Genomic DNA, 144,179 nt, shown 5'->3' with positions numbered 1-144,179 from the left:
CGGACACCACCCAAAGATGGTTCACTCGTCTGGCAGTGGAATGGAGTCGAAAGAAGCTTGTGATAGACAATTGCGGCATTTTCCACTTTACTCCAATTCATGAGAAAATTTTGGTTTCCTTCAAGTCATGTCTCTGTCACAACCCTAACATTTGGAATATATCCCACTTCTATTGCAGTGATGGATATTTGTTTGGGTGATTCTGCAAGGCAGGCAGGCTCTCAATGTGAGCGTTGGCTTTCATGCTTTTTGGCACCTCGTAATGTTCTGAAACTTGCAATGGTCAAAAGCCTCACATGTGAACTCCAAGTGTCAGCAACACAACCCAAGGTTGCGTTGCGCAGTACGTGCTCTGTGTTGCAAACAACAAACTATTTGACAAATGCATTGGCCGGGAATCGAACCCGGGTCCCCCGCGTGGCAGGCGAGAATTCTCCCACTGAACCACCAATGCTTCTGATGGAATGATTCTTTTTCTTTTTTTTTTAAAACGCTCTTGCATCTCCTTGGTGAGATGAAATTTTCACACCGGAAAACTTTCCCTAAACTCGATAGTTGGATCGGCTGCGATTCACATACCTCTGTCACAACAAAGTTGTGCCAAACTTTTTGGGCATTTCCCACTTTGCTCCAATTGACGGGAAATATTTTGTTTCCTTCAAATCAAGCCACTGTCACAACCATTACTTTTGGAAAATATGCCACTTCCAATGTTCAAGAGCCTCACATGTTGACAACAAGTCGAACACAAAGTGTCAGCAACACAACTCAGAGTTGCCTTCCTTTGTGTAGTACGTGCTCCCTATTGCAAACAACAAACAACTCAGAGAATGCATTAGCCGGGAATGGATGCGGGATGTCCCACTTTCCCAAGAAAAGAAAGCATCCAAGCCATTCCACTGGATTTTTTTCTTGTCCAGATGCTAACTTTTGGTGAGGGGCAAGTCGATCAATTTGGGGGAAAAAAATCCAAATTTTATCATTGCAAATTACAAACTTCATGTTTCATGAATGCAACAAAAATATATGTATATCTGTCAAATTCCTTTGTAAACCGATTTGGATGTAGTCCTTTGCAACTCATAAGTGTGAATGTAAATCAGAATCATCAGTCTGTGCATTCTAATGAACGACTCATCAATGTCTGGGAGCATCAGCAAATGGCCAGAGTGTCTATTGTTCTAGAGAAACCTTGAATTCAAAACAAGGATACTCCTGAATCCCAGCTATTGAAACTTCATGAATAAAAGGTGGAGTTACTGTTGCTGAACAACTGGTCTAAAAAGAAGCCCTCAATATTGGACCACTGCACTTCCAGAGTGACATGGTTGAATCACTGAAGCACCTCAGGAATAGGAGAAACCTCAGGATGTGCCCAACTGTGTTCTTCAAACTACAGTCCACTGAATGGACTTCTGCTGGAAGATTCACACTGGTGAGTGTTGTGGTCCTGTGATCTAGTTTGATGGTGATGTACAAGTCTAGAAGTGTCCAGCAAGGAGAAACAAAGAAACAAGTCGACCAGATGATAGAGTTACTTTGGTTACTCGAACTGAAGCATTGACTTGTTTTTCTGTACTCAGTAAGTGCTTCCTGTTGGGGTAACTTTGGCAACCAGTGTCCACTTCCATTCACTATTCTTCACAGTCAACAATTTCCCTGAATATAGTATTGTAGAGGAGATCCATGCACTATCACTGTCCTGTTGGAATATCCTCAAGTGGAGTCACTCATGATAACTACTTCCCATAAGTGCTCCCTTTTGGGGTTGTTTCTTCTGGGGCCTTTCCAACAGAATACTGAGAGCTGAGAAGATGATGTCAAGAATAAAGTCACATTTGTCATATTCAAGGTGACTAGATGATTTCAGCCTTCTCTTGACCCAATCTGAGCTCTTCCTTTCAACTTTCAAGAAGTTACTCAATTGCCAATTCGCTGTGACTACACACTGTTACTTTCAAGCCAGGCCTCTGTCATTACCCTAACTTTAGCATTCACTAGTTTATCCATTGCAGTAAGTGCTACTTGTTGGGGTGATTATACCAGGCAAAACTACAACCTGGAAGTAAAGATTTTTTGACAAATGTCTCCTTGAGACGTCCTCAAATGGAGTCACTCATGATCGGTTATTTCCATAAGTGCTCCCATTTGGGGTTGTTTCTTCTGGGGCTTCTTCAACTGAAGACTGAAAGCTGAAGAGATGCTCTTTGGACAAAATCTCTCACCAACACAACCCAGACAGCAGCACAGACTTGCTTCCTTGATGCAGTAAGTGCTTCCTGTTGGGGTAATGTTGGGGACAACTGCCACCATGAGTCAGAAGGGTCCATGGCATGTTCCACAGCACTGTGGTTGTAAATCACAATCATCAGTCTGTGCATTCTAATGAACGACTCATCAATGTCTGGGAGCATCAGCGAATGGCCAGAGTGTCTATTGTTCTAGAGATACCTTGACTTCAAAACAAGGATACTCCTGAATCCCAGCTATTGAAACTTCATGAATAAAAGGTGGAGTTACTGTTGCTGAACAACTGGTCTAAAAAGAAGCCCTCAACATTGGACCACTGCACTTCCAGAGTGACATGGTTGAGTCACTGAAGCACCTCAGGAATAGGAGAAACCTCAGGATGTGCCCAACTGTGTTCTTCAAACTACAATCCACTGAATGGTCTTCTGCTGGAAGATTCCCACTGGTGAGTGTTGTGGTCCTGTGATCTAGTTTGATGGTGATGTACAAGTCTAGAAGTGCCCAGCAAGGAGAAACAAAGAAACGAGTCGACCAGATGATAGAGTTACTTTGGTTACTCGAACTGAAGCATTGACTTGTTTTTCTGTACTCAGTAAGTGCTTCCTGTTGGGGTAACTTTGGCAACCAGTGTCCACTTCCATTCACTATTCTCCACAGTCAACAATTTCCCTGAATTTAGTATTGTAGTGTAGTTCCATGCACTATCACTGTCCTGTTGGATTATCCTCAAGTGGAGTCACTCATGATAGTGCTCCCTTTTGGGGTTGTTTCTTCTGGGGCCTTTCCAACAGAATACTGAGAGCTGAGCACATGATGTCAAGAATAAAGTCACATTTGTCATATTCAAGGTGACTAGATGATTTCAGCCTTCTCTTGACCCAATCTCAGCTCTTCCTTTCAACTTTCAAGAAGTTACTCAATTGCCAAAACCATTCGCCGTGAGTACACGCTGTTACTTTCAGGCCAGGCCTCTGTCATTACCCTAACTTTAGCATTCACTAGTTTATCCAATGCAGTAAGTGCTACTTGTTGGGGTGATTATACCAGGCAAAACTACAACCTGGAAGTAAAGATTTTTTGACCAATGTCTCCTTGAGACGTCCTCAAATGGAGTCACTCATGGTCGGTTATTTCCATAAGTGCTCCCTTTTGGGGTTGTTTCTTCTGGGGCCTTTCCAACAGAATACTGAGAGCTGAGAAGATGATGTCAAGAATGGCCACACAACTGAATTGTACAGAGATTTTGGCCAAATGATTGATTTTTAACAAGTCTGTTGCTTCACACTGGAAAACCTTCCCTTAAAGCGATACTTGGACCAGCTGAGATTCACATACCTCTGTAGAAAACAGCACTTTCAAGTCCTCGTTAGTATAGTGGACAGTATCTCCGCCTGTCACGCGGAAGACCGGGGTTCGATTCCCCGACGGGGAGTATCTCTTCTTTTCTTCACATATGTCGGTAAAGGACGCAGCTGACATTCCACCGGACACCACCCAAAGATGGTTCACTCGTCTGGCAGTGGAATGGAGTCGAAAGAAGCTTGTGATAGACAATTGCGGCATTTTCCACTTTACTCCAATTCATGAGAAAATTTTGGTTTCCTTCAAGTCAAGTCTCTGTCACAACCCTAACATTTGGAATATATACCACTTCTATTGCAGTGATGGATATTTGTTTGGGTGATTCTGCAAGGCAGGCAGGCTCTCAATGTGAGCGTTGGCTTTCATGCTTTTTGGCACCTCGTAATATTCTGAAACTTGCAATGGTCAAAAGCCTCACATGTGAACTCCAAGTGTCAGCAACACAACCCAGAGTTGCGTTGTGCAGTACGTGCTCTGTGTTGCAAACAACAAACTATTTGACAAATGCATTGGCCGGGAATCGAACCCGGGTCCCCCGCGTGGCAGGCGAGAATTCTCCCACTGAACCACCAATGCTTCTGAAGGAATGATTCTTTTTCTTTTTTTTTTTTTAAACGCACTTGCATCTCCTTGGTGAGATGAAATTTTCACACCGGAAAACTTTCCCTAAACTCGATAGTTGGATCGGCTGCGATTCACATACCTCTGTCACAACAAAGTTGTGCCAAACTTTTTGGGCATTTCCCACTTTGCTCCAATTGACGGGAAAGATTTTGTTTCCTTCAAATCAAGCCTCTGTCACAACCATTACTTTTGGAAAATATGCCACTTCCAATGATCAAGAGCCTCACATGTTGACAACAAGTCGAACACAAAGTGTCAGCAACACAACTCAGAGTTGCGCTTCCTTTGTGTAGTACGTGCTCCCTATTGCAAACAACAAACAACTCAGAGAATGCATTAGCCGGGAATGGATGCGGGATGTCCCACTTTCCCAAGAAAAGAAAGCATCCAAGCCATTCCACTGGATTTTTTTTCTTGTCCAGATGCTAACTTTTGGTGAGGGGCAAGTCGATCAATTTGGGGGAAAACAACCAGTGTCCACTTCCATTCACTATTCTCCACAGTCAACAATTTCCCTGAATTTAGTATTGTAGTGTAGATCCATGCACTATCACTGTCCTGTTGGAATATCCTCAAGTGGAGTCACTCATGATAACTACTTCCCATAAGTGCTCCCTTTTGGGGTTGTTTCTTCTGGGGCCTTTCCAACAGAATACTGAGAGCTGAGCACATGATGTCAAGAATAAAGTCACATTTGTCATATTCAAGGTGACTGGATGATTTCAGCCTTCTCTTGACCCAATCTGAGCTCTTCCTTTCAACTTTCAAGAAGTTACTCAATTGCCAATTCGCTGTGACTACACACTGTTACTTTCAAGCCAGGCCTCTGTCATTACCCTAACTTTAGCATTCACTAGTTTATCCAATGCAGTAAGTGCTACTTGTTGGGGTGATTATACCAGGCAAAACTACAACCTGGAAGTAAAGATTTTTTGACAAATGTCTCCTTGAGACGTCCTCAAATGGAGTCACTCATGATCGGTTATTTCCATAAGTGCTCCCATTTGGGGTTGTTTCTTCTGGGGCTTCTTCAACTGAAGACTGAAAGCTGAAGAGATGCTCTTTGGACAAAATCTGTCACCAACACAACCCAGACAGCAGCACAGACTTGCTTCCTTGGTGCAGTAAGTGCTTCCTGTTGGGGTAATGTTGGGACAACTGCCACCATGAGTCAGAAGGGTCCATGGCATGTTCCACAGCACTGTGGTTGTAAATCACAATCATCAGTCTATGCATTCTAATGAACGACTCATCAATGTCTGGGAGCATCAGCGAATGGCCAGAGTGTCTATTGTTCTAGAGAAACCTTGACTTCAAAACAAGGATACTCCTGAATCCCAGCTATTGAAACTTCATGAATAAAAGGTGGAGTTACTGTTCCTTGGCTGAACAAATGGTCTAAAAAGAAGCCCTCCGTTTTGGACCACTGCACTTCCAGAGTGACATGGTTGAGTCACTGAAGCACCTCAGGAATAGGAGAAACCTCAGGATGTGCCCAACTGTGTTCTTCAAACTACAGTCCACTGAATGGACTTCTGCTGGAAGATTCCCACTGGTGAGTGTTGTGGTCCTGTGATCTATTTTGGTGGTGATGTACAAGTCTAGAAGTGTCCAGCAAGGAGAAACAAAGAAACGAGTCCACCAGATGATAGAGTTACTTTGGTTACTCGAACTGAAGCATTGGCTTGTTTTTCTGTACTCAGTAAGTGCTTCCTGTTGGGGTAACTTTGGCAACCAGTGTCCACTTCCATTCACTATTCTCCACAGTCAACAATTTCCCTGAATTTAGTATTGTAGTGTAGTTCCATGCACTATCACTGTCCTGTTGGATTATCCTCAAGTGGAGTCACTCATGATAACTACTTCCCATAAGTGCTCCCTTTTGGGGTTGTTTCTTCTGGGGCCTTTCCAACAGAATACTGAGAGCTGAGAAGATGATGTCAAGAATGGCCACACAACTGAATTGTACAGAGATTTTGGCCAAATGATTGATTTTTAACAAGTCTGTTGCTTCACACTGGAAAACCTTCCCTTAAAGCGATACTTGGACCAGCTGAGATTCACATACCTCTGTAGAAAACAGCACTTTCAAGTCCTCGTTAGTATAGTGGACAGTATCTCCGCCTGTCACGCGGAAGACCGGGGTTCGATTCCCCGACGGGGAGTATCTCTTCTTTTCTTCACATATGTCGGTAAAGGACGCAGCTGACATTCCACCGGACACCACCCAAAGATGGTTCACTCGTCTGGCAGTGGAATGGAGTCGAAAGAAGCTTGTGATAGACAATTGCGGCATTTTCCACTTTACTCCAATTCATGAGAAAATTTTGGTTTCCTTCAAGTCAAGTCTCTGTCACAACCCTAACATTTGGAATATATACCACTTCTATTGCAGTGATGGATATTTGTTTGGGTGATTCTGCAAGGCAGGCAGGCTCTCAATGTGAGCGTTGGCTTTCATGCTTTTTGGCACCTCGTAATATTCTGAAACTTGCAATGGTCAAAAGCCTCACATGTGAACTCCAAGTGTCAGCAACACAACCCAGAGTTGCGTTGTGCAGTACGTGCTCTGTGTTGCAAACAACAAACTATTTGACAAATGCATTGGCCGGGAATCGAACCCGGGTCCCCCGCGTGGCAGGCGAGAATTCTCCCACTGAACCACCAATGCTTCTGAAGGAATGATTCGTTTTCTTTTTTTTTTTTTAAAACGCACTTGCATCTCCTTGGTGAGATGAAATTTTCACACCGGAAAACTTTCCCTAAACTCGATAGTTGGATCGGCTGCGATTCACATACCTCTGTCACAACAAAGTTGTGCCAAACTTTTTGGGCATTTCCCACGTTGCTCCAATTGACGGGAAATATTTTGTTTCCTTCAAATCAAGCCTCTGTCACAACCATTACTTTTGGAAAATATGCCACTTCCAATGTTCAAGAGCCTCACATGTTGACAACAAGTCGAACACAAAGTGTCAGCAACACAACTCAGAGTTGCGTTCCTTTGTGTAGTACGTGCTCCCTATTGCAAACAACAAACAACTCAGAGAATGCATTAGCCGGGAATGGATGCGGGATGTCCCACTTTCCCAAGAAAAGAAAGCATCCAAGCCATTCCACTGGATTTTTTTTCTTGTCCAGATGCTAACTTTTGGTGAGGGGCAAGTCGATCAATTTGGGGGAAAACAACTAGTGTCCACTTCCATTCACTATTCTCCACAGTCAACAATTTCCCTGAATTTAGTATTGTAGTGGAGATCCATGCACTATCACTGTCCTGTTGGAATATCCTCAAGTGGAGTCACTCATGATAACTACTTCCCATAAGTGCTCCCTTTTGGGGTTGTTTCTTCTGGGGCCTTTCCAACAGAATACTGAGAGCTGAGCACATGATGTCAAGAATAAAGTCACATTTGTCATATTCAAGGTGACTAGATGATTTCAGCCTTCTCTTGACCCAATCTGAGCTCTTCCTTTCAACTTTCAAGAAGTTACTCAATTGCCAATTCGCTGTGACTACACACTGTTACTTTCAAGCCAGGCCTCTGTCATTACCCTAACTTTAGCATTCACTAGTTTATCCAATGCAGTAAGTGCTACTTGTTGGGGTGATTATACCAGGCAAAACTACAACCTGGAAGTAAAGATTTTTTGACAAATGTCTCCTTGAGACGTCCTCAAATGGAGTCACTCATGATCGGTTATTTCCATAAGTGCTCCCATTTGGGGTTGTTTCTTCTGGAGCTTCTTCAACTGAAGACTGAAAGCTGAAGAGATGCTCTTTGGACAAAATCTGTCACCAACACAACTCAGACAGCAGCACAGACTTGCTTCCTTGATGCAGTAAGTGCTTCCTGTTGGGGTAATGTTGGGGACAACTGCCACCATGAGTCAGAAGGGTCCATGGCATGTTCCACAGCACTGTGGTTGTAAATCACAATCATCAGTCTGTGCATTCTAATGAACGACTCATCAATGTCTGGGAGCATCAGCGAATGGCCAGAGTGTCTATTGTTCTAGAGATACCTTGACTTCAAAACAAGGATACTCCTGAATCCCAGCTATTGAAACTTCATGAATAAAAGGTGGAGTTACTGTTCCTTGGCTGAACAAATGGTCTAAAAAGAAGCCCTCCGTTTTGGACCACTGCACTTCCAGAGTGACATGGTTGAGTCACTGAAGCACCTCAGGAAGAGGAGAAACCTCAGGATGTGCCCAACTGTGTTCTTCAAACTACAGTCCACTGAATGGACTTCTGCTGGAAGATTCCCACTGGTGAGTGTTGTGGTCCTGTGATCTATTTTGGTGGTGATGTACAAGTCTAGAAGTGTCCAGCAAGGAGAAACAAAGAAACGAGTCGACCAGATGATAGAGTTACTTTGGTTACTCGAACTGAAGCATTGGCTTGTTTTTCTGTACTCAGTAAGTGCTCCCTGTTGGGGTAACTTTGGCAACCAGTGTCCACTTCCATTCACTATTCTCCACAGTCAACAATTTCCCTGAATTTAGTATTGTTGTGGAGATCCATGCACTATCACTGTCCTGTTGGATTATCCTCAAGTGGAGTCACTCATGATAACTACTTCCCATAAGTGCTCCCTTTTGGGGTTGTTTCTTCTGGGGCCTTTCCAACAGAATACTGAGAGCTGAGCACATGATGTCAAGAATAAAGTCACATTTGTCATATTCAAGGTGACTAGATGATTTCAGCCTTCTCTTGACCCAATCTGAGCTCTTCCTTTCAACTTTCAAGAAGTTTCTCAATTGCCAATTCGCTGTGACTACACACTGTTACTTTCAAGCCAGGCCTCTGTCATCACCCTAACTTTAGCATTCACTAGTTTATCCAATGCAGTAAGTGCTACTTGTTGGGGTGATTATACCAGGCAAAACTACAACCTGGAAGTAAAGATTTTTTGACAAATGTCTCCTTGAGACGTCCTCAAATGGAGTCACTCGTGATCGGTTATTTCCATAAGTGCTCCCATTTGGGGTTGTTTCTTCTGGGGCTTCTTCAACTGAAGACTGAAAGCTGAAGAGATGCTCTTTGGACAAAATCTGTCACCAACACAACCCAGACAGCAGCACAGACTTGCTTCCTTGATGCAGTAAGTGCTTCCTGTTGGGGTAATGTTGGGGACAACTGCCACCATGAGTCAGAAGGGTCCATGGCATGTTCCACAGCACTGTGGTTGTAAATCACAATCATCAGTCTGTGCATTCTAATGAACGACTCATCAATGTCTGGGAGCATCAGCGAATGGCCAGAGTGTCTATTGTTCTAGAGATACCTTGACTTCAAAACAAGGATACTCCTGAATCCCAGCTATTGAAACTTCATGAATAAAAGGTGGAGTTACTGTTGCTGAACAACTGGTCTAAAAAGAAGCCCTCAATATTGGACCACTGCACTTCCAGAGTGACATGGTTGAGTCACTGAAGCACCTCAGGAATAGGAGAAACCTCAGGATGTGCCCAACTGTGTTCTTCAAACTACAGTCCACTGAATGGTCTTCTGCTGGAAGATTCCCACTGGTGAGTGTTGTGGTCCTGTGATCTATTTTGGTAGTGATGTACAAGTCTAGAAGTGTCCAGCAAGGAGAAACAAAGAAACGAGTCGACCAGATGATAGAGTTACTTTGGTTACTCGAACTGAAGCATTGACTTGTTTTTCTGTACTCAGTAAGTGCTTCCTGTTGGGGTAACTTTGGTAACCAGTGTCCACTTCCATTCACTATTCTCCACAGTCAACAATTTCCCTGAATTTAGTATTGTAGTGTAGTTCCATGCACTATCACTGTCCTGTTGGAATATCCTCAAGTGGAGTCACTCATGATAACTACTTCCCATAAGTGCTCCCTTTTGGGGTTGTTTCTTCTGGGGCCTTTCCAACAGAATACTGAGAGCTGAGCACATGATGTCAAGAATAAAGTCACATTTGTCATATTCAAGGTGACTAGATGATTTCAGCCTTCTCTTGACCCAATCTGAGCTCTTCCTTTCAACTTTCAAGAAGTTTCTCAATTGCCAATTCGCTGTGACTACACACTGTTACTTTCAAGCCAGGCCTCTGTCATCACCCTAACTTTAGCATTCACTAGTTTATCCAATGCAGTAAGTGCTACTTGTTGGGGTGATTATACCAGGCAAAACTACAACCTGGAAGTAAAGATTTTTTGACAAATGTCTCCTTGAGACGTCCTCAAATGGAGTCACTCATGATCGGTTATTTCCATAAGTGCTCCCATTTGGGGTTGTTTCTTCTGGGGCTTCTTCAACTGAAGACTGAAAGCTGAAGAGATGCTCTTTGGACAAAATCTGTCACCAACACAACCCAGACAGCAGCACAGACTTGCTTCCTTGATGCAGTAAGTGCTTCCTGTTGGGGTAATGTTGGGGACAACTGCCACCATGAGTCAGAAGGGTCCATGGCATGTTCCACAGCACTGTGGTTGTAAATCACAATCATCAGTCTGTGCATTCTAATGAACGACTCATCAATGTCTGGGAGCATCAGCGAATGGCCAGAGTGTCTATTGTTCCAGAGATACCTTGACTTCAAAACAAGGATACTCCTGAATCCCAGCTATTGAAACTTCATGAATAAAAGGTGGAGTTACTGTTGCTGAACAACTGGTCTAAAAAGAAGCCCTCAATATTGGACCACTGCACTTCCAGAGTGACATGGTTGAGTCACTGAAGCACCTCAGGAAGAGGAGAAACCTCAGGATGTGCCCAACTGTGTTCTTCAAACTACAGTCCACTGAATGGTCTTCTGCTGGAATATTCCCACTGGTGAGTGTTGTGGTCCTGTGATCTATTTTGGTGGTGATGTACAAGTCTAGAAGTGTCCAGCAAGGAGGAACAAAGAAATGAGTCGACCAGATGATAGAGTTACTGTTAGAGTAATTTTGTGTGTGTGTGCACGGTGGATGAGTGGTGTGACTTCTCGTATGCGACGTGACGTGACGTGTGTGCGCGTGTGCGTGTTGACGTTGGAAAGTGCTAAGGAATAGTGAGGAGCATACTAGTTTTTGACCGTGCTATTTTGTTTGGAATACCACAGTTGTTTTTGTTGTCACCAAATGAAGGCTTTAATAAATCATCAGGGAAGAGACTGTGGATATTTTCGCATCTCGGAAGACACGCGTCAGCTACACGCTCATCCAGAGAAAGAACTCGACGGGATCACGCTTACATCAAGTCAAAAACTAAGCCCGTAGAGAGAACGACGCATACGGATGGATACTCATCACAAGAGAGGAGGATTACAAAGAAATACGGAGTAACTGGAACCTTCGCCATACTTCGCCGAACGAGAGCGCACGTCCTGGTGAGCCTGACGTCGTCACACAGTTGAGCTGCGGTGTTCATTTGTTATGGTGCACAGCAAGTTTAAGCTCTTGGAAATTCCGTGGAAACACATTTAGAAGACTAAGAAGCTGTCGTCGAAAGGCAAGAGGACAGTTATAAAAAATAACGAGTGCTATCGCTGATCATGGAAGCTGCGGCGGACAGAACGAAGAGGTTGCCAAAGTCCACGGCAAAGGCTGTGGAAGGCAAGGTAACTAAGCTTAAACATGAAAGAAAGGGCACATTATCCCAGATTACTCGCAAAGTAAAGGAAATTGAAATCCTAAAGAAAGATAGAGCTAATGTGGAAGTTATTAAAGAAGAAGCACTGTTTATTTTTGACAAGTTCATTGAACAATGTAAAGACATTAATGCAGAGCTAGTTTCACTTCTTGAGGATGTAGAATCAAAAGAGGACCAAGAAAAATGGTTCAGGCTCAAATGTGTGGACATTGAGAACTTTGTTCAAGACACAGAGGAATGGATTGAGCGCATAATGAAACAGCCAGAAGAAGAGAACAAGGATGACGATGACTGCAACAACGACATACAGCCAAGTGACAGCATCTCAGAGGTGATCAGTCACTCATCAAGGTCATCCACCGCAAGTTCTGCTCGTCTAAAGCTGGAGGCAGAACGTGAAGAACTGCGAGCAAAGGCAGCATTCTTAGACAAAAAACAGGACATTGAAATGGAGGAGATGCGCTTAAAGGCACGCAAGGAGCAGCTGGACTTACAGGCTAAAATTGCTGCGTCGGATGCAAAAATAAAGGTTTATACAGAGTATGAACATAGTCAAGTTGGACTGAATGACTACCTTGGAGTTGAGCACAGGCGCAAAGCGGACCGAAAGGACACATGTCACGTCAAAGAAGAATATGAAGCAGCCAATTCAGCAACACCTGCAAGCCATTCGCAGCAAGTGGTCATGTCCGACGGTGTCTACAACATAATGCAGCGTCAAAATGAGATAACAGAGATGCTCGTCAAGCAACAGCGCATGTCACAACTCCCTAGAAGAGATGTTCCAACATTCTACGGAGACCCACTCAGCTATCGCTCTTTCATAAGAGCATTTGAGCAAACGATTGAGAGTAAAACTGCTAGTCAGCAAGACAGGTTGCTTTACCTGCAGCAGTTTACAAGTGGAGAACCTCGTGATCTGATTCTCAGCTCTGAACACATGAGGAGGTTACTCCAACAGCACTATGGGGACGAGCTGAAGATATCTACTGCCATCATGAAGAAAGCTCTTCAATGGCCACAGATAAAAACAGAAGATAGAAAAGCTCTTCATGCATATGCCTTATTCCTAACGGGCTGCAAAAACACAATGTGTGACCTGGAGTTCATGACAGAGTTAGATAATCTTAGTAATATGAAGACTGTCATCTCAAAGCTGCCCTTTAAGTTGAAAGAACGGTGGAGGAATCAAGCATATGAGATCCATACAAGATCAGGAAGAAGAGCCAGATTTTCTGATGTAGTGGAATTCATCAACTGGCAAGCAGATGCACAGTGATGCTCAGCAGCCACAACAGAAGAGCAGAGGTCCAACCAGATCAGCGGATGCTTTTCAAAGTCCCTGCATCTACTGCAAAAGGAGTCATATATTAGAGGTCTGCGAGAAAATAAAAGAACAGAATCCCAAAGACAGAATCAGATTTCTGGCCACAAAGGGACTCTGCTTTGGCTGCCTTATACCAGGTCATCTGAGTAAGAGTTGCCGCAAAAGGATGAAATGCAACGAGTGTTCGGGTGTGCATCCAAGCATTTTGCATATCACAAAGGAGGCTCCAATGCTGCAGGAGACGGATGAAAGTAGGATCACTGAAGCTACTGGAGAGGTGACAAGTGCTTTTGTAGAGGCGGAGTATGAAAACAGAGGACACACTGGGGCAGGTAACAAAGAAGTTATTCTTCCCATTGTACCAGTAAAGATAAAGTGCAAAAGCAGTAACAAAGTAATGCAGGTCTATGCATTTTTAGACCAAGGAAGCACAGCAACCTTCTGCACCAACACTCTTATGCACCAGCTAAACCTCCGAGGAATGAAATCAGAAATAATGCTTACTACTATGGGATCTGAGAAAAAGGTGAACACTCACATCTTGTCAGATCTGGAAGTATGTGGCTTGGAAGAAATGAATTACATAGAGCTTCCACAGGTATTCACTCAACCAAGTATACCAGTGAAGAAAGAAAACATACCTCTGCAGGCAGACGTGGATCAGTGGCATTACCTGCGTGAAATTCGCCTCTCTCACATTGAAGCAGAAGTTGGCCTGCTTATTGGCACCGACGGCTACAGAGCCATGGAACCAAGGCAGATAATAAACAGCAGAGGTGACGGGCCCTACGCAGTCAGGACGACCCTCGGGTGGGTTTTCAACGGCCCACTCAGAGGCACGCCGTGGCTAGTTCAGACATTGTGAGCCACTCAGTCAACCACATTTCTGTGTCCACCGTGGAAACTCTACTGACTCAGCTGTACAACGCAGACTTTCCAGAGAAAGAATACAATGACAAGTCAGAGATGTCACAAGAGGACCATCAGTTCCTCGACTCAATCAAAAAATCCACTCAGTTCATCCATGGCCATTATTGTATTGGATTACCACTTAAAAACAAAGAAATAAAAATGCCTGACAACAGATCTATTGCAGAGCAGCGTCTCATAAGCCTCAAGAGGAAGTTTCACAGAAATCCTGACTTCCACAAGGAATACAGCACGTTCATGAGAGAGTTGGTAAACAAGCAATACGCCACCAAAGTCCCAGAAGAAGAACTGCACCGTAAGGATGGAAGACTGTGGTTTATTCCTCATCATGGAGTTTACCATCCCAAAAAGAGAAAACTAAGAGTTGTTTTTGACTGTACTGCATCATATCAAGGTGTATCACTGAACAACGAACTTCTCCAAGGCCCTGACCTCACAAACACCCTTGTGGGAGTTCTCACAAGATTCAGGAAGGATACTGTGGGCATGATGGCAGACATTGACTCTATGTTTTACCAGGTGACAGTACCAAAGGAGGACTCAGATTTGCTGCGTTTCTTATGGTGGCCGGACGGCGACCTGAGCTCAGAGCCAGCAGACTACAGAATGTGTGTACACCTGTTTGGAGCAGCATCCTCTCCCAGCTGTGCCTCGTATGCACTGTGGAGGACAGCAGAAGATGGAAAGGAGTGGGCAGCGCCCGAAGCAGTAGAAGCAATCTTAAATAATTTTTATGTGGATGATTGTTTGAGCGCAGTGTCTTCAGATGAACATGCTGTCACACTCGCCAAGGACTTGAGAAACCTATGTCTCAGTGGAGGATTTCACTTGAGCAAATGGACAAGCAACTCTAGAGCACTGCTCACGTCAATCCCAGAAGAAGAGCCAGATTTTCTGATGTAGTGGAATTCATCAACTGGCAAGCAGATGCACAGTGATGCTCAGCAGCCACAACAGAAGAGCAGAGGTCCAACCAGATCAGCGGATGCTTTTCAAAGTCCCTGCATCTACTGCAAAAGGAGTCATACATTAGAGGTCTGCGAGAAAATAAAAGAACAGAATCCCAAAGACAGAATCAGATTTCTGGCCACAAAGGGACTCTGCTTTGGCTGCCTTATACCAGGTCATCTGAGTAAGAGTTGCCGCAAAAGGATGAAATGCAACGAGTGTTCGGGTGTGCATCCAAGCATTTTGCATATCACAAAGGAGGCTCCAATGCTGCAGGAGACGGATGAAAGTAGGATCACTGAAGCTACTGGAGAGGTGACAAGTGCTTTTGTAGAGGCGGAGTATGAAAACAGAGGACACACTGGGGCAGGTAACAAAGAAGTTATTCTTCCCATTGTACAGGACAGGGCTTCAGGAAGTAAGGATCTCGATTTGAATAAGGATCAGCTTCCCACTGAGAGGGCGCTAGGAGTCCAATGGTGCACAAACTCTGACGCGTTCAAGCTCAAGATTGAAGTACAGCAAAAACCATGTACGAGGAGAGGAATCTTGTCAGTTGTAAGCTCAGCCTATGACCCCCTGGGATTCCTAGCACCTTTCGTCCTCCCCGCCAAACTGCTCCTGAGGGAACTCTGCAAGGATAAAAAAGCATGGGATGATGAGGTGTCAGAAGAACAAGCGAAAAGATGAAATAAGTGGCTGTCAGGGTTACAAAAGATGTCATCCTTTTGTGTCAGCAGGTGCATCAAGCCAGCAGGATTCGGTGTCGTCAAAAAGGCACAATTGCACCACTTTTCTGATGCAAGCAACGACGGCTATGGTACAGTGTCGTACCTCCTGCTGACCAATGAAAATGACCAGAAGTTCATCTCTTTCATGATCGGGAAGTCAAGAGTGGCACCGCTCAAGTTGATCACCATTCCCAGGTTAGAGTTGACAGCGGCTGTAATAGCTGTGAAAATGGACAAGATGCTGCAGTGTGAGCTACAGCTAAAACTGGAAGGGTCAAGATTTTGGACAGACAGCATGACAGTACTGAAGTATATTGAAAATGATGCTGCACGCTATAAAACATTTGTTGCCAACAGAGTTTCATTCATCAGAGAAGTTACAAAGACATCACAGTGGAAGTATGTGAGCACAGCAGACAACCCCGCGGATCAGGCTTCAAGAGGGCTAAGCGCTGAGGGTCTGCTGCACAGCAAGAATTGGATACAGGGACCAAAATTCCTGTTGTTACCCGAGAGTGAATGACCACAACGCCCAGACCAGCCCATGAACCAAGAAGAAGATGCAGAGGTGAAAAAATCAGCACAACTGTCTCTGATACAAGGAGATGAACCAATGGATCCAATGACTCAGTTTGTTCATCACTTCTCCTGCTTGTACAAACTCAAGGAAGCGACTGCTTGGCTGATGCGTCTAAAAGAGATCCTGCAGAACCTGAGACAAAAAAGAAAAGAACTTCAAGACACAATACAGAATTGTGGCGATGACTCATCAAAGGCAGAGGCTTTGCTCAAGCAAGAAATGCTCAAGTACAAGAAAGGTTTCAAAAAACAAACAATCAGCAATGAAGATCTCATCAAGGCGGAGGTGGAGTTAATTTGCCTGTGTCAAAAGAGAAAATGTGCTGAGGAGCTTAAAGTGCTGCAGGATGGTAAGGATCATGTTAAGAAAGATAGTCACATCTTTAAGCTGGATCCATGTCTGAAAGATGGAGTACTGAGAGTTGGAGGGAGGCTCTGCCGAGCTGCGATGCCGTTGGACGCCAGACACCCAGCTATCCTGCACAAGGATGACAGGATTGCAAAACTCGTTCTCCGTCACATACACGAAGCTACAGGACACTCGGGGCGAAATTACATTCTGGCAAAACTGAGGCAGAAGTTCTGGATCCCAAAGGCCTGCTCAGCGATACAAAGAATAATCTCGGAGTGTAGGACATGCAGAAGACTACATGTGGCATACAGGCGACCAAAAGATGGCAAACCTGCCAGAAGACTGGCTGTTGCCAGATAAGCCACCCTTCACCAACACCGGCGTGGATTATTTCGGCCCATTCGAGGTCAGTCGAGGTCGCAGCAAAGTGAAGAGATATGGTGTGCTTTTTACATGTTTATCTTGTAGAGCAGTTCACATAGAGGTAGCACACTCTCTCGACACCAGCTCGTGTATTAATGCTCTACGCTGCCGCTTTTTAAGCAGAAGAGGACAAGTGTCTGTACTTCGGTCCGACAATGGCACTAATTTTGTTGGTGCTGAAAGGGAGTTGAAGGAGTCCATAAAAGATGTGGACCAGGCCAGGATCAGAGAAGCAATGCTGAAAAGAGGAGTTGAATGGATATTTAACACACCCGCTGCGTCCCATCACGGAGGTGTCTGGGAACGCCAAGTAAGAACAGTCAGGAAGGTTCTAAGTTCCCTGTTGAAACAACAAGTAATGGCCGAAGAGGGTCTACAGACTCTTTTGTGTGAAGTTGAGAGTATCATCAATGACAGACCCATAACAACGACCTCCAACGACCCCAATGATCTGGAGGCCTTGACCCCAAATCATCTGCTGTTGATGAGAACACAGCCAAACATTCCTCCAGGTGTCTTCTCCAAGGACGACCTCAATGTACGGCGCCGTTGGAGGCAAGTTCAATATATGGCAGATTTATTCTGGCGCCGGTGGACCCAAGAGTATTTGCCTCTCTTGCAAGAAAGACAAAAATGGAACACGACTAAGAGGAATTTCAACCTGGGAGATGTTGTCCTCGTAGTGGACTCCTCTGCGCCACGGAACTCCTGGTTGATAGGAAAAATCACCAAGATTATGCCAGACTCAAAGGGAGCAGTTCGCAGTGTCTGTGTTCGGACAAAGACAAGCACATTACCAAGATATGTCTCTTGGAAGAGGCATCATAAAGAGTCTGAATGAGATTAATAGATTTTTCTATTTATATCTCTTTGTTTAAATGATGACTCTGTGTGTTTGTGTTTGGTAATTGTTATGTTGTTAACCTAACAATTAGGGGCAGGTTATGTTAGAGTCATTTTGTGTGTGTGTGCACGGTGGATCGCATCTCGGAAGACACGCGTCAGTTAAACGCTCATCCAGAGAAAGAACTCGACGGAATCACGCTTACAGTTACTTTTGTGACTCGAACTGAAGCATTGACTTGTTTTTCTGTACTCAGCAAGTGCTTCCTGTTGGGGTAACTTTGGCAACCAGTGTCCACTTCCATTCACTATTCTCCACAGTCAACAATTTCCCTGAATTTAGTATTGTAGTGTAGATCCATGCACTATCACTGTCCTGTTGGAATATCCTCAAGTGGAGTCACTCATGATAACTACTTCCCATAAGTGCTCCCTTTTGGGGTTGTTTCTTCTGGGGCCTTTCCAACAGAATACTGAGAGCGGAGCACATGATGTCAAGAATAAAGTCACATTTGTCATATTCAAGGTGACTAGATGATTTCAGCCTTCTCTTGACCCAATCTGAGCTCTTCCTTTCAACTTTCAAGAAGGTACTCAATTGCCAATTCGCTGTGACTACACACTGTTACTTTCAAGCCAGGCCTCTGTCATTACCCTAACTTTAGCATTCACTAGTTTATCCAATGCAGTAAGTGCTACTTGTTGGGGTGATTATACCAGGCAAAACTACAACCTGGAAGTAAAGATTTTTTGACAAATGTCTCCTTGAGACGTCCTCAAATGGAGTCACTCATGATCGGTTATTTCCATAAGTGCTCCCATTTGGGGTTGTTTCTTCTGGAGCTTCTTCAACTGAAGACTGAAAGCTGAAGAGATGCTCTTTGGACAAAATCTGTCACCAACACAACCCAGACAGCAGCACAGACTTGCTTCCTAGATGCAGTAAGTGCTTCCTGTTGGGGTAATGTTGGGGACAACTGCCACCATGAGTCAAAACGGTCCATGACCCAACAAGTGTCATGCCACTCCATGCTGAAAGGAGTTGTTTGGGCATCTTTTGGGGATGCCCCATGGCTGCTCCCTTTGGAGGTGTTTCAGAAATAACTGTTCTTACTTATAACTCTTCTTTGGCCTATGAGTGTCTCGGGACCTTCCAGTCTGCCCTCAAATACATCTTAGGCAGAATTGGTTTTCGAAAGACTCTTCTCATCCACACCAATCCTCCATCACCATTCTTGTTTTCTTTTGTTGCTCTGACACCAACATCAACCAATACTAATCAGAAAGACCTACTTTCCTTTCATTCCGTGTATACAAAATAGATAAATAAAATTCAAAGAAATTTCAACAAAATTCATTCCCATATAACCACCATAAAATACATTCTGATTCTGATGAGCTTCTCATAAGTGGGTCAAACACCGCCGCCATCTTGTCATGACACTGGAGCACCCAGCACGTTGGGTTGAAGTGGTGGGAGTAGTTCAGGACCGTAAGCACTTGACTTATTTTATTTGAATCTTACACATCCTCTGCATAATATAATAATAATATAATCCTCTGCATCCTTTGCATAATATAATTGACAGTTGGATGTAGATTTTCTGTCCAATGCTGAGACTGAAGGCAGTGTTTAGCATTGCATGCTGACGCGTTTTCAAATGGAACACAGGTTCTGTGGTTCTCAGGTGATACTGTGGGTGGCGCATAGTCTGAAACACAGGTGAAGGTTGTGTAAGTCATGGGATGCTGCACATTTCCTTCTATATGACAACCTGTCAATTGCTTTTTAAAGCCCCTCTAATGGCTGTGTGTTTCAGCCACATACGCACTTTAAAGTGCTGGGGACACTTTAGCTCAGTATGCCTTGTAAAGCAAAAAGTCATTCTTGACTTTACAGCGTTTGTGATATTCACCAGCACTCCTGAATAACTAAGTTATAAAATAAAGTCCACTGTGGAGTGAAGTGCCTAATATATAGCTGCCAGAAGTCTTGTTTTGAAGCTTTACAGGCAGGAATGCAGCAGCTTTGTAGCGATAGCAATTCTCATTTTACTTTTATTTCAAATTATTTCTGAATGATTAACTTTAAAATAAAAATATGGCGCTTGCAAGTTCTCGTCAAGTCGAACAGGTCGAACGAGGACATCTAGTGGTGCAATGGTACAATTCAGTACATGCATGTACCTGTATACTAAGATGTCTTGTCTACTCAATATGAGCTGAAACACGAGACATCAAGATTTTCTTTTTTACTCCACTCTGAACCACTATTTTATGGATAATATTGGCTTGCTGTACTAAATGAGCAGAAATAATAGCACTGAACAAAGTAGACGATTTCAAACCCTGTGGTAGTCACAGGGAGAGATTTATATATATATATATATATATATATATATATATATATATATATATATATATATATATATATATATATATATATATATATATATATATATATATTTCATTTCACTTTTCAAAATGTTTCATGAGACACACTTCAAGGTGATTTAAGAATCATGTGTCATTCAAACAGATCAGTGAGTTCAGTAAGTACTTCAAATGGAACACAGGTCTGGAACACAAACGTTTTTTTTATTGATCATTGCCAACCAGAGCAATGTGTTTCTTATACTTAGAAACATTTACGATCAAAGTGTTTCACACCGAGCTGTTAAAATGATTGACTGTTCTATGGCTATGATGTCTTCGGCCTAATGGAGTGTTTTTGAAATGATTTTAAATGTCTGGCCATACTAATCTATATTATAAATATTGGTCTGTTACATGGCGCAAGTATACTGAAAAAATGTTGTATTATCACTGTCATTTAGTAAATAAGAAGTGATATTATATTATATACAAATAGTTAAAAAAAGGTATTAGATGAGAGTGTGAATTGACGGGTAACAGTAAAGGAATAAAACAATGTACTTGTATCATGTTTCGACTCGTTATAACACAGTGAGAAGACATGTCAATATTTGTTCAAAAACTACATAATCACCACTAGATGCCACTGTTGGTCTGTCACTGACGCTCCAAATTTGTGGCTAGAATTTTGAAATTTCTTCCATCTCTATTTTTAGAGATGACATGAAATTATTATCTATTTAAATGAAGTTGTGGTTTTTAAAGAAATGTATTAGTGTAAATGGATATGTATTTATTTATTTGTATGATGTACTGTATTGAAAAAAAACATACATACTCAGGTGCATGGTCTACGAGAGAATGAAAACAAAACACTTGGGGTTGTCTATAAAAGATGCATTCTTGAGGAGTCTTTAAAACTTTGATTGCTTTAAGGGTCATTTTAATTCTGTCATTTTAATGATTTAAGTAACTTTGGAAGATAGGGAAGGTTGTTCTTTTTTACTGTATTATTGGATTGTTTTTTCCCCCCAAAGTGGCGAGATTCATCTTGCAGGTATTCACAATGAACATGGAAAAATGGAGATAACTGATCAAAAAAGATTTTTCATCTTTTGATGGTTAGTCCATCTCAGCCAGGGGATTTATTTAACTTTAGACTAGGGAACATATATTACCATAAATAAACCAAATATGCACAGTAGTGTATTAGCAGCATATAATATTCAGCATGAAATGATCAAACATTGCCAACAAAGTTTGTTCTGCTGAATTTTAACACGGAATAAGTGCAAATCTAGCTGTACAGTAAGTGAATCCAATTCACAGCAGTGTTGCTGAGAATTTGATTCCAGAATCTGAACCAGAAACAGCATTTGTGACGTCACACAGGAAGTTGATCCGGTCGCCGCACCATCATGCTGCATGTAAAAAAGCTCTTGGGCTTCTGTATCAGTTGAGACTGGTTTTCTCCCTCAAGCAAGTTCAGTGGAAAGTGGAAACCCTCAGCGTTTTGCTTCTTTTCTGTATCATTTTGCCCTGAACGGGTTTGGAAAGTACAGAGCACTGGAAGTGACATGCATGTGTTTATTTTTTTGTTGATGTGTCATGCATGACTTTATTTTTTTTTTTGCCCAAGATAACAATTATCTCAAGATCATTTTTATCTCGAGATAATCTTTATCTCCAGATACAATCGTAAATGTCAGCACATGCATAACTGCCTCTCTGGCAAAACATTTTGTATACATCCTCCTGGAACCACTATGTGTCTCATGGCTTTGTAACTGTTCAGTCACTGTTTGCAAGTCGGTGCGCTTTCAACACTCTGATCAAGTGCCTTCTACTCAAAATACTACCATATGTGGCTAAGCTATACATATTACGCATCCCTGGAAGCGACACGCATGACATAATGTTTTTAATTCAGAGATAAAAATGATCTTGAGATACAAATGATCTTGAGATAACTGTTATCTCAGGAGAAAAAAAATAAAGTCTTGCATGCCACATGTGGTATTATTTTGAGTAGAAGCCACTTGATCAGAGTGTTAAAAGCGCACAGACTTTGCCGTCAGCAATATTCTGGCTTGCAGACAGCGAATGACAATGTTGACGAACAGTTATGAAGCCATGGGAGACAGTGGTTCCAGGAAGTAATTGTTTCTTGAGATAAACACCATCTTGAGATACTAATTATTACGAGATAACAGTTATCTCGAGTATTTTGTAGAAGTATATGCAAGCAAAATTCTATTGACTTTTTTGCATACACAAATGAAAACCCAATGCTCCTTCTTTGTCATTGTTGGAGGACTTTAGGTTCTATTGGTGGGCTACCTGAAGCTGTACCTGTCTGAAACTGGGCCAGTCAATCAGTCAACGACCGGTACAAATCTCACATGGCAGCCTCAATGACAAACGCTTTAAGCCCCTTATTTGAATAGGAGGTGGAGGCCAGGGAGCTTTGATACTGAAGGTATATCCTTTAGATGGTAGGGTTACAACTTCCCTCAGGCTCAGTGGCGTCAGCAAGACGTTTGCACAGCTTTTACTGACTAGTATAAAGTAAAATGGAGGGATTGATGTTACCAGGAATATCATAAAATCATAACCTTTTCTCATGAATATATGTCGGATATGCTCCGACCCCTATACCACCTCAAAGACAGATGCAGGACAGAAGAATGGCATTGTCTAGAGCGACAAATTTGTCAGGGGCACCCTTGCATGGTGGTCCATTGACAATTGAACATTTTTTTACAAAATGAATCAAACAAAATGAAACACAACATAACCCCCTCCCACCTATCTTATTTGTCCATATACCACAAATAACATCAGAGGATAGGGGATGAGGGAGATACGTGTTCAATACATTCAAGTCTCGAATCCTTAAACATGCAAACGTTCTGTACTCGAACATTTGCATGTAGTTCAGTGTTCAGTGCAGGAGACGTAAGGTGTATTGCATAAACTGAAAAAGGAAGCAGTTCAAACCATCGGTTTTTCAAGGAAGAAAACCGAGGAAGGAGAAAGAGGGAAAACAATCCCTTCCTGAAGGTACGTATTTGTAAGTGGTGGGAGGTAGAGAGGGGGTTGGAAATTGATTCTCAAATATATCAATATTTCTCAGCAGAATCGATTTTTTCCCCACATTCTGACGATGGTAAGATGCATCATTGGTCAACACTGGTCAACAACTTGCTGCTACTAGATTCACGGACCTGATGCTTGCATCAGGCAGCCATTTCGCGACCACACCACAGACAACAGTCATAATTTTTCTATTTTGTGAGAGTTTTACGCTAGTTAGCAGTGTTTTTACATCTGCTAACCGCTGCTCAGCACAGCTCTGGAGGACTGTAGGTACTAGAAAAGCTCCTTCGATGCGATCAATCGTCAACTCGGTGTATGGCTGGTATTTAACCCAAACCCTGGCCAGCTGCACTGAGGAACAGTGACGTGCAGTCAGGGGAGGCCTCACCTGTCAATCTTGGGAAAAAAAAATGTAAAATGAAAAAATATATATTAAACAGATATATTTATCCACTGATTTACACTATGAATGTTTTTTTTTTTATGTCACCAGTTTTAGGTTTTTATTCAAAATGGCTGAATTTTCACATGTACTGTTCAAATACTGAGAAGAGAAGCGCAGTGCGGCAGCCACCTGCTGAGCCTCACCATAGATGGCTCAATGACCCGACTAACCGTGCTGGCATGCAATGAGAATGTATTGCTGTCTCTCTGTATGTCGCCATTAAAATGTTCAAACACTTTTGCAGATGGATATCATGATTTTTTGGGTCAACAACTGAATGTGTGTCACTATTTTCTTGCGCTGAACGATCATAAAACCAACCACGAAAAGCCTCAAAGTAGGCACGCAGTTCTCAACAACAAACAAACCTTGACTGATCCACGCTGCTCTCACAACACCTTGAACACAGCGAGAGAGATTATTGACAATCGAGAAGGATTTAATCAGTGAAATCCAGATCCCGACGTCAGAAATGATCAATGAATAGTCTTCAGTAACTCGGGGAAAAATGTTCTTCCTCTACGCTGTGCTCATGCACATGCTGCCCTTCGCTGACTCCGCTTGTTGTTGTAGTTTTTCTTTTTGTGCTTTTTTGTATAATGCAGTTTGTATGTCAAAAAGCTGATATGAGATTTTAAACATAACCTGTTAACTGCTGCCAGTCGAATGGTGAATAGGCTACTCTGTAGGGTTCATGTGTTTGAAGTCAGTGCCTCACCTGCCATAAACCTCACCGCACGTCACTGCTGAGGAAGTATTTCCACCACCAGGATTGGGACATATGGAATGGGTCAGCAGCAAAGTTTGGTGTTTGATTATTTCAGTGATGAACCATGCTCATTTTGTGCGGCAAAACTGACCCTGCTTTACAAGCAGACTTGGTCTGAGTTCAGAATGAGAATGAGCTCTGTTTGGTCTAGTTTTGGATTCAATTCTAGTTGCCTACTTTAAGTTTATATTTAGAATTCCCTTGAAAAAAAAGAGCCACTGATTCGTGAACTTTGCTTCTTGGACTCGTATATTAGATTTGAGTAATCATGAATAAACAGTTGTTTTCCTGCTTTGTTTGCCACCATCCACACTTGGTGGTTGCATCAAACTTTGCTGTGTGACATTACAATTGCTATGAATTTTGTTTGCTCTTTAAAGCTTTAGTCGTTCAAACGTTGGTGGAGAAGTCCCTAGAGTCCTTATGCATCTGTCTCTCGATTGCTGTTGCCACAAAAATATAGAAGAACTAGTGGGGCATTACAAACAGAGTCATGTAGCATCGGTCAGATTTCGATAACTTTAGCACCTCATGTGGTTTATATTTGCAATGAAAGTCTCAAGAGGGCACAAATAGTGTCCCACAACAGGAAAGGTGTTGATTAATATGCAAGATGTTTTCAAAACCTTGCATCATTATGTTTCTGGAGATAATGAAGTTCATAAAGTTAGGGAGAGCTCTTGCGATATTGCGCCAGACGGATAATGAGGAAAGTTCAAGATACCACATGAAGGAAGTAAAACTCATACATAAAAGATGTAATGTTGAGGGAGCGAGCTCAGGTTGTTTGTGAGCAAATGCTGCCGATGAGAGTCATTCCAACCTTTATTTACTGGTGCTGCTATGTGAAGGCTGGCGATGTGTCGTCTGGAACTCAGTCTGCCTCATGAGGCTTCATAATTGTTGTGTTTGTTCAAAAGCTAATTAGTGCGTGGGTGTTTTCTTGTCTGGACTATCTTTAACAAGGCACTGATCTTATGAGGACACTTAGTGAGGACATTTTAGCTGGAGCTCACAGGGTTTGAGGGTTGAAACGTAAAAATAACTAGATCATTATAATTGGGTTTAAGTTTGCGGTTAAGGTTATCATTTGTTTTGGGTGGTTAGGTTTAGGGTGAGAGTCTGGAGAAAACAATTTGGGTATGTTTTGCCAAAACTTATGAGTACCAAGTCTTGACAATCTCGTTGTGAGGGCATTTTGCTTTGTAATCAGAATCAGAGTCAGAATCAACTTTATTGCCATGGTCAGTGGGGATCCCACCAACTAGGAAAGTGCTTTGGAATAAAGTGCTGACACAAAATAAAATAAAATAAAATGAACAACAAAGGCTGTTCACGAATTCAACAGTCTGACGGCTCTGAATCCGACCTGCACGTCTCTGGGTCATACAGGTCCTGAAGAGGTGGCAGGCTGCAGCCGGTCACAGCAGAACGTAAGATGCGTTGCAGTCTGCTCTTGTCCCTGGAGGTGGCGCTGTTGTACCAGACGGTGATAGAGGAGGTGAGGATGGACTGGATGATGGCTGTGTAGAACTCCACCAGCAACTTCGTCGGCAGTCGTAGTTTTTGTGGCTGCCTCAAGAAGAACATTCTCTGCTGGGCCTTCCTGATGAGGGACCTGATGGTTGCCATAAATTTTGAGGTGATTAGCACTACTGCACTACAAGCAGGTCCTTAAAGGGCCAGACGGACAGATGTGCAGATGTTTGTTCCAAACAATGAAGCACACACAGTTGAACCAATGAGGTTTCTGTATTAAGAGAGAGGAATAATTATGAGGTCTTTTTGTCCGAGTGCCAGAGTCCTGCTAAGGTTGTTGACTTGGGTGAACTTATCCTAAGCAACACAGTAGCTCTTTGGGTTCCACCAAGGTTAGTCCCTGTAGCGAATGCATGAACCCTAATGTGGTTTTATGAACAGCAGTGGTGTAAACAGTATTACTTGAAGATGATATGGAGAGAATTATTAATAGAAATAAAGATTGTGCCTTTTTAAGATGCTAAACAATGTTAAGAACAAACCACCAAGTCCACCTGCGCTTTACAAATCAGTTTTCTCTTTATTTACCCATAAAAATACACGACACAGCTTCTCCACCAGTCTCATCATTTTTTCAATCAACATTCATTTCCATTTTCTAGTGGAGTAAAAAACACTGAAAGGCGGGAGAGCAACCGTTGGGAGGATAAATGCTCTGGCAAGTATTTTTGTGCTGGTACTATCAATGAGAATTTTATACAAAATTGTCAATACAATTTCCAAACTTGTGCTTTAAATTACCTTCCCTCTTTCCTGAAAAAAATTCACAGAAGAAGGAGCGACAGCTGAGACATGACAAGTCCATAAATTAATCACATCTGACTATTGTTACAACCAACAATCTCTGGACTCATTTAGTCTTGTGGACGGATCAGAAAAAGGAGTCTGATCTCCGAGAGAAGCCTTTATTCTGCTAGTGATTTCATATCACCACATTTATGGCAGCAATGCTGCTGCACCTCAACCTAAAGCAGGGGTCTCAGGGCTGCAGTGGGTACAGGTTAAACTGTGTGTGCTTGATGGGTTGGAACAAAAACCTGCACTCACTGCGGCCCCTTTGTGCATCTGTTTGAGACCCCTGAAAGGTTCCTTTAGACAGAGATCTTGTGACAGTTATGATCTTACTTGTATCCCCTGTACAGTGACAACGGAGATGGTGAGGATGAAATGCACTGCAAATGTGTGTGGAGCTTGTGTTAGCTCACTGCACCACCAACGTTTTTGATTCAAAAATGCTATTTAATATTTAGAGGGTATTAAGAAGGAGATGCCTTCTGGAAAGGTGAAACATATTAATCTGGCCGATGCCACATGTTTTCTTGATTTTCTACTACTGGTGGGTTGATGAGGTATCATGAAACAGTATTGCAGAGTTGTCCCAATTTTCAGCGGCTACGAGAAGGCGCTCTTGGTTTAGAAATGATGTGAGGTTTCATTGAATAAGCTGAACATTTTTAGAGCAGACTTTGCATCTGGTGGCCTCTGAAAGTCAGGATATTGTATCACGAAACCTCATCAACCATTCAATACTGTTTCATGAAACTATCATGAAAATAACCCATCTACCCATCACTATCTTCTATGTTAGAAAACATTTTATTCATCTTTTCATCCTTTTTCCTATTTTCATTTGTTTGTTATCACTTTTTGTTGTCACCTTTTTGTGTTTTTGACTAGTTAAATCATCTGCCGCTATCCTGAGGATACCTTTAGATGTAGCCTGCTGTTTTCAGAACCCTCTTCATTTTCAAATAATTCCATGCATATGTTCAGCGAGGCTTCAGTGTCATCATTTTCAGCGCCCAGAAAATGGCACTTTAGAGACAGTGCCATCTAGTGGATCTCTGAAAATGAGGACAGAATTTCATGAAAGCTCATGAGCCTCCGTATACAGAAAGCATTGCATTGACAAAGGTGATGGGTTCATGAACTTTCATGGCAGCACCGAAGGGTTGATGAGGGTTCATGAAACAATGTCCAGATTTTCAGAGGCCACCACATGGCACTGCATGCTGTAAAATGCTGAGATCTAATTTCATGAAACCTCTGTCTAAACCAAGAGCAGCATTTAATTGTCACTGAAAATCATATACACCAAAAGTATTTGCTCACCTGCCTTGACTCACATATGAAGTTCAATCCCATTCCTAACCCATTGGGTTCAATATGACGTCAGTCCACCTTTTGCAGCTATTACAGCTGATTGATATTACGGATTGGTGAGGTCACACACTGATGTTGGTGGAGAAGGCCTGGCCCTCAGTCTCCACTCTAATTCATCCCAAGGGTGTTCTATGGGGTTCAGGTCCAGACTTTGTGCAGGCCAGTCAAGTTCATCCACACCAGGATCTGTCATCCATGTCTTTATGGACCTGGCTTTGTGCACTGGTGCTCAGTCATGTTGGAAGAGGAAGGGACCCACTGTAAACTGTTCCCACAAGGTTGGGAGCATGGAATTGTCCAAAATGTTTTGGTATCCTGAAGCATTCAAAAATCCTTTCACTGGAACTAAGGGGCTATACCCAACTCCTGAAAAACAACCCGACACCATAATTCCCCTTCCACCAAATTTAACACTTGGCACAATGCAGTCTGAAATGTACTGTTCCCCTGGCCACCTCCAAACCTGGACTTGTGATTCATCACTCCAGAGAAGGTGTCTCCACTGCTCTATAGTCCAGTGGCTGCCTGCTTTACACCACTGCATCCGGTGCTTTGCATTGCACTTGGTGATGTATGGCTTGGATGCAGCTGCTCGGCCATGGAAACAAATGAAGCTCTCTGCGTACTGTACTTGGTCTAATCTGAAGTCCACATGAAGTATGAAGCTCAGTAGCAAATGACAGAAAGTTGCGACCTCTTAGCACTCTGCGCCTCAGGATCCACTGACCCCTCTCTGTCAGTTTAAATGGCCAACCACCGGCTGAGTTGCTGTTGTTCCCAAACTCTTCCATTTACTTATTATTATGGTGACAGTTGACTGTGGAATATTTAGGCGCAAGGAAATTCCACGACTCAATTTGTTGCACAGGTGGCATCCTATGACAGTACCACACTGGATTTCACTGAGGTCCTGAGAGTTGCCCATTCTTTCACAAATGTTTGTCAAAACAGTCTGCAGGCCTAGCTGCTTGATTTTATACACCTGCGGCCAAATGAGTAGGACACCGATCCTGATCATTTGGAGGGGTGAGCAAATACTTTCAACATACAGTGGTACCTCGGTTTTAGAACAAATCGGAGTTCGAAAGAATTTTTTGCTTCGGATTTCGAACATAAATCCAGAACTCCAACGCCCCCGAAAAAACCCGAAAAAACATAACGTGCGCGGACCGATCAGCTGACCCACGACGCGCTTTGTTATTGTGTATAACGCAACCTCTGTATCCTCTGTGTCCCGCTAGCTACATTTACTGACTGTTTCTTCTTCATATTGAGGTGTAAAACCTTTCCTGTCTCCGCACTGGTCCGTGGTAGAGTGTCACAGGAGCGCGCACTCCAGGGTTTGATGTCCTGTTGTCGGCTGGAGCTCGGGCAGGGATGAGGCGAGTCTGGGACAGAGCGTTACCTGGTTTATGACTTTGTCACAGCCAAACTGCACAGAAACGCACATTCAGAGCTGGACACGCACCGGGCACCTCTTCACTTCTGGAGAGACGTCACTAACTCTGCAACCCCTCCCACATGCAGCGGCCACACACGTGTGTGTGTGTGTGTGTGTGTGTGTGTGTGTGTGTGTGTGTGTGTGTGTGTGTGTGTGTGTGTGTTTATTCCTCAACACGTGGAAATGGCTAGATCAGAAAAGGGCATTTCCGAAGCTTCTGTCTGCACTTTAGAAACAACAAACAAACAATCATACAAAACCACAATTTCCAACAAGAAATCAGTCCATAATTCAGGGTACAAAAGAATCTCAAACACACGAGATTGGTGTCGCCATACTGTCCCAAAACACAAGTACAACAGATGCTCATGTAAGTACACCTGACAATCAGAACCGAATCTGGACTTGTTCATGAAAGGTAAGAGTGAACCTATGTGTGAAGTTTGAATCGCACAATCAATCCATCCTACCACAGCAATTTGGCAATAACAGTTGATGACTTTCTGTCTGTCTGTGCCCTTTAAAAGTCAGAGTTATCTTGCATTGTTGCCAGTTGCTCATCACTGATTTGTCCCAGAATTGTCTCCTCTGACTCCCAGTCCTCCAGGTCAACACAGAATAATTCTTGTGTTGTGGCTGTCAGGCCTAAGGAACTGACTGACCCTGCCAAGGACCCTCTGCCCTCATAGGCATATGTTTGGAGTGAGTCATACGGAGGGCCTCTCGTGTCCAAGTCTGCTGTGGCCACTTTTTGTCCAATGATCCTCTGAATAATGTCATGGTCATCAACAATGAGAGATCGTGCTGACCGAGTGATGTCCTCCGGAAGACAGTCAATGACAAACCAAGCAGGCTCTGATTCAGGGTTGTAGTCCAGGCCTGGCCCTTTCCTCCTGCTGACTACAACTGTCTCCTCATCACTCAACTCAAGCTCATCCACGTCCTCATACAGGCCCACGCTGTTACTCATGTGGAACTTCCGATGAGTCTCAGCTGCTTTAGGGTTGCGAAGGGCAGTCATGTCAAAGGCCTCTGTGTCTTCCTCACCGCCTCCTTCATCATCATAAGTCACCACGTTTTCTCTGATGTCCTCCTCAGAGATAATCAGGGGCTCCTTACTGGCCTTCTTGCTTCGTAGCTGGGTGAAGAGCATCACTATGGCTGAGGAGGGAGAAGCACAGAGTTTAGACAGAGTAAATCAAATTGGTTTTGACTCATCTGACTATTGAGACTATATAGCAGAGTCTAGACTATTCTTTACTGAAATCTATTTGATTGTTTTGGCAGAGGACAGGGATTAGCCTGCATCCCTGTCTGTATATACTCTCATGTACGTAACAAAATGCTGTGTACAACATTTTGTTTGGGCCAGCAAGGTTTCAGCAAGTCTTCTGGAGCTGTCAAAACTGGGCCTCCTTCAGTACCTTTGTTTCCAAATAAACAGTAGCAACACAGTTATCCACCGTTTTATTGCGGGCAGGTTTGGAACCCAGACTTAAGAGCTTGACGTCAGCCACATGAGGTGGCTGGCCATTGTGTGTTCAGCACATATGCATGGATTACCTAATAAAATGAGGATACACAGAAGGATGGCCACAAAGGCGCCGGTGCTGAGACCTGCCGAGGACAAGAAGGCCTGGGCCTGACACACGTTGCCACCACGCCCCTTGATGTTCTTCTGGCATACACACACCCTGAGTGAGAGTGTGGCTGTGCTGCTGAGTTGAGGCTCTCCACCATCCGCCACCACCAGGACTAAGCTGAAGAACTTCTGGTCTCTGTCCTGGCTGAAGCCACTTCGCCGAACAGATATGATACTGGCAGTGTTGTCTGGAGAGGTGAGGACAAAAACAAAATTAATCAATACAATATAAGAATCTCAGACAAAACTTTTTGTGTGGAATAGAGGGTTATATCATTTTTAAATATTGTAATAACTTCCTCCCCACCTTAATGCTTCAGTTGGGAACAATCATTTGGTGTCATTTATGTATTTATTGCAATCTTACATTATGTTTACAGCAAGTGAAAAAAACACGTGGACATCTCTTGGGGCCTCATGTATCAAAGATGCCTACGCACGCAAGTTTGTTCAGATACATTGTGATGGGTAACAAGCAGCTACCAAACAATTTACTAATGCTAAAGACTGGTATTCTGCTAAATACCGTGGCTGCAGCTACAAGTATACCACGTGGAAAATCTAGCTTTTCAAACATAGTGTTGGCTAGTGATGAGTAGATGAGGTTTCATGACGCAGTATTGCACGGTCGTTTTTTTTGATACAATGTCCTGACAGATGCCACTGTATTACATAAAATGTTTGGACTTGAACAAGTAATTCAATGACGCCTCACATAGTTTCTAAACTAACAGCGCCATCTGGTGGCCTCTGTTCCATGATACCTCATCACTGGTATTGGCTTCAATGAATCAGCCGAATAAGTTGTGTAGAACAAAAAAAAAAGGCCACAAAATTGCCGACTTGGATGAGACCCTGCCATGTGTGGACAAGAACCACTGGGAGTCAGTTTATTGACCAAAATGGCCAACTGCTCCAACAAAGGCTGCATCCTTTTCAAAACATTTTTTTTTTAAATTAAGGCTGTTTTTTTGCGTCACTTGTAAAATATGGAACAAAGCCATCCAAACATTTAGCATGGATACAGAAATATTCTGCTGAGATTGTTCAGGTGAGCCACTGAAATTTAGCCACAACCAACTTGCCCATCGCCATTTCCGTCATTGAGGACATACAGTGAGTTAACTCTTCTTTTATTTATTCCTGTTTCAATGTATTTTAGGTTCCAAATGACTCACAACTGATATTGTTTAGGTTCATCATCATCACTGTATGTCTGTGCTGTTTATGCTAGCCCTCCTGTTTAACCGTCACGGTGTTAAAACAACCAAAAAAAATCCCCTTAACAATATTTTTTTATTTTTTAACTTACAATTTTATTTTGCTAGACAAACTTTTCAACTAGTTCAAGAAAGAGTGAATTGTAGCCTTTATTCACATATAGGTAAACACACACAAAAGGTACAAAGGTTGTCCAACAGTCAAATTCAATTGGAAACAGTTACAGAGTTATTTACACTCCCCAGAATGTGAGAATGTTTTAGCTCTGTCTCAAATCAGTAAGCAGTAGAGATGAACAGGACAACACAGGTGGTGGTTTCTCACCAACTGCAGAGCACTTAGTCTGTGGATTTCAAGAGGCTATGAAAGTGCTAGAGGTGATATAAAGGTGATAGCAACACAGACGTCCTCTGTGCTGAAGCCATGAATGTGTGTTTTAATGTTTCAGATGTTCAGCAAGATAACTCTAATTCAGTGGAGGATGCATCAGAAGAAGATGGGGAGGGATACAACCCAGAGCATGATGACTCATCTCCAGAAGAAGAAAACCCTGATGCTGAAAGAGACACCATTGCAGGCCTAGAGCAGAGCCAGAAGATGCGAGTTGTACTTGATGCGACAGAGGGACAGAGGCGTCACAATGTTACATGTGACAATTTCTTCACCTCTTGCTGTATGAACTCACACAGCAGCTCCTGAAGAGGAGAATGGAGGTGTTTACAACCTAGATAAGGCGATTGGAACATGCAGCTGCACAAGGACGACTGCCTGCTAGCCTCTGGTCATCTTCCACATCATCACTGATGTTTCCTCTTCCAATGCCTTTGTGATTTGAAGAGAGATCAACCTAACCATGATGCCACATAAGCAGAACAAGAGGATGGTGTTCCTGGAGCAGCCAGGAAAGATACTTGTAATTCCACTCATTGAAAGAAGGAAGCAAGTCCCCCTCACACCAGCCACTGCAGCAGTTGTCAAAGCTATTCAGAGTGCAGGCACTCCTGATCCACCTGAGGATCCAGCAGCCACAGTGGCTGCCCCAGCCGGGGCAAGCTAGAGGATGTCAGTTCTGCCTGCCAAAGATGAACAGTGGTGTTAGAAATACATCTGCAAAGGCTGTGCACTTGCATACTGCCCTACATGTGCGAATTAGTTCAATGGGTTATGTTGTTTGTATTGTAGATATACATACAAGAGAATATACAAAAGAAACAGACAGATTGGGATGGATTAAAATAAAGTTTTGCAATGTACAATAATATTCTTTTTAAAGCTATATAAATAGAGGTGAAGGGGTAAAACTAAATCAAAATAAAAATTGATGTTTAAAATTAATTTAACATTGTATTGGAGGTTTCAGGGAGATGGACACAGGGGTGGATACAGAATATGAGGACAACAGTAGGACTGCGATCAGCGGCGCCCACCCCATTACACAGCGCAAAGTGCTATTGTGGATATCCACACCGTCACTTGGCTGCAGATGAAGTGACAGCAAAACTGTGTTCTGCAGTTAGCAATTCAAACGCAGTGAAGCGTGCTTTCTGTGTGCCACAGTTTGCATGTGTAAAGAATGCTGATGAGATTGTAAACATCTCAAATCCATCTATAAATCTCACTGTGATGAGTCGGTGTCTAAGCAGCCACAAACCTAACCTCACATCTGGCGTGTTGAACTGCCAAAAGAAACCTCACAGAACATACAGCACATTAAAAAGGTGCCAGCACAATACATTTCCCTCGACCCAATTTTACTTGCCTATGGATTTTTATTAAGTCAACAGGACTGAGTGAGTTCACCCACCAAGGATAATGGGATGGATGACACTTCATAGAGCCAACTCTTTGCTGTTAGTTGTATGTTTTGCTGAGAAATAAAGGAAGTGTTTTTGACTATGAAGGTGGGGCCGGGAGGTAATTTTGTCCACAGCAAAAATGAGGACAACTATACAAAATGAGAGAGGAAGAGTGCAACATTGTGCTCCAGGAATTTTTACCCCTTTTTGACAAAAATGATGATCAGTTGATCAATTTGCAGATGGTGTGTGATCAATAAAAGTGAGTTGTCTGTGAACAAGGTGCATTACAACTTTTAAAATGAGATTTATCGGTTACGACGTTGGAGAAGAGAAACAACTGGGACCACAAAGGATCCCAATTCACCAAAGACCCCTTCAGATTCACAAAAACACAGCCAGGCACAGCAATTTCAGGAAGGCTGGCCAGCCACAGAGAAGATGTTGAGGCTGTCTTGAGGGAGACCTATAATGACGCCTCTAGAAACCAAGTCCTGGATGCCACAAAACACACAGAACCTGGTAAAAGAGCTCAACATCAGTGAACCATTCTGGAAGTGAAGTCCAAGAAGTCTGAAAGATCTGAACCGGCCTGCTCTATGTACCCTGCAAAACTTATAATAAATTGTCAATTCTTTGGAGGCTGTAGAAGCTCTGGAGAAAGGGCATCATGATGGAATAGGATGGAATTTTTTTTTGCCAAAGGAAAGTAACTCCTCAACAACGGCCAATTCAGAACAATCTCGATACTAAATGTAGGGGGCCAAATCTTCTAGTCTGCACTGGCCAAAAAGATGACGTCATATCACATAGAGAATGGATACATCAGCATCAGAATGTAGAATGTAGAAACTATGACTGCCAACAAAGTTGCTGGTGGAGTTCTACACGGCCATCGTCCAGTCCATCCTCACCTCCTCTATCACCGTCTGGTACAACAGCGCCACCTCCAGGGACAAGAACAGACTGCAGAGCAACGTATGTTCTGCTGAGAAGGTGATCGGTTGCAGCCTGCCACTTCTCCAGGACAATGAGACTTGCAGGTCGTATCAGAGCCGACCCTTCTCACTGTGTCCTGGACTGTTTGTTCCTCTTCCCTCTGGCAGGAGGCTACAGTCGATCCAGACCAGAACCTCCCTTCACAGGAACAGCTTCTTTCCCTCGGCCATCAGACTGTTGAATTACTGATCAACCTTTCTTGTTATTTTATTTTATTTTATTTTACTTTATTTTATTTAAAAGAGTTGCAACCTAAGTTCCTAAATTTAGCTTGCACACTCTATTCCAGAACTCCATAGACAAATTCAAACTACCTGGACAGCAGAATCATAAGTAGGCCGTCAAACCAGATTACATATTCATCAGATTTTTAAATTTTTTTTCAGAGTCTTTTATATGATCTTACGATATGAGGAACCAGGAGAATTTCCAAGATCCAAGGGTGGGGACGGGGGTATAACATATCAATTTTTGTGCAGAATAGTTGTGATGAAGGAAAGAGAGAAATGTTTGGGTATGACAAATCCGTCTCTTATGAAACACCGTGTGTCCTCAGGAGCCATGACAAACCATGTCAGCCATGTTCGTGCCTGTCTTCAAATATGCTCGTTTGTGTCTGCAGAGTTTCAAAAATCTATTCTGACAATGCCTATGGGAATCTGCACTGGGAGATTTGTGCATTTACATTTGTTGCACTGACACCCTTGTTGCCTCTGGAACTGCAGTATTACACATGTAAACACACACGCCCACACACCCTCCCCACACACACACACACAAACAACGCATAAGGTTATGATGACCCCGCCTGTAGTGAAGCTATTAAATAATCTTTAGCACAAATACTTTCATTCTTGATATGTTAATCCAGCAACTTCAGCAAACAGGAAACAGTCATACTTTAGGAGTGAGATTTTTATCAGGTCTCTCTGAAAAATTGTCTTGTAAATGTTCTCTCATTCAAGTGGTTCTCACCGGCAAGCTTTTCTATATTCCCTGGATTTTTCACCACTGTTGTCAGGGCTGTTTTAATTGGCCCGTGAGGGAGGCAACTGAGGACATGAGAGCAGGTAAGGTCAGAAATGATTCAGGAAGTTAAAGAGAAGTTTGTACTGTTTAAATGAGACATAGGGCAAGGAGGTTGTATATGAGAGTGAGAAAAAAAGTATACATTTTTTTATAAAATGAACATCATACTTCACACTCAGAAATGGCCTGTAATGAAGTTTAGTTTTTGAGCGTCTGCACTGTACTTGAGTGTAAAAGAAAAAACACAAGTCATTCCACAATGACGCATTTGAATGAAAATAACTTATTTGTTTACACGAATTGTCTTCCTCAGAAAACGCTGACAAATCACTAAAATATTATCAGATGTTGCTTGACACTGCCTCTGCCTTAGTTGACTTCATGTCGGTGACCCTTTAAGTAGTGGTTTTTGACTGGTTGAGTTGTATGATTTTGCACTAGCATTAAGTAAACCAAAGCAAAATTCAGATTGGGTTTATTTTTCCACTGGATGCGAGCTAAAGGAATTGCATATAAATGCCCAAGCTGTACACAAGAATGGAACACAACAGTAACTTCATTTGGCCGCATCTTTCAGTCTCTCAACTTAACAAATATCGGGTTTGCAAACATTGCAACAGCAGAAATCTACATCCATTCTGTTTCCATCTGGCTGGTAACCACAAAGCACTAGGATTAATGTGTGTAACTCACAAGAGAGACTTCAAATAAAATACGCATTGACCTGCTCTCTAAATCGTCTTCAAACTCAGCGCTTATTTTTACACTTTATTGATCCCAGACGTAGACAAGGAGATTCAGGACGGAAGACTGACATTGAAAACAGACGAAGCAGTTGGAGGCTGACTGCAGTCAATTTAGGACTTCAGTAGAACTTATGCAGAAACTTTAAAAGCTCAGCAAGTCTTCAATAACAAGTTTGCAAGGAGAAGTGATGTAAAAATGTGTTTTGTAGAGTATTGTGTTCATTGACTTAATGGCATTTAGATATTCATCGTCAAGGTCACTAGACACATGAGCTTCCTCGTGTGTCTTTAAACAAATGTGGTTAATTGAACATTAGCCCAGTTTTAAAAAGATTGCTAATGATGTATCACTACACAAAACTAACAAATATAGAACTCAAATGACTAATCTAATCTGCATTCAGCCAACTCAGCTCTCTTAAATTTGTAAAGTAGAAGCTCTCATGGCGGATGTCGAAATGAAAATGAAAAATGCCACAAATGATTTGCAACCAATATCCAGTGAACCACTTCATTGTGATTCAAAATGACTTTGAGAAACCGTATTGTACTCATCTCCATCATCCATTCAGAACACGTAGTAGGTGACTCCTGGATGTAGGTTGCTCGTGTCTCCAGCTTGGACAACAGGATGGCAGAGCCGGGCAAAAGATGAATAGAGCAGTCGTAGAGATGGTGAGGAGGCTGTGAGTGAGCGCAGCGTCTTTACAAGAAATCTCACCCAGGTCATGACCAATGTAATTTTTCATATGTCTGCGCAAACACACAAACACTCTGAGTGGTCCCTTGGACCACTGTGAGTGATCAGTTTTCTGTGATGGCTGCTCATGGAACAGTTTTAATATATTTGCATACTCTTACTATATTCATTCATTCAAAATGACATTTACAATAACATTTTTTATGACTTGGATATTAATTTCATTTATCATTATACTGTATGGCACCTTAGTAGCAAGTTATTGTAGTATTGGCTTTTTTTGACTTAAAGGTTTGGTGTCGAGTTTCTTGTGGCGTGAACTACAGCAATAACAGTTGTGAAAAGGCACACAGCACTGCTCTCCACGTAGCAGTAATCCTTTGTCAGATACTCACTCTGTAATAAGGTTTGACATATAGTTACTTCACTCTCTAGATTTCATTCACTTTGGTGAATGCATCCACTCAGCGAGTTCTGACTCACTTTCGAAAAGTAGCTGGTGGATAAAGGCCGGAGGTACAGGCGTATTGGCAGAGAATAAGCGCACTGGGATCTTAGGGAGTGAACTCATTCATGAAGACAACGTGCTTGTTGTTTCAAAGCAACAAAGAGAGATATCTTTTGAAGTGAAGGTTAAAAAAATGTGTGCATATGCTTGTCTCCAAGATTACATAGGCCAGATTTTACTCTTCTTCTTCCTTCTACAACTTACTTCTACGACTTATTGGAGGCCTATAAGAACAAAAATATAATCCTGCAAGCTAGTGAACATTAGATAAAAAATAAACTGCAATATATCGAGGACACAATCTAACAAGGAATTACTATAATTTACAAACTAAAACATAACTGTGTGTGATGCTGACCCTTATAGAGAGAAAATGTTTACAGCAAAAAAGCCGACCGATTCTGAAACCTCGTAATTAATAATCACAAGACAAGAAGTCACCTGCTTCTGAGCAATGAGCAACAATGCATGAATAGAGGACTGTGAAACAATGGCAACAAAGCTGTCATGCTCTCATTGTTGCACTTTTTTGGATACACAAGCACCTGCGAAGTTTCCGCACGTTCGTTTTCTGGTGGAAGGACAACCAAGACACTATCAAGTAAAATTCAAAGTATTTATTATCTTACAGGAGTCTAAAACATATGCAGAATTGTGGGTTCAGCAGGGCAGTCCTCCTTCCATGTGTTTTGTGTGTTTGTTCTCTTGTTTATTCTGTTTATTTAGCTACTGCGTGTGTGTTGCATTCCACCACATTTTTTTTCTGTTCACTGCGGGTCATTGATTTTCTTTGGGTGAGTGTTTTGGACACACATTTTCTGTTGCTCTGGCTTTTTACTTTGCGTGCGTGTGTTTCATACCCGTTTTTGTTTTGTGTTTTCCGTTTTCTGTGGTTTTGGCTCTCATGTGTTTGTACCGTGTGCATTTTTGTTCTCCCAGTTTTTCGGCTTGTATTCATTGGCCATTTTCTGATATTCCCCGTCCCTGCATGTTTGCCCTCTTGCTCCGGTTTTTGGTGGCTACCTTCTTTTGTTCTTTGTGATTGTTTGTTTCATTTGTTTCTCGTACAATAAACTTGTTAAAGCTTATTCCCGCTTGTCTGAATCCTCTGGATTGGATCACATTGTGAGCCACTATGACAAAAGTTTTTGGACGTCGACGATCTTGTGTTGTGTCTATCCTTTTGAAAGAATTACATCATCTACAAAGCACTTGTCGGCTCTCAGATATGAATATTGCTTGTCTGTGCAACAAATCAAGTCAAATTGGAAATATTACTTCACAAATGTAATCCTTTTCTTGTTTGAAATACTTGTGTAAACAAAAGCGTCATCGGTAAACACCGGTTACAATTTTGGCTGTAAAACACAAGTATAAGTCTCCATTGTTTGGAGTACACAGTGCAATAATTACCTTGTGCCAAGGAGGTTAAGTTGTTTCTGACTATGTGTGCAAATAAATTCACAGGGAATATTGATACTCGGACCAGGAATTCAAATTTGGCTGTGTTCTGATTCCAACTGGATTCTGTAGACAAGCACATGCACAGGCATTTCGGGGCGGAGGTGCTGAAGTCAGAAAAAGGGAGCTAGTCGATCCCTTTGTTAGTTAATATTGCTGTAATGTGTAAACTTTTAAATGAAATGCATCTTTGAGCAAAATATCAAACTAAATAAGAAGATGCCCTCTTGTGGAAGGGGATTGCAGGAATGGGGAGGAAGTCATAAAATTGATTTCGCCACAAACACCTGCAATGCAGCCAAGACTCATGGCTGGTTGTTCCACAGAATCTCAGGTAAACAACAGAAGCCTCAAAGTGCCTGAAGGCTTGCACTCCTGTCCAACCTCACGTCCAAACCCTATCACCAAGTCTCATTACTGATGCTGCTGTCAGCCTGACTTGGCTCTGCATTCGTCTCGGGTCAACTACAGGAAGCAGAGAGGCGACACTGGGGAGACGAAGCAGAGAGACTGACAGAGTGCAAGTGATACACAGATGTGGGAATGTGGGGCACCGGTGACCACATCAAGAAGATAAAAGAGTAAAGTTGGAATGATGAAATAAACTGTAAGGTCATCAGGGCAACATCTGGTCGGATCTCTTCTGGGGAAAGCCTGGGGTCTTTTTAAACCAAATGATTATGTAGTGTCTGCATCAAGCTCTGCTCCGGAGGTTGTTTCAGTCTACCATGGTCAAGAAGGAGAGAAGCAAAGTCAGGGTCTAGCACTTATCTTGTCAACCAGGTGTGGCAAGTAACTAAAAGGGTTTCCTATAGTCACTTTGTAGGCCGGTATTGTCCTGATGTCCTTCACATTGTCAGGGGATGGTAGTTTGCGAGTTCTCTATGGATGCATCTGTTCATCCTGTAGTTTACAACCAACACATGACGATACCTGAGACACATTGCATATCCATTGAATCATCCATTGAGTTTTGTCTATCACTTGAACTTGATCTTATCTTATCACACTGCATACTATGACAATACGCACAAACAAAACACATTTTGAATTTGAATGAAGGGAGGAGACTAAATGATGCTGCCTACTCCTTGCAGGAATAGAGACATACACAATGAAGAAAAAAAATGATGGATGACTTTTCTGTATATAAGTCAATAAGACCAGTCTCTTTTCTTGTTGTCCAGATACGTGCAGCATGTCTCTGCACATTTCTCACCCATGCAGGTTGCAGGCACTAAAAGCAAAGGTGTCGTCTAAGTGTTGCTATAATACAAACAACCTCTCAGAGAGGACGGGGACTGCATTGGCAATCTAGGAACCATTTAAGTTCTTGGAATTCTTGGTTTTACAAACCATCATGACATTGTCGTTATTATCACAGTACTCTTGCAATGTGCTCAAAAGCAGTGAAACACACTAAAATCATTTAACAGCATTTTATTTTGTTTAAAATATAAAGGAGTAAAAGCATATAAATATATATTTTTTTTCCTCACTAAAAGATTAAAATTGAGAATTTAAATAAAAACATACGTCCACGTTAACACCAGCTCAGAGGCAGTGCTGAGGGAGACTGGAGGACTCACATTCATGGTCGCATTAAACATGTTTTTAATACTTGATATATAAATATGTGCATTATCACTGATCCATTTAGCAGAGCTGAGAGTCAACTTGAGATGCTGCAGATCGCACCTCAGAGGTGTTGAGAGCGAGCAGCTCCCCTGTGACACTCTACCACGGTCCAGTGCGGAGACAGGAAAGGTTTTACACCTCAATATGAAGAAAAAACAGTCAGTAAATGTAGCTAACGGGACACGTTGCGCTGCGTTACACACAATAAGAATTCATGGGTCAGCTGATCGGTCCGCGCGCGCTGTTTTTTTCCGACTTTTTTTCGGGGGCGTTTGAGTTCTGGATTTTCGTTCGAAATCCGAAGCAAAAAAATCTCAAATTTTTTGTTCGAATTCCAATTAGTTCAAAGTCCGGGACGTTCGAAAAACCGAGGTGCCACTGTACTGGATCCTTTTCAATTCAAGATGTATGCACAGTAAAAGATTACAGTGTTGACCCCGCTGACGTCACACACATGGAACTGCGTGGTCTCAGCCTTTATTTAACCAGTATCAAAAAAATCACGATTAATTGCAGACAGACTCCAATGATGGATTCAACATAAACACTGCTCCATCCTCTGGAATAAGAAGTATCACTGTGAGTCATTGGCAAAGTGAGGAAATGAAACACGGTTGGTTGGGACTTGGTTGGTCATGGTCAAGAGGAAGCAATGTTTAAGTTGTGTAATTCATCTATTCAAGATGTAACTAATGGACAGTTTTACCAACACAAGAGCTCTTATTTTGTTAACTTTACTTCCTGTTCTTAATCTGTTCTCCTGAGCTTGGTATTGGCAGACTGCAGCTGAAGGCTAGAAACTCATCTGTTATTTACGTTACGTTATTCACGCACATGACGCCATGCCCAAAGACGCCCAAAGAAGCCAATAGTAAGCTAATGTTCATATTTCGCTTCCTGACAATGGCAACAATAGTAACGTACAGTGACTTAGATAAGCAACTTTCGTTGAATTACTGGGTTTGAAATAGGAGCGTTAGATTTGTTAGTGGCATTAGATACACGTTAACATCAGTTCAACATCAGTACACCTCATCAGTGCCGTTTCTTCCTGCACCAAAGAAAAATAAAATCTAATTAATCTATCTAAGTCTAAAAATCTATCTATAAAAGTCTACTGGTGATAGGTTACTTTTGGTTTTGTTTGGACGATTTGTGAACTGGAACTTTTGGTCTTTGGAACTGCTCAGCCTCTTGGTGTATATTTCTCTTGTCAGACTCAGTTGTGACAGTTGTTTTACAAGTCATTTAACAAAAAAAAAAAAATGTTTGACAACAAATGTGTGAATGAAATTAAAACAGGGGTCCAGAGTTGGAACTTTTGGCGAAGATGCCAGATCATCAGTGCATACGTACTTGACAAAGTTGGGAAGTTCACATAGACAGAGAAATATCAGCATTGTCAAAAGAACATTCTGGCATGACTTCAAAACTAAACTCGCCATTCAAAACACTGTCCCTTTTCATCTACACTGCTCTCCTTAACGTGTTAATCGCACGTTAAAATTTTTTAAGATTTACTGCAGCTAACTGTTGTTAATGTGTTAATTTGAAAAGTCCTGATTTAAATCTTAGTTAAAATGAATGTGGCATCAGATCACTGTTGTGTCTCTTGCTTGTCATTAATCATCATTAACATCTGAGGACAGATCGCCCAGGGGTAGATCAGAGATGATCTCACCTACAGGTATTTGCGGCTACACTTGACCACATATACAGTCATGGTTTAGACTGGATTCAAAGATTCTGAACTTGCCTACTTATCTGTGTGTCATATCTGCTTCCTCCATGCTTCTATTTTTGTGATTCCCGGTTGTTCCTTTGTTTCCGTTTCCTGTTCTCTCTCCAGCTTTCCGAGCGACACAACTGGCGTGCATTTGATCATCAGACTTTCCACGGATATCAACTCCTCGACCCCAGCTGGTGTCGCCAGATGGTTTCTTCGCGTTCCTAATGGTAAACTCTTCCATGACTTCTCTCTTGTTTAAGCTCCGTCGAATATTCCAAACTTCTTGCACGCCTCATTTCCTTTTCAGCCACTTCTTTAGTTCTCATTTCATCTTGCTTCATCTCTGCTTTCATTTTCAATCACCTTTAGATTTCTGCGTGTGAGTATTTTGTAGGTCTCACTTTTGTTTTCTCATTGATAGTTATTTCCTTGTGTGTGTGTGTGTGTCAGTGCGTGTGCATGTGTCTGTGTGCGTGTGTGTGTGTGTGTGTGTGTTTTCTACCACCGAGCGTTTTATGTTAATTGACCCTTGCAAGTATCTTCTGAGTGTTCTCCCCATTTTATTAGGCTTGATTATAATTCGCCTCTTTTTTGTTCCAGGTTGTTCCCTAGCCCTTTCATGTAATTCCCAGTCCGTGTTCTGGTTCCGGCGCCTTTCATTCATTGTTCTTGTTCGTCTGTGTAAAACCTTGTCTTGTTTAACCTCGTCTCCGTGCCTTCTGTCGTCCAGCACACACTGCACCCGGATCTCACACAGCTATGACACTGTGTGCGTGAGCGGACGTGTTCCACTGAATAAAAATGACTTCACTGCCATCAATAATGAATTGTTAGTTAAGTCTATAACAACGTGAAAGAAGAGGGACAACTTTAAATCATGCACTGATTCAAGTCAGACAGCTGCATTTAAAAGTGGGTGTGTATGGTTTTTAATGACTAAAACAAATACTGACTCACAGCTTCAGTAATTACAAATGTAATTAATGAGGGCTTCAGGTAGGAAAAAAAAAAAATTAAAGTAGTGATGGGTAGATGAGTACCCCATTGACCCATCACTCTTTGTTTTAATAACTGACACACTGTGGAGGTGAGAAACTGGTTGCAATCGTAACTATCAGAATATCCTTCTCTTCAATGGAGGCTCTCTCTTTCTTCTTGTTACTGTAGCTATTAGCACCAAATTGACGCGCAGAGAACAGATGACAGGGTTTGTGTGCAAAAGTGACCATACTTTTTTTAAAAAGTAACAAATAACATGAATAGATTTTTTTTGCTACCACAACAGTGGCCGATTGATAAGGTGCTTCGAAGAGAAATTCGAAAGAAAGAAAGTGGATTTTACCTCCGTTGTCCTTTACTGTAAAGTTTGGGTTGTGTTGGTGGTCTGCTGGTACAGAGAAGGAAAACTTGCCATTTGCAAAGTCATCCCGATCTGCTGCGCGGAGGGTCTGAATCACCTGAAATAGAAAAGAAAAAGTGTTATTGAATGCTATTGAATACATACAAGAAACTAGTGATGGAGTCATGAAAGGAAACAGGAAACTTTGCTCCACCGAGCTCAGGACAAAGCTGAGAGAAGCATCTGTCACATTGTTGAAGTATATCTGTAAATAAGGCGCATGTATGGAGGTGTGTGTGTGTGTGTGTGCGTGTGCCCAGCACCGCCTCCCTGTCTCAATTAGTCAGACACTTCTTGTGAATTCTGGCCACTACACAAACTCCTTTGCATTGATTCCATAGATGGTCATTGATAACATCAATGAAGACCCAGGTCCTCTGAGTCCTCACTTGCCCGTTTCAACACACCAGTCCAATGCTGACCGGGGAGAGGTAGACATGTTTGTCAAACGACTGCCGTTCACCAATATTCCTGCAAGAAAATCATTCACAGTATTCACACAATGTTATCACCCCTCTGCACAGGCTTCAGTGACATTTTTCTGCCTCACGCAAGCTCAAAACAAGTAGAAATGTCAAGACTTGCAATCTGCCCTGGGCCTTTCTGGCTTGTCGCTACCTCTGTACAACAGCAAACAATGACTGAGCATTAAGTGAACCGTATGTCGTGAAACCCAACAGACACATCTCATTTTTTCACCATCAATTATGCAAATGTAAACACACCACAGAGACTGAACAGTCGCCAAAAATGTCACATAATATTGATGTGCCATGCATGAAGCATAGCTTAGTGTCAATTCTTTGCAGCACCAGCAAGAAAGAAAAGACTTATTCCTCCCTTGATGCTGACTGTGCTGACTTGTGTTGTCTGTCTGTTGCCTGTAGCTGCGATAAACGATACATTTATACTCAACGCACACGCACACACCAACGCAAATTTACACACAATAAAGCAAATATGTGGAAGAAACCGGCAAAGTGCTGATAAGGGGCGGCATGTTTGTGCAATATGAGGACAGCCGTTGTTTCATCATAGCTTTTGTTCTATGGTTTTTAATAAACTGTCTCAGTTGCAGCAGGTTGGGAATAGACCCAGTTGACAGGGGAGGCACAGGCACTGGGAGGTGGGGAAGCACGGAGGGAGACTCGTGTTGGGATTTAATACGATCGTCTCTGCTGCTATCTCTCACAGCAGTTAGTGCGCTCTGCAGTCTGAATAATTTATGGGTTCAAGAAGCTGCAATGTCTGCAGCTTGGTTGATAAATCCAGTGCTGATGGTGTCACACACCAACAAAAAAAAGTGCCATGGATCAACATGAACATATGTATTTCGCAGCATGAGTGTGAATGTGTTACTCAAATGTGCTTGAAGGGTTTTGTTAGAGTGTAGAGATCGTGGCTGGTTGCAATTATGTTTTGGTTTCCCACTGTCACGTGTTAAACAAGTGGAAGTCCAAATGTCTTCACCAGCGTCCCCAGTGACAACTGGTGAAAAAGAAATTGGTGTGGTGTGGGGGTGGGTTAAAGGTTCACGCTCATACTTTTCAAGCAAATGATTATGTATACAGCCCAACAACATCATTGTCCATTATAATACATAGACACCAGTCCCTCCTTTTGGAACATTATGTGGGAGGGAAAATATATGACTCCAATGACACAGTGAAGCATGATCACCCAATGCAAAAGTTGCCTTTGGTGCCAACATAGGATGCCAGAATCACATTTTGAACAATAAAATGTTATGGTCCTCCAGGTGGCAGGTTGCCACTGACATGGCGCTCAGCAAAAGTGATGTGGATCAATGTCATTGACTTGTTATAATACACAACATTGCATTGCAATATAGCGGCCTCTCTGGACTAAGACAAAAGCCGTCAAGTGATGAGACAAAGACAACCGCAAGACAATAATCTGTCGAGACCTTGTCAAGACTAGGACATCAACAAGACTGATCTGCAGAATTACTAGTCTGGAAATACTAATCGCGATATTAAATACATAAATATTCTCATAAGCATATGGTGGAAGCGCCCTGGTCGCATCAGAATGAGACCTCTGGAGTTACGTATTAAGAAAAGGTAATGACAGTGAATGGAAGATCACCCTGACCCAGGTTCGTTCAAGTGGTACATAAACAAACAAAACTGCAGATTTTGGGATACTGAGTATTCCACTGCGAATTGACTGCATCTCAAAAAGATGCCCTGTCATTATCAGCCAGAAAGACTCAATGGGGTCCGACATTGGGCAACGCTCGGAGGATCAGGAGTTATGAAACTAGATGGAAATATTGAGCACAAACTATGTGCAGTGCTACTGTCTGTGAGAATATTTCAATATCTTTTTTTGAGCTAAATTACACCTGATTTAGGAACCAGATATTATGGGTCTGTAAGTGACTAATTCAATAACTTCAGGCATTAAAAACCTTGCATACTGTCATTCCAAAATGCTGTCCTGTATTTATGAGCAAGGTGGAACATATTTTGGAAGTCATTTTTTTGTTTTATTTCTTTGTATTCCTCATGATTCACATAAACTTTCACTGCAAGATACATTACATTTAAAATATATATATTTGATTGGAATGACTTGCTTTTCAGTATGTAGTATTTATTCCCCATGAATGGTGAATGAAAATTTTGCCTCTCCAGCTTATTGCAATTCTTTGTGAATCTGGATGCTAAGATGATATCATACATACTCTATCACACTGAACAGCAGGCTAATGGAGAAAAAAAGACTAGTAAGAGGGTCTTTCACCAAGGCACCAGACATATTTGTACCTTCAAACCATATAAAGTCACAGTTATGCTCCCTTTACACCCAATAAATATTATAGAATTTCCATCATTGTCGTTTTCTTCGTGTCTCATTAGAACTATTCATGAGGTAGTAACAGGAACACAGCCCCCACAGTTTCCGGAGGTACTGCTCCATTTGGTCTGTATCTGTAAGCCTTGTGGAAACGTGCAGAAAAAGCAGAGCACGGACAGAAAACTCTGCACGTATCCAAACGTAAAGTTGAGCATAAATGGGCCTTTAAACGATATTGAAAACCTGAAGAAAGTCATACCTGTCCAGGTTTGGTGCTTTCACACACCACAATTGCACTGTTGCCTCCAGCGATGGTTGGGACATTGTCGTTCATGTCCAGGACCTGGATAGTGACTGCAACATGGTTAACCATTCGAGGGTTATCTGGAATAAAAAAACAAGTGAAGCAGTTCAGAGGTCGTTGTTCCTTGAAGACATGGAACTCAATTTGAACATGCAATAATAATAACTGCACAATTTGATACTTTTTTCATTTCATTTGATGGTCAAAGATTTGACTGCTTGTCAGGAAGGTGTGTATCATTGATTCAGTGTGAGCATGTAGCAAAGATGGGAAACAAGTGTCATAATTCTGTCAGAGTATATATATATATATATATATATATTAGGGGTGGGATTCGATTAAAACATTTAATAAAAAACAATTAATAACAGTTTAGCGGTATCAGTATATTTGCCACAAGAAGCCACATTTTTCAATTTGAATGAATTTGGTATGTTACTGAATCAAATGATGGACCCAACCATATATTTAAACAACAAAATATTGTTGTGTTGTATTGTTTTTATATCACCTTATTAAAACTGAATCTCTTTAATTGTCCTGAAAATATTTGTATAAGATTTTCAATTTTATAAGAATTTCAAGTCCATTCAGAGTAGTGGAAACCCTGCCCATTGTGTAGAGAAAAACATCCCTGAACAAAAGCAAACAGATGCTTTTGTTTGTTTTTGTTCTGGGATTCCTCCAGTTTTGTTGTTGTTGTTATCATCCTAGCTGCATCAGTGTGATCAGTGGACCAGGAACTTATGCACGCGAGTCCCGGACCGCAGCGCTGCATTTCTGTTCCCGATGTTCCTGCAGCTCCCAGCTACACACTTCAGTGTTCTGGGAGGTTGAGAAGTTGTTTTTCAACGATACTGCCCGGCATTTATCATGTTTGTGTGGAGTCACGCTGTACACGTAGTTTCCGGCATCTAGCACCGAGTCGCCTGAGGCGAGAAGCTCACCACCCGCTGAGAGTTTCCAGAGACTGTATATGTATACAAACTGTCTCTCTGGCGGTACGGCAGAGCCTAAAAAACGGTCAGATAAGTTGCAGATAAGTTGTGGAGACATGACACTTCCCTAAGGTGATAAAGATGCTTTCAATAGATGGTTAAAGATGGTAAAGATGAGTGAGTGTGGAACCAATTCAACCAACATCCTCCACTGACTAGCATCTGCTTCACTCAAGTGGTTTCTTTGTGAGTAAGAAAAATGCCTTTCACTTGAATATTATATTAACATTTGACATTGAATGGGAAGCTACGGGAATTATTTAAAATGTAACTCTAATATAATGCTTCTTAGCACAGTGGACGGCATGAGTGCCTCAGAGATACATCATATCAGAGCACTGAGCCATGGAATTAATTGACAGGTCATTCAAGTGTCAGACAGCAGCTCTTTAAATTTGGAAAGGAATACCTCAAATTATATGGACAATGAACAAAAATTTGAGAGAATAAATGACAGATTTAGTTCCAGAGATAGTGAATGGTCAAAATTCCTTTACAACGTCCACATCTTACAGTTTCTCCTCTCCTCCAGAGCCAGCCTCAGAGGAAGAAAGTAAAGACAGCCACATAGAGGTAGAGACAAAGCATGGGTTGAGTGCTTTGGTCGCAAGGTTTTAAACACAATCTTGGTTTTGTTTTGTTTGTATCCAAAATCTCAAATAAATGTGATGCCAAATATCTAATAGCATCATGAGAAACTCCCTCCCTGAGCTAGTCGGACAAGCCTTGACTGAAAACAAACCAGGCAATCACTTATTTATGTGCAGACCTGCAGATAAAACTGGGCAGACAAAAGCAGGCTTTCAGCACAAAAAAACAAGTTTCTCCATGTATATTGAGAGTGTCCACAAATTTTGCTTTGCACATTTATGATTCGGTCATTGCTAAAAAAAATGTGTAAATGTGAAAATGGCAAATGTTGATGGTGCTCATCTTATGTTCTTTTTTTCTTTATCAAGACTTATTTTAAGAACATAATTAATAAATCTTTTTTTACACAGACACGGCACTGTAGCCTCCTTTTGAGTTTCAAACATAAATAATGCTTGAGAAAATAATGATTTTAACAATCACTTACTATATGATATACTCACGATATACTACTCATTCCAATTGGTGATATTGCCTTTCAGGTTATTTAAATACAAATATTTAATGGACAAACATTAAATATCAATTTTATTTGAAAACATATTTGAAGTTTACCTTTTTTCTTGAGCAAACAAAAATTAATTAAAGCTGTTTGGGTTTTTATTTATTTATTTTTCACTTCATAAAATATACTATCAATGAAACGGTTCACTTAGAAGTTTGCATTTATTGCAGTTCATCCTCCTTAAGATTATGTATGCCTCAGAATGTTTCCTACGCACGCTGCTTTGACTCCATTCTGGCTCTGTCTGACCATTCCGGCGGTAATATCGTAAATAATCTCTATAATCTGAATCATGACAGCACCTTCGGCCAGCCATGCCCCACTTGCTGTAGTCTGCTTGGGTGAGCCTGGGACAACATTACTGATGTCACTAAATTCAGTTTGGCTTTTTTAGCACGTTTACTCTGCCTCACTTCCCCTCAAACCCATATTTACACTTTGACCACGGTGGTGTTACAGAAGCATGTGAGTTTCTGTCAGATCTGATCATTCTCCAGTTTTTTTGTGTACTTTCAGTAGAGATAAGACTATAGGAACAGCTGCATTTTATATGTCTGTTTTTGTTGTGTCATGGTTCAGCAGACCCTGCAGAAATCCCTGCTGATGTGTTCTATACTGTATATTTCCATGGCATATATTGTAACTATTTTTTGTTGTTATTATAAACAGTATAATTATTACCTCAGGTCTTTAGGTCAATGTCTGTCATCTATGGCTCTATTTCCTTGAAAATGTACTTTGTGATTTGTTTATTTATTTAGTCATCTGAATATTGTAATTCTTACTAAACTCAAGACTATTTGGGGTTTCGTCATTAGTTAGTCAAAATATAACTACAAAATACATCATATAAATTGTCCCTTTCCCCCACATTCTCGTGTCATTGAAATGTAGCTTGAGTTATGAAAAACCTTACAACCTATAATATATTTTGGTATATCCTGAACTAGCTTCAATGAAATCTATTCTTTATGGAGCACCCTACCCAAGTATAAATAATGATAATAATTAATCTTTATTTTAGGGCTGAGCAAACAAATGCATTATTGATGCTTTAACACAGTGGTGTATTAACGCCAACAATAATTCTTCAGCACATCAAAGAAGTTTTCAACACTCCTCAGCCTGGCTTTGCCTCACAGGAGGAAGACGTTGGGTGTTCCTTAACCAATGACAGCATTTGTGGGCGGGTCTAAAGCGCAGAAGTCCAAAGGAGCTATGTGAGGTGGAACGAAAGCGGCAGAGAAATGGAGGCAGGTAGCGGACTCTACATTGGGAATTTTCATTTTAAATCCCATCCGGACGACGGTGGTGATCGAACCAAAATTCTTAGTCCTAATTCTTAATCCTACCGAGGAATTACTGATCAGTACTTCTAGCCTCAAATATCACCTGAAAATGAGACACGGCATTGTAGCAACAGTAACACCAGAGCAATCTCTCAGCGCTACGTTCAGGGTTCTCAAGTCTCAAGAATTCAGAGTGTGACACGTACATTTTCTCATTTCACACTGACCAATGAAGACAGGATATTTCTCACTCTTCGAAACATGATCCACCATTACCATATAGCAAGTAGAGGCTGTTCAACGTAGGGAGCAGGCTCAAGTTTAAGAGTAAGTCGCTTTCTTTCCTTTCCTGTAAATGTGGGTAAAAATGCACATCTATGCTTAGAGAAAGAGAATAATCTCTGTGTTTTGGGATGAAGTATTCATAATTAGCATGTTACAGTAAATGTGTTAGTTTTGAGGGAACGAGTAAATGTAACTCAGCTTGATAAATGATGTCATGGTTTCAGAAGTTGATTCATGTTCATTGATTTCCAGTCGCTTCAAATGAGTCATTTGAGTTTGTTGTCTAATGTCACAGTGTCAATATGCTTAAACACTGAAGTATGCTAAAGTACACTAAGATTCTTTGTAAACGTTTTTGACCTTTTCACGTGGCAGTGTTATTGTGTTATTATTATGCAGCTCAGTGTTATTATTATGTACTAATATTTAAATAAAATGCACAAAACACTACTTTTGTGATTCATTGTTCTCAACTGTAGTATTTTTAGTCACAATAGTACAAGTGCAATTAATCGTGACTGAAAAAAAAGGAAACTGCTTGTAGGAAACTACTACACAACATGCTTTACAAACAAACAAAACTATAATCAACATCTTGTCGCGTCGTCCAGACACGCTAAAACATTAGTTAGGCCTTGCATTAAATGAAACATTGAAATCGACTTGAAATCTGACTGAAGGGGAGCATATGAATATAATATAAAAATTAACATATCTTTAAAACATTACAACCCAGAAGAGGATATCTTTAACTAATATGAATCTATGTTGGATGCATTCACAGAAACATTGTACTACAGTTTCAGAGATGTACTGTATGTTTTAAATTGCTTTGTAATAGAGATATTGTACTGTCCACAATATCACAACACTGTGTAAAAATAAAATACTACATTTAGAGAGCTGAATCCGTGAGTGATGCACCAGGAAGAGTATGTCCAGAAGTTCCCTTGCTTTCCAATCACTCTCCACGTATTCAAGTTTCCATTAGAAGCCATCTCTGAGGTGTTCACATGCTTCCCTGCCATCAGTTCCAGACCAATAAAGCATGGGTTTTTCATGGCCTACCAAACTAAACCATTCAAGGGGACGGTTCTACAAGCACCATCACTCACTGGCCACCTGGTATTTCGTCACGCTTTGGAACTCAGTGAACATTAGTTTCTGATCTGAATCACCCTGGACATAAACAATTTGAGATCATGTACATTTAAGTTTGTGTGGGCTTAACATGTGCAAATGTAAAATACAAACTGATTTATTTACTATACACAATCTGAGGTACCAAACCAGTGAACGTTTTGCACATAGAAATAGTGTGAAGCACTTGAACTGATAGTCCTGAAATTGATCTGAGATCCTCTCTTTTGGATGTGCTACTTGACTTAAGCATTCGATAACAATTTATTTAAATTCATAACAAGACACATTGTAGATGACATGTACAACATGGAATTATGACATGGGGGCTTAGACCTCTGAGGAGAACAGTCAGCTCAAGATGCACAAAACTCTCATGCCCCTTTTACTCTGACAGAAACAGCAGCACACTGTCTTCCTCAGTGAGTTCATCTCTGTGTGTGTGGTGCCCAGCCAAAAGTTGTCATTTGCACCAGCCAGAGCTGTGAGTCACAGGGCTGAGGTCAGGAAAGGTGTTTCTATTTCAATTTCCACATTCTGAGCCCTATCTGAAAGTGTGAAAATGTACGACTGAGCTAATAAGCAGCAACGCCGCAGCGATTCCCAGAAGGTAGATGCAGTGACGGATGATAAATAATGAGATGTATATTTATCTTTAGCATTGTTGAGTAAATCATGAAGTGGGACAACTCCTTCAGATCTTGTATGGTGGTATGGTATGGTGTGTGATGTGGACCATGATTTTTCACATTTTCCTACCCCAGACCAACACAACACAACACACAATAATGGAATACTGACCAAAAAAATTGTACAGAAAGACTTGTTTCTGTTCCCCTTTTCCCAATTTTGAGGGAAATAATAATAATGAAGCAATGCTTATCTCTACTTCAGATGCTGAAATACCATGTACAAGTTATGTGCTATTTAGGACATAAAAAAATGGAGGTGAACTGCTGTAAATGTTGACTATTGGACTCACCAAATTCCTCATAATACACTTCAGTGTAATAACCCTGCACTCCTTTGTTGACATCAGTGGGTGAAGAAGACTTTCTGATCGACAGAGCTCATGAGTGTGCTGCACATCTGACGTCATGAAAAATAGACATGTTGGATTTAGTTACTCCGGCCAACAAAACAGACTAAAGTGCAGGCACTGGCCAAATGGACATGTGACACACCCTGAAAATGCCATGGAGGAGTGCTGCTGTGTCTCGTGAAGCAGAGCAACAGGAAGGCTTATTCTAGTCAGGCAACCTATTTGTAAGATGTCAATAAGATGTGATTATGATGTTTTGCACAAACATGTACAGGAAAAAGCGTGTTCTTTTTTTTTTTAACAATACATATTTACATTCTATTTTATCAATATGGATCAAACATGTTTTTAGTTTACACTGAGAATCTTTTTTTTTCTACTTTTTTTTTTTTTAATGAAAAATTTACTGTACATTCACTCGACTAAGGTAGTGTACAAAAAAAGTCCGGTTAAAATGCTTTTTATGGTGAAATATGACATTAGAATCAATGGTAGAAGATGTGTTTATCCTGATCTGCAGAGTTAAGTTTCGTTGTCTGCTCTGTGCTGCCTGGAACTGCTACTTTACTAAGAAAAGAGTACCTCAAATCAGTAGAATCATTTTAGGAGGTCCATTACCTTACTGTTAAAATTCACCTCTGCCGAAGCGAGAATTGGCACAACTGGATGTCCTGTTTATATAGAGGTGGAGGAGCTGCCAAGCTTAACTAAGCAACTTGGGAACAAGTGTGTTTACTGAAAATAAAGTTATTACATGAACTTTAAAACATTTTCTTTCATTCAATTAAAGCCACCAGGAATCAGTCAAACACAGTCCGACTCACATTCTGTCAGTAAGTCACAACCACCACGTGTCTGCTGATTTCTTTTTTAATAAGGGAAATAATTCACATTCGAGAATTGGTTTGAATTCATTAACATCTTGTAAACCTCCATCATAAAAGCTACTGTGCTTTTTGAGTCAATAAGTTTTTATTTTATTTAAATTAATATGGATTTTTTTTCCCTTCTGGTACATTCAATGATCTAACTGGATCGGAAACGTCAGCCGCAGTATATCAATTTACAAAGCTAGACAGACATTAAAAGCACCAGAAGTATATGAATAAGTCAAATTTTACATGGCCACATGCTGAAAAGGTCAATTTCATTCTGAAGTATTTTTCTCCTCCATGTTCAATTTGACCTTTGCTTCTGTGTCAGCTGTGCCTTTCTTGCAGTTCTCTCACGATAACCTCCTCTGTAATGGGAAAAGCAAAGACAAGCCAGGGAACGAAGAGCATAGGGGATTTAGAAAGAAGATTGTGAGAGGGAAAGTGATGAGCCAGACAGCAGGGAGAGTGAAACATGAGGTCACCTTTATAGTTTTGCCCCATGAAGAAGTGGAGGCTCTGTACAGAAGCATGTATTGATCTGCTGCTGCTGACAGTACTCAACAGAGACTTTGGGATGGTGTAGTTGATTCAAATACAGGTGCTACTGGAAATAGGTTCATGACTTGACAATGTTATGGACAGATTGTACATACAAGCTGGTGTTCTCCATGACATAAATGAGTCAGAGAAAGTTTTTCAGATATATTTTTTGATAAGTTAGATATATTTATTAGATGGAGTGGTCCTCATAGGTTCTCTGACGCGGTCGTCTGCCTTGGTCACATCAACACATGCAGGTCTCCAGCTGTGCTGGTGCCTCAGCGAAACACTGTGGTGAAAATAGTTGGATGTTGGACAGACATCCGCTACGGTATTGGCGGCGGCGTCCTATAGGGTTCACTGATCACAGACACACTCTCACAGGCAGCGCCAATGTTATGCTATACTTTTTTTGACATAGAAGAAAAACTCAATTTGATGTGACTAATCCAATGACTGAACCTGACAATGTTTTCTTGGAGCAGCAACCAACAACCAACTAACCAGCAGTTTATTACGTTTGTTTATTCCGAACACTAAATTTTGGAAAAACACACAGATGCACGCACTAATTCTAGTATTTCTATTCTTGTTTGGACTTAGGAGGTTCTTCATTGACTTTCATGCTTTCCCTAGGCTCTCCCCCTAAACCTAACCATCCAAAGCAAATGGCTAACCTTGACTTGGACTCTAGGCCAAAACGAAACCCAATTACTAGTTAAAACTAGTTATTTTGAAGTTGTAATCCCCAAATTGAGGTAACCTTGTTAGGACCAGCAAAAAGGTCCGAACTAAGACAAATGTCCTCACAACGAGTTTTTTTTTTCCCAAACTGGTGCTAAAAAGAATAGATAAACCAGTCTCACATGCACACACACATACACACACACAATAGCGGTTCAATTTAATATCTGACAACTGATTTTAGTTCAGATTGTTAATGTTCTTGTCATGTCCGCACTTTGTTTGACCGTTCATTGTTGTACTTTTTTGTCTCGTGCTTTTACTTTGTTACCCTCGGTTGTTTTCGTTTGCTGTTCCTTCCTTCTCTCCAGCTTCACAGGCAACACCGCTGGCGTTCATCTGTCATTAAGCCTCCCATGGATGTGAACACATCAACGCCAGCTCCTGTTGCCAGATGGTTGCTTCGCACTCCACGACAGTAAACTCTTCTAAGACTTCCAAGCTCTGGTTGATTCCCTGACTTTTCTAAATTCTCAGCGCGCTCGTAATCCCTATTCAGCCGCATCCTTAGTTCCTCGTTCTTCCACGCTCCTGTTACTCCCCTTCGCTATTCAGCCCGCTTATGAGCAGTTTTCCTATCTCACTTTTCTTTTCTGTCCGACGTAGTTATTACCTTGAGTGTGTGTGTGTTTCTACCACCGAGCGCTTTCTGTTTATTGAGCCTTGTGAGCTTAACTCTGAGTGTGTTTTTGTGTTCTCCCATTTTTCAGGCTTGAATTCTAATTTGCGTTTTTTATGTTCCAGATTCTTCCCCACTCCCTGCGTGTAGTTCCCGGTCCGCGTTCTGGTTCCGGTGCCTTTTGTTCACATTATTTGTCTATCTGATTTATTGTTTCATTCATCAATTTAATTCTGTAAATTACTCTTGTTTCCAGTGCCTTCTGTCGACCAGCACTTCCTGCACTTGGGTTCCTCCTTCCGAAACCATGACAGTTCTTTTGGGATCTTGTTCTGTTTTTGTTATTGTGTTGTGAAGTTATGCCTCAATCGCTGGCCGTGATATTTTCCATTATCAACACCTGCCAAGCAATCGCTTGCATATGCTCTTCTGGATTACTTTCATTTTGTTGTATGAAACATAGAATTGTCTCTCGGCAGGTCCAACCACTTTCCATACTTTCTGAAGATACAAAAGATCTCTACTCCATTTCAACAATCCGAATCACAATCCTAATCGAAGTCCCACCGGGCTGCAAAACCCTTCATATCTTGAATGTAGTGAATGTTCTCATCGGCCGGTGATAACAGCAGATGTGATATTGAATGTTTTTCTGCGCATTTGGGGCTGAACTGTGGTTTTCAAATGATTTACAATGATTGCGTGAGGAAATACAATGAAATCAAAAATGAAAACTAAAAGGCGAATAATTGTGTCACTGCTGCTCATGCTTTTACTGCCACGAGGATCAATCAGCCAAAAACAGTGTATCATTTCACTCAAAAGAAGAAGATCAGTCAGACTTCTTTCTCCTTGAAGGAGGAGAACTGTTTTTCTTCAAATCTGCTCCTGCCTTGCTCCATGGACATTAAAGCATTGCTGGCAAAAGACAGGTAATGGCATTAGCACCAAGCGACTGCAGTGAAGCGCTGCCTTTTAGTTTGAGTCTAAAGGACTAACTTCAATCTGCCGACCATTAGATAACTTGGTTTTAAGGTGGACAGTGAATTTCAAATTAGCATGCATTGGTCCTGCTTCTTTATCTTTGTCAGTTGTCTGAGCTGAAGCCCATACTCTCTTGGCAGCAATTGGAAAGAGTGGTCCATGCTTTTATCACATCTGGACAGGAAAACCACGGCTTTGTACTTGGAGTTTGGTTTCTGTCATGTCTGCAGCAGAATGAACAAAAGAGCGCATTGGCCTTTTTTAGCCTCACTGCACAGTCCAGCAGAGCTTTGGACCTATTATGTCCCGCCCCGGTTCCAGCTGTCCACTTGCTAGTTGTGGTCCCTGAAACAAAAAGCCGAGAGAAGACGGGGCCTTTTCAGTCTGTGGCCCACCTCACGTTAGACAGGCACGGAAACTCACCTTAAAATCATCAAACCTTTTTTCTCTCCAGTTCTAATTCAGTTTTAGCCCTATGTACTGCACAAGTACGATACACAGACATGGTTTGAATTGGCGTAGCTGGTAAAATGACTCCATATTCACTTGAGCGGTTCACATATGCACATGCAAATGTGGTTGATGTGTTTCAAGTATTGTTTCCTCATTCATGCCAAACACATTCACACAAGCGTGGAATATGTGCTCTTTCCATCTTCTCTCAGACCTCCTTCTCACTTCAAATTCTCACGTGTACACAATTATGCATCCATCTGTTGCCATCAGGTGAGGCGTGATAAGGAGCGGCACAGATTCTCACTGCAAAACAACTTTGACAAGTTGCTCTGTGTGCATGAAAACGAAATGCATTTTAACCTCCAGCATACACACATTTGAGGGTCAATATCAACTGCAGCAAATACTCCTGCTTGGAGACCTTCATCTCAGGATGTAATTATGCGTTTGATATAATTTCACTTAGGACTTTAAATCACAATGACTGCTGCTGCTTTGAACTTACCAACCTCCGCCGCCATCACGCTGATATTGTGCCACGCTGTCTCTTCCCGATCCAGAGTCTGGGTGGTCCGGATGAGGCCGCTGTTTACTCCGATGGTGAAATATGTTGGCCTCGCCTCATTGTTCTCTATAAAGTATCTGAAAGAACACAGACAGATTTGATCATCAGCTAATACACACACACATACACACACTCAAACACGCACACACACGCACACATATATACATATACATATAGATATATTTGATATACATTTGGCTTCAACATGGAGCCATGAGAACCAAATCATCTGCAAATATCAGTGACTGCATGCTCAGACAAAGTGAGAGAAGTGGGCGGCGTGTCACGCAACCAAATATGGTAATGAGCAAAGTGGGCGGCGTGTCATGCAACCAAATATGGTAATGAGCAAAGAGGGCGGCGTGTCACGCATCAAATATGGCAATGAGCAAAGAGGGCGGCGCGTCACATGACCAAATATGGTAATGAGCAAAGTGGGCGGCGCGTTACGCACCAAATATGGTAATGAGCAAAGTGTGCGGCGCGTCACACGACCAAATATGGTAATGAGCAAAGTGGGCGGGGCGTTACGCACCAAATATGGTAATGAGAAAAGTGGGCGGCGTGTCACGCAACCAAATATGGTAAATATGGTAATGACCAAAGTGGTAATGAGCAAAGTGGGCGGGGCGTCACATGACCAAATATGGTAATTAGAAAAGTGGGCAGTGCATCATGCAACCAAATATGGTCATGAGCAAAGTGGGCAGTGCATCACACGACCAAATATGGTAATGAGAAAAGTGGGCGGTGTGTTACGCACCAAATATGGTAATGAGCAAAGTAAGCAGTGCGTTACGCAACCAAATATGGTAATGAGCAAAGTGGGCGGCGCGTCGCGCAACCAAATATGGTAAATATGGTAATGAACAAAGTGGTAATAAGCAAAGTGGGCGGCGGGTTACGCACCAAATATGGTAATGAGCAAAGTGGGCGGCAAGTTACGCACCAAATATGGTCATGAGAAAAGTGGGCGGCGCATCACGAGACCAAATATGGTAATGAGCAAAGTGGGCGGCGCGTAACGCAACCAAACATGATAATGAGAAAAGTGGTAACAAGCAATGTGCAAAAGAGGGCGGCGCGTCACTCGACCAAGTATGGGAAGTAGAAAAGTGGGCGACCAAATATGGTAATGACCAAAGTCGGCGGCACATAACGCAACCAAATATGGTAATTAGAAAAGTGGGCGGCGCATCACACGACGAAATATGGTAATGAGCAAAGTAAGCAGTGCGTCACTCAACCCAATATGGTCATGAGAAAAGTTGGCAGTGCGTCACTCACCAAATATGGAAATGAGAAAAGTGGGCAGTGCGTCACGCACCAAATATGGTAATGAGAAAAGTGGGCGGCGCGTCACGCACCAAATATGGAAATGAGAAAAGTGGGCAGTGCGTCACGCACCAAATATGGTAATGAGAAAAGTGGGCGGCGCGTCACGTACCAAATATGGTAATGAGCAAAGTAAGTAGTGCGTCACGCGACCAAATATGGTAATGAGAAAAGTGGGCCGCGCGTCACATGACCAAATACGGTAATTAGAAAAGTGGGCGGTGCATCACACAACCAAATATGCTAATGAGCAAAGTAAGCAGTGCGTCACGCAACCAATTATGGTCATGAGCAATATGGGCGGTGCATCACACGACCAAATATGGTCATGAGCAAAGTGGGCGGTGCATCACACGACCAAATATGGTAATGAGCAAAGTAAGTAGTGCGTCACGCAACCAAATATGGCAATGAGAAACGTGGGCGGCGCGTCACCGACCAAATATGGTAATGAGAAAAGTGGGCGGCGCGTAATGCACCAAATATGGTCATGAGCAAAGTGGGCGGTGCATCACACGACCAAATATGGTAATGAGCAAAGTAAGTCGTGCGTCACGCAACCAAATATGGCAATGAGAAAAGTGGGCGGCGCGTCACGCAACCAAATATGGTAATGAGCAAAGTGGGCGGCGCGTCACATGACCAAATATGGTAATTAGAAAAGTGGGCGGTGCATCACGCAGCCAAATATGGTAATGAGACAAGTGGGCGGCGCGTCAAACGACCAAATATGGTAATGAGAAAAGTGGTAATAAGCAAAGTGGGCGGCGGGTTACGCACCAAATATGGTAATGAGAAAAGTGGGCGGCGCGTTAAGCACCAAATATGGTAATGAGAAAAGTGGGCGGCAGGTTACGCACCAAATATGGTAATGAGAAAAGTGGGCGGCGCATTACGCAACCAAATATGGTCATGAGCAAAGTGGGCGGAGCGTCACGCAACCAAATATGGTAATGAGCAAAGTGGGCGGAGCGTCACGCAACCAAATATGGTAATGAGAAAAGTGGTAATAAGCAAAGTGGGCGGCGCATTACGCATCCAAACATGGTAATGGGCAAAGTAAGCAGTGCGTCACGCAACCAAATATGGTCATGAGAAAAGTGGGCGGCGCGTCACGCACCAAATATGTTAATGAGCAATGTGTGCGGAGCGTCACGCAACCAAATATGGTAATGAGCAGTGTGGGCAGTGCGTTACGCACCAAATATGGTAATGAGCAAAGTGGGCGGCGCATTACGCACCAAACATGGTAATGAGAAAAGTGGGCGGCGCGTTACGCACCAGATATAGTAATGAGAAAAGTGGGCGGTGTGTCACACAACCAAATATGGTAATGAGCAAAGTAAGCAGTGCGTCACGCAACCAAATATGGCCATGAGCAAAGTAAGTAGTGCGTCACGCAACCAAATATGGTCATGAGAAAAGTGGGATGGGCGTCACGCACCAAATATGGTAATGAGCAAAGTAAGTAGTGCGTCACGCAACCAAATATGGTCATGAGAAAAGTGGCCGGCGTGTCACGCAACCAAATATGGTAAATATGGTAATGAGCAAAGTGGTAATAAGCAAAGTGGGCGGCGCGTTACGCACCAAATAATGTAATGAGAAAAGTGGGCGGCGCGTCACAAAACCAAATATGGTAATGAGCAAAGTAAGCAGTGCGTCACGCAACCAAATATGGCCATGAGCAAAGTGGGATGGGCGTCACGCACCAAATATGGTAATGAGCCAAGTGGGCGGAGCGTCACGCAACCAAATATGGTAATGAGCAAAGTAAGTAGTGTGTCACGCACCAAATATGGTAATGAGAAAAGTGGGCGGCGTGTCACGAAACCAAATATGGTAATGAGCAAAGTGGGCGGCGCGTCACGCACCAAATATGGTAATGAGAAAAGTGGGCGGCGCGTTACGAACCAAATATGGTAATGGGAAAAGTGGGCGGCGCGGTACGCACCAAATATAGCAATGAGAAAAGTGGGCAGCGTGTCACACAACCAAATATGGTAATGAGCAAAGTAAGCAGTGCGTCATGCAACCAAATATGGCCATGAGCAAAGTGGGATGGGCGTCACGCACCAAATATGGTAATGAGCAAAGTGGGCGGAGCGTCACGCAACCAAATATGGTAATGAGCAAAGTAAGTAGTGCGTCACGCAACCAAATATGGTCATGAGAAAAGTGGGCGGCGCGTCACGCAACCAAATATGGTAAATATGGTAATGAGCAAAGTGGTAATAAGCAAAGTGGGCGGCGCGTTACGCACCAAATAATGTAATGAGAAAAGTGGGCGGCGCGTTACGCACCAAATATGGTAATGAGAAAAGTGGGCGGCGTGTCATGCAACCAAATATGGTAATGAGAAAAGTGGGCGGCGCGTCACGCAACCAAATATGGTAATGAGAAAAGTGGGCGGCGCGTCACGCACCAAATATGGTAATGAGAAAAGTGGGCGGAGCGTCACACAACCAAATATGGTAATGAGAAAAGTGGGCGGCGCGTCACACAACCAAATATGGTAATGAGCAAAGTGGGCGGCGCGTCACGCACCAAATATGGTAATGAGAAAAGTGGGCGGAGCGTCACACAACCAAATATGGTAATGAGAAAAGTGGGCGGCGCGTCACGCACCAAATATGGTAATGAGAAAAGTGGGCGGAGCGTCACACAACCAAATATGGTAATGAGAAAAGTGGGCGGTGCATCACGCACCAAATATGGTAATGAGAAAAGTGGGCGGCGCGTCACGCAACCAAATATGGTAATGAGCTAAGTGGGCGGAGCGTCACACAACCAAATATGGTAATGAGCAAAGTGGGCTGTATTTGTTTTGGTGGTCCTCTTTTTTTCTTTTTCCCTTTCCCCCCAAAGTCTGACGCTTCATGGCTGACGGCCATGTTGCATTGGAGCTCAAAGGAATGAGGTGAAAAATGATGTTGAAAAAGTGAACTTGATTCCAGTGTCTGGGGACTGATCACATATGATCACATATTTCATGACCTTTGCTGACAAGAATGTGCAGCTTTGGAAAAAACAGTTAACTCCATCAAAAATGAACAATACCTTATTTCGCTGTTGGTGCTGTCAGGGTCCAAAGCAGTCACAGTTCCGACTTGTGTGCCAGCGGGAGAGTTTTCATAGATGTCCATGATGTAGTAGTTCATGGTGAAGACAGGCGGCTCGTCCACATCCCCAACAATGACCCGTAACATTGTCGTATCCCGAAATTGCCCCAGGTGGGAGAAACGGGGATCTGGGTGGGTGTTGCTGCCTTCGATATTAAGCGTATGGACCTTCTTCTTCTCGTAGTTCAAAGGCTGTTGAAGAGACAGGTTTATCACAGTTTAAAATTGCTCCAGGCAAAGCTACCAAACACACTTGTCATTTGCTTTCAGGTGGTTCGGACATTCCATTGGTAGAAGTTCACCCTCCTCCCCTGCTCTTTCTCCTCTGACAGGACATTAAAAGACTTTGATTATAAAGTACTGATCTGTTTGCAGTTTGAATAGGTCATTCTCAGAATGAAAACTAGATATTGTAGCTAAATCGACCAACATGGCACACAGCAAGGACACCTGTTCGCGCAGTTTCATGCCCATTATATATTTCTCAATGGTCCTCATTAGCATTCAAACTGCCATGGGCACTGCCGGGATTCTTATCGTGACTGGCACAAGCCAACTTTGAGTCTCAGGAGGGACGGCAAATATAGACAGCAGGTTAGCTACGTAATGAGCTGCAGCAGGCAACAGCGAGAGTCAGAAAGGAAGGGGTTCAGTAAAGATAGTAACAAATTGGTGCAAGTTTTTAAAGGTTATTTGGATTATTTGTTTAGTAGAATGTAATTGATATGATATTCCCCTCCAATGTGATTTTGGAGGGACACTCCAAAAATGCTGGACTGTCTTTCGAATCCAGTCAGTCATGGAGTTTGAGCAGATAGGGTTATTTATTGCTCCAAATTTGGGTTAATTATTTTGACTTGGCAGACATGCTGGACACACAAACCCCTTCAGTTATTTCAGCTTCAGATGGACACACGATATTAGTAAGACCGTTTTCAAACACATATTAGCAAAGACTGCCAATTTCAGTGGCTGTTTGATGCTGTGGTTTTCAAGCATGATGCCTCACAACCTGGCTTTATGAGGAGGATGTTGTGATCTGCTTTTACGCTGGTTTTGGTTTGAATGTCAACGTCCTGTTCTTCCCTCTGTTTCTCTGTGAGCTTGACAAGCTGATGGCACACAGCGCTCAGCAGTCATTATCAACACACTCCTCTGCTACAGGTTCTTGGTTCCCGTCCGCTGTGCAAGAACATCCTTGCTTTCATGCTCCTAAATAACCTTCTCTTGTCTCTTGGTTGGATCTATTCAGATTTTTTTTTTTTTCTGAGTGCTTGAGCTTTGTATTTGTCTTCCAATTGTTCAGTACAATAACAACAATAACAGAATCTTCTCAACAGCTGAAGTAACGCTGCTTTGCTGCTATTCATGATGCTGAATTAGCTGTGCATTTTGAACCAAACAAACTGTCAAGCATTCTCCAGTCCCTCTGACCTTGCATGCACAAATATATTGCTGCGTAACGGTGTTCAAAGAAAACCTGTGTCCAAACAAGGAGCTAAGGTTGAGTGACATTTATTAAGCTCAAATGACAATTTTGCTTATTTGAGGCAAATTTAATTTCAAGATATCTTCGACTTCAAGCATTGTTTCTGAGCACCACACGTTCTCATGGGAGGGGAAACACTTGATTCCATTGAAATGCCGATGTAACACTCACCCAGGCAGATTTGTGTGAGTGTTGTCAACGTGTCAACATTGTGATGCGATAGGAGTATGAATGTGTGAATGTGTTGAATCAAATGGGCGATGGGTGATGTGTGGGGCAACGTGTTGTATCAAGCGCTGAATTAAAATCTGGCATCTAACTTGTGGCATGTTCACCTGTCACTGCCCAGATATTGCAGTGACATATGCAAAGAGTGAAAGATCATTAACAAGAAGAAGCAAATGAAAGAAAAGCTGACAGTATAGTTGCTGGCACTCACAACACACTGAGCAGGAGTTGATGAACCCAGAGACAGCGGCTTCCGAATCTGTTTTCACATGCTTCCACAGTACTGTAGAAGTAGGGTGTCAATTCCGCCTCTGCCATGTTGACTTTCCACTATTTTCTAGTACTCTGACCCAACACTTAGACATTAATGCGGCTATTACCTTGGTGGCTTCATTCGTTTGTTTCCACATGGATATATGCTGACACAGTTTTTGCAATATTCTTCTTATTATTATTATTGTTGTTATTATTTTATTAATTATTTAGTTTTAATTTATTGATACCTGCAGATCTGTAAAGTTGTCGTCTTCAAATTGATGTGTATTGTCTATTTATTTATTTAACAGTTGAGTGCTTGGAGAACAGAACAATAGTTTCATTGACTTGAATATCATAATTGCTTCCAGGGCAGTGACCATAAAAATCTTGAGTCCAAATCATAACCTGAAGTACAAACTGAGCTGTGTTATATGACGGCGGCTAAGCACGCAGAGGCATGTGTTGTTCCAAGTCGTGTATTAATCTTTCAGACACCTATGTGTCACATATTTATAACTCTTTGATTATATTGCACTTTTTTGTAAAGTGTTGTGGGGTATTATTTATCGAATTAAATGTGCTGCAAAGTGTCAGATGAACAATTCTACTGTTGCTGTTGCTCAAACTGAATTCAACTTCCAATCTCAGTGTGTTACCTGTTTGATGGAAATGATCCCTTCTCGACCGTCCTCATCTGTGGTGATGGTGAACATGGCAGCAGCTTCAGCATTGGTGATTCTGTAGGTCATTTCTGCATTCAGTCCTTCATCTTCGTCATTGGCCTTGATCCGACCCACTGCCTTCCCAATTGGTGCCAGTTCTGGCACATACAACTGGTAGCTTTCTGCCAACACAACAAAAAAGGCTCCCCTTTCATAATTGTAGCTGTTCTGTTTCACTGTTGGTAAACATTTTCTTGGCAGGAAATAAACAATACGTTTTAAAGACTAACTCATATTCATGACATTAAACTAGCAAATTATAATGCAAATAAATGACTAACAGTCGAATACCAATATGTCCAACTTCCCTTCACATCGTCTGAGATCAACAAAAGTGCCTAAACAACATGTTTGTGGGGGATGGTCACTTCTTACGACTTCACTTACTCTGTGAAAATTTTGGAGCATTGTCGTTGACGTCACTCAGTGTAACGTTGACAGTTGTTGATCCAGAAAGACCCCCGATTGAGCCTGCCATGTCTTTGGCCTGGATCAGAAGTGAATAGTGGCTGCTTGTTTCACGGTCCATGTTGGAGACAGCCGTGCGAATGACACCTGAAAAGAAGAGAGCAGATGAGCTTGATGAGACTTTGAAAAAAAAAAACACCTCTCTCGGTCAAATGTCTTTTATATTGTCTGGAATACTCCCCTCTCCATCCATTCTTTCCCATGAGGGGCTGCCACGGCAAGACAGCTTTGTTCACTATCACTTACTTCATCTTACGCATCATCCATTAACCTCACTTGTTGTCCTCTTTTTTGGTTTCTCCGTCTCTCTGCTCTCTCGCCTCCCTACCATTCTTTTTAACTGTCATTCTGATTTACTCATTTCTGGTCTTGTCCTTTGTAGTCCCTTTCTTAACTCTATCTTCCTCCTGAAATCTCAGAATTGTAATAGTAATCAGTGACAACTAAACATATATCAATGAACCAACTATATTGGACACCAAGGGAGAACTGGATTATTTTGTCCTGGGTGGGTTTTTTTTTCAACTAGGCAGGGGTTACTGGTTGTAATACACCTCATGAGGGCTAAATTCCCCAGAAAGAGATGGAAAAAACAATATGCCTTGAATAAAAGCAATGCTATAGAGGGTAAATGACAAGTTCTTTACTTTATTTGAGTGAATGTGGTTCTTGAACATTCCAATTTTAGAGGTTAATATGTGCAATTATTTATCGCTACAATTTACTTTGCTTCAGTGTTGTGTATATATATATATATATATATATATATATATATATATATATATATATATATATATATATATATATATATATATATATATATATATATATATATATATATATATATATATATATATATATATATATATATATATATGCCTTGCAACGAGTATTATACAGTTTATTGAAAAATGTTGGCCACTCTAAGGCCAGTTTAAGAGCTTTTTGAGTGTGCTTCGCTCCAGTCTGACATTGCCACTGGCCATGGTGACCCCAAATGATGTGATACACAACATCCGAAGACAAAGCATCCTGTCTTCAACATGCACACAACACATATTAATCATGAACATTTTGTTATCATATAAACTCTGGGCCAGCCCAGACAAGGACAAATGATCCGAGTTACTATTGTCCATGGGTCACATTGGGCGGCGGGTCTCAACACTGATTATATATATATATATATAATATATGTTTGGGGGCAGTAATGTCAGTAACAAGTCACTTTGTAACCGAGTTTTTCAGTCACGAGTTATCTAACATGTTGTCATTTCAAAATCAGTAACCAGTTTGAAGTTATTTATCCATAGTCACTCTGCATTACTATTTCTCTACAAAAAGCATGCCATAATTGTTGTTGCTTTGCGTCTTGGGTAAAGACGTCACGCACAGCTTGTGGACTTGTCACGTGTCGAGCAGCCGTTGGCAGCGGCGAGGGACGTCTGTCAATACCAATGGTGGCAGGAGGGCACTCCGATTTTGCTGGTTGGAAATACAGCCACTATTTTGAGTTTGTGTCCGGCAAAGACCGGAAGATTAACTTTCGTTGTAAACTCTGTGCTGGAGACAAAGTGTTGTCTCCCTTTAATAAAAGAAACATTTGGAGTCGCAGAACGGCACAGTCAGACTGACGGCCAAAGTTCCTGCTGATGGTGTGAAAAAAAGAGAGGGATGTTTCAGACGTTGGTTGCGTCAAACAGGAGTTTGCAGAAAAGGAATGTAATATCAAGATTGCAATGGATGAGGTCGACTATGTGTCAACTGCTGTTAATATATGGACTGTGAATAACAGACGTTATATGGGAGTGACGCTCCATTGAATCAGTACATCCTCACTGGAGCGCAATAAGGCTGCATCGGCGTACAGGAGAATAGAGTCGACATACATATGATGTTATTGTTGCCAAAATTGGAAACATTCACTCTGCATACGGACTGCTCAACAACGCAATTGCAACAGTGACTGATAATGGATCCAACTTTGTAAAGGCTTTTAAAGTTTGTCAGCCTGTGACTGCATCTGAACATGAAACGGATGACTTGGCGTCCACTCCCACCGACGATGACGATGATGTCACTCTTTTTAGATGTGTCTAAAATCCACTCAGATGAGAATGAGAGTGATGGCCAGCTGTCTCTCCCCCCACACCACAGGTGTCCTTCCGATACAGTCAACATCATCTCCACTTCTGATGTAGAGAAATCTTTGACTTCTCACCCAGAAGCCAGAGCTGTATATAGGACCATCATAGCAAAGTGCACAGCTCTTTGGACCAAAGCAAGCAGATCATCACTTGCATCCGAAACAGTGGAGGAAATTAGTAAAAGAAAACTCCTGGTTCCTCCAGCCACAAGGTGGAACTTCCTTTTTTGAAGCTGTTTGGAGAATTTCAGACATCCTCATGAGTGAACTGAATACTCTGTCCACCAAGCTGGGAGTTAAATGCTCCAAAGATAAGGAGTACCAGTTCTTGCATGAGTACTGCACCACCATGAAACCACTGACAACTGCACTCGACCTCTTACCACTTGACTGTCCTTATGGGACTTTACTACCAACACTTGACGTTTTGATGCAGAAGACCCTGGCTGTTCCCTCTCCAGAATGACTGTTGGCCTTCCAGAATCCATGGTGCGCTTTTAATGCTAATTTCAATGTCAGCATCATTGAAACATAGGTGCATAAATAACAATAATCATAAATCCATAATACTGAGCCCACATTAGTCACCTTCTGCAAGTAGTTCAATGGCAAATGGCATTGGCTTTATCAGTGGAATTATATTTTCAGGTTATCCAGACCAGGTTTGGTGATGTGCTGGGTGATAAAGATGCCCTCCTCACAGCTGTCAGTTGTCCAAAATTCAAACTCAGATGGCTGAGAGATGCAGGTAGGAGGGACAGAGTAAAGAAACTTCTGACGTTAGAGTTCAGCAAAACTGCTCCTGTAGCACCAAAATCTGCCAATGTGGGTGAGATGAGCTTTTTCCATTTTGAGGCTGAGGAGACATACTCAACTGAAAGGGAAGTCATGGACTACCTGAGGTCAGCCAGTGACCTTCAGGGTCTCAATCAGGTTTCAAACATGAAGAAAATTTTCTTGAAGTATAACACTCCAACACCATCAAGCGCTCCTGTGGAGCGGCTTTTCAGTCTGGGAGGTATGGTGCTCACCTCTAGAAGAAGTGGACTTTCTGACAAGAGGTTTGAGAAGCTTCTGTTAATGTGGTACTACCATTGGTTTAATCATCCCAGTCCATTGTTTCATCCATAGGGTGCAGTTACAACATAAGTAACAGTTTTTTTTTTTCAAAAAGAAGTTTAAGAGAAACATTGTATGTATACATATATTTTCTTTTTTAAATTAAAAACAGATGTTCAAGTTAAGTTGACATCAAGTTTATTCTTTACATTAATTTAAGTTCAACTTAATATACATTATCAATGTTGCACCACATGTGTGTTGTGAGTGTTGCAGGCAACCGTGTAAGTAACTGAAAAAGTAACTAGTAATGTTACTCAGTTACTTTCAAAATCAAGTGAATCTGTGAAGTAACTAAGTTACTATTTAATTCAGTAATCACTAGTCCGTAATCGATTACTTTTTCTTAGTAACTGTGGCAGCACTGTCTGGGTGACACCATATACGTATGACTAATGACTAGTTCCTGAGCCATGGTCACCCTGGTTCCTCCGGTGCCTGAGAAGACATTCTGAACTTGCAGACCAGGGTAACCTGGCAGCAGGATACTGTCATAATGTGGATGGGTCGATGAGGTCTCATGAAACAGTATTGAAACAGTGTCCTGATTTTTTTTTAGTAGATCAAGGGCAAACATTTTACAGCAGTCAGTGTCATCTGGTAGCCTCTGAAGATCAGGATAGTGTCTCATCAACCCTTCAATACTGTATCATGAAGCCTCATCTGCCATCACTACCTAATAGTACGAACAGAAAATCTGTTGCAAAAAAACAGCTGATCAAAGTAATGATGTCACATGCCACTTTCGCTATGTAGCTGGGAATAGGCTCCAATAAATTGAATGAATGTCTAATAAGAATAATTGACTTTCACTGTTCAGGATGTGCATCGTCAAAATCTGACTTGCGATAAACAAATGTCATCGGAGACTGTAACTCTCATCCATCCATCTATCTAGTACTTGGCCAGAGCAGAGAGGCCCAGCCTCTCTTCAGAAACCACCTCCAGCTTGAACCATCCAGCTTCAAGAGGGCTACAAAGACATGAAATGTGTAAACCCGAATTCACTCTGGATTTGCACACCGTACAGAGAGACCTACAAAAAGCCATGAGAGTCCCTGGATTATTTTGCATTTTTGTCTAAATTTATGAATCATTCCTTGATAATCAATTCTTAGTCTGGAATTCTGAGAGAAAACCATTCATGTAATCATGGTCCATTTGTAGTCAGTATCTAGATATCATCAATAAAGCCCCATAATCTTCAGCTTCACCTCAGCGGGCTCCTGCTCCACATTTAGAAGCCTGCTGTGTTGGATTTAGGATTACTTTAAAGCCTTTTTCTAGTGTAAACATTATGACATGCTGTCACAAGCCTGTGTCCCACAGCATCATGTTTCGCAGCCGGGATCCTGACAAAAGCTGTCTGACATTAGTACACCAACATCTTCTGCAGGGTAAAGACGGAGCGCTACTGATAATCACCTGCAAATGCTACGAGTGTCAACAAGTCACTCTAACTCATGTTAGTTTTTTTTTTTTTTTTTTTTTTGGGCCAGTCTGTCAGATTCTTTGTCAGAACTTAATATTTTCCAGTTATAAATTATGGTCAAAAGGAATTGTGGTCACGCTTCAATATGAAAAGCTATAGTTGACCCCTCCTATTTCTAGTATTACAAAACATAGTTGAATACATGACATTTGTCAGATGAATAGTGATGGGGACTTTGAAGTCTTTGGCCAATTATAGAGGTTGTTCAAGTGTTGCTACACTTGGTATGTGTAGCAACACACATACCAAGTGTGTTGCTACACATACCGAGTTGCATCTTTACAACCACTTTGTAAAGATGCAACTATCCTATTATGAGATGTTTCATTGGTATATATTAGAGGTGAAAGTGAGATGTACTATGGTGTAAATTTACAGAGACCTAAACAAATGATTCACCTGAAATAAAGCAAACAGTCATGGAAAAGCAACCAGAGAAACAGAAGCCGGCCTATTCAGGTCAAGTTGAAATCCTGGTACACTGTGCACCAGATCCTTCTAAGATAACCCAAGTGGGCCCTTGCAGGAATGAACAAAATCGAGATATGCCAAAGGCTTCATCCTTTAGTCCATGCATCACGTTAACTGTGTCAAGTCATCAGTGCACCAGGAAACAGGACTTCACTCAGAACCATCAACTCTATGACCTGACAGATGGTCCGACAGAAACTTTTAAATTCTTTTGTGGCACACAAACGCATTAGGCCATTAGGAGCCAGATAGCTGGGACATGAATATAGGTGGCATGGAACGACTTTCTTTTGGCCGGGTGAAGAAACATTGTTACAATGAGAGTCAGTAGCAGTTAAATAAATGATATTTGGCAGTATTATAAATGGCAACTGACCAATCACACCCGGACTGAAACTGTCAAAAGCTGTGATTGATAACACCGATCATTCCGTGATTCGGACCTTTTCACATCTCTTTGTTGTAATGGCAGTAAGCGAGTATGAGAATCATATCAGTGTCTAATTTCTCTCCTCGAGCTTGTGTTAATCCGCATCATTATTACAGCAAGCTTTGCTTTGATAGGACACAAGGGCACAATTCCACAGAGAGAATGAACAGCTCTTGTGTGAGTCATTCAGCTGTATAATGCTCAGCCCATGAATGTTAACTTCAGGTCAATGATTCCTGGAGTACCTGTGTTGTGAACATCTTTTTAATAATGTAACATTGATGGCTTTGCTCAATAGGGAAGATTTATTGTGACTAATGCTGATCTTTGTCAGCATGAAATTATCACCCACACTTATTTTTAATTACTGAATTCATGAGGTGATGGAAAGTCAGACAACGCTGTCTCACCACTTACTGGTTTTCACAGAAATGAGAGAAGTGTTGAAGGAACCAGCCAGCACTTCGAAAGCGCTGCCTATTTTTGAGGTCACGCTGAGGTTTTTACACCTCTAATCATTAGCTGGTTGTTTCCAGCTGATTGTGGTGGAGAGGCGAGACACACAGCACGGATTACAGCAAGGTTCAAACACACAGGCAAGATGACGTACAGTCTAATCTCAAAATGATGGTGAGAAAGAGGAGTTGTTTTTGTTCCCTTCGAGATTTTTTTAAATAGATGCTTGTAGCTTTGTCCTATACCACAGTATGAGGGGCAGGTAAAAGGATGAAGACTAGTACTTATTGACATGCATAATCAACATTGAATAATAATCTATTTTCCATTTCCATCCGTCCAAAGAAGTCAAATAGATCTGTCAAAACATTTATCTTGCTAAATAAACAGGTGGATGAGGTGGAGAAGCCATTGTTTTACTAAACTGTGTCGACCATATTGTATTTAAAGTATATTACACAGTTCAATGGCTGTAAGTGAACATTTGGAAGGCTAGAAGTAAAATATTTACTAGTTAGATGCATCTGGTCAGTTCACCAGAGCAGTAGTATTTCTGTTTTTCTGTCAAATCCTGAAATGATTTATTAATTGTTACTCAATCTGTACATACAAATGCTTTTGATAAACCTTTCCTCATATTGATCTCAAAATGGCTATTTGGGACATATGTAAATAAAATCTAAATCCAGTCTGAAAATCCACTTAGAGGAACTTATACATTATGCTGACTTAAAGAAAAGTGGCATCAGAAAAATTACAAAAATTAACAATAAACCCATTCAAGTGACAACATACCAATTCCAGGGACAATGCACACTGTTGCAGAGCGAGGTTTCATGGCACAGTATTGAAAGGTTGATGCGGTTTCATGATACAGTGTCCTGATTTTCAGAGGCCACCAGATGGCACTGTCTGCTGTAAAATGTTTGGACTTGCACAACTAGTTCAATGAAACCGCACATCATTTCTAAATGAAGTGCGCCATCTTGTGGCCTCTGAAATTTGGGACACTGTTTCATCAACCTTGCAATGCTGTTGGGTTTCTACCAGAGAGGCAAAATATTGCTCTGGGCTGAGCTCTCCACTTCAAATAGATTTTCTCCACCCCACAATGGCACCAGCTCTCTCTATTCCTTTGTACTCCAGAGCACCAGAAGAGCTGTATAAGAACTTGTGGTTCTGCTTCCGAATGACCTCATCCACATTCTGCAATTATGATGTATCACACATTTTTGGACGTCAACACAGTTTTGCACACCTGTATGTTAATAATGACTCTATTTTGAAAAGTTGCTTGACAAATGAAATTACACATAAGTCCACTTTTGTCTAGTTAGTCAGATCCAACATGAAGGGAAATTACATCTGCACCTTGGAGGAGATCTCTGAGGACGATGACATTGCAAATATTATGTGACAAAAAAATGAAAAATGAATTGATCAATATTTGGAAAGACAGTGGGCTCTCAGCTTTGGCGCAGGAGCTGCAATATATGACAGCAAAGCTTTAAAAGCGCAAAAGGAAGCCGTTAAAAGTGACCTTACGTTGTTCCTGAACTGCTTCTTACAAGGACAGAATCAGCACTGGACATTACCACAAGCCACACACACTCATACGCATACACATACTCTTCTCCCACAAGACTGCGCTGAGCCCAGAGGCTCTGCTCGGCTGCATTACTCGCTTCACAGACTCACAAAGCACAGAGCCATCTGGCCTATCAGCCCCTTTTGACTGAGCAAGGAGACATGGCCCGGCCGGACAGCACATACAGCTAACATTATGCACCTGTACCGGGGAGAGTGACGGGCCCAGAGCCTGGGTGAGCACACAGAAGTGTCGGGAGAGAGTGAAAATAAGGGGAGACACTGGCGTGAGAGGATGGAGAGGGCTGGAGGGAATGAAGGAATTCAGTTTGAGTCACAGAGGAAACAGAAATCACTCACAACATTGGAAACCTTCATTTGAAAAGCACTCCAATTTAACAGGACACATGGGCTGAGCTCAGTCAAAGCAACTGATGACCACAGCAGACAAGAACATTATTATTATTCATAAACAAAATGGAAATAAAAATGACGCTCAAACCAAATGGCATCCCATAAATAGCAGATATTTTTTTGTGCTTCACAAACCTGGATCATTATGTAATTTACTAAAATAATGAAAACAACATGGCCCACACCCCGCAGCCAGGTTTTCTACCAGGAATGATAAAAAATTAAAGGCAAAATAAATTACAGTCATTATTATAGTGGTGAGCACAAAATTCAATTTGACTACAATATTGCTTTTCCTGTGTATTGTGTTTTACTGACTGTGCGGAGAGATGGATTGAAGCAATTGCAGTGGTCAGCATCCAAGATGTTGATATTACACACGCACAAGAATGTAGAAGAAAAGCAACACGTTTTTAAAATTGATGAAACCCATGACTGAAAGCCACAATAAATGTCTTGTGTGTGTGTGTGAACTGGTTCAACAGGCCCATGTATCATGTGTTTGTGTATTCCCGAACTGTGGTTTCACGTTCTCATGAACGTGACAGAATTTAAGCCATGTACACATGTAGATGTCTGAGTATCGTGACCCATTCCTCCATTCTATGATGCAGAGGAACACACCTACAGTCACAGACTCATCGCTCAAAGGACTGAATGACATGCAAGCAGCAATAAGACTCTACATCAATGTGTCACCAAAACTGGACGGCATCATGTTTCATTGTGAGCAGTCACATTTGTTACATCTGTACACCTTCTATTTTACATCACGATGAGTAGTACTTGTTTCTTGTTTAATCTTATGCCAATTGTCCAATACCACTGAGTATACAACCCCTGTAGTTGTAATAGCTCTGACTGGCACCAGCACTGACACTTTCAAAGGCAAACTGTAGAACACCCATATAAACTTCCTTGCATGTTCAGTGGTAACAGTCTGCTCTGAAATATGGTTTAGCAGAAGCTTCAAGTTTGACGAAGGTGACAGAAACAAACCAGCATGTCCCTCATCACTGTGTCGCTCAAACTGTTTGGCTCTCTGCCAGTCATTTTCTCCACTCCAGTGAGTCCAAGGTTGGGTGTTTCTTTTTTTTTTTTTTTTTTTTTAACTTTATTCTCGCACTCATATGAGCGTGACGGTACAGAACACACAGTGCTCTGCCAAGGCCACATGAGAGCTACGCAGAAAAGAAAAGACTCCGAAATATCAGTGTTGATAAGAAGAGATCAGATCTTTTCATAGTAACAGCAGATTTCAGATGGACTTCTTTTCTCCTGCTATAAGCTGGTAATGGATTTTGTGGGGTCCCTAATGTCAAAGCCACCAAGGTCAACAAAGTAAAACTACCACCGAACTCTATAAGGGGAAAAAATATATAACCATAATTCTATTTTCTCTGTTATTATTATTATTATCATTATTATTATTATTATTATTATTATTATTATTATTATTATTATTATTATTATTATTATTATTATTATTGTTGTTGTTGTTGTTGTTGTTGTTATTATTATTATTATACAGTATAAATCAGATTGCAATTTTTCACTCATTTTATCGCATTCTGTTGGCTTAGTGTGGCTTGTGCGCACTGATTTAAAAGTTCGCTCCTTACCTTGTCAGTGAGCTAATGTGATAATGTGTGTAGTAATGTAAACACTATCTTTTGTGAGATGCATGTCAGGAAACTGTGAGGGCTAGTGATGGTTTGATGAGGTATCATGAAACACTATCACAGGGTTGATGAAACAGTGTCCAAATTTTCCGAGGCCACCAGATGTCACTCTTGGTTTAGAAATTATGTGAGGTTCTTTGAATTAGTTCTTCAAGTCCAAACATGTTACAGCAGATAGTGCCATCTGGTGGCCTCTGAAAATCAAGACACTGTGTCATGAAACCTCATCTACCCATCGCTAGTGACGACAACTACTGTTGCCCTTTAAGGCGGTCAAAGAAGGAGTCTACCTGCATTGAGAATGACTCATGAAGTTTCTTTCAGTTGCAGAAATTGTATCAGGTCCTTTATTAAAGGCTTTTTTAATGCATCAAGAAAATCAGGATTCAAATTATGCAACTAGCATGAACAAAACAAAATCTTTACTGAGCAGGACAATAACTAGAAGGAAAGGAAAGCAAGAGTTAGGAGGGGCATCAATATCTGCCAGAGAAAAAAACCCAAAGTGATGAAGCCATTAAAATTATCCATAATGTAGTCAATAACTTCATAATCACACCAGTCATAAATGTAAACTGCAGAATGTCTTTAAAAAAGCAAGTCTTTATTTTTAGTGTTTTAGTTTAGTTAAATTTTAGTTCAACCATGATGTTTCTGTTTCTATGGCATTATGTTTAGTATATCAGACACATAGAAGTTTCAAGATCTATTTTGTTAGTTAATAAATGTATTCAACAAAACACCCAGAGCGTCTATATTTAACACAGAGGTGAATACTTTGATAAACACAATAATTATGAGTTAACTAACCAAAAACCTTCAGTTAGCAAGATTAACAAATTCATTAAGCTAGAGAAATAAAATATAAAAAATAAAGTTAAATTTACTTGATTTGATTGATTTAAAAGTGATAAATTTAGGTCTGTAATTTTTAACAAGAAATGAAAGAAAAAAAAAAGGATTTCATGTTTCCACGGTTCCATTTTAGCAGTCCTGTTGCGGATGGTGATATTCGAGGCTACCCCTAAGCTTTCATGATCCTATGCATTCAAAGATGATTTAATATTCCCGTCACCTTTCCAACCTCCCTCTTCCACTAAAACCCATGAAGTGAGTTTGTGCAAACAGTTTGTGCCAGGCTCCCGTCTGTCTCCACGAGTAAGTTGACCTGTCAGACTACTGAGGTGCTGAGGAACATGTTAAACAAGCTGTTAGTATTCATAAGATGTTTAGACTGACATTCAAAGTGGCCAAGGTTTCCAAAGTCTCTCCTGTCTCTTTGTGGTGAGGACGGGTAACAACATTATGTCTACAGGGGGCACAGGGCACACACCTAACAATAATGTGGCTGCTTGTGTGTTGATGTTGCCATTTCCCAACCAAAGATGAACATCTGCTTATCTTATTTATCCCCTAAAACAGTTTTCCTGTTATTGTGAAACTTCATCTGTGTTTTACAGCATCTTTCTGGCTTGGAGGACAGGCTTCTACAGTATGTGGTGGGACACAATCTTTGTGTGTGTGATGAGTTGGGCTATTATCAGGGCACACCACAGATTCAACAAGAAATGCCATATTTTCTTTTTTTGTAATTGGTGTCTGACACATATAAAAAATATTTGCCTAAAATTTTGAAAATACTAAAGTGTGTGGGCCCCTTAATATTAACACAATGAAATGCATAAAGCCACAGGAGCAACACTTGGGCATTGGGTAGATTACATCTTGAGAAGTGAATCCCAATTCTGGTATTCATCAGTTCATTTTTATTCATCACTGACTCTTGAGATCTCAGTTGTTGTCACACCTAAACTGACTGTTGTTTGACTGGGGCTGCATACCAGCAGTGGTGAAAGTAGCATATTGAAACAGTGTTTTTTTTTTTATTTCCTAAACAAGAAGATGGAATTGCATTGTGCCTATAGTGGACTTCAGTCTCCCGCCCGAACAGAAGTCACCCGCTAATATGTGTATAATGATGAATGGATGACTTATGCACACTCCTTCAGTCCTTGTTACACTATAACATCAGATAAAAGAAATAAATAAAGCCTCCAGCTGCATTCATCAATATACGATAATGAAAACAAACCTTTCAGGACTGTTTCAATTTCAGGATACCTGGCTCAGTGATTACAGCAATCCATTTTTCTTTCAACTGTTCATATCTTTCTTTCCTTAGTTCTGTGTCTATGTTTGATTTATTAGACTGCTGGCATGCCCAGCTATGTTCCTGCTGCAAGCTATGAGCTATGCTGGGTTGCACGCCATGTCCAGAGGAATTGTGTTAGGATATGCTGCTTTCAGCTCGAAAGTGAGGCTGAGTTTAGTGAAAAATTATGTAATGTGGGTGACTGTGTGTGTGCTGGATGATGTTATGTTGTTTTGTGAAATACACTTTAGTAGATCTGCACTGGTGGGCATTAAGGATTATATGGCAGAGGTGTAGGCGACCACTGCATCTGAATGAATTCCACCATGACTTGATCAGATCTGAGGAAATTGGTCTCAAAGGTTGCAGGTGAGTTATCAATACAATAGTGACAAGAGGAGGATGTATTTCACAACATGTTGTGGAATGATTGATTTCATTTTGAAATTTATGGAAACTGCTGGCCCAACTGGAGGTTGCTGTTCGGTTCACTGAGTGTATTAAGTATGGCATGAATCATAAACACATAAGGAGAAGCAAAAGGACGAGAAGTGACTGAGCAACAAGCACAACAAGGTTCACGCTACAGTTGCAGCCAAACTGCAATCCATCAATAATGAAAACTAGAAATGCATTATTTACTTGTCTTCTTACGGCTGAATAAATCTAGTGTGAATCACTCTTACAGTCCAGGGGATGAAGAACCCTGCGGCCTGGCTGGTCCTGCCTTATGCATCTGATGAAACTATAGCTCACCGGTCAGGAATGAACCAATGAGAGGGCCGAATCCACAGTCACAGAACAAGATTGGTTATTATTAATATTATTATTTCTTTGTATTTTTTTTCCAGCTAAGGACATTTGCTAACATCATCCATAATGCAACAACTCTGGGATTTTTGCGAAGTATGCAAAGGTTCACACAACAGATGAGTTGAATGAAGATGCAAACCACCTGTGCACAGCAGCAATGTGAACATATAGTTTACTGCTTACCCCAGTTCCTGCTGACTTACATCATCACAAAAACAAACCCGCATCGCAAAGTGATCAGCCACAATTGTGACTTCATCTATCTCCTGCTATTGGTCACTGGATGAACACTAATTTATAACATTTTGTACAAGACAGCGTAGGGAGGCAGCGTGAATGTGTTCTTCTGTGTTTATAAACTTAAAGCAATGTAGTCAATCTTCTGTTGTACTATATATGAAGGTAACGTTTCAACAATACTGTTCTTGTTTTAAAAAATACCCAAAGATAATTGGAATTTGAAAACTGCAACATCCATGTATAAACAGTTGATACAAAGTTTAAAATGCTTCAATGGAGTCCTACATCATGGTACTTTAATGCACCAGCTTGCATGTTCTGAAAACAGTTTTAAGTAAAATTTGAAAAAAGTCTCACACACAAAAAAAAAAAAGTGTGAAATGTAAACCATAAGCCTCTGACTCCAGTCCTGAATGAAACGGAGAAAGACTGGTGGGATCTTTTGTGATGTACTTTAATAAGCAGCTTCTAAAGACTCCACGTAATATAGCTGAGACTGAATTAAATATGGCTCTTGGCATTTTTTTTTATTGAAGTGTAGCTCATCTACCTCAACTAAATCCATGTCTAATATTGTACTCATTTCTTTCAGGACCCAGCTCCCCAGTTAAATAACCATGGCCCTGTTTATCAGCTCTCGGGCGATGATCACATCTGACTGAAGAGATGTTCCTGTGATGTATTGGAGGAATTTCCACTGCCTCCTTGGATAAACCTCCAGGTGACAGAGGCGGTGCGGAGGTGGTCACTAATGGCCCCTGGTTGTGGGTGGGCTTTGGCCTCATTTGTCAGAATATTCTGGTTTAGGCTCCTTGTCAGCAGCTGTTGTTGGAAAACACTTTCTTTTTCCTAACAGTTATTTCCTATCTTGCTAAATATGGGGCCCTTCGACAGTTACTAACCTGCTCTTGGAGAGCAAGAGGAGGAACAGAGTTTATTTGCATTGTGTGCTCCATTCTTGCACATTTAAGTATAATTATTTGTATTTCTATTCTTTTAGGATTGTTTGTCTATTTTGTCTGAACCATTTCATGTCAAGTTCGGTTGTTAGCAACCAGAATAATGTCTTGGAGGAGGGAGTTGGCCATAATTATCTGAATAAAATAAATGCACAAGTATTATGTGTGTACGTATGTGTATGCGTATGATCTGTTTAGCATTAGCATTAGATTAGCATTTTGCGCTTTATCCGGCATGTGCATGGTATGGAAAGGTTGGAAGCTCACTGACTGGCTTCATACTACGCCTGAAGGAGTTAACCTTGCTCTGGGCGTGACCCACCTGGGAATCCTGAGACACAAAGCACAAATGCGTTGCCCTTTACAATTCTGCGCTCTGGGAACACCATTGTAACCAAGCCACTGTAAATAACTCCATACGTTTTCAAAAGAAAGCACAAAATATGAAATTCAATTCAATTCTCATGAAGAAAATGCTCAATGCCTAGAAATCTGAAAGCTGAATGAAAATTTATATTGTGTTCAATCTTTCCATTTATGCAGAGAGGCTTGTGATCTCGACACTGCAGTTCCTGAATAACTCATTGGTAGATTTAGAATGTCATTGACTTGTTTATTTGAATGATTTTATGACTGAATGCAATTGTTGAGTAAAATCATAGACAATGCAAGTTGTTTTAGGCCATGGCAAAAGTAATCTTGTTTCTCAAAATCATCACGTCTGCATGGACACACACTAGACAAAGTGTGACAAAATTTTCCGATCAATGTGAATCGTTCCAATAGTATCTCCAACCTCCAACACGTCTTACCAGTTTTAGGGTCAATTGAGAAGTAGGGCTTTCCCTCCAAGATGCTGTAGACGATTTTGGCACTGTTTCCATATGTGGGATCGTCGGCATCTGAAGCAGACACCTGGAGAACGGATGTTCCTGCAAACAGATGGAATCAACCGGTGGATTTTCATTTCCAACAAATAAATGATCACCTCTTTATATATAACAGAATGTGGCTTATTTGTTCTTCACTCAGTGTAGAATTTGCTTCTTCATCAACTTTTAATTTTTTTAATTTGGAAAATGTCTCTACACAATTAAATATAATGTTAGAATTTTGATTTTATAACAATGTTTTGCTCCCTTATTTCACACTTCTGGTTCTTAATCCAAATAGTCAAATAAACCTTCCAATAAACTGTCTCCCTAATTCAGTGGCAAATGCACGTTTCTGCAGAGTAAATTCAAGGTTTTTCCGATGCATATAAATAGTTTGGCAACAAAGGAGATCAGTGGGTACAATGAGGTGAGACTCCACACCCTGATCAGGGGCATGAGGGGGGAGAGGGACAAGTGAGAGAACTTCACAGAGCAATGAAGACACAAATTGGAGAGATAAAGCCATGGTGATAGCGAAAGAGTTGCTGAATGACAATACAATCCAGAAATAGCTTCAGCTGTGCACACCTTGTCAATTTTTTCCAAAGGGTGGCAGCCGTCTCCCTTAAAGATAGGGTGAGAAGTTATGTCACTCGGGAGAGGCTTAGAGTAGAGCCGATGCTTCTCCACATTCAGAGGAGTCAGCTGAGGTGGTTCGGGCATCTCATCAGGATGCTCTCTGGATACCTCCCTTTGGAGGTGTTCCAGACACGTCCAGCTGGGAGGAGACCGAGCGGTCTACCCAGGACCAGAGAGATTATATCTCCATGCTGGCCTGGGAGCATCTCGGGATCCCCCAGTCGGAGCTGGTGGGTGTTGCTCAGGAGAAGGGCGTTTGGCGTGACCTCCTGAAGCTGCTGCCCCCGTGACCCGGCGATGGATAAGCGGGCGACGATGGATGGATGGATGGATGGATCACTTAAGTAGCATACACATGAGTGAAAGGTGAGACGGAGGATTAGTCAGGGCAAGTATTTGTAAAGTTGCTTCATATATGAGGAAATAATCACTGGCTCTGATTTGTGAAAATTGGGATGAGGGGACTGTTGTTTACTTTCTCAGCTGAAACAGCAAATGTGTTTGATTGGGGCACACAAAGGTGCCGACTTACTAAGATCCCAGTCTATAATGTTGTGTCAGGAGCTGAACTGCAGATTGTAAGTGATTTAATTAGACAGACTGTAATAAAATAAAAATAAGGATGTCATTTGATAGTGTTTTTAAAGTCTCATTGAGATTAAAAAAAGTTAACTTGAGGCAATGACTCATGACAAATTCATCACACATTTAGTATCTGTTCAAAATGTAAGAAACACGTGAGTGTTGTGTGAGAGAGTAATGTTTGCAATGTTATTCTTTTAATGTTTCTGACCCTTTTCAGTTCCGAGGTTATTTTTAAGAATTTTGTTCACTGTATCTGTTATATATGGTTGATGTAGTAAACAAAAGTTTGCATGAGGGAAGCATGATTGACCACTACGAGTCATTTCAAGTCTATTGACAGCCTTATTTAAGAACATCACTACTACTTTGTTTATCTATATTGTATATTATTCTCTTCTACCTGATCTGCCACCACTAACACCATGTCCTTCACTGAGACAGTTTTGGCTATGAAACGTTACATTTTGTTACAGCCGTGGCGGAGGAGTCATCACTTAATATCTGAGTTGACGATGACTCGTAGTGTTACGAAGTGACAAGGAAAAAGGTGGGCAATCCAAATGTCGAAAATAGGTCAGGGCACAAGACCCTAGTGTTGCATGGTTAATGATGATTTCCATGAGATGTGCTTCGTCGTGGTTCACAAATCAGCTATTTTGCGCATCACCCTGCCAACTGAGGAGAAAAAAGGACATCGCTGGAGGAGCAGAGGTGTGAGGCAGCACAGCAGGGGGCGAATCGGACCCCGCCGAGACAAAGTCCGCCATTTGAAAAGCCCCTTACTCCCTCTGGGAATGATGGCGGAGGAGGCTCTTACCATCCTTCAAAATGCTCTCTGTTTAAATAATATGTCAGTTAGTCAGAGATCATGGAGCAGGAGGAGAAACATTTCAATCACACACAATTCAATCCCAATGCTCATGCACGCTCCACTCCACACACATCGGAAACTGGATATAGAGGAGTGCAGAAGACAGGAAGAAAGCGATGGGAACAGTGGAAGGAGGCGAGGATGTCAGATGAAAGGGAGACAAGCAGAGGAGGTGATGGAGAGGAGCAGTAGGAGCAAGTGTGAGCGAAGAGGGATGGTACAATTAGAGAGAGGGCATGAAGGGGAGGGAAGTGGAGAAAGGGATGGATAGAAGAGAGAGAATGAAAAATGGAATGGAGAGCAAAGGGAGCGATAGGATGGAGCTGGACCAATTACGGAAGAGAGCGATCTGCTTTCTATGTTTCAGCCTGCATTGTCTTTCACCTCTATTTTAGCTAACTATGAAATGAAAAGGATTGAGTTGATGTTCTATGTAATGTCCAACATTTGTGCCACAATTTCAGTGCAGGGTGAGTTACTTTCTGCCTCTATTGATTGAAAATAAAAACTAAAAATAGAATAATAATAAAGTAATAAAGTCGAGGAGGACTGGTGTTAACTAACCAACATCAGACATTTCCGGAACCGTGGCAGAGAAAGGTCCATCAGGAAAAGTTGGGGCATTGTCATTGACATCCTGGACTTTAATGATGAACTCTGATTCTGCCTCCAGCGAGAGGTTGGTCCGTCGGTCGATGGCCCTTGCGTGTAGAACATACTGTGACTTGCTCTCACGATCCAGACTCTTGGCCGCGTTAATGTCACCCGTGGTCTCGTCAATGATGAAGATGGACCCGGCCCCTTCTCCAGATAGGGTGTAGCGCACCGTGCCATCGCTCTTGTCCGAGTTTGAGTGGAGCTGTACGAAGGAGAAAATGAGTGCATTTTAGACTTGTCAGCCACTTTAGTACAGAGTAATAGCCAACTGCCAGGATGAGTGGTCAGCTAATGGTGAGGCCCCAACAATGAGAGACACAAATGTCCAATCAGGGCAGACGGGGCCAGAGAAGTGAAGAGCTGGATTGTGACAGGCTGTACAATGGGTTCACGTGCTGAAGGAAGCTGCTGTCAGAGGAAATAGAAAATAATATAGCAGAACACGTTCCTCAGCAAACAGCCCTTTCAGAGCTGGACATGTGACCGAGTCGATAAAGAAAAAAGAAGAGGCGAAAGAAAAGTGAAACCGAGACACTTTTCTTAAAGTTAGCTGAGTCACAAATGTCCAGCTCAGAGAAGACACTCAAACGCAACAAATTAAAAAAACTATCTTCGGGATGCTACTGCCAGACTCCGCCAGTTTTCACTTTGTCATGACAGCAGTATGAAATTGTCACCTGTGTTTTTGTAAACCTGTCCTTAATGTTGACTGTGAGACAATTTCAAAAGCGTCACAAATGTAGTAAGTGAGCAGATACTATTTGAAGAAGACCGACAGCATCTTTCAATTAAACAAAAAAGTTTCCAATTTCTGTGTGGTGTATGGAAGCAATTTATATACTTGATTTAGGATATTGTATACTTGGTATACATGGATTTGTTTTTACTTGTGTTCAAGCGGTGGTGCTTTAGGTGCTTTGTCTCTGTGCCTGCAGCATGACACTTGGAAAAAAGATCTCAAATAATGACATATTTCTGTTGAAAGTCTTTTGGTCTCTAATTGCTTGCAGACACTGTCTGCACTTCACAGTCAGTGTTGCAAAGTTAACAGTGTTTCAGTGTGTGTCAGAAATCTATCCAGACAGCCGAATGCCGGTGATGAACTTCAAGCCAGACTGAAAGTCACAGTGTGTAGACGTACCAGATGGAGAAATTGGCCGCAATTAAAATGAATTTTTTTTTTAGCTTCCTATGTTTCTGAGATTTAACAAGTGGAAAAAAAAGTTCAATACATATCCTTGAAAGTCTTGAAGTGAAGCAATTTATGATGAACGTCGAAAAAGCTGAGCACACTCAGTTTGCTTACTGATCTTTAGCATTAAAAAAAAAAGTATTCGCCAATTTTGTATATTGGTTAACCCTGAGGAGCTATAGTACCAGTTTCTGGTTGACTGTCTGGTTGAATGTTTTTAATGTCCATACTTGAGGGCATCTTGTAAATTTGAAGTTTACAAGGTCATCATTTCTCTCCAAATAGAGCTGTTATCACAGCGAACCCTACATTGTCATTCGAGCATTTGCTTTAATTATATATGTCTCAACAACAGGCAAATGTGTCTTGCCGTCAAGACATCAAGCTTTGTCACATTACACGCCAATGAAATTACAGGTGTTTCATTTACATTAAAGCGATAATTGCTCACTGTTCTCTGTGTCTATTCATCGAGTTTAATGTAAATAAAACACCTGTAATTTCATTATCACAAGGACCCATACTTCGGTACAAATTTGGTATACATATAAAAAACACAACCATAAGAGCCACTTTAGTTAGTACTGAATATACATAGCAATTTTTCAAATCTCTGTGCCAGATCAGTATGAGGATGACTGTGACCAGGAAAGAATACAAAGCAAGGAATAGAAAGCAAGAATATAGTCACACACTGAGAATCTTTTTTACTTCTGTCCTTTAAATGTGGTTATTGATTAAAATGAGATTATGTGTAACCTGTGTTTCTTTCTAAAGTCTTTCTGTTTTATGTGTATTCCTGTTTTTTCCCTTTAGCTGGATTCCTTTCTCTCTCCCAGTGACAGCTGAAATTGGCTCCAGCACTCCCCCACAACCTTGAACAGGACTAAGCAGAGGTTAACTGACTTGAAGTACCTGAAATTTGTACCGGAACGCCACTGGTATTGGTATCGACTACTGAAGTTTTGGTATTGTGACAACCCAAGTCTGAGACTTCAGGTGTAATTCGATTAACTGCATGATCAGAAGTCAGACCGTTGCTGAGTTTGTTTTCAGTGTCAGTGCAGGAACCCGGAAATTGTAGTGGCACTATCACAATGCAGACTGGTTCGGTTCATGCGAAGATGGCTAAGATTCACAGAGAAGCTGAACGCTTCTGAGAGAGAAATGCGCCTATGAGGATGTTGTCATAGTGTTTTTGGTGTGCTTTTATTTTGTTGTCCTCTGTCGTTTCTGCTTCTGTTAGATGGAAACTGACAACCGAGCACAGTGCACAGAGACAAAAACAGCAGTGAAACATTGCTGACTTTTCATCAGTCAAACACGCACATGATTAATTCTGGTAATCCTCATTTGCATCAGGGCAATGCATTCCTGCAAGAGCAAGTGAGAGAATACTATGACAACATTCTATCAATGTTAAAAGGAAAATATACCTTTACAATTACTTCAGATGTTTATCCATTCAATAAAGCTAACACCAGAATGCATGGGTGTATCGAGGACAGTGAAAAGAAGAACCTGCAGTTATTTAGGACCTTGGCCATACTATTCTTCCATACAGCACTGTGTATCCTTGATGACCATTTGCCACAAACTTGAAGACGTTCTGTTAATTCAAATGAATTGAGGTGACCTGGCCAATCAAACATTTAAAGTTGCCAGGGAGAAAGCCAGAATCCAAACAGGAGGCAGGGTGAATGCTGCAAAGTTCACAAGCGAGTGAGAGTCTCTTGCTCCTGCTTCAGAGCGGTTGACAGTGAAAATGTTTTTGCACATTTGCTCGAAACTGGTGATGAATATTAATGTAGCGATGTCGAAACTAAAACCTAAATCTTGTGTGCAGCCGTGCCTACTTAAATTTCAACCAAGCACAAAATATAAATAATATAAGAGCACAATATGAGGAAAATCTTAACACATCCTGCGACTGTACAACTTGCATTGGAGTGTTCCCTCGCCGCTGGTGGATTTTAGTTAAAAGTTGAATTGGCTGTACAGATGAAAATCACTGAAGCGACAAAAAACCTTCAGTTTAATCGTGATGAAAAAGGTAACAAAAGAAAAGGGTATGAAAAAGAAAAATCACAATGCTGTGCTGCTGAACTCATGAGCGCTACATGATCTGGGAGTGCCTCATCACGAGGCTGCTCTATTTTTAAGTCAGTGTTGCATTGCAGAATCAGGGACCAGATTGCTACAGCATAATCGCCTCTACATTATATGAAATTGAGTAGCCTGACAAATAACACATTAAAAAGCCTCTCCCTGATACAATTATAATGGGTGGATGAATGTTTCATATAGCCATCTATAGATGGCATGGTAGCATTTTTCATCATATTTTGGGACCAGGCAGCCTTTTGGTTAGAATGGTTGAAAATAGTGTACTGTAACATTTCTCTTCACCCCAGTGGTCAACTTCTGAGACTCATTGACATGGAGATTAGAATCAACACTGAGAATTATCAACATAATTCCTCCAAAACAACAACAGAAACTGTTTCATTGTCCAGCCTAATGTACTCTTTGTAAGCTCCCACAGGTCCATGAGTGATGGTAAGAACATCCATGTTTCATGACTTGTGTTTCAACCCCTATCTGCCCAGCTAGAAGACTTCTCTATTCTCAGCCCAATTCCAGGTTAGTAGGATCTTATACATGTATATGGGAAGATCAGGAATATAGGAGAAATCTGAACCTGTGTTCTTGCTATAGAAGCAGGAGAAAGCTGTTGTCAGATTAAACAAGGGCAACACAAAGAGCTTAATGATGACTAAACAGGTTTTTATCTGTTGGAGCGAATCGAAAGCATCTGTTCTCTACATACAGTGTTGCGTTGTTTGTACTCAACATTAGTCCTGCAGAAGGCGGGACATCTGTTTGGAATGAAATAAACCAACCTTCCACTCAGCACATTCAAGGATCAGACATGAAGTCTATTTCATGCTGAAGCCTCCAAATCCCTTCTCTTGGACTGATTTTACCTCTGCGTGGCAACTACTGCACACAGAGTTTAGCTCGGGCAGCTAAGTCAGGTAAATTGATTTGGCGAAATCAAGCTAGATCAATTTGCGAAAGAAAATGTTTCATTGCATACTGCACACAATGCTGTCAATATTCTGTCCCACCAATGATGTATAAGCTCATCCTCCAATCCATAAATCTTGTGTGTTCAGAGGCGAAGCAAAGGAGAAACATTGCAACAACTGGAAAATACAATGCACCACATTTTAGGGGTGGACGGCATGATGATGGTCCAGGGTGTTTTTTGAACGAAAAATCCACCCAAAAAATCAGGAATGCAGCAGACGTCCGCAGCAGAAGTCCGCAGCAGATGGAATTTTTATTTTTTTCTGTTCTTCTGTTCTATTTTTATTGTCATCAAATCAATAAATATCCACACATCCACCTTTGCTAAATTTGGGAGCATCCGGTTCTCACGACACGCACAAAAATTGGTGATCATAAAATATTCAAGACATATGGCATTCACGTTTGTTGCCCCTGGCCATTTTCAGAGCTGACTATGTGGACAAATTTTTAACACAGCTCAGACTGCAGGGTTTTCTTAAAGGATAATTCTAGGACAATCAGGCGTTTGCCATCCTTGGTTGGGATGGGCAAAATTGGGACAAAAACAACCCAATTTTCATTATGCGTGGATTGGAAATATGCCATTTTAGATCAGATATAGGAGGTTGTATAGTACGCCTTTCTATGATGCAATACTTCTGCTCTCCATTACAATTACACATTCACATTGCTAGAGTCTGCATTCAAAACCTGCTAAAAAAAATAAGCATGTTATGGTGTGTGCAAAGAAAATTAGCCCTTCTGTCCTCAAACATCTTGACACATTTTTTCGTGTTGGTTTCCAAAAAGTACTTTGTAAAAACGACGCAGTTTGTGCTGTTCAACACTGATTCACTGGAAATGATTTGAAACAATGTGGTGTCTATGCCACGACTGTTGAGGCGCTGTAATGCTCTCGCAGCAAATAAGAAGACACACGGTGGATGCTCAAATGAAGCTTTGTGCGTCATCGACACCACAGGAACTAATTGAATTTAAGTTTCATATGTTCTTGTTTTGGTTATGATTTGAGAAAATGCACTCAAAACATTACACTTGTGTTTGTGACTAGCTTCTCTGTTGAGTGTGTGCTGTTCACATGTCTGCAGGAGGTCTGTATCAGGATGATCGTCTGCTGCTCATGACAATGACATCTCCACCTGGGCTGGGTCTTAGATATATCTTACACACAGTGACGTGCAGTCAGGGGAGGCGGAAAAACTGTATTAATATTAATATAAATATTAATATATTTATCCGCTGATTTACAGAGTTTTTTTTATTTCACCAGTTTTAGGTTTTTATTCAAAATTGCTGAAATTTCACATGTACTATTCAAATACTGAGAAGAGAAGCGCAGTGCGGCAGCCACCTGCTGAGCCTCACCATAGATGACGCAATGACTCGACTAACCGTGCTGGCATGCAATGAGAACGTATTGCTGTCTCTCTGTATTTGGCTATTAAAACGTTCAAACACTTTTGCTATTATAGCTGATGGATATCGTGACTTTTTGGGTCAACAACTGTATGTGTGTTACTAGTTTCATGGGCTGAGCTTCTTCTTGCGACAACAGAAAAAGTGACAACAAACAACAGTCTTGATTCATCCACGCTGCTCTCACAACACGTTGAACACAGTGAGAGAGATTATTATTACGACCAAGAAGCTTTTATTCAGTGAAGTTCAGATCCCGACATCAGAAATGATCAATGGTGGTCATGGATCTGGTGATCATCAGTAACTTGGGGAAAATCATTGTCTTTCCTCTTCGCTGTGTTCATGCAGACAGCTGCGCTGCAGCGAGACCACAGCAGTGGAAACAGTTACTGTAGAGCACAGCATTATTCATTTAGGCAAGTCTGTCTGTCAGTAAAATCAGAAGTTTATCAGCCTAAATAAAGGCGAAAACACGTGAGTGATCAAACATCCACACACATCACGAGTTCCGGACCGCTGCACTCCCGTGCGCAATTTTCCTGCAGCTCCCAGCTGCACACCTCAGTGTTCTGGGAGTTTGAGAAGTTGTTTTTGAATGATGTTGTGTGCCCAGACAGCGATCAGACCCTTTACTACCGGGCATTTATCATGTTTGTGTGGAGTCGCGCTGTACACATAATTTCCGGCGTCTAGCACCGAGTCGCCTCAGGCGAGAAGCCCACCACCAGCTCACCAAACAGCAATAAGGTAAGACCATAACAACATTTTTTGTTGTTGTTGTTTGTTTTTTTGTGCTTTTTTGTATACTACAGTTTGTATGTCAAAAAGCTGATATGAGATTTTAAACATAACCCGTTAACTGCTGCTAATCAAATGGTGAATAGGCTACTCTGTAGGGTTCATGTGTTTGTAAATCTGTTTGTTCTGAAGTCAGGGCCTCACCAGCCATGAACCTCACCGCACGTCACTGCTTACACATCCATGTATAATCAAATCCATTTGCGTTTGTGGTCGGTGACTGTAACTATTAAAGAGAGTAAAGAAGCTAGTCACTTCTTCATCCATAGGATTCACTGGACCAATGGGAAGCAGAGGAGATTCACTTCCACTAAAGGCACCAGCACTGCTTACAGTCAATACATCTCTCTTGTAAAATATATATCCAAATGACTATTGAATACACTTGTGTCATTTAAATGGCTATTTTTTAAAACGCAAAATCAAATCTTCATCTTTATTCGCCAGCGCAATATTTCAACAATATTTTCTGGTTTTAAAACTAACCCAAATAAGTGTGTGAGGGTTCTCACCTTCTCCTTATCAGAAAACTATTAATATTAATATGAATTTAAAGAGCCCTCAGACATCAACCTTTAGCTTGTCCACGCAGAGGGCTGGATTACTTCTGGCAACTGCTTTTGCATTGACATCCCTCCCTTGCTCTGTCAATCAATGACTAAACAGAAACTGTATTGACTTGTAGAGTCGGGAGGCTATGTAGATGTTACACCTAAAGGCAGGAAGTAGATAACAAGTCCCTAAGAAGATGATACTTTTTGACTCTGTCTAGACTCGAGTTAAAGTCAGGAGCTGCCAACGCTGCCCGCTGTTTGGATTTCTGCACACATGGATGAGTCTCTGTGCCTGGCTAACCGCATTTATTCAACAAGCCTTTCCTCCTCTCCTCCGATGCTGACATAGCGTGACATTGGCACTGCACCCTTCACTAAGGTGAGGACTTGGACCTGGGGGACTGTCAGAGTGTCCCATCCTTCTCCTGTGTGGCTACATGTGCGTGTCAATGCAAGATGATGTCTGAAGGTGGAACCAAATATGCTTGAGGTGCAAAATCACTTGCGTTAAGACTGAGTGAGGCATGAACACACTTGCTGGGAGTTTCCCAGGGGCACTCTGAGTCATTGTTTAGTAGGCTCCTGTGACAGCCGGTTTTCTTCTTTCGCAGATGATGCCTCGCTTTCTATTGATCGCTCTGAGCTGAACAACAAGGAGGTTGGAGTGCAAAGCCAAGGCTTAAAAAATGCATGTTCACATACGTGAGCAGGTTACTCACACAGCGCATTGACTTTAGAAGAAGAAGCAGGCCGTTGTTCGATGGAAAAACACAGACCGATGACATGTTAGAGACAGACAACCCAACGATATTAGGAAAGAAAAACAATGAATGCAAAATATTTTCTGCACGCTGCAAACAAATGCAGACACTTCATTAATTATTCACCTTCACATTAACGGGAGGAAGTAATTAAATTAAATCATCAAGGAAGAAACCAAAAATAACAGGATTGTCTCAGCCTCCCATGATATTATAAACCAGAAACTGAAAAAAACTGAAGCGTCCGGGGAGGAACAAGATGGTGCAATGGATAGCAGAGAGACAATCCAATGCATTAACATATGAGAGACAGCATATATGTTACTAACAAATAACTGAGGAGAATGACCTATAGATACAGGACAACAGAGAGGATCTCCTACTTAAATCATCTGCGGATGAAGAAACCATTATTTAAAATGACAGAGAGGATGAGAGGACCTAAAAGAGCAGAAGAAGATAACTTGATCCATCACATGAATAAAAGCTTGAAGGTCCTTACAGGTCAGTTTTGGAATGTCTGCCATCCTTTCATATGCTCTTGGTTCCAATGGCCCGCAGTACATTTGCTTCTGACTACCTCAGAGGTACTGCAGGTGGCAAAGACCCACCTTGCCATCTCATGACCGTTGATCTCATGATCTTTCTGTTTTCTTTCTGTTTCATTGGAGGTTCTTGAAGTATTAATATGAAAGACTGACTGCTGAGTATGGAGAAGTACTGAAAATCTGACAGTCGGAAATTTTCAAAAGTGTATTCTCTGCCAAAAAGACTTACAGCACCGAAACAACAAGGCCAAAAGAGTATGTTGTGATCAAAACCAGGGACAGAGCGGCATGTTCTGGATACGTGTGACATGTTTGCATCTGAGAAGGACCGACAAACAGCGATGTGTAAGGTGTGCAAAGCTGTAAGTGCATCACACATGTTTCATGCTGGAAAGCCTCTGTGTGCAAAAGCGAGTCTTGGCTGCTTGGAGTAAAAGTAACGTCAAAACAGCTGGTTTTAATAGCAAACATTACCTCCCTCCAAATAGAGTCCAGCTCCTCTGATGCATCTGTCTCCTGAGCAAACAGATTGAGACAAACCACTGGAGTGAATGCTGATTGTTTTATTATTTCAAGCATGAATCCTACTTTATGCAGTTGCAGTGCATTGACTATGGCGAGTTAAGCACACAGCCAGAGTCACTAAGCTACTAACAGCATTAGATGTTGATGTCAACGACACAAAAATCTTTGGTACGGTTTGCGTGAGCTCACAGAAAGCTACTTATCTCAGAGCTCTCAGGCACGTTCTCGCTCTCGTCTCATACATACACAGTTTAAGCCCAAATTAAGAATGACGGTACCATCATGACAAGTTCCTACGCCCACCCCTCCCATCGTCACACTACAAGAACCCCCGACCCCACCAGACTCTGACTAGCAACGCACTTGTGCCAGTATTATAGGCAGAGTTTTATAGTCATTGAAAATATGACTGTATCTCAGCTCGATCTTTTCAACTGGTCATTTATATCATCAGTTATTGTGGCAGGAATATGTGGATAATGTAGTGGTGTGTAGATGAAACCTCATGAAGCTGCATGTTCATTTTCTGTGCTCAGAAGGTGCTGCTCTAAGTTTAAGAACGATCTGCGGGTTCATTGTAACATCTGGTGGACAATGAAGAAGGTGCTTGATGAAGATTCATCAGGACATCAGTATTCAGTCGTATAGTCACTACATGCAACAACTGATCGTACAGCTCAAAGCACAGAGAAACACTTCCTAGACCACAATGATCACAATGTCATGTTGTCTGTTGAAACATCATGTTCAAACCTACAGCACTGTAGACGTTTATCCCTGTGACTCAGCCATAATTCTGATTTAGGAACCCTCAAAACAGCCTGTCTTGGCTCGAAAGGCAGTGAGATGAGCTGCCAGGTGAGGAGCTGAAGCGATGAAAGAAATAGAAGTTGGATCAAAAGCAGAGGGAAAGTGAGGCCATGATGAAAGGAGATGAAGTGAAGCAAGAGGTGGAAGGAGAGGACTGTAAATGAAAATAAAACTGGCAGAAAAGTCATGTCTAGAGATTTCTCCGGGGCTGAAAACGTGAAACAATTTCTGTGTGAATTCTGACACTGTGTTTCACACATCCCTGAATCACAGCCTGATCACACCTTCCCGCTTACCCTGCACTGCATACTCGGTGATTCAGGTTCAACAAACAGGTACTGTCAAAATGAATTTGCTCACTACAAGGCACTTACCACGCCATTTTGATTTCTAGTCAAGCGATCGATTGAAGATCAAATTCCTTGAAAGCAGTGGAAAAAAGAAAGGGTGGGTGCACTGCCAACAGAAACACAGCCCCATGGTCCCCTGCCAAGTACTTCAAACAACTGTCCATCCATCTGGATGGGATGATTGGATCATTTTGATTTTTCAATGTAAGACATGTTGTTATTGTAGATTTAGATCATCTTCCAGGATTTACAGAGACAAAACAGGCTGTTTTCCTCGTCGCGCTCAAACTCCAAAAATATACTGCACATACTGCTGTATTCCTGCCCTTATCTGAGCTACAGCTTTGTCTGTTAAAAAAAAGCATCAAACAAGAGAAGTGGTAACAGATGAGGAACCATGCATTAAGAACAAGCTGCCATAAGATGCTTTAAAATCATTAACTCTTGACCTCTTGAGAAAAAATGATGAGTAGGCAGTACGCAGTGATGATCCAGCTACAGAGGGAGTGCTGGTATTGTGGGTGAATGTGGGGTTTGCTGACAAGGAGTTGCTTATTTAACGCTGACATCACATTGGAACAAATACTCTTTGTGATCACTAAGCAGCACAGTAGTTAAACAGTCATGCTGCCGATTCAAATTCCAGTCAGCAGCTTTTGACTTTAAATCATGAAAAAAAAAAAATAATTATTGGTTTTACTTTAGATGTAGCCGTTGACTTGATTCTCAGTTCAGGTTTAAAATGATGCACATTTTGTTGCAGGACAGCCAAAAGTAATCCCGATGGTACATGACACTTCAGGACAACTATTTCTATTTACGGTTTGTGAGATGTCAGATTCCCAGCAACACTTTCTTAAATGAGAAAATAACACATCTGATGATGAATTCAACAAAATTTAACAAATATAATGGAAGTAACTAATAAACCATAAGCAGCACGGGCTGTTCACAAATTCATCAGTCTTACAGCTGGGGATAAAAAGCTGTTCCTGTGACGGGAGGTTCTGGTGTGTGTACAATTCCACCAGTATCTTAGTCGGCAGCTGGAGTTTCCTCATGAGTCTACAATCGAAATGGGCGACTCGGCCAACAGATTGAATGGAGGAACTGTGACTCTTCTGAAGTCCATGGTCATCACCACTGTCAGAAGGCCATTGTTGTGGCTGCAACAGGAAACCAGTCGGTCCACCACCCTCTTGTAAGCGGACTCATCTCCATCTGGCATTAGCCCAATGATGGTGGTGTCATCCGCAAACTTGATCATCTTAATGGACTTGTGGCTGGAGGTGCAGCAATTCATGTACAGGGAGAAGAACCAAGGAGAGAGTACACAGCCCTGAGGAGACCCAATATTGAGGGTCCGAGTGTCTGAGATAGTTATTCCCAGCTGCACGCACTGGCTCGGGCCGGTCAGGAAGTCTGTAATGCACCTGCAGAGGGAGTCAGGCACGTTGAGCTGGCGAAGCTTGTCTTCAAGCAGAGCTTGGAGAATTGTTCTGAAAGCAGAGCTGAAGTCACCAAACTGGATCCTGGCATAGGTTCTGGGGGAGTCTGGATGCTCCAGAATGAAGTGAAGGGCCTGGTTTATCTATCTACAGATCAGTTGGCTCTGTAGGCAAACTGCATTGAGTCCAGGAGGGGAGCAGTGATAGATTTCAGGCGGGATAGAACCAAGCGCTCAAAGGACTTCATGACCACTTACACTGGTGCCAACGTTCTGTAGTCATTCCATCCTGTGATCCTTGGTTTTTAATAGTGGAGGTTTAAAGCAGGCAGGAACATGACAGGACACCAAAGATGCATTGAAGATGTCTCTGGAGCCCCCTCAGTAGCATAAGAAGATTCAACTTCCTGAACTGAGTGAACACGGCCTGCTTCAGGACATCGAGAGAAAGGCTTCTTAAGGGGTTGGCTCTCCAGTGACTGTGTTTGTCTTCGTTGTGTCGCTAAGAGACACCACTGTCCTTTGCAGTAAAGTGGAAGAGAGGGCTGTACAGTCCAAAAGAGGTGGTTTTGTCCTTTTAGTTCTTCCCATCATATGCCACAGCAAGTCACTGTTCTCCTTATCTTATCTTATCATATCTTATCTTATCTTAAATAATGATACCTGAGATACTGGATCTTGATTCTCTGAAATTGATTCTCAAACCAAAATATCGAAACTGTTGATACTTGTGTATTTTGAGGTAATGCATATCCTTAACAGGAACACAATGAAAAGTAACTAAACTATTGAGATCCTGTCTGGACTCGTGGTTGGTGGGAACTACTTTTCTTCCACCCGTTATGCATCACAGTCAAGACTCGATCGTGATCAGTGCTCCTGAATTTACACTACTTCAGTGCCACGAATGCTGTGAAAAAACAATAAGATGTTGTGGCAACACAACAAACATACTGAAACACTTAAGGTTAGACCACGCAGTTCAGTACGTTGCATCGATGAGGTCGAAGGAGGAGGAGTGTCCAGTGTCCACCTCAGGTGCGGTTGACAGGGCGAGACGTCTCTGGTGGAATTATTCCATGCAGCAGGCAGGCAATTTGCAGGTAAAGTAAAGTAATAAATAATAATTATAAATAATAGAAATAATAAGTATGTGTATCGCTCACCCATCTTAACTTTAGCCTAGATTATTTGATGTAAGGATTCCTAGGTTAAAGCAGATCTTTTAAATTATACAGTGCAATGACAATAAAACAGTCTTGATGAAAAATGTACTAGAAGAGATGGATAAAACATAAGTTTAGATACCAAATATTGTATTATTTTAAATCAAACTTAAACTGTTAAATTAACTGTTCAATTTATATACATAACTTAAATTCACAATTTATATTAATTTAACAGTGAATTTATTGCGGCATTATTTGCTCATATATTATTATATTTTACCAGCAGTTTCGGTTTTGAGTTGCCAGTATGATAATGGTTTGTACCCCCTTTTTGTAGATAGTTGAACCTAATAAGATTAAGTAGTCCCATAATTTGTATTTCAGTGAGATACCTGGGAAATACTTCCACTTCTGTATCAGCAGAGAGAGTCTATTGAGAGGCAGGAGAGGTTCTGACCAAAAATCGGAACAGGCTAAAGGGGGAGACAGTAAATATGTTATTGTTCCTGAACAAAAACCTGTGAGTGAGGGCACAAGAGTGACAATGTTGGATTCTGTGTCGACATATTCAGTGTTAACATGTTGAATTACTAATATAGTGGTTTTTAATAATTTAAGAATAATTTATTTAAATGTTTTTCTTAGTAAATAATGAAATAAACAATAAACAATTTACTCATTCTTGTATTCTTAAGGAAGCTATTATTAGGTGTAGTAACATACATCTTGGTATCGGTATCTGTATCGGTATCGCCGATACCAGCCTGAATATGACTCAGTGTCGGATCAGAAAGGAAATCAGTGGAATCGAACATCACTATTATACATCCATTATCTTAATCAACGAGAGGGGGATGAGAGTAAACAGAATCTCTGCTTTCACTGACATCATCTTGTCTTTTAAACCCAGTTAATATTTCTGTATCCTACACATATGCTCCCCCCAAAAAATGGTCACAGTTTTGCTCTCAATCAAAACTTTTGTTTTCATATTTTTTAAGTCAAATAAAAATAGAAGATGTTCCATTTTGAAATGAAATGTTGGTTTTGTTGAATTGTTTTCACGACTGTGTGAATCACTACCTTACCTTATGGATAAAATTTACACTTCCCAAAAACACGTTTCCTGCACTCCATGAATCTGTTTCATCTGCCGCGTGTAAAATATATAAGGTTACAGACCCCCTCTAGATGGACTCCACGCTGATGACAAATGGAAATTCACGTTATTTGATTCAGTGGAGCCCCTCAATCGTGGTGAGAAGCAGCAATTTCAATGAAATGTGTTTGAATTTGTCAGTGTTAGACCAGGCAGCAGCGCTGTTCCCAATCCAATTATCCACATTACATTATTTACTCCAGCGATTAGCACTGCAGTTCTCTCACTCATGGTGGCAGTCATTTTATTTCAAGCCTGCATGTGCAGTCATTTACATCTGAGTTCATCTGAGGATGCGACATTTGTCGCGGCTTGTTCTTGGAAAATTACCTGACTTCATTTGACATAAACAGTCATGCTGTGTAAATGAGAAATGTAAACCACACACTGTGATTGTGATTAAAATGGTACAAGATTTAACTGTTTAGTGGATTCATTTTTTTGTTTGTTTACAAAAGAATACTACTGTTTGTAGGTGTGATTAAATGTCAATTATTCTCCAGTTAGATGAATGATTGGCTTCATGTTTCTCGATTCAGTCATGTTTGTTTCCAAATCATTCAACCATTCAACCATGAGTAAATTCAATTCATTGCAGTCCAGTTGCATCATGTACACAATGACAGTCAAACAGTACACTTGTTTTGTCCTTGTTGAGTTTTCACACTGGTTGATAAAGTACAGAGGAGGTGGTGTGGTCAGTACTACCTACTGCAAGTCAATAAGATCTAGGAGCTTGTGGCGGACTTCCAATGGAGTGTTACAGCTAATGATATCATGGCCTACTTAAAAGTGAGACTTCACCAGGGGACTTATTTATGAGCATGCAGAACATCCTCCCAATCTGTCTGAGAAATAGATGAGAAGGTCATCACCCGAAGACTTGGATGGATGCTCCAAAATGCTAACAACATTTTGACTGGTGGTACCCCGGTTCTCAACCACAATCCGTTCCAGACGGTCATTTGAGAAGCGATTTGTTCGAAATCTGAAGCGATTTTTCCCATTACAATTAATGGAAAAAGAAATAATGCGTTCCAAGCCTTAAAATAGTCTTTTGTAGGAGTGAATGTAGAGTGTCTGCTGCAGGTGCGCTGTCCGTCTATGTGTGTGGCCGCTGCATGTGGGAGGGGTTTGCCGAGTGAGTGACGTCTCTCCAGAAATGAAGGGGTGCCCGGTGTGTGTCCAGCTCTGAATGTGCGCTTCTGTGCAGTTTGGCTGTGACAAAGTCATAAACCAGGTAACGCTCTGTCCCAGACTCGCCTCATCCCTGTCCCAGCTCCAGCCGACAACAGGACATCAAACCCTGGAGTGAGCGCTCCAGCCTCGGAGGTGTGGAGAGCGAGCACCTCCCCTGTGACACTCAACCACGGTCCAGTGCGGAGACAGGAAAGGTTTTACACCTCAATATGAAGAAAAAACAGTCAGTAAATGTAGCTAACGGGACACGTCTGCATACAGAGGCTGCGTTACACACAATAACAAAGTGCGTCGGTTCGCGCACATTATGTTTTTTTTTTTTTTCTGGGGCATCCGAGTTCTGGATTTTCGTTTGAAACCCAAAGCAAAAAAATCTTAAAATTTTTGTTTGAATTCCAATTTGTTCGAATTCCGGGACGTTCGAAAACTGAGGTACCACTGTACAACCTTCTCAAGCATGGTAGACTGCTCTCGAATTGAATCTTATGTTGTTTCACAACAACATCATTTTCCAGTAACTCCATGTCATTTGTATTGATCTCCAGTTTACTCTGCGTTGAAGTGATGCTTTTTCAGACAATTACATTACAATGTTATCTTATTGTTTGTTACCTGACTGCTATTTGGAGTAATATACTGTTGGTGTATTGGAGGTTCCAATTCGGACCTCCCTCCACTCAGGATGTGTTGTCCATGAATCGGGAGAGTTTGAGCCCCGCCCCGTCACAGTAGCAGTTGCTGTGTCCTTGAGGAAGTGCCCTAACTACCCTCGTCTAGTATGGGGGGCTGTTCGGTGCGCATCGTTGGCCAAGCCTCTCTCAGTCTGCCCCCGGGGTAACTAAGGCAACAGACTAACCATCACCAGCGGGAACGTGGTATGTATGAATAATGGCTTCGATAAAATGCTTTGGGTGACTTGAAAATAAATGTGAACGTTATACATTACTTTAAATAGGTTTCTCACACATTCACTCGATACCATTATAAAAGGTTCACATTCCAGAGACCTGCATAGAAAAAGGGCAAATATTTATACATTTATGACATAGATATATTTCTTTGCAGCCGTAATGCAAGTCCTGCTCAGGGTCGCGGGGAGTGCTGGAGCCTATCCCAGTGGTCAATGGGCGAGAGGCAGGAATACACCCTGGACAGGTCGCCAGTCCATCAAAGGGCTCACACACACACACACACACACACACACACACACCTATTTTAGAGTGTCCAATTCACCTACTGAGCAAGACTTTGGGCTGTGGGAGGAAATTGGAGTACACAGAGAAAACCCATGGGGAGAACCATGCACCATGATTTCCAGACTCTAAGTCACTGTTTTTTTCTCACAGTCTGAACCCTTATACAACAATGCAAGCTATATGATCTCCGGGAGGTCCACAGACAAGAAGCAGCAGCTGAGACTGGCTGTCGGTACTTCGGACACGCGGACAAAAACAGCATATTCTCAGCACTTTGATGTGACAAGTTCATGATTCAAGTTCAGAACAGTGTCGAGTTTTTTTCATGAGGCAGTCTCGATGCTGCACCCCATTTCAAAGGTAGTTTAGACGTGATCCTCATGCATTTTTAAGTCAGGCGCACCACTGACCTTTCTACGGCACAGACAGCACCATTGCACCCGCGGCTTATAAACCGCTGCGGTTTTGTATTTTCCAGATGTTCTGGAAATGCAAGAAAAACTGTAGCGACTGTCTGGATATTGCCAACAGATCCCCTGCATGTTTCTGTGAAAGACCAGCAAAGAGCAGTGTGTAAAGATGTGTAAAGCTGCATCTGTATAGGATCTCTCAACATTTTACTTATTACATACACAGAGTGAAGACAACAACTGATAAATTCTTTTAAGAGTCTTTCAACACACGTATCTAAAATCCGTACGTGGCTTTAATGCACTTGTGTGTTTTGAGTGAACTTGTTTAAAATTACAACCTTCAGTTAGTTCAGACTTTTATTCCTTTTTTTGGGGGGGCTGAAAGGAATTTCTGAAAAAACAAGCTCTTAAGCTCTTTAGGAAAAGACTAACATTTCTGTTTTGGACTGGTTAAGTTAAGGACCTTTTTGCCATACTGGAGGTAGCATTTAGATGGAGAATTAAATGGAGTCTGAAATAGAACCTTGCAGAACACCACAGGTGAGATGAAGAGAAGTTTATGATGATGACGTCCTCTCTAACAGATATGGCTGACACCACCCTCAGGAGTGCAGGTGGTCCAAAACTGGACTGTGATCTCAAAGAATTAAAATTTTTGTCTGCAGCTACGAAGGGGTCATTGGTTGTGTGTCGAAAACACACCAACATCCAAAATGTTCAAGAAGGGTGTGAGATGGACATCGAGGCTACAGTACGTGTGGTTGACTACATATGGGTTATAATGTCTGTTACGTGACTCGGCAAAGTAGAGTGGAAAGTGATGTGGTGAAGTGGGTGGAAATTGTTTTGGTAGTGAAGCATCAATGTCCTGAGGGGGTCATTTCTTTTCTTATCCTGATGACCTTGTTGGCAAACAAGGTCAGGTTTTTATTTTTATTATTATTTTTTTTCAGACTCCAGAGTTGTTCTTTTTTTTTCTTCTTCTTCTTCTTTCTATTTACCCAAGGTTGGGGAGTTATTTTCTTTTTCTTCAAGAATGTCTGCCAGGGAAAATGCTTGATGATGTTGGTCGCTTCTCTCATGGCATGTCTGCCGGAACAACAGAGCAAGTGACAGCTGCGATGGAAGATATCACACAAAATCAGATCACCGCTGCTAAAGAAAAGAAGTGGGCTATTCTGTTAATATTACAAAAATACCAAACCGCAGAGCAGACAAATGACTCCAAACATCACCATTTCAACATGTGAGTTCTTTAGTAACCCTTGGTTCTTACCAGCACATGAATGTGACGCCTATATTCACTCTGGTTCTGTCTCTGATTCAGTCATGTAACTGTTTTCTAATGTAACCGGCCTCTTCAGTGCGAATGTTCACGTCGGCCATAGTGAAAAGGAATGAGAGCAGCAGCGTCTCTGTATCTTATTATGCTGTAAATCCCACTGCTGTAAAGGAGTCTGGTGTTCAATGGGACGGACGAGTCACTACGTAAGTATATTTAAAGCAAGAGGTCCATATGCCAGAGAGAAAAGTTAAAACCTTGTGTTGAGCTGCTTTGAAAGATCCTTCCCAGGCAAATGAATTTTGATTTTTATCAATGATGCATTGATGAGAGATCGAAGAAAAAAGCAATGTGGCCGGACACACACTTGTCTGTGTACAGTGGTACCACAGTGAATAACTAGATGGAGGACCTATATGGCTGTGCAATTCCATGTAATGCAACATTTTCCATTAACCAATGCTGGACTTGACCTTAAAAACAAATTATTTTCAGGTGTTTTATAAAAATCTCACCCTGGTCCATTGGTAAAAAAGCCCATGTGCCTCTTGAAAGACTCAAAATAAGTTCAGACCAGCTGCCACAAAAAACTCACTTGTTCTGCTTTGGCAAGGCCTGTGCGAAAAGTTGAAGACAGTAATGATGTCTGTTCTAGTGCTGTGCCGTCTGGAAGCATCATGATGGCTGTGTTTGTTATGAGATCAGTCAGCTAATCTGGTCAGGGAATACACTTGCTGCCAGGAATTAATAAGAGCTTACGCAAAAGTGTTTGGGCTACAGCTGGAGTGTGTTGGGTGCTTCAACAGCCCTGAGAGTTTAACAATTTGCGTATGTAGCAGCACACACTCACATGTGCACAAACGTGTGAGATGCTGAGCTCCAGCGCCATCCGTCTCATACGTCTATCATCTGACAGCCAGCTGAAGTCTGATACGTGTTTGATGTATGATTCATTTACTGCTTATATTCTAAAACATGCATTCTTTTTCACTGTCGCCTCCCCCCTCAATTCTTTTTTAAAAAAAAGCTAAACACAGCAGCATCACACACAACCATGATGCTGATAACACTGTGAAACCTGGTCTTCTTACTGTCACTCCCAGGCAACAATGAGAGCTCATAGATTTTTAATGAGAGCGGGTCTGCAAGGAGCTGGCACCATCCACACAAACATGAGCTTTCACAACCACATGGACTTGAGAATGGAGTGCACACGTGCATGCAGATACCAGCTCACAAAGCCTACTGTAGACAATCCTCTTTTTCAAAGACATAAGCTCATAAACAGACACAGAATTGCTTTAAAATCTATGCATACTAGGAAATCTCATGGGCATGCCACAAGCCCAACACAGACTCACATCAGATAAAAATAAAAAATATATAATATAAATATAATAAATGTTAAAAAAAAGTAATCATATTAGTAATGAAAATAATATCAATGCAAAATTGGCCTACAATAGATGACTGAAAGACATGACTGATTTTTCAGTATCCATGAGTTTGAGTGTAAAATACAGAAAATCTTCTAATAATCTTTAGCAGATTATTTGTCTGTAATACAGCATATTTAGTGGATACCTTCTGGTAAAAGTAAATCACTCTTTAATACTTTGACAAGAACATATTTGCCAATTCCACTGGCTACAGTCGGTTTGCAGAATATAATCTGTCACCAACAAGCTGGGCATCCACCTCCACTGGTGTGACTGGAAATGAGTTTATTAAAAAGAGGACACGTCCGGGTATATATTAACACATAGACTAGGCAATAAAACAAGTGCATCCAAAAGCACGGCCGACAATTCTTAAGAGAAACATTTCAAAATAAAATGCAAACATTACAAAAAAATGAAATAAACACATTTGCAGTAGGCATACAAGAGCACATTCAACAAAATAAGAGGCTGTCATGGTGCTATAACTTGCTTCTGTTTTAGTATCAGCACTTGAAATTCGACTGGTGTTTCAGGATGGCTAATCGCTGGACAAGAGACTCATGACCCCTACCTGTTGGTCCGACCTTCGTCAACCCAAAAACAAATGTTAGCCAAAGTAATTTAAAGCACATTTCCTGGAAGACAGAAATGCAATTTCTGCATTACAAACTCAATACATTTGAAACATACACATCATGGTGAATTGAGTTTGAGGGTCTCAACCTCTACCTGGTTGCCTTTTCTAGATTCCACAGCGTTTGTATGATTATAACGTTCAATTCCTGCTTATCTTATTCAAGTGAGGCAATTTTTGAACAACTATATTCTCTGAAATAGAATGTGAGCTCTTCATAGCACACATCTTCTTTCACTGATGGACTCAATGAAAAGTGTGTCCAAAAACAGGAGCTTATCATGTTCCGGCTTATTCTATCGCTTCCTATAATTCCCACAACAATGGAATTAACCTGTTTGAATTAATAAACATCACTTCCTGCGCAGCAATTCTCCCCCTTGTGGATCTTTGTTCTTCAGACTGTGGACACAGAGGAAACTCAGCCTCAAAATGTCACTTTCACTGCTTCCTCTCATATGCATGGGGACAGTGTTGTTTTTCACACTGCAATATTTTTATCCTTTTCCTTTCTTCTCTGTGTCTCCGTCTGTCTCCTGTTTTAAATGTTTCATCAGGCGCCAAAAAGATGGTCGTCTTTGTCTACACATGTCAGTGTTTATAAAACCCCGTCCTGGCACTGGCCTTCTATCCTTTCTTCACAGCTCAGTGTGTCCCGCTGTCTGTTTTTGTTTCATTCTGTGCCACAAGCTCTGTTGGCATCTACATGCTTTGGCACTTTCTTTCCTCTGGCGAGAGTTTGAAATGCAGTTTTCCAAGTGACATAGGATTGGTCAGCACGCTCAGGTTTTCCCTCACAGTTAAGAATGTTTTTCTAAAACTTGCCAAAAACCTGGTGAGGTGCTGAAAGTGTGTGAGTGTGAGTGGGAGGGTAATTACATATTTTTATAACATTGGCACATGAATGGTGGAAAAATAAATGTGTTTTGTGTATTTACATATGTATACAGTCAGTCATATTGAGAATGAGAGTACAGTATTTCCAGTTTACTCTTTAGTTTATCTTGTGATATGCATTGTAAAAAATAAATAAATAAATAAAGTAAAAAAAATAAATATCAGTGCGGTGCTTCAAGACAAATCCTTGCCTGGAAAATGCACATTACTGCAGATTTGGATGCTTTGTGTGGACATGCTGCACTTCTGAAACAATGCAGATAACTCAGATCAGAGAGATCGCTGGAACACACGTTGCTGTAAAAGCTCAGATGATCATATAACCGAACACATCATGGATGCTGTCCTCACAACGACCAATGAAGTTTGACGTCTGCAACTATATCATGCTGGTGTATGACACCCCATTTAACACTGCATATGTAGAACTCTGCTAACAGTGCAGTGCAAATGGTCAAAACCACATTAATGAAGGGAGTAAAACCCTAACATGTCCAATGGGAACATTGCAATTTGTAGAGGTCAACAGGAAACATTCCCATTCAGTTAAAGTACAAATCACAGTTGATGTTCAAATATAATGGACCAATATTGTGAGGTGCTTCAACACATAATTCACGTATTCTGAGTTACAGCATGGTTACTGCAAGACTACAAGCTGGTGAGACGTGTGACAGGTGTCTTCTTGGAGAGTACTACTGTTTGTGTAATGTCCTCATGTTAATCCCAGCAATGAGCATTACATCCTGTCAAAGCATCATTTCTAGTCAGTGGTTAAAGTTCGTAACTTGCTATTCTCAAGTGGTTAATCTGCAACTAAAGGTCTGTGCATGACAAGTGGATTGTCTTCATTGAGCTTGTCTTTTCTTCTATTTCAGTGCTGCAGTATGTGGTGTTATCCTTGTAAATAGTGTTTAAAATTGGATGGAAACTATAAGTCAATACAAGCAGTCATGCCACCAATCTGTGAAGAAGTAAATTTTCCCCTGTATAATCAATATATAATACAATGTAATATAATTCTGTTTTGCATTTTGGATTGACATCTTTCGGAACAACATCTGCACTGAATGGGCGTGCATCCATGCACTTGTACGTATTTATGAAATGAAATGAATGAAATGTACAGTATTTGAACAGTGGCAGAATAAAAACATGCATTGCACTGTTCGAATTGCCCATCTACTAAATATTAATGTAATTAATTTATTTTACTAGGCTCTGAACACATTCTCTTTTTTGTTGACTTTGATAGTGACAATGTTGAGAAATGACATATTGAAACAATTAAGAATGTAGTTTAGTTGTAGTTTAGTGCTCATGTAGTTTAGAGTTTATCCTGTTAACAATGAACAAAACAAAAATAGAATTTGTATTGTTCTGTCAGTATAATGCTTGGAAAGGCACTTTTGAAAGACTTGTTAGAAAGGACAAGATCCAGCTCCTGTCAAAAGGCCAAAAATTCCTTCTCTGTTGTGTATTGATTTGTCGCTTTTTACTTCTTCTATGTCTTTTGGCATTTCCCATCATTGCCACAGCCTCCACTTGAATGTGCGCGTCTACATGTGCAATCTGTCTGTGCTCTGGTGATCATCTGTTTTAAACCTTTGTGTTACTGTACCTTTTAAACTCCACCCATAAGCCGTTCACTTTTGGATGGGACACTACCTCTTAACCTCATCTTTGGGGAAAAAAATGACAACATTTGTGCATTTCTATTGACAGACTATGTCTTATGTGCAAACAAACTCCACTCACAACTGGTGAAATCGCACATTCAGACTGATGCGATGAGTGTTGATGGATGGCTGAGCACGAAGATGCTCCACAGCCTGACAATTTTCACGCAAGCAAAATAAATGGGATAGACGCCATCAGTGTTAGAGACATAGACGTTAGTTAGTAAAAACAAGTGACAAATGTGTTAGCCTGCAGATAGTTCTGCCTCCACAAGCTGCCTCTGCTGCATCTCTGAGAGCAGCATGGAACTGAAATAGCTGACAGAGAACGAATGATTTATCAAACCAACATTGTGGAGATTCATGCTGAAGCCATGTCATTGTGATGCACTTGATTCCTGTTACTCAGGTCAAGATTCATCAGGCCTTTATTATTATTATTAATTCAGGACAATTAGTGAATATGTGGATATGATTTCAAGCACATGCATCAAAGCATCTCCATCATTTGCGCCCTGTTTCCTTTGGAAATCCTGCCAAAGCCCAGAATGTCACTTCATTTTTGCATGACTCCAATTACACTCCATGTTTAAGTCTTATTGAGGATGATTTAAACATGCGCCCCATGCATACTGCATTTGCCATTTATTTAACTGGAAGAATGAACGTCTCAAAATACAGAGCAATATTTGAGCTTTGCTGCAGCTGCGAAATGATCATGTATTATTCATGATGTCGCTTTCAGAATATTGAGCACAATGTGGCTGTAGTTATGGATATAAAATAAATATGAGAATTAAAATACCTTTCCGACATACTGAGGGACCGGTCCAACTTGTTCCTCCAGAACAAAGAATTGGTTCCATATCCATCCTCTTTTTGGACGTTGTTGGAAATCCTTATTGGGCAGTGACTGGGTTTGGTTGGTCTGACCTCCACCACTCTTGGAATCAGATCTGAGGTTTGATGTAAGTTTTGATTTAAAACTGAAGAATGAGTCCAAACCACTTCTAGGCTTAAATGTTGAACTCCCAGAGTTTGGAGTGAAAGTTGGCTTGGAGTTGGACACAAAAGCAGCAGTTGGTGTTGTCACAGCTTCCTCATTTTGGCCTAACTTGGACTTGGACCTTGAAATAAACCGTGATTTACTTTTGGGATTGAGCTCTCGCTGAGATTTCCTTAGGTTGCTTGGTTTTGCAAACTGTATTCCCGCCACTGGCTTTGAAAGATTCTTGTTTTGGATTGGTAGACTGTTGACATGAGACAGGGCTGATGGGAGATGTGTGCTGGTGGGCGGGTAGTTTGGCATGGTTGCAATCTGAAGGTTGGTCCTCAAAAGCAGGTCCATGAGTGCTGGATTGGTAGTCCTTTGGGTTGGAGAGACAACCGGTTCAGGCAGTGATACGAGTCCTGGTTTTGCAGTCTGGCTGGGGATGGGATAGTAAAAATGATCTAGTTTCAGCTGGTCCCCATGACAACTCTTGAAGACAACACAAAGGAGTAACAGCAGAGGACATTTACAGGAAACTGCAGCCACACTGGCTGAAAGTCTCATTGTAAAGACAAAGAGGTCTTGAACTGGTGCCCCCTCTCACCTCCAATGTGTCATACCACTGAGGTCACAGAAGAAACCCAGCTGCAGAGTTGTCCACAACATCTGATCCACAAACTTTGACAATGCAACAAGGCCTCCATACTCCATGTGTTCAAATGTTTCCACAATATAAACACTTAAGTGAAGTCCAGGGAAAATCTCGAACAAAAAGCACAATGGCCGACAGAGTTGATTTATTCCATGTCAAAAAAAGCGGCGGTCACAGTTTTTCCAACTGGGGTCCTGAAAAACAAAATACGTTGATGGTTAAATGTTTGATATGAAATTGAAAAGAATGAACAGTTGAATCACAAGAAACAAGTATGTCACATCATGTGGAAAATGGAATACATCAGCATGCACCGCAGACGTCTGGTTTCTGCATCATTCTGAGACACAAAGGTCCAGTCAGACTTAAAGGGTCAGCTGTAAAGGCCTCCTTAGACGTACTCATTTTCTGATGCATTAGGACCCAGAATGTGCTGTGCATGGCTCTCACAGAGATTCGTCTTGCCCAGTTAAAGTTGAGGCACCGGTATAAGGGGATATCCCTGAGACAAAGTGTCATTCTTGTGCCCTCTACCGCCATAAGCAGTTCCTGCAGAATGGAACTACAGGCTGTGGTTGTCAAAAGATGGTCAGTTTGTTGCGAAGGAACAATAACCTCTCAAGGGGCTCGGTCAACATAAGTCTAAACCCTCAGCGGACTTCATCACAATCACAACTTCATCTGGAATAACAGTTATTCCAAGTGCCATGGAGAGTTTTTTGTATCATATCTGGCCTCCTGGAGCCATCACCCACCTCTGGTTGGATATCACTCACAACTCCACAACTCCACACCTCCGCTGCAGCCACTCAGTATGGAAACACACTCGAGCAGCTCTATCCCCAAATAAGGAATATGTGCAAGATGGTTTTAGTCTTAGGGGGGATATATTGTGCTTTTCAGTGTTTTAATAGTAAGCTACAGTGTAAAATGAGTCCCTTTAAACTAGAATGCAATGACAAAGAATAACTGCACCATCATGACCAGCAATGTTTGTATAACTAACATAAAGATCTCCAGATGATACATGACAAGATGATGATACAGGCTTGATGTGAAGACTAATGGATAACAGTTCTGCAGCAGACTCTTCTGAACCGACTCAAAGAAAAGATGAGTGTTGTCAAAAATGACATGACAAATATGTTATTTAGCTCAAATAAATCTGTATCATGGGATACATTATACTCATGAATGAACGACAGCGATATACACATGAGCCAATTCCTCACTCATTGATCGCTTCATCTGGACTGTAGCGCCTGGATCGTGAGCTCCGAACATGCTTGGGCACATCTGTCGGCTACATTTCCATGCCTTTTTTAAGTACAACTCTGAAAACATTAATTATACACTTTAAACAGAAAGACCTTCTGCTGCCTGAACTCGCACATCTGTGTGTGCAGTCTGTGAATTAATGAGAAGCGTGGTTGGAATATTGTGTGCTGTGTTCATTGTTTTAAACACTGTTTTTGTCACACTCAACATCTAAGGGTCCTGAATTGTTTTCTTACCAAGATAGAAGCAGTATTTTAGGAACAGAACACTGTTATTAGAGCTTGTTCATATGAAAATGGATTTTCAATCTGTAGCCGATTTTTTTTCTGGGCTCACTCTTATGAACAGAATGCCACAATAAAAGATCTACGTCCTTCCCACGGTTTTGTCAGTACAGCTTTGCCATTTAGTCGACACAATACTCAGTGCAGCTGAATATATAAGTGTCGATGTTCTGATCTAATAGGAGCTGTGTAACGGTTGGCAGAATGTCCCATGTTTTAATCAACTTTCACCCCCTTCGGATTAGGCGTTCTCGAAACATGAAAACAAACACTTATGATGTTGTCTCTGCAAAGTGATCCTGCTGCAATGTTTTCTGCTTCTGCTTATGTTTGTTTGTTTGTATGCATAATTATTCAGTGCGCACTGAGGATATGTCAAGACTGTGATTAAATGTGAAAGGCTTGTGTTTGTGTTCATTACGTGGGCATGTGTGTGTGTGTGTGTGTGTGTGTGTGTGTGTGTGTGTGTGTGTGTGTGTGTGTGTGTGTGTGTGTATTACCATTTCAGAACTAATTATGAAAAAAAAAAAAATGAAGGTAACCTCATCCAGCGGGTTTCAGTTTTAACACTGAGCTCTCATCCATATTTATACATATACATAGGTCATGCCACTACAATAAATAAAACACATTGATATTTGGAAGAGTTTAATGTCGCAGATGTCAGGAGTCCACTTCAAACTGAAGATGGCTCACATTTCTTTCTCTCTTTTTTTATATTTTTTTTTCATTGATCTTCTACAGCCCAAGTATGATTCAACTTTTCACACTGAGTTCTCATCTTCCGCTCTTACTTTGATGGACTTCTGATCCATCAACTTTGAACGCTCAGAGGCCAAATCACACCAAAACACATTTTCATTAGACTTTCTATTATGTTGTTCTGAGTCCCAGGCTCACCTCTCTCGTAGAACTTATGCTAGAAAGACTTCTGCTAAATTCAGTGATTCTATTCTGCTCAATTGAATGCTGTCCAGAGAATTGACAGACAGTAAATACACTACAAGTCAGAGGGTTTATTTTTGTGACTAAACCTTTTGTTTTGTATGCAGCAACCAACTTTTCCACTCACTAACATGCAATGGAGATGTGCTTTGATGCATGGAACAATGAACATTTCAGAGAATGGTTTAATATAAATTGGTACAACTGAGGGTTACACAGTGAGGTAGTGGTTTGCGCTCGCCTTGTAGCAAAAAGGTTGTGAGTTTGTTTCTCGGGTCGGACCGGTGGCCTTTCTACATGGAGTTTGCATGTTCTGCCCATGTGCACATGGTTTCTCTCTGGGTACACCGGTTTCCGCCCCTGAAGATGTTGTGCGTCGGTGTGTGTGGTACAACTGACCGCTGGACATTACGATGAAAAATAGATAAATAGTTCTGATGTAATCTGCTTTTATGAGAAATGACATGAGCCTCCCTTCAATGTCAACTTCTCTACAAGTCGGATGTTGAGTAATGTGCAGGGATAATGCTTTGCACATGACATTGATTTTGGCTTATCACTTTATAAGAAAATGTGCTCAAGCTGGTGTGTCGATCCCACGCTAGCGTTGGTTATGCAGAACAAAATCAATCACTTTCTATTATTATCTTCACCTCTTCTAGATTATTGACGACGGTTGCGTGGAGAAGGGTTTATTGCACAAGGACAGTCGATTGATCCTACAGCGAAGATGAAGAGGCATGAGCATGCAGTAAACCACAGATAAAAGCAAGCCTGTACAGTCATAACATTTAGAATGCTTTCCAACATTTAACCTTAATGTTGTTCCTGGCTGCCATATGACATATTGTGAACATTCACTTTCAATGTGTCAAGCATGTCATTTCACTTTTATTAAAATAAAGCACGACATTCAAAACATGTTTGTTGGTCACCAGCCACAGACAGCAGCGTGCTTATTTTCTTATCAGGTAATCTTTAATGTTTTGGTGGCTGGAACCTGCTTTGGTTCGATGCATTGTGTGTTCAAACGCACACAAAGCATCCTTGATCTCGGCCACCTCTGTTAATATCCTGTCATGCATTCGGCATTGTCATGGCATCCAAACCTGAACCTTATCAGCAAAATCCGTCCACCAAGACTGTTGTTGTGTTGTTTTTAAATGTGGATCACAGCCAAGACTTTTTGTGTTGTGTGTTACGGGATGTGTGCTTTGTAGCTGATTTCTGAGACGGATGGTAAAGCTGATGATAGGTTAAAATAATGTACTCATTTAAATCATCGTGCCACTTTGCCAGCATTTACCTGGACGTCTAATGTATTCATTTTCATTCTTGGCTCCACCCTGCCCCACACACCAGTAACCTTCACAACTCCAGCGCTGAATAAACAAATAAGAATGGCAGGATTTATCGCCACAGCAGGGATATACTCCAGCATATGTCACCATAAACATCCATGACAGTTCAATTTCAGGGTGGTGTCACATCATCAATCCTCTCTTGTAGTTGAAGGTCTCAAGCTTTAGGACATTTTCAGAATGAATTATCAGATACTATGCGTCTCAAATTTAGTCAGTTAGAGGTATTTCCTCTCATATACAGTTTCATAAACCTTGTAAGATCAATGGTACCATTCTCACAATAAACTGAAATCTCCACTGTCAAACTATCCAGAGAGCATAAAAATAAAAATGAATTTGTGTTTGACATTACAAATGAATATATATATCTATAAAACAAAACAAGGAAGAGAAGAAAACCCACATTTTTTATCAAATTATTTTCCGCTCAGTTTGCACCCTCACGGCTGAGTGCACTTGGAAGTCACTCGGAATAAAAGGGTCAGCTGCATGCAGCATAATGTAATATAGCATCTGTCAAACTGCACAAGGGAGCTGGATCGGAATCACAAACATTAACCACGGTTTAAAACCAACACTGAAGTCTTGCATATCATACAGTTTAGACCAAGGTTCACCAATCTTTCAACCTCTTTAAAACAGAGTTACTCTTGCTGACCATTACAGCTACACCCTTTTCAGTTACACTTCTAAAAGTATGAGATAAAAATATATCGATACGATTATGTGATAAAGAAAAGCATAACAAGGGAACTTAAACCTTTTTTAACAAAGGTTTTTTCCACTTCTCCTCCTCACCTCTGGTCAGTGCCGACACACATCATATCGTACAGTGGTGTCCTGCTTTAACTGAATGTTCGTGGCAACGTGTAATTTTCACTTCTCACTTTTGTTCAATTTAACTTTTAATGGCAGTCATTCTGTCAACTTACATCATAGACATTTCCATTGTGAATGGCACATCAGTGCAATTATACGGATGAATGTGACAGTTCAGGGACGAGGCCACCATCTATACAAGAGATTTAATGTGAGGCTTTAAGGGTCCAATGAGGTAAAATGAAGGGATCAGCCCCACAGACTCAATAACCAGACAGAATGTCTGTCTAAGAAGATTGAACATTGGAAGTGTGACGGATTTGCTGTTTAAAAGCTCAGGCTTTAATTGTCAAGCAAGAGAATGTGTGGGCCTTAGAACAGCGTGTTGACTTCCCTGAATAATGGCCTAACAGACTTCGATAAAACACGCTGATGATCATACAATGATACAGAACCTGCAGTCGGTGCTGTCAAATGGCCACACTTGTTGGAATGAAATTAAAAACATGTTTGATTTACGAGCTGTCCGGCCTCAGTGAGGGCAAATTCAGATTTGAGTACTGTACAACATAAACTATATCTATTCCACGACAGTTAAACTTATGAGTTGAGAGGAGAATATATAGCCTAAAGGTCCCATTTACTGTCTGCTTTTTTTTTCAGGGAAATTGAAAGTAATATAACCCCCAGAGGTTTCATTTTTAATTCTGCTCACGTCATGTGCAGTACAAGCTTATTTTTTCTCATATTGTTTTCAAATGACTTGATCTCATGTCTGGGTTTGAACCCCACACCAAATCACAACTGAGCTAAAACAGTTGTACGAGATATATTACTGTACTTAGTGGCCAATAAACAAGCGGTTTTGCCACTCTATTTCTTCCACATTCATTCATTCAGCTAAGGACACCTATAAAACATGATACAACATTCCCTGTACTTGAAGACTGAGTCTCTCCCCTTTGCAACAATTGTGCAGAACAATAGAGCTCGGTGTGTACTGTAGATTTAGCGGAGTGTCTTACCTGGGTGCTCATGGGTTTATTTGTTTGGATGATTTCATCACAGAAGTGAGATGTCTGAGTATGCCGAAAATAATGCCAGCCCAGCAAGATCAATCTTTTATTGGAGTGGTACGAATACAGTAACAATTTATTGTGAAAGTGAAAGACTTGATTTTCTTGAGCAGTGTGGTGACAGCAACTGTTCCTGAGTAATGCAGTGCATTCGCTTGCTCCATCTCCATTTATAAACTTCACAGTCTTGTTTTTAGTGTTCTGCCAAGTGTTTGACCTTTAGTTCTTGGTCCATTTCTATCCATCAACTGAAACAGAAAAAAGGGAAATCCATTACATTGTAAGTCCTCCTCTAAAAATGCAAAGTTGCTGGTAAACACCCCAAATTGTCAAGTTAACTGAAACAAAAGTACAAGGACTCCATTTTCCCCTTAAAAAAGAAGCCAACCATTGTGTGCAGTTCTGCATGTTTAGTTTGTGACACAGTGGTGGTTCCCAGTGTGCCACAGTCATCGTTCATGGATGATATTGTTTCAATTATCCTGTTATTGTGGTGAAAGTGGAAGTGTCTCCTCAGTGAGAAGTCACTCTGAGCATTAGGTTGTTACAGCTCGAGCGAGAAATCTGACCGTTGTACTTTTGTTAATGTTTCATCACTCCAATTGAAACCTGCAGGGGTTCACCACTCTCATTGCAACACAGTCATGGCAGTACTAGCCAGTATTCGTCCACTGAGACCTCACACAATTATCATGTCCAACAGCTCTCGAATTACTCCGTTGCCAAGTGGTTCCCAGGGATTGGCTGCAATTTGCTTTTAGTTGATTACAGAGAAGAAAGGCGACAGACTCTGTTTTAGCAGAAGAGACCTGAAGGTTGCTTTGTTCTGCACGTCATTTGAAAAATGAGGTCAAGTACAGAGCATCATCTTGACAGTGTAACACGAGGTGTGACAAAGTGGGTGAGAGTCACTCCGTTTGTCGCTCATGTAAACTTATCAGGCTTTTTTGTTGTTTTATTAGTTCCACCTTTATTCTGCATTGTGCGTATTATGGTTCCATTCAGTGGATAATGGCTAGTATTCTTTCAGATTAACAAAGTTGGTTTGTTTACTCGAAGTTTCACGATACAGGGTCACCAGATGGCACCGTCTGCTGGAAATTGTTTGGACTTGTTTGGACTTGAACAACTAATCCAATGAAATCTCATGTCATGTCCAAGAGTGCCTGGATTTAAGACACAGTTTTATCAACCCTGCAGTACTGTTTCATGATACCGCATTGACACCCATCACTACTTGTCTTTACTTTAGTCATTACAGCGTCTCAGCTATGCAGATGGAGATTTCAGAGTCATGAAAGGTGGAGAAATGAGAGTCCAAGTCAAGGCATTGCTGCTGTACTTTTGTTGATAAAATCTAATGTGGCATTTGAACAGAATTAAAGATGGATAATAAGTCAGACAAGCTCAGGTTTTAAGGGTGTGATATTCAATTGAACGACAGGACAACAAGCACCAGCTGGTGGCCATCTGTGAAGTCACACCGGTAAACCGTGGAACGTGTGTGGGAGACTGACAGCAGATCAACCTGCTTGCGGACGATGATGTATTGTGTTCTCTTGCAACAGTTGTACTGACCACGTCTGGCATAATGTCACAGTGGGTTGTTGCTTGGTGTTGATCTTGAGAATTCTGACATAACCTTGCGTTTATGACTGTTTTCGTAAAAATACAAAGACCCTTTGTGCTTCAAAATGTCACCAGAATATATTCAAAGTATTAAACTTTGGTTTTTCACAGTTCAGTATGTTTAGGTTGCGGCATATGCTGCTGTGTTCTTGTTTTTTGAACCCACCAGTGCCCTCTGCCACTCTTTAACTCCTTGACTTCACATACCAAACTAAGTGGAACCGCTTTTTTCCACAGAGAGAAACCCTGCTGAGAGTTTCATGAAGCTTCCTCAGCTTCAATGGCATAATTTTTATTCAGTATGAGTTGTTAGATGAGGTACTTCGGTGTGATGCCTTTTGATGCTGATTTTTGGTAGGTCTGATCGTAAAATAAAGTAGTTACCTGTGCTAAGGAGGTTTCATGACTGTCATTTTGCAAAATAACTGAATGAAATCTTCAGAAAACTGGTTATGGAACAGGAAATATATAAATAGAACCCAATGAATTAGCATCCTTTGGTGTATTTAAATGCGTTTAAGCAAACACAGTTCATGCAAAATCCAATTGAAATGATTTTTCGTCAACCATTTATGACCTGAAACAGATCCTGTCTAACCATGCCACACCGTCCAAGGGCTTTGGCAGCAACATCTTTTGGCTCCAGCAGATCTATCAAGGATAATTAGAAATGGATTAGCATACAATGTGGATGACTGTAATAGAGATTAGAGGGAAACACACAGGGGCTGTGACCAGCTTAAACGGAGTCACATCCCTCACAAATAGCTCACACAATCAGTCTCTTGTTCACTTCCACCGCCTGGGCAGAGGTCATGTTTTTGACGTTCGTAGTTTGTTTGGTTTGTGGGCAACAGACCAAACAAAGGCAGCTTTTGAAGACAGAAATGGGAACAGGAACAAGTGAGAAACGGCTGGTTTTGGGGCTGATCAGAAGACCCAGCTTTTTGATAAGTCTCTACTACTTTCTGTCACATGACTGAAGTGGTTAATAAACAAGAACAAGGCAGAAATCCTGACCTGAAATGTATTAGCACTGACATGTGGATATAGCAAGTTTGTGCTTTCCTTCATCTTTGCTGCTGCTGCTGCTGTGCTGATGGGGCTCCTTAATACAACTGCCACTTACTGTCCGTCTGAGCACAGTGCGTGACACAAAATTGTTTCAATACATCTAAGGCAATGATTTTAAAGTCTTCCGAGAAAATGAATGGCTTGCTTTGTCATGTCAAAGTGCCTTTCTCGTTTCATTCGACTTCATTTTGAAATGACCTCTGGTGATATTGTTACAAACAATAAATAGTCTTATACTGTGACTGGTCTCCTTTCAGTGGCTTCTGTTAGAATTCAGAGGTGAATTAATGGCAACATGCTTCTTAATATTGAGTTCACTTAAAAGCACCGAAGACGTAGCAAATAATGGTGAATTGTGTTGACAGAGTGATTTTGATTTGAAATGATAAATGAATGTTTAAAAGCCATATCATTGGAAAATCATAAGTGTCAGAGAAATAGCCGACCAAAAAAAAAAAAAAAAGGTTCCAGTCATGTTTTGAAAAACTTATGATGAGGCTTCATGAAACATTTTCAAGGTGCTGCTGGTTCAAAAATGATGTTAGGTTTCAATGAAGTGGTTATTAAAATTTAAGAGCTGAGACGGCTAGTGTGCTCTGAAAATGAAGAAACTATTTCAATAAGCCTCATAAGCCCATCACTAGAAAAACTGTTTCACAGCGTCACCACATTAGGGCCAAGTGGTAGCCATGTGTCTTGCTCAAGAGAAGCACAGTGGATCATTGATGCTTCCTTGTTTTTATGCTAACATATGTCTTTATGTCTCTTCGGTTCAAGCTATGCCTCAACAGTTTCTGTCTAAACTGCAATCTCTGCTGGATTGATTTTTTCCATCCATTGATTTGGAGAACCGATTCCACTGTGAAAGTGGAGCCGCCACCTTCAGATTTTATGTCGACCAGTGCTGCATGTGGAGGCACGTCTGTTCACAGACTCAGCATGGCATCAATACTTCTTGTGGTGTGGTAATAATACTGAAGGTTTATTTCTGCCATTCATGAGTTTCATTGGTTAACCGGGAACTTGGTGTAACAAAAACATCTGAATCAATTCCACCTAGGTTTGTTAATGAAAACACTAGATCACCTGCAGCAGACAATTTCACTCAATATTTTTGAAACACAGCAAAGAATGAACACAATGATCTGTGTGCAATGTACACAGTCATACATTCATATGTCAAATAGTAGTGAAAATAAAGGTGCTTTTGGAAAATGTCTGTGTCTGTGCTGTGTAAATTGTCAAAAACTACTGATGGGTGCATGAGGTATCATGAAACAGTATTGTATAGTAGATGAAACAGTGGTCTCATTTTCAGAGACCACTAGATGGCGCTCTTGGTTTAGAAATGATGTGAGGTTTCATTGAATTAGTTGTTCAAGTCAAGTTTACAGCAGACAGTGCCATCTGGTGGCCTCTGAAAGTCAGGAGATTGTATCACAGAAGCCTATCAACCATTCAATATTGTGTCATGAAACCTCCATTACCTACAGGTTTACATTTTATACTGAGAATATACATGTCTAAATATTAATGTTTACAGCAGACAGTGCCACCCGGTGGCCTCTAAAATCAGGGCATTGGATGTATCATGAAACCTCATCTGACCACCACTCTACACTGCTGTTCTGCTGTAATTTGAGCTTGTCAGTCTTGTGGCTGCAGTGCAGGGCCACGTTTCCAGTGTTGCTATTTATCAGAGCCACATGGTGCTCCCTATTTACACGATAATCTGTTTCAGTCCAAGATTATGCCAAGATGCCGTCACGTGAGTCAACATCAACAACTTTGGGCTGGTGTAGAACAGACACGGCAACCAACAGCTGCAGCTTTGGCAGCAATAGCGCTGAGTTTACAATATTACCGAGGTGTCACTGTGAATGAACGGTGTGTGGGAATTTCCCCAGGTTAATGTCTAGCCACTGATGGCTTCTGTCCACACGGCATTTCACTGACGTCTGCTCTGTGAAGAAATCATATCATGAATGCGTGTTTTGTGAAATTTACATAGACATTCCTGCATTGTTAAACATGTCAGCAGGACTGTGAGCCGTGTCATTTTCTAGATGGATCTTTTATCGTTTATTGTCTTTTATGGAGAAAAGCAATATCATAATCCTCTCCATCGGGGAGAGACCATATTGCTGATTGCTGTTGCCCCATAGCAGAAGTCAATGAACATTGTCTGGTGAATGCTTCCTCTTCTGCATTAATATGAGCTATAAAGACTAAACATGCTGTGGTGAAAATGAATAGAATATAGCAACTCAAACAATACAATCATCTACAGCTTGCTATACATTTTATAATAAAGTCTAATGCGTTTTAGAGTCTGTGCTTCTTCATTTACTTCCATTATATTAGTTAAAATGTAACAATGGCTCTTTCTTTGAACATGGATTTGATCAAGCTGTGAGCATAAATATGAAGGTCCCTATAACTAAGTTGACCACGTGAAGGTCAAAATACAGTTGAATGGCAATTATTGTCATTCATTCAATGAAGAATAACTTGACTCCAATATGATTTTTGTCCACTATCTGCTCCTGATTTGTGGGTAAGTATTGGATCCATGGGGGTGCAATTTGGCTTCAACGTGGTTTGGGTTTACATCCACTATGCGAGAGATCTGCTGAGTGGATGGCCCCACCAACAGCCAGAAGTCTCAAGAAGATATTGCTGCTCATCACATTTCAAATCACAAGTGTGGCCAAATTTTTCAGCAGGATGGTGTTACTACTCATCCGTAGACGGTGAAAGGAGCTCCTGGATTGGCCAGCTCAGTCACCACACATGAACATTTTAGAGCATGCCTGGGGTAAGACAACGTGTGAGGCTTGTACAATGAAGGCAAAGAATGTGAATGAACTTTGGGAGTTGTGCAGATCAATTCATTGATTACTTTACATATATTCATGTCTACTGGAAGTGACTTGTTATTCTGCAATTTGGATGCGAAGACTTAAATCTGTGCTGCAAGACAGCACCAGACGCACACATGATATTTTAGCTCTGTGGGTGTGAAAACATTTGGCAGCAGGAAGCACAGATAAAATATGTTACACCCAACCTTAAAATACAGTATTTCCAACCTCATGTGCTGTGAGTCCTCACTTCACATCCAAACATCCAAAACCTTCCAGCTCCAGAAAATCTCATGTGAACTTCAAGTCAAATACACCAAGCTGAGAGAAGATGTTTTAACGATTTGCAGCATGGAGCAGCTGAATCAGTTTGCCAGCCTGCGCAGCATTGATCATAGTCCACAGTGCAAATGATTTCCTATAAGCTCTGTTCTGCCTGGAGTCTCAACTCCACCAACAGACTGCTCGGTGTGTGCGCTTGTGTGTCACAAGCATATGTGCGCTCATTTGCAGAACACACTTCATGGCAACCAGAAGAAAAAAAAGGCACGCAAACACAGAAGCTTATACGCACACTCAGCACTTAAAAACACCTACACATGCATGTGACCGTGAGATGGCTTTTCTGCGGAGAAGTAAAAGAGAAAGCTGTAATGGATAAGTGGATAGTGTTTACCTCGCGCAGGAGAGAAGGAGAATGTGTTCAGACCCCCGCTCCTCTTGGTGAATGGCTCCCATCCAAATATCTCCGTCTCTGCTGATGCTCGCTCTGCATCTGCCGGATAAATGTCTCTCTCTCTCTCTCTTTCACTGAGGAGAATAAAGAGCGCCTCACTCCGCCTGTGTTCAGACTCCCTCTCTTTATATTCTGCTTTCCCCCCTCACTTCCCCTCTCTTGCTTGATGTGACACCAGCAACAACTTCATCCCAAAAGGACAGTCACTTAGTTTATATATATACATAAAAAAAAGAATCAATGAAACTGCTCAATTTAATCTCAAAGAGAAAAAAGGGAAGTGGATTTTTTTTTTTTTCTTTGTGACAAAGTGACCGTCTAAAGGACAGATGGCTCAATGAGGTATCATGAAACAGTATTGTAGGGTTGATAAAACTGCGTCCGCATTGTAGATGACGCTCTTGGTTTAGACAAAGTGTGAGGTTTCTTTGAATTAGTGGCCTCTGAAAATCAGGACACTGTTTCATGAAACCACATCAACCCTTCAATACTCTGACATGAAACCTCATCAATGAATCACATTTTATTTGTTTTTTAACACTTGAGAAACTTTAATTTTCCGCACGTCAGCAACATCTCTCCCTCACCAGGGATGTTTCGTGATGATGCCACATCATAACCATAATGTTTTGAAAAACATACTCTGTGAAAAAGGTGTTACATTTTTGAGTCCTAGCCCTTATTGTGGACATAATTATCGAAGACAGTTCATTTTTTTGTTTATTTGTTTTTCAGTAAGACAACATGCAAATGAATAATAAGGCTGCGAATGGAAGTACCTATCAACAGACCAAGAAACGCTGACGGGGAGTGAGTAGGGAGGATGCACCTGACAGGAAGCAGTTTTGCTGTGGCAACACCACCAGTGATGCTCTTATATCACAACCTTTTTCAGTAACAAGTATTCTGACACATTACTATTTCAAACAAAGTCATCAAATTAAAGTTACTTAACTAAGTTATCGGGCGTTACTATTGTTGACATTGTCGGGAAGCAAAATATTGCCATTTGCTTTTTACAACAGCGTCTTTGGGCATGACGTCGTGTGCGGAATACGCCAGTCACTTTTTCAACAGGCGGGCAGCTCACGTGTCAAGCTGCCGGCTACATGGCAGTAAATAACAGAGGCGTGAGGAGAGAGATGCACGCTTCTAGCTGAAAATACAGCCACTACTTTGAATGAGTGTCTGCTACAGATGACGGTATTAACGTTACAGGGTCCACCAACGCGTAGAAATCACTGGTTATAGAGAGTGAAATAAAGTAGCCTCGCAAATGTATCGAAAGTGCGGGCTCAAAAAACTATGTACCAGTTTTTAAAAATCCTCTTGATAGGTCACGTTAAACAACACTTATAATAGATTTTTAAAGATTTTTTTTTTGGTGCAGGAAGAAACAGCATTGATGTGTTGTACTGATGTTGCATTTTCTCTTGAAACTCAGAAATAAAATGATCCTCGGTGCGACGGTGCGTAGAGGCAAGTAACAGCAGCCATTTAAGTGCAACTACTGACTCCAGGTGGCCAATAGGAGATGTGACACACTGAGACTTACTAAACCTTTGTCTTGTAGTAAAAAAAAAGCAAAATAATAATAAAAAGAATGACAATATATCACTTTTTGTTTTTCATTCTTGTTGCTTTTTGTGTGTGATTTTTGTGATCAATTTCTCCAATGTGGTCGAGTGTGTCAAAGCAAAACATTGACTGTACATTCATATAACTGAGATTGTGCTAAAAAAAACAACGCCCAAAAACTCCAACCTCAGAACTGACATAAAAAATATTGTTTAGACAATGAGAGCTGTAGTCGGCTGTCAAATGTAACTTGACAAGTAACTTGTAATCTAACTTAGTTACTTTTAAATTCAAGTAAAGTCAAGGAACTGCCTTTTTTAGGGAGTAATCAGTTATCTCACAGTAACTGTGGCAACACTGGAAATGGATAAAAGATAAGAATAATCTGATTGATGAAGTCTTTTCACAAAGGAATCGTGTCTTTTTTAAGATGTTCCAAAGATTCAAGGTTTTTTCCTGTATTGTATTGGTGCCCAATGGAACATCCAAAACTGCAAAATGGCATCTGTTACATGCAGGTATTGGGGAAACTGGTAAAACTACCAGTCATGGAAGCTGAAATACGTAACATATTATTGGGAAATTGTCATTGTTTTCTTGCAGGTTGACCTCACATAACACAACTTCGAATTGACAAAAAATTCTACTTCTCCTTAGATGACTATTCGCTCCTCATTTTAAATCTAGTCTCTGAGCATTACATTTGCTGGTGAGCAAGAGCTGACAGAATAGTTTGGATTATAGGTCCTTATGTCTTTCAAAAAATGCTGTAATCTCCTTTAATCCTTGTACCTGCCCAGCAAAGTAATTTTTCCTTCCAATCTGAAAGGATGGCAAATTCTCAATGGGTGGCGGTTATTTGACGTTTTAAGTTAAGTTAAAGTTTACTTTAGTTTATTTCATTTTAGTTCTGTTCCTGTTATAGAATCAAAATTAAGTCTTTGTGCGAATAGACCACTTGCGAGGTTGAGTTCAAAAGCAGTATATTATGATACAGAGCGGTGAGTTTGAAAGTCTGCCCCACTGGTGAAATTATTCAAGGCTTGAGTGTTGTCTTTATTTTTCCATCAGGGACAAACTGAGGTAGCATGCTGCCCCCAGAATGCCATTTGTTTCCTCCCTGAAGATTGTTATTTCTCCTAAACCAATGAAGCAGTGCCTCCTGCTTCCAGCTAAAACACTATTTGATCTCTGCTTTCTCATTTACCTCAAAGCACCCTCCAGTTCTCTCAGCACTTTATTCAGACTTTGACATTTAATGAATGCTCTCAATGTCAAGTTGAAATGTAATCTTGCCGATTGAAATAATAGTAAATATAATAAAATGACAAAACAAACAGCTACGTACGGTATATACTCTACATATCTGCAGCAGCACAGCAGAGACTTTACTTTTTTTCCCCGGAATGTATAGCATTGCACATACACACTTTGACAAAACTTTATTCAGGTGATTCTGTAGGAATTATTGTTTGAGAAATACATATGTTAAAAGTGCACAAATGAAAACATTGTGTAAACAGCACCGCCCCGACTGAATCTAACATCTTTGTGCTCATTTACACAGCGGCGGCATGACTGACACTGGCAACTTTTGAAATTAGCCTAAACGCTGGAGTTGGAACTGGTGCCGGAACCAATGGGTTTGTGCATGTCAGCTAGACTAGAAATCCTGCTGTGCACACAGCAAGTTCATAACAACAACGTGGGCTCCAGCCATTGTGAGGGTCGATCTTCTCCTCTAAAATGTTTTTATTTATTCATCTGTGCTGAGCTTCTGGACCACCGTTGGTATTGTGCATTTTTCAGCGGGACTGGGTTGTCTGACCACCCCTCATTGTTGGTATGGCAGAGATCAGAGACTGAATACAGTTCTGGATGATAAAAAGCCAGATAAGACAATTTACGGTAACTTCTGTGACAAAATCAGGGAAGCAACTGATGGAAATATTGTCTTTGGCACTAAGTTTTGGTGATTTCCAACATAAAAGTGGGCAATGTCTCACAATTAAAAAGGTAACTGTGTTTTTGGTGGTATGTTCTCGACCTGGCTCCAAAGGATTGGTATGAGTGGGTTGTTTTAAGATTAAGTAATTCAGCCAGTATTTTTGGAGAAAGAACATATCTTCTAACTATTATTCTAACTATTCTGGGTATAACATGCAACAGTCTTGTCAGTCAAATCAATCCCATGAACTCATAAGGGAAAGTCAAACGCATGAGACTGAGAGATTGTCACCAACTCCCACCTAGTGTTGCTAAGTTGTAGTCTTTTTGCCAGGCAGTTTCAGTTTCAAATTGTATTCGTCATGCAGACTTATAGTGTGATCATAGAGTTCTAATATATCTCCCAGCTTTATTTATTTTGGAGGTGACCAGGTCATCACAGAACTAATGAAATGGCTTTGAAGGACAGTTGTGTGAAATGAAGTTTCTAATCTGGAAGTACAGTGGTACCTTGGTTCTCGACCACAATCCGTTCCAGACGGCCGTTCAAGAAGCGTTTTGTTCGAAATCTGAATCGATTTTTCCTATTTCCTAGCCGACAACAGGACATCAAACCCTGGAGTGTGCGCTCCAGCCTCGGAGGTGTGGAGAGCGACTACCTCTCCTGTGACACTCTACCACGGTCCAGTGCGGAGACAGGAAAGGTTTTACACCTCAGTATGAAGAAAAAACAGTCAGTAAATGTAGCTAACGGGACACGTCTGCATACAGAGGCTGCGTTATACACAGTAACAAAGCGCGTCGTGGGTCAGCTGATCGGTCCGAGCATGTTATGTTTTTCTGGCTTTTTTCAGGGGCGTTCGAGTTCTGGATTTTTGTTCGGAATCCGAAGCAAAAAAATCTTGGAATTTTTGTTAGAACTATAATTTGTTCGAATTCCGGGACGTTCAAAAACTGAGGTACCACTGTATCTAAAAATATTATTAGTAGGTATCCCATATTGGGATGTAAATATGTTTCAAGCAAATTTTCGTTGAACAGGCTTCCTAGTTCTGACAGTTCGGTGGAAATTCAGTTGAAACAGTCCAAGTACAGAGAACTACACCAGTTTGAAGCACCAATTACCTCTCAGAGCGTAATGAGGCCCAGGGACGTGGATCAGAAGTGGAGAAGCTGAACTGCAGCGAACACAGCAAATCATTTGTGACGTGAAATGTTCACATTTGCCCCCAAATATTACCGTCAACGATTGCAATTCCAATGTGAACCAAATTAGAATTATTTAGGTGTATAATAGAAAGAACAGAAAGGCAGAACTCACTAGTGTCGCACACCACCACCCCAACACGATGCAAGGCAGATGTAAATGAACATGGCTGACTACGTGATCCATCTCTCTTCATCAGACCGAGCAAAGTGTGGCCCTTTGACTGTGGTCAGAGTAAAACCATAAAGCGGACATTGTTGTTGTCTCTAACATTTTTGTCTTGTGCATTGTTTTTAGTTCATTGTTATGCAACTGAAACATACCTCATTTGTTCGCTCATTTGACTATACTTTCTAAATTGTTGCTGTTAATTGTAGTTCTTGTCCCTTAAAATACATCAGAATTGAAAGTAGATTCTGAAATGTATGAGACACATCGAGAATCTGTAAATAGAATGTGGTTTAAATGAAGTAAAACACAACAAGCCTAAATTTTCTGTGCATTTTTAAAGTGTAATTCATCATCACACATGATGTCACCACTTAATTTTTATTTCCAGTTTTCTCTTACCCTTCTTTCTTTGGGTTTGACGGCCCCTCTCAACGGCCGCAATATATAACCGAGAGGCTGAAGAAATTGAATCACCCACCTCTGCTTTTGATGCTATTTCTGACACTCTTCATGCCGAACCTGTAGAACGTATCACCAGTTACTGTATTAAGTCTCTGTATTAATGTGCCACTGAACAACTCCAGTCACCAACACGCAAACATTCCACACCTCTACCTCTCATTCAAACGTCCATCAATCTCTGCTCTTGTGCAGATTTCGCGTGTCCTCATTTCCATAATGTTGTTCCAAAATCATAAATGATAATTTTTTTTAATTTTAAAAAATAATCTACCCCCAAATCAGGCATTTTTGGCCTCCACAATCATAGTAAAACTCCTGCAGGGATTGATTATTGCGACAGCAGCAGTTGAAAAAAGTCCTAAGATTGTTATCCATAACTTGCATACATCAGTGAAAGTTCACTTTTACTGGTTTGTCATGTTTGGCCCCTGATACAGTTATTTTTTTTATAATTCAAATACGTCAGTAGGCTCTGACTGTGTGTCCTAGATGGTAGAGTAGGGAGTATTTTGTTGCAATGAATTATAGGTCACAAAACACATGTTTTTTGTTTCCTTAATAATGCAGCTGGAGGATATCATGTTGTCATAAAACATTGCCATATTGGTTGCATCCAGTCAATTATGATGTTGTGTCAAAAACATTTTGGCCATCTAGACCGGATCTTACGAGGTAGCATAAATAACTACACATCCCAAGTTCATAACAAGTTAGATGACCTTGGTAGAATGGCTTGAAAGACAGGCTGGCAGCATTGAAGAGCCTGGTTATAGAATTTTGAACCAACTAGGAAGCCCTCATAGAATGGGTGATAACAGCCTTTAGGTATAGGAGGAGTCTACTGGTCCATATGAATAGGTGATATGCACTTTGTAAACCACCCATTCAATGGGATGATTGCATCCGTATAGGTTGCTTTTGAGAATCTCCCAAATTTTGTTTACACAAAGTTTTTGAGTCTCCAATAAGATGGCCAGAGTTTGCAGATAGCGGCACAAGAAACATCTCGGAGTAGAATCACACTGCGCTGCGTTATTAACATGTTAAACATGAACAAAATAAATATCTCAAACGTTTGCACTCACCAAGTGCTGAGCCTGAAATGGCGCACTTTCTCTGCCTGGTTTTCTCGTCTGTGTGGCTGTAGATGCCGGGGAAATGCATAGGCGGAAAGCAGTGTGATACACGCTGGAATATCACAAAACATCTGTGGTTTCATTGCTCTGAAGCCAGTTTGCCCATAAATATCCTCCAAGGTTTAAGCCACAGGCTTCCGAGAGCGAGAAATGAGTAGCGGTTAGTCCTGAAATGACGGTTTGAGTATCCAATCACAGGACGCGTACAAGTCACGTTCAACGTGAGGCCAGCTAGAAGAAGCAAAAACAAATTTCACTATAATGTTCAGTATTATTGTTCTTGCACGATTATTTCTATTTTGCAACTACGTGGACATGCGTGTTTTTATTTATACTGTTTTGGACTGAGGCCGCGATCAAGCGTAATTTGTTTTGCCTCCCACTAAAAATTCAGCTAATGGTGTCACATGACAGCAAACATCACATTATCATCATCGTTGAAATCCCTCGCCCTCTCAGGAACTGAATTATTCATGATTCCCAAGCTTTTGATATTCATATTCACTATGATGGTGGGACTGTGCTGAATTCTTGAAATCTCTCATTTAATTTTTACCTAACTACCTAAAACAAAAAGCATCAGATAAAACAAAAAGTAAAGTAAAAGTAATAATAATAATAACAATAATAATAATAATATTAATAATAATGGGGGAAAAACAGACTGTATTTCATCATTTGGAATGGTTACAAATTCATTCACAGATGCTGTGGCCGCAGCTTGCAGTTTGGGGTCATCCTGATGGCTGTGAGAGAGCCAGTACTTTTAAGGTTACAGCCTGTTCTTGGTGGTCATTCCTCCTTTAGAGAGGCCACGTATTCTACTGGCAGGACTAAGCTCTGAGGCATCATTGAATCAGATTCTCCAAACATAAGTTTCCTGCTGTTGCGAGCTGCTTTGTTTATTTATTTATTTTGCATTCTGTTACTATTTTTGTGCGATGTCATACATTATTATTATTTGGTACTTTACTCTCTGTAGATTACGTTTGGATAAGTGATATATTTTTGTTGCTGCATTGCGTTTTCAAAAGATTAGGTGTCGTTTATTGGCTGTTCATGTTGTGTCCTCTCTCGGTCATGCAGTGTTTGCATTTACAGAGCTCAGCAATGACACAGGCGCCGTATAAGCAACATCTCCACATCTGCCATTGTCTTTTTCCTGGTGGGGGAAAAGTTCACAGACATTCTGTTGAGTGCTTATGAACGACTTTCCAACCCTAATGTTCATGACTATTGTACCCACCCTGACCATACATCTGACATCAGAACCATTCTTTAAGAATTGTGGTGTGCAAGTTTGAACACTTTGAATTTCAAAGCCCTCTAGTTGCCCCCTTAGTCAGTGTGAAATCTCTGCGCACCATTTTATTCTCTGACTTAACACTCTGTCTGGCTGTTTATAAGCCCAACAGTGAGGCCCAGTGTCAGGATGGCAGATCAGATAGCAATCATCCTCCTCAGCCACGACCTCCTTTGTACATCTATGACCTTAGGCCTGCGAAAAGTCAACCTACATGTCAAAGAAATCTTTCCCCAAGAGAACAACTGTCATTTTGGGTGTCCCGTCACGTTGATGCAAGTCTTTATTTTCCTTCTCAATTTCAAACAGATTCAGATCCTTAATGGCTGTGAACATGTCTGCCTGTCAGTGTGCTTACAGTGCAATGTGCTTTACATCACAAATGTTTTAGCTTGATGTTTAACACCATTATCCCTTTCATTTGACCTTTCCTCCTCTTTCAACATAGGCTTATTTTAACCAACAAATACAGTCCACTTTCAGTCTTAGAAGAGGTTCAGTCTCCTGTAATATTCGGTTCAGGATCCTTCTGTGAGATCTCATTTGCAAAACGCACTTATTCTAGTCGCAGAAGCCGAGGACAATCTACAAACCAAGAGAGACTGTTTACATCAGGAATGCCTTCAATGTGATGTTAGACATAGTGCACTGACTGTCTGCTCACTCACAAAGATTGGAACATGGCAAATGTTTCCAATGACTTAGCACACAAAGTGTATAAAACAATGTTGCAAAGATATATGACATATTTTGCTCCTCGCTGCACTATAAACCTCCTCTGTTTTCAGTTTAAATGTTCTCCTCTCAATTGCCATTGCCTCATTTTTCTGTTTTCTTATCAATTTATCAAATATTCTATCACAATTTGGCACTAGTATTTAAGCACCTTGTTTCATCTCTGTTGTGCCAGATGGACCACACATTCTTTTTCTATCTCTTGATATATTTGTTTCTTGGTGGTTGTGTTTTAGTCAGTATTATTCATGGCAGTTTACCCTCCACATTGTTTGCGTTCTCACTGTTTTCTATCTCTGCCGTGCACGTGTTCTTACCTCCACGTTGTTTTCCTTTCCAGTTGTATCGCTCTCTGCCTGCTCCGCGAATGTGCTGACCACTGAGTGTATTGTATGTGCACATACCTGAATATTCATTCTAAAAGGGGTCCTATTGTGCCTTTTTTTCTTCAGAATTCACATCTCACATCCCAACATATAAGTTTTGCTTCAAAATCAAATGTTTTATGATCTTTGTATTTTCTCTGCTCTATCCACTTGAGCAGAAAAAAATCTGTTTCCCGATAAAAAGAGCAACAAGGACAACAAATATGAACGATGTGGTCTCAACTCACAAATATCAAGGACTGGACTGTACTTCGGGGCATATGCACTACAAATAAGACTCACTAGAAGCTTCTGCACTCTCACTTGAAAAAGTCAATACGCAGCCATTGCACCATGATGTTTAGGACAAAACATGTCAGCCAGAAACACACTTCTTCATCTTTCAACACAATAGTAATCCATGGTTAAATAGTGGATCCATGAAGTTTGAAACAAGAAACAAGCAACTCCTAATTGGGTCAACAATGTGTGCTAGTCTGGTTGGATCAAAAACAAATACCTTCACCACCCCGGCCATTTGGGGAAAGATTTTAGGAGCCCTTTGTTTAGGTGATCTAGCTAAAGCTGGAGATGGTGGTTTGATCCCCTCTAACAACTGAAAACCATTTTGGTAAAACAACGTTGTCTGCTTTCATATAGTCACGCAAGAGTTCAGGTGAGAACCAGAAATCTTAACTATACTATTTACACAAGATGACATCACACCTTTCCCTGAACTCTCGCAGCAGCCTGTGCATGTGTCGCATTAATTACAATGTGAGTAGTTTCACAAACCCGACATGCGTTCTGGACGATTCGTTTCCACTTCTATTGAATCTGGCAGTTCAGTTTCATAATAACCCCTTGGATTTTCCAGGACCAAGATTAGGGTGAAGATTAAAAATATGATTCCACATACACTTACTCACAATTCACTGAGATTTAGCAACATGAAAACCTGTTTACTGACACTAAAAATGTGTGAATGTTGTGGGTCGCCCAGGAGCAGAGGCACTTACACTGCGGCAAGCAGCAAAATGTAAAGGCAGTTCAGTGACACTTGATCAAAGACGAATCCACAAGAGCAAGATCCACATGGAAATACAAGCCTATTAAGATAGAAATTGTCTCCAGAATCCAAAGCAAAACTGGTGAGTTCTGGTGAGTACTGCACAGGATGAAGCTCATTGATCACTGTCCTAGTAGAGGAGGCATCAGCAAAACTAGACTGCCAAAAATCATGAAGGAAATCACCTCATGGTCGAATAAAACTATTGTTTTTTTATGACGGTATTCCACCTGTCTGTGTCATCTAGCCTGCACAGATGGTGTATTGGTGGGCTTCTTGCAGAACAGAAGAGGTTTTTCACACGCCAGACATTGGCAAAATGCACCTTGCTTCAAGACCTCTGGAAGTTTCTGCTGAAAGACATGTTGACTGAAGCACAGGCAGAGGTCAAATGACAAAGAAACTCCTCTGTCAGATGGGCTGAGGAAAACAGCTGAAGATTAGATTGGAAGAATGGTAAGGACTGAGTGTGTGACAGCAGATGAATGAAGACCGAGGCTAGGATGGGGATGCAGGAAGGTGTGAGTAATGGCAAGAAATATGGAGAACATTAAAGCGATAAGGCTTGTCACAGAGAAGACCAGTGGGAGTCGCGGAGAGACGGGTCTTTTTCTTTTGCTTGGTTCAAACATTGTCTGCTTTCTCTGTGTGTCTGTGTTTTACCTCTCTTAACCCATTAGTTCTTTTCAATGAAATATTCAACAATGATATCAACATTCCAAATTCTGTATCTTGAAAACTATGAGTGAAAAGGTGGATAAGGTACTGTGGATAAGAAATATTTTCAACAATGATGATTGCTGGACATCATCATTGATGTTTACTGCAGTTGCCAATAAGCCTTGTTTCCTTTTGACAATGGTTCCACTAAACTACTTCATATACTTCAGAGTATTAGTCAGTGAAATTGGCCCTCTTGTTCTTTGTTATGCTCCTACTACATCTACTATCTCCCTCAGCTAGCCGACTGGTTGGCAACCTCTATTAACTCACACAAATATAGTTTATATTGAAATTACAGGTGTCTGCCATCTGCTTTGTAAAGTAGTTACTACGTTAGGCTTCATATTTGCAGCCTGGCTTGTTTAGGCTGCACGACTGTGACATATATATATATATATATATATATATATATATATGAGATGTTGTTTCAAAATCAAAACAAAAAAAATTTAAGTCATTAAAATCCATACCAATTGCTGACTTAACAATGATAGGTCACAATCGTGATATAAATTTTGGAGAAAAAAAGTCAAGTTCCATCCACACACTCAACATACTTTTCTGTTGAGGATGTAGTCCATTGAGATGTAAGGGTATCTGGAGGTGATTTTGAGGCGATTTTTTGCATCTGTATGGGCCTCACCATTTTAGTCCTAAAAAAATCATCAAAAAGTACATTTTCTTGATATTTTTCAATAGGAAAATTACATTCTCAGCAATAACCGAGGTAAGTTCACTATTCACTGTACGTTGGTACTGTAATTTGTTTACTAATTCATGTTTATTGTACCATTATGATTACCATTGCCAGTCTGCATGTTGGTCTTCCAGTTTTCTATAATAATGCACTTTGAGTGCTTTCCCAATTGCATATGATAATGTTTCACACATTTTTTCAGAATGAGGCTGGGAGGAGTAGCAGATGTCCCACAGCACCAGTTCTGTCGGCAGCTGTGGACTGCAAGATTCACTGCTCTGCTGCTGCAGCACTCTAGGACCAGTATTCTGTTGTTTACATTTTAATATCAGTTGCATGGCTAACTGTTGATGCTACTGGGGCATATTCAGACTGTAATCCGATTAATTCACACACTATTTTCTTTAATTCCATAACCGTACAGTGTTGCTACAGTATATGGCAACATCAACAAATGTGTGTCTGTATTTACTTAATATTTTATGACAAATAAAACGTCTTAAACCTTTTCTTTTCTTTTTTTTAACTTGATATTTGTTGACCCCCTCCCTCGCAAAAAGTAACGGCGTCTTCCTGCATGCCTGTATGTTTCTTCATTCTCCATGAGTGATGGCAGTGTTTATCCGTATATATATATATATATATATATATATATACTATACTATACTTTAAGAATACTTTAAATTGTCTGCCAGCGATGCAAGAGATTCATAACAAAGGAGGCTACGTTTACCTGTCCTCTGTATTTTTGTTTTTCCCTCGTCGCTTTCCTCCCCAAGGGACTCCTGATGCAAGTCTGAAACAGTTGTTCCTTAACTATTGTTTACCAGCATAAATCCATTCTCTGGGCTCTTAGTTCCCTCATATTTTGATCAATCATTTCCCCACTTTCCCATGAGCTTACTTTCACAAACTCTTTCATATGCTCCCACCTGTCAGGAGAAGAAGAAGGTTCTCCCAGCAGCGTGCGGTGATATAAAAGTAGGAGGACGATTCTCACGGAGGAGTGTGACAGATAATGTATGGGGATGTGGTGTCGCAGCTGGAGATGGAGACCGGCGGAACACAAGAACAGCAGCTGCATTGGTGAGGTGATGAAAGGACGGCTGTCCCCATTTCAGTAGACCCACTTGTCCAAACTGAATTAAAAAAAAATCGCAAATCATTGAAAAGCCCATGTTTATAGCATCTTAAAAAAAGTACTTAAGCATGCTTGCAGACGTGAGACGTGAGTGCACACTGGGGAAGACTTATTTTTTCTTGTTTTTCTTACAGTTTGTTTATACACGTTAGTCGAGTAGTTTGTTGGTTAAAACACAAAGTGACTATGGCAATGTTTTGTGTGCAGGTAACCATGGCAACATTCTTCAAATAAGTCTGAACGTGCAATAAGGAGCGTATGTGTCCTGGTGACGTGGTCAGCTCGGTTTCTTGACAAGAAGGCCACAGCAGCAGCGTGATTCACTGTAGGTTGCTATGGTGACATAGCAGATTGGCATTGGCTACTTATACAGATCTTCAGAGTATGATATTGAGTGTGTTTGTGAGTGCGTGAGGTGCATTGTGTGTGCAGGTGTCCCTGTGTGTATGTGCCTTGTTTTGACCTGAACGTAACCCAATTATCCACGTATTACATGCTGTGCCAATACACTTCATAAAACATGCCCTACTAAAAAAAACAAACATTGCAGGATTTATTCCAATTGATCTTTCCACTTGAGACAGCTACTGTAGTATCCCCAGATACAAGCTTTGTACTGTGGACATATAAGGCTTTATTCACACTTAAATATTGATTCCAGACTATATGTTAATGTACGTGTTTAGACAGCAGTACTCACTTGGGGATGGGAGGTCAAGGCCTTAAGTTCTGAAAATGAGTAAAAGATGCGTGATCTGTTATTGACATGAATATTTTCAGTAAGTAAAAGGCTGAAGCCATAGAGTTCTCTCATAGTCTTTTGGATTTGCATAGAGTGAGTGAGTCAATGTTACATAAAGGCATGGGACTGCATTTGCCATTTTATAATAACAATAAACAACTGCTTACACTGCTTTCAGGAGTTTTTCAGGAATGTACTGGATGGATAGATAGATAGATAGATAGATAGATAGATAGATAGATAGACAGACAGACAGACAGACAGACAGACAGACAGATAGATAGATAGACAGACAGACAGACAGACAGATAGATAGATAGATAGATAGATAGATAGATAGATAGATAGATAGATAGATAGATAGATAGATAGAAAGACAGATAGACAGACAGATAGATAGATAGATAGACAGACAGACAGACAGACAGACAGACAGACAGATAGATAGATAGATAGATAGATAGACAGACAGACAGACAGACAGATAGATAGATAGATAGACAGACAGACAGACATATAGATAGATAGATAGATAGATAGATAGATAGATAGACAGACAGACAGACATATAGATAGATAGATAGATAGATAGATAGATAGATAGATAGATAGATAGATAGATAGATAGACAGACAGACAGACAGACAGACAGACAGACAGACAGACAGACACACAGATAGATAGATAGATAGACAGATAGCTAGATAGATAGATACATAGATACATAGATACATAGATACATACATATTCCAAGCGGTTCCTCACATCCTTCTGGATGAATTGGACTCTTTAGCTCTCATTTGCCTGGAGGCAAACATCAGTGCAGCAAGTCACCCACCTACAATGTCAGCCGGTTATTACAAGACACCAGCTCATTATTCACAGTAATTGGTCCCATGGTACAGGTGAGGAAGACACCAGTGCGGAATAAACAAGTGAACGAGATACAAAAGACACCACACATCCCAAACACAGAACAAGGGTAGTGTATCACACAATCAGCCAGTTATATCAATATTTAGTTTGGAGCTTAAACTTCCATTTTTAGCCAGTTTGGCCTCTGTGGGGTCTTCAAAATTTTGCAGGACTAAACAACATGTCTGTTGATATGATGAGGTAATTTGGATTATTGATTCATAAATTCACCCACAGACAGACATAGAAGTGTCTGATAATCTCAGGTCAATATCCTGAGCCTGTTCTTCTGTCATAAAGTGAAGTGGATCATAGAGATTGTAGCCAAAGCAACTGCTGTGGAGCTTTAATGTATGTTTCCTTCCTCTATTATTTAAAAATCACTTTCATAGGTGGAACTACAAAATTTCTTCCTCCAACTGAGTATTTCATTTCACCCATAAATCCCAAACCACAGCACATTCAGTGCATCACACACCTCCCTGAGCTGATGGAAACGATCATACGGAGCTCTAATTCAGCTTCTAAATCAAAAGCAACGCGGGCTGGAATTGACCCTGGCCTGCCTGGTCCACTGTAATCCATTGTCAGGGCTCTCCGATCGGGGCTTGATGAAGCAAAGGTCACTCGCACCGTCTAGGGCGATCCGTTACGCCGTCGCAATCGACACAATCTATTTCCCATCACAGCTGCAGCCCAGGAGAAGATGGATTTGATGCACATGGACGGATATTGATTCCGTAATTTCCGAGGAACAAACAAAATGCTCTCTCGACTCTTTAAACTGTTTTATTTGTCCCCAGGTTGAGTTGGTTTCCCAGCAGGGAGGCCAAGCCGTCCTGGAGCCTGAAATTTTAAAAGACTCCGTAAGACTACGTAACACTCGCACACCATACTGAGTAGAAATCTGCAGCACACCTATCATTTTCAGTCATGTGTTTGTCTGTCATGAAGAAGAAGTTTAAAATGCCTCAGACGTGATGAAATGTGAAAAAAAAATTAAAGCAGTTATTGTCACTCTTTATCACCGTTGTCATCGGAGGTGCATTGTCTCTCCCCATTATCACCTATGCCAAGCGCACATAATATTTCACGTTCGCGAGGTGGTTGAAGGTGTGAGAGAGTGGTCTTGTTTTCCTCAGCTCACTAACCTCATTCACTCGCAGCAGTGACGACCTGCAGCAGGAGCATGGAGACATTGATGTAAAAGCTGCAGGAGTCCTCCTCCAGAGGTGCTTCGCTGCAGTAAGGAACATGAGGAACAAGAAACCAGAATGACAGCTTGTTGTTTTTGCTTTTTCTTGGAGCCTTTATATATGTATAAAAAAAATAATAGGTCCTATTTTGAAGTGACACGTTCACCTAGATAACACACTTGACTTTTAAACACAGATAATAGTGACGTGAAATTTGAACAATTGAAGAGTTGTGAGTGGCAGATCAAGGTTGACTGAAATAAACTGTTGTTTTCATGTTGTGTAGTAAGGATCTTGATTGACAAAAGGCTTTGACACAATTGGAACAGAATTGAGATGTACTAAAATCAGTCATAAAAAGTACTTTTCACCATACACACAATCACTGCTTTCTATTGCTTGTCTAGCTGTTCAACCAACCCTAAAAAAAATATATATATATACTGGCAACGTCAGGGCTGGTTTACAAAACGTCATGGTTTGTGCTCTTCTAATTTTTTTTAGTAGTATTTGAGACATGACTTTTTAAATCAGACTAGAACTAAGACCAGAAGAATTGAACTTGAACTTGGAATTCCCAAGGCACGAGCCCCTACCATGAAGGCCAATGAGCATGAAGTATCACCACAGAATATCAGATTAAGACACAAATAAAATACAATTATAATGCACTGCAGTAAACAAGTTTCCCTTGTCTGAAATCTTGGCGAATGAGAGGCTACAAGAACAAAGCACAATGTGAGGTAACGTTGGTCTTGACTCTGCCTCCAATGGCAGAAACGTGTCTGCTTTGCCACACAGTGGCCTAGTGGTTAGTAGTGATGGGTCGATGAGGTATCATGAAACAGCACTGCAGGGATCATGAAACTGTGTCTTAATTTTCAGAGGCCATTAGATGGCACTCTTGGTTTAGACCCAATGAGAGATTTCATAGGAGTCAGCAAATATAATTCAATGAACTAGTAAGTAATATAATAATCATTTGTTTTTATATAATAATGAAAATGATAAAGAAAAAAATTGATCGTATTTATGGTTCTCCCCAGGTTTACCCTCTCCTCCATAGGTTTGAGCTGCAAAGATGAACTGCTTCCATGTAATTTTGTGCTTACATGCTGGTGTCCTCACTGCATTCCAAAGGCCTCTGTTTCTATATGTGGGCTGGTGCTTTTCCCAGGAATACAGTGTCTCCTTATGTTGAAATGATTTTTCTCTTAACTGCTCCACCTATGTACATCACATTGTTCCCTCTAATGTTGTAAACCAGTGTTGCGTCTGTGAATACTGGCTACTTCGATAAAGAAACTCCACTGATCTCATGTCATTACACTACAAAAATAAAAACTTATTTTTAATAAGAAGTTATTTATAAGTGAATGGTATTGTTAAAACGTGACACACAGAAATGTAAAGAAAAAAAAAACAGATTTAAGGTCGACATTAACAAGGAAAGTTGATGACTTTCATTAAATCCAAGTCTTACTCATGTTATTCTCACCTTTGTCTCATACGTGGTGATGAGTGTGTCCACCATAGCGCTGCCTAGCAGAGAGAAGAGCTGACTAATGTGCCAGAGATAAATGAGTTTGAGCTTTATCAAACCCTGAGAACAGGAGAACAGATGAGCTGCGTAAGTGGGAAATGAAAAAGAGTCATGGAATCACATGAATCTGAGTGAATTTCTGGGAGACCGTTGCTGGATGATAAGGGAATTTTTGGTGCACATAGGACTTGTCATAATTCATTCATTCATTCATCTATAACAACTGAGTTATTGTTGAATAGCATATTCTGTCTTGTAGTCAGGCACTGGTTGGTGGTGGTGCACAGCTTAGTTTTTAAACAAGGAGACACAGTGGTTCATTATATTTTATTCATGAAACAGTGAAATGCATGTAAACAAGTTGTACCGCAGTCATTGCACCAATCCAAGTCCTATTTTTTTTTCAAACCCTGTAATGTTAGACATGATAAAAAAAAAAAACCCACAATACTTTGAAGCCTCAAACTTTTTTTCAGCTTTCGTCCTCCACAACAGGAGTCTTCTGGTCCAGAATGCTGCTCAGAGTGTTAAAAGGGTGCCCCCAGTCTCCAAGGGAGCTGAAGTCACCCGACTCGTCAATAACCCATGATTCCTCAATTGAACTGAGGGAACCGGCGACTGAGCCGTCCCCCTCGTAGGCATAAGTGGCTAAAGAATCGTAGGGCGCCACATAGGTCGGTTGGTTTTCTTCCAACCGCTGCTCGATGAAGTCCCTGATGACTTTGGCGTCCCCTTCAGACATTCTACGCCCAGGTGACAGCAAAGGATTGCAGTTCACTGTTCCAATAATACTGGCCGTCTCACGGTGAATGTCTGGTGACCGTACATCTTCGCAGCGGCTGGTGAGGTGAAGCAGCACCCCTTCCCCGTAGCCATTTAGCTCCTTCTTGCTGCTCATAGTGCTGGTGAGATGGGAGTGAGTGTTGCAGAGTGTTCCCATGTCGTAGGCTTCAGTGTCCTCCTCGCCACCACCCTCGTCATCGTAGTGAATCACGTTATCGCGGATGTCTTCTTTCGATGTCATCAGAGTCTCTTTCTCCTTGTGGCGCCTCTGACTGATGTACAAGACGGAGAGTACTGAAAAACAAAAGTAGATTCCTGCTGTTATAGGCGTCAGTTCTGGTGACAGAAGGCACCAAAGTGTGTCCTCTGATTTTTATGAAGATGTATTGACAAATTCAAATCACAGTGTCCGAGCCGTTGAATTGTATGTTGCATATCGATTGATATGTGCTGATACACACTGTACCATGTAGAATATTTGCCACGAGAAGCAATATATTTCAATTTGAATCAATTTGGCATATTACTGAATCCAATGATAGACCCATACATACGTTTAAAAAACAAAATATTGTTTATTTTGCATCAGACAATAAATCACGATGGTGGCTATATTCATGTTTTTATATCTTATTTAAACTAAATCTCTTTATATATATATATATATATATATATATATATATATATATATATATATATATATATATATATATATATATATATATATATATATATATATATATATATATATATATATATATATATATATAAAGAGATTTAGTTTAAATAAGATATAAAAACATGAATAGAATATAATAAGTACTGTGCACTTATAATACTGATAACAGTAAGCTTTCCTCAAATAAAATACTTGGATTTACTTCACCTCTCCAGTGTGTAGTTTCTATATCTGCATTGCAACATTCTCTCTCTCTCTCATTTTGTAGGATCTAATTCAAGCTCTCAAGCAAAAGGACAAATCACTGAGGAATTGTACTGACATACAGACTTGAGAGGTAATTCAAAGTTCATCCCTGCTTCATTTTCATAATAATTTCATGATAAATCAACATTAATAAAGAGTGTGAAATAAGGATATTGAATTTGGACTAGATTATATATTAAATTATTCTTTTTGGAACCTCCATGAGGAGGTTTTATGACCATTGACTTTGCTGTATGTCGCTTTGCAAAAAAACAGATAAATGGATTTCAATTTAACTATTATGGCCCATGGAGTAGATGAAATCTTGGTGGTTCAAAATCAACCTCTAGATCCACAAATATTTCTTTTAAAAATGGTCACAGTCCTGTTCAATGTGCGTGTTGCTCAATCAAATTCTGGAAAGCTCATTTTCTGTGTGACTCTGATACAATATTTGAGGAATTTAGCTGCTTGCCAAAGGTCTGCACTTCTCAGTGATTTTCTAGTTTGCTTGCTTTGTACTACAATTAGGTGTATGTGAACATGATCATAATAAATCAAATATTTGTTCTATTGCCACACTTACTCACACCCTGTTGTCATTACTGTACATAGGTCAGAAATGCACCAATACTGCGTAGCTAAACGCAACATGGTCAGTGACAATGTTCCGTATCGAACCTAACTTCTGATGACACCTGAAAATAAGCCGCACCAGTAAATTTAAGATGAAATTGGATTATGCACATAAATAAGCGCTGGACTATAGAGAATGTTACATCACACCGCTTTGCAGTGAAGAACATTGGCACCATTACGCAACTGTGAACAAACAGAGACAGACAGAACACTGTGGCATGGCAGCCTAGACCACTAGCAGTTACTTGCAGAGAGTAGTCGACTAAGACATGAACTTAATAAAGCCGCTGAGTCCGTAAAATCTCTGCTGCCTCATGGAAAACTCACAAAAAAGTCAAGTTCTCAGGAAGAAAAGAAACTGCTCTAATTACAGTACAGAAGCAAAAGGCACCTTTCGTGTTTCCATCTAACTAAAAGACAAGGCAATTTCATTGGTTTGATGTACAAGGCTTAATATCTTGATCATTATTATTATAGTTATAATAATTATAATGATAATATCTTGAGTGCTTCGGAAAAAGTGGCAATTTATAGTCTGGAATTCACAGTATGCAAAGTTATAATAGAAATAAATTCCACTTTTTCCTTGGCATGTTTTTCAGTAGAGTAGTTCAGTGACAAAGTAGTTGGGAGGCTGTTTAGTTTTACTGACACGTACCAGCCTGTGACTTAAACAAACGGCTTCTTCTCTGTCTTTCTTTTCCAAATAATCCACTTCCTTATTCCTCATAGAAACGCTAATTGTCTTGGATCAATTGAGAGGAAATTGGGTCGAAACAGGCTTAAGATAAGCAAAGTTTCTGCGCATTGGGAAACGTCCTGCCATGCTTCGGCGTCAACTTTATGGTTTCCCTCGTCGGACAACAGAAAGAGTTGGTGTTTGTGGTGAGTTTTGAAGCTGCCACTGAAAAGACGACACAAATGGATTAGTCAGAACATCAGGCTGCTTTCTGTGTCAGTGCTGAGCAAACACTGAGCTGGGGATTAGTCTCCAAACTTCAGTGACCAGCGGTGCTCATCTGTGCCGTGCAAGTTGCAGGATCAGTCGCAAATACATCAGAGAGCGACGAGCCAGGCTTTTGGAATATTTCAGCTGTCAAAATTGTCGGGCTCGCAACATGCACTACTGCAGGCAGAGAACTTTCTCATTCTCTTTGAATCACAAAAAACTGTCATGTTGAAGACCAGCCTCCAGATTGAAGGAGCGCTTGGCTCATTATGGTGCTTTTTCTGAACTATTTCAAGCTCTTGTTGTTATAATTTCGAGGTTTAGGAGTAATGCTCAGAAGTGCTGTCATATCTTACAATTAAAAGCCTGGGATCACAACACTTTTATTCGCCATTCAGCACAAACCCTCCTGAGATGTATGCTCCCTACTGCTTTGAAAAGCAATAAAAATGTGCCGAAAATTCTGCCCTCCTTCCCCATGTGGAGCACTTTTTGTTCGAGCATTTGCTTCTATGAAGGCTGAGTATGACTTGTCTTGATTCAATGAGGGTGGAGGAAGTACAGCAAAATGTTACTAGAATAACAGATCCTTGAGCAAGTCCTTGAATAGATGTTTCAAAGAGTAAGATACTAAATGTAACTGAAGTGTACAGCTATTCACCATAGTACATATTTATTTATAATGATTGAGACACATTACTACGTACTCGTGATGGGTTGATGATGTATCATGAAACAGTGTTGCAGGGTTGATGAAACAGTGTCCTAATTCTCAGAGGCCACCAGAAGGCGCTCTTGTTTTAGACATGAATGTGAGGTTTCATTGAATTCGTTGCTCAACTCCAAACACTTTACAGCAGATAGCGCCATCTGGTGGCCCCTGAAAATAAGGACTGTGTCATGAAACCCCATCTATCCATCACTACTACATACTCATTGAGACTTCTTTTGTAAATGCAATCGCAGCGACTACTTTGTCAGGAAATATATAAAAAATAATATATCAATTTTACAGTGTCTTGAGAGTGATGAGTGTTTTTTTGTTTGCTTGTCTGTCAGTGTGTATGTGGGCATGTTTAGCTATACTTACTTATACTAAGTTAGGTTTGCAATTTGTTTTGGATGAAAGCTAAGAGTGAGAAGCTGGGGAAAACATTATGTCAGTGAGACAAATGTGTGTGTGTATGAGTGTTTAAGCATATGTATCCCAATGAGGTCCAATTTTGGGGAAAACGTTGTTAAAAAAACAGATGTTATGTTTTTATGGGGCCGTTTTGCTAGACCCTACTATATTAATCTTCAATTTGAGGGTGAAGACTTCAAAATAACTGGGTCATTATTATTGGGTTTCAGTTCGGTTTCAGAGTCCTGGTTAAGGTTAGCCACTTGTTTTTGATGGTTATGTTTAAGAGGAGGGGCTGGGGATTGCATTATGTCAATGAGGGGACCCCAAAAAAGTGGTGCGACAAACCTGTGTTTGAGTACCTTGTACCTTGTGTGTGAGTGCCTTGTGTTGCTGTACCAACAATGTGTTTGTAATTCATTAAACATTACACTATCAATATAGTCATTTGATCGTATTTGTGATGGATAATTGGATTTTACCGAGTCAATACATTCATTTTTGTTTTTATTGCACATCAATGTTGGATTAGATCATCTTCTTCGAGGACACAGAAATGTTTTTTGTTTAGTGTTTTTTCCCAGTTTTGAGGAATCAGCAGACGGTGCAGAACAATATGTTTGAACCCTGCAGCTGTGATGGAGCAGGAGAGCTTGCTTCACTCTGAACATCAAAACTCTCCATTCAGTCGCTTCATAACAACAGAGGAGGGAATCATAAATGTAATTTGTCGGCTGAATTATGTGCCGCAGTGCTTTATTGGTTCTCATCAATAGAATAGCTCTCAGTGAAGAAACGCTGCCACTTTTGGCTTCATAAAATCTAATTCAGGAAGAAAAATGCTATATGATTTATTTCACGTTTTTGCTTGGGATGGGAAGAAGGAGCCACCCAGATTATTCCAGCACTCTGAAGTGGCTTTTGTACGAGCAGAAGTTAAAATCGGCTTCTGCACTGCAAGCTACTTCTCTACTATCTGGGGATGTTTGTTGTTTACTTTCCCCACATAAAGAAAATATTGTCCTACTTTTGGGTTTGAATCGCTTTGCCTTGTGCGCAGTTTACTGTGTGTGTTTGGATTGCTTGTGGCGTATTGAGCTTGTGGAGACAGTGGCTGAAGACACTCACAAAGTTACATAGTAAAATCAACAAATGGATATTCTCAGTTGCACATTTAAATGTGATGTCATTGCATGTCTGTGTTTTTTTTTAGCCATTCTTAAATGCCTATGAAATATCAACACAAAACATGAAATGACTCCAATCCTGTTCTTGAAAAATAACTCCAGAGTCTGGACATCTCCAACAGTATTTCCACTTGAACCTCGAATAGAAGCCCATTTGGCAGCTTGTGTTAGCAATCCTGCTCTGCCTGTCATGACCTGGTCATGCATCAGAAAATGGAAAGCTGTGCCTTTAGGCTGAAGAGAACTTCGCTCCCAAACTCGGTGATTCAAAACATTTGTTAAAGCTCCAGGATCTGGCCAAAGAAATAAACATTTGGGCAAAACATTCAACACACTTTCACATTTATATTAACTGTCGTGTTTATGAAAAAATGATTGATGATGACCATAAAACAAACGCTTCTGCGTACAGAAAGCCGTGTTTCAGGTAATAGAAATCACACCATGTGTAAAGTCCTAATCTGCAGAGCCCCTCAGGAGACCAGAGGGAAAAATATGTTGATATAATTTTGTGGAATCATCACAGTTGTGGAGCTCTTCAAGCTCATAAACAGTCCAGTGTGAGCAAAAATCGCTTAATAAAAACAAATGCAGGCTTATTTTGTCCATAAAAAATAATTAAAACCCAAAATGTGCCAAATATGGGCTTTCAGGCAGGTTTATTTCTACATGATAGCACTTCATCTCACCTGACGCAACGGCCTCTACACCTGCAGGTACAGTCATTGTAACTTTTGTCTCTTTGTTTTCGCTCCATAGAAGAGCTGACGGCAATCCAAGTAAAAATATAACAAAAGATTATCGTGAGTGCCAACAAGATAGTGCCTCATGAAGCTTCTTCAGCCCATCACTTCCTGCTCTGCCTGCCAGTCTTGGCTGGACTGTTTGACCACACGCCGCTTCCTCTCACCAGAGATCCACATGATTCACTTAGGACTGTGCTCACCCTACTTTTGGCTCCCTTGTGTGTGTGTGTGTGTGTCTTTGTATCCTACTAGAGAAAGATAACAATGGCAGATTCAACATCAACACATAATAGCTACTTCATTGTTTCCACCAATATAGAATATTCAAAGATACGTGAATCACAGGTTCATTTTAAAGCTGTTGGCTAGAAGAAAAAAAAAATACTGTCGTGTCACAACAGTGAATCATGCTGTTATTGTGCATGATAGATTATGACTGACATGTTAAATGCTGGTGTCACTAAATGGTTCTGCCAACACAGCTGTAATTTTTTCAGACAGCATTGAAGAGCGATGATTATCACTGCTAGTGCAACAATGTTGTTTAACTTCCACAATGAAAACAATGCAGGGATCTGCTCATACGATCAGGAAAACACCAGTCTGGTACTGTATCTGCAGTGCGTATCAGCATGTGCAGAAGGGACACAACTGCCCCTCTGGGTCTGTAGTTTAGAAATAAAACAAGGTCACGATGTGGGCCGAAGAAGAGGGGCGCTCTAGTGATGTATCAGCATGTTCTGCTCCTGGTGAGACCAGAGAGAGAAACATTCTCTGTCTGCATCCGGGCATGGAGGAAAGTAGGCCTTGGAGAAAGAGCTGGATTCAAAGTAGTAGGTCAGTGGGGAGATGTTAGGAGACTATTCAACCCATCGTCTGGGGAAAACAGCCCTTGGGCATGAATAACGGATGATCCTTT

General features: G+C 41.0%; 2 protein-coding genes and 5 non-coding genes across 11 annotated transcripts in view; 2 read left to right on the top strand and 5 right to left on the bottom strand.

The window, feature by feature from the left end:
- Nucleotides 1-383: 383 nt before the first annotated feature.
- On the bottom strand, nucleotides 384-454 carry trnag-gcc (transfer RNA glycine (anticodon GCC)). Its single transcript has one exon. It is a non-coding gene; the product is annotated as a tRNA-Gly (tRNA).
- A 3,156-nt stretch (nucleotides 455-3,610) lies between these two features.
- trnad-guc (transfer RNA aspartic acid (anticodon GUC)) lies at nucleotides 3,611-3,682 on the top strand. Its single transcript has one exon. It is a non-coding gene; the product is annotated as a tRNA-Asp (tRNA).
- Nucleotides 3,683-4,117: 435 nt separating this feature from the next.
- On the bottom strand, nucleotides 4,118-4,188 carry trnag-gcc (transfer RNA glycine (anticodon GCC)). The gene has a single exon. It is a non-coding gene; the product is annotated as a tRNA-Gly (tRNA).
- Nucleotides 4,189-6,329: 2,141 nt separating this feature from the next.
- Nucleotides 6,330-6,401, top strand: trnad-guc (transfer RNA aspartic acid (anticodon GUC)). The gene has a single exon. It is a non-coding gene; the product is annotated as a tRNA-Asp (tRNA).
- Nucleotides 6,402-6,836: 435 nt separating this feature from the next.
- Nucleotides 6,837-6,907, bottom strand: trnag-gcc (transfer RNA glycine (anticodon GCC)). The gene has a single exon. It is a non-coding gene; the product is annotated as a tRNA-Gly (tRNA).
- Nucleotides 6,908-26,716: 19,809 nt separating this feature from the next.
- On the bottom strand, nucleotides 26,717-120,063 carry LOC128770143 (cadherin-18-like). Of its 2 annotated transcripts, XM_053884444.1 has the most exons (13): nucleotides 119,919-119,971; nucleotides 111,723-111,798; nucleotides 107,072-108,103; nucleotides 83,603-83,897; nucleotides 80,881-81,000; nucleotides 66,027-66,194; nucleotides 65,574-65,761; nucleotides 62,881-63,134; nucleotides 58,426-58,562; nucleotides 47,748-47,872; nucleotides 44,609-44,723; nucleotides 31,361-31,627; nucleotides 26,717-30,958 (listed from the first exon to the last, which is right to left on the bottom strand). In XM_053884444.1, exons 3-13 carry the CDS (start codon nucleotides 107,819-107,821, stop codon nucleotides 30,318-30,320), a joined length of 3,060 nt encoding a protein of 1,019 aa, XP_053740419.1. In that variant the 5' UTR covers nucleotides 107,822-108,103; nucleotides 111,723-111,798; nucleotides 119,919-119,971; the 3' UTR covers nucleotides 26,717-30,317. The 2 variants fall into 2 exon arrangements, with proteins under 2 accessions (XP_053740419.1, XP_053740418.1); XM_053884443.1 differs by lacking the exon at nucleotides 111,723-111,798 and having other exon boundaries at nucleotides 119,919-120,063.
- Nucleotides 120,064-137,229: 17,166 nt separating this feature from the next.
- The window catches only part of LOC128770144 (cadherin-12-like), a 49,016-nt gene continuing 42,066 nt past the window's right edge, over nucleotides 137,230-144,179 (bottom strand). For all 4 annotated transcript variants that reach the window (XM_053884446.1, XM_053884445.1, XM_053884447.1 and 1 more), the window contains one exon: nucleotides 137,230-137,985. In XM_053884446.1, coding sequence (XP_053740421.1) covers nucleotides 137,381-137,985 — 605 coding nt within the window. In that variant the 3' untranslated portion in view covers nucleotides 137,230-137,380. The remainder of the gene's footprint in view (nucleotides 137,986-144,179) is intronic.

This window comes from Synchiropus splendidus, chromosome 13, assembly GCF_027744825.2.
Source record: "Synchiropus splendidus isolate RoL2022-P1 chromosome 13, RoL_Sspl_1.0, whole genome shotgun sequence".
Taxonomy (NCBI): domain Eukaryota; kingdom Metazoa; phylum Chordata; class Actinopteri; order Syngnathiformes; family Callionymidae; genus Synchiropus; species Synchiropus splendidus.
The sequence above is the reverse complement of the archived record's forward strand: the minus strand, read 5'-3'. Positions and strand labels throughout refer to the sequence as shown.

What these genes read in the sequence shown, in the direction of transcription:
- LOC128770143 (XM_053884443.1), bottom strand. Translation starts at nt 107,821, where the DNA reads ATGAGACTTTCAGCCAGTGTGGCTGCAGTTTCCTGTAAATGTCCTCTG. An exon ending in TCCCTCAGTATGTCGGAAAG is followed by an intron (nt 83,898 to 107,071) that starts GTATTTTAATTC and finishes TCCTTCGTACAG; the next exon opens with CTCCACTCAAACTCGGACAA. An exon ending in AAAGCACCAAACCTGGACAG is followed by an intron (nt 44,724 to 47,747) that starts GTATGACTTTCT and finishes TTTCTATTTCAG; the next exon opens with GTGATTCAGACCCTCCGCGC.